At 36.8% G+C, this 144,179-nt stretch overlaps 1 protein-coding gene across 1 annotated transcript; it reads left to right on the top strand.

The window, feature by feature from the left end:
• Positions 1-83,229: 83,229 nt before the first annotated feature.
• Positions 83,230-141,633, top strand: CHRNA4 (cholinergic receptor nicotinic alpha 4 subunit). The gene is made up of 6 exons (XM_074227446.1): positions 83,230-83,314; positions 84,993-85,144; positions 94,483-94,527; positions 94,658-94,767; positions 132,312-133,692; positions 141,508-141,633. The coding sequence occupies exons 1-6, from the start codon at positions 83,230-83,232 to the stop codon at positions 141,631-141,633; spliced, it is 1,899 nt and encodes a 632-aa protein (XP_074083547.1).
• Positions 141,634-144,179: the final 2,546 nt, after the last annotated feature.

Below are 144,179 nucleotides of genomic sequence, written 5' to 3'. Positions count from 1 at the left end.
CATAGACACCCTTTCCTTATTTTACAGATGAGGAAATTGAGTCTTAGAAAGGGCTAATGAGATGCTGCATGATTTCTCAGTGAATTAGTTAAGTCTGGACTAGAAATCAAATCTTCTACTGCAAAGCCTAGTTTCCTTCACTTTGTAGAATAGAGCCACAAGCCAACAAAGTCAAAAGAAGATGATAACGCTTTGACAATTTGGTTGCTAAGCATTGGTAAGACCAGCACATTTCCTATTGGTAGAAGAAAGCCCATGACAAATGTATAAGCTTTAGGGATGGTTTCTAGGTGCTGTTTATTTCTTAGTGAATATTAGCACTTCACTGGTTAACACACCCCAGGCTAAGTTCATCCTACTTTTACTGCATCAAGAAACACCAGGGTGCCTACTTTAGACTTAAAATCAATATTTGAAAGAAAAGAAGAAGTCTATTGGTTTCATGCAATCCTGCCATTTTGGCAAATCTCTGGTTTGAGGTTATCTTTTCAGATTAATTACACATACTCCCCTCATAAATACCATATCTTAGATGAGAAGGTCGACTTGTTTCACAACATTTCTTGCCCTATCCCTTTGCTTTTTGTTCATGCCTATTCTCACCTCTATCTCTTGGAATCTCTAGCATCATTACAGTTGAAATGCCTTTTCTTAGGTGAACTTGTCAAATTCTTTGTTGTTAGTTAACATTCTGCCCTCCCCCCCCAAATCTCTTCCCTTCCATCACTTGATTTTTACTTTTATTTGCTTATTTAAAAGGAATTAGGTAGTACAGTATATAAAGCACTGGGTCTGAAGTCAGAAAGAACTGAATCCAAATCCTACCTCAGACGCTTAGGAGCTGTATGATTCTTGGGTAAGTCACTTAACTGTTGTATGCCTCAATTTCCTTAAATATAAAATTCAGATAATCAGGCACCTACCTTTCAGGGTTGTTATGAGAATCAAATGAAATAATATTAGTAAAGCACTTAGCACAGGACCTGAAACATAATAGGCATTTAATAAAAGTGTGTTTCCTTCCTTATTTTTGTAGACATAGCTAACAAGATTTCAGAATGTTTTCATTTTTGTCTTTGTATCCATAGGGTCTCAATTAGTGCCTTCTCCTTAGTAGGGACTTAGTAAATGCTTGTTGAATTGGATGTTGAATCATTGATCATATCCCTTGCAAAGTGATGAGCACGAATTTTCAATGGAGAGAACGTTATCCTGATATGTGGTATAGGGGTCAAGTCAAAAAGGAAAAACCTTTGCTTCTTTGATGGTTATTATCCCTATTTAACAAAGGAAGAAACTAGACTCAGAAAATAATTTTTACAAGGTTAACATTTAGTAAAGTACAAATGGGAAGTATTTTCCACCCCTATTTTTGAACAGTGGATCTTTATGAGTGAAGAGAGTTTTTAAGACAATTAGTCACTAACTCCACATGAGAGGGTCTAAGGAAATAGGAAAGCTGTTGCCATTCTCAAGTACAATGGAATGTTATGAGATGGTTGGAATTATTCTGGGATCACTGCCTCCTGAGCCATGAACTAACCAGCCTGGAGACTTTCAACTTTCTCCCTTACAATAAAATGCTGCTTATTAACAGATCAGGTCCACAAGGGACAGTGTGTTGCAAGGGCATCTTGTTCCTTTTCCTCTGGTTGCTTAGGCTTCACTTATAATTCTTCTAAGTTTGAGAAGAGGAAAAAAAAAAGAATGAAAGGAGTACAATGAATAGTGAGCTTACCTCAGAGACAAGGAGAACTGGATCAAATTCTGGCCCTGACAAATTGGCTATGTAATGCTTGACAAATCTCAACCTACCAGACCTTCTTCATTCTCCTCTGTCAATAATCTAAGACTGTAAATTACAGAGAAGGCACCCATATCCATGATATAGGAAGTTCCTTATGAAGAGCTCACCACACCAATGGAATCACAAATCTGCTTTAAAAGGGGGGGGAATCATAAATCAAATCAAATATGTTTGGTCTATATACAAACCAATCTGGAAAAAGACAAGTTGAATACAATCAAACTATTTCAAAATATTTTGGTGTTACTGATTACTTGAATAAAACTGTTTTCCCCCAAAGCTAGTTTCTGTGTATAGATGGTCACACATGTTGCAATCTGTAGGCATATTCCTTCTTATTCCACTACATTTAACTGTCCAACTATTCAGCAGCAGTCTACAAGCTAAAAAGCTAAAGCAAATGGAATTCATGGTCTAGTGGATGAAATAAGGAAAATGGGAAGTCTCAAAGACTTTTTGATGTACAGAGAGGACCTCAGGATCTAAATAAGAGACTCCCTCAGAAGTTACTGGGGATTTTTGTCAGTTTTGCTAGGTTCTCTTATGCTCTAAAATATGTCGTTCTTTATAGATTTGAAATTATATTTTATACTAGATGTGTTCTCTTTGCCTACTTCCCTTCCTTTTCTTTCCTCCCTCTCTTTCCCACCCTCCCTTCCTGTTTTTTCCCTTTATCCCTTACTCCCCATTCTTAGTCCTTTTCCCCCTGTCCATCTCTTTTCTCCCCCCCTTTCCTCCTTTTCTTTTCTTCCCCCTTCATCTCTCTGTCTTTTTGACTCTCTGTCTCTGCCTGTCTCTGCCTGTCTCTCTGTCTCTCTCTCTGTCTCTCTGCTTATTCCCTCCCTTCTCCCTTCTTCCCTAACTGCTTTTACCCTCTCTCTTATTTCTGTGCTCCCCATCCCAATAGCGCTCTCTCTGATCTGTCCCACAAAGAAATACAGCTGTTTCTAAGGGGTGAATTAGAGGAGGGTTGCTAAAAAAAAAAAAAACAGAACCTTGATGCAAATTGAGACTTCTCTGCAAATTAGAATGACCTCTAGAGAATGCAAGAGCTGTGTATGCTCACACACTTCTTCAGGAATGATGTGCAATTGTCAATCACTCAACAAGTATTCATTAAGTGTTTACTGTTTCAAACACTGTTCTAGGCAGTGAGGACACAAGCACCCCCAAATGAAACAATCACTGCTCCTGAGGTGCTTGCATTCTATTGAGAGAGATGACTAATACATACATAAGTGTATATAGAATAAATACAAGTTAGTGAAATACAGGATCATCAGGAACCTATACTGATTACTTGTATCTATACAGGGATAGATAGGACACCAGCAGTTAGAGGGAGCCGCAAAGATTTCCTATAGAAAAGAAGGCTTGAAGTATATCTTGAAGGAAGTAAGGAATTTTTAGAGCCCAAGTTGGAAAGGAAGTGCATTCTAGGTATAGGAGACAGTTTATTCAAAGACACAAAGATAAAAGATATAGTGTCATGTGTCAGGAACAGAGAAAAAGTCACTGGACCACAAAATGTATAAAACAAGATAAAGCATAATGAGATTGGAAAGGTAGATTGGATATTGAAAGGTACAAAGGAACAAATTCAGCAGACAAGTTTTTATTTAATCTTAGAGGTAAAAGGAAACCACTGGAGTCTGCCTAGTTAAAAAAAAGTAATATAAGTCTATTCTGCACTGAATGAAATTCACTTGAAGGAAAAACTTGAGGTGGTAGGATCAATTAGGAGGCCACTGCAAAGCCCATAGCACAGGTGATGAAATCTTGAACTAAGGTGATTGGTGTGCAAGTAGACAGAAGGGAAAAGAAATGAGAGATATCATTGAAGTATAAACTGTTAGATTTGGCAAATTACTGGATAAATAATATGAGACAAAGTGAGTCATGGAGAGTAATGTCATTCCTTATAAACCTGGAATACAGGAAGAATGGTGAGGTTCTTGGCAAAATTTGAATAACTAGGTAGAAGGATTTATTTTGGGGAAAAGTTAATGAGGTCTATATTTGGACATGTTGAGTTTTAGCTGTATCTAAGATACTCAATTTGTGTTGTTCATTAAGCAGTGAGTAATTAGAAATTAAAGTTCCAGAAAAATCTAAATTGGTTATATGAATTTGTGAGTTGATAATGCAATCTGTGGGAACTGATAAGCAGAGAGAGAGAGAGAGAGAGAGAGAGAGAGAGAGAGAGAGAGAGAGAGAGAGAGAGAGAGAATGGTCAGACATAAACATTCAAATTTTATTTTGTTTCTTTAAATCATGGATGTGGAACACTTTTGGATGGTGAAAATTCAGTGTATAGTCATTCCTGTAATGACTGGAGTGGAATAATGTGCAATTGTCAATCATTCAACAAACATTCATTGTTTACCATATTTCAAACACTGTTCTAGGCAGTGAGGACACAAGCACTCCCAAATGAAACAATCATGGCTCCTGTAGTGCTTACATTCTATTGAGAGAGATGACTAATGCATATATAAGTGTATATAGTATAAATAATGGTTAGTGAAATACAGGATCATCAGGAATCTATACAGGGATAGATAGCTAGGGATATAATACAGGATAGATAGATTGTTGAAATTCTTTGATGTAAAAACAGTTCTTGGAGAGAAGAGAAAGATAATAATCCAGATGCCAAGTTTCTTAAGAAAGGAGGGAGAATGACCAGCGAGCTAATATATAGCAATCATCATAATTTATATTAGGAAAAATGTTAACAGAGTGAAACTCAAAAGTGAAAAGTTTGCTGAGTGATGGAAGCAAAGGGATGGTGTGGAAATAGAATTATGAAGTGAGGAATATTCTGACTCTCACTCCAGGACCAGAGTATTATCAAGTATACAGAGTCATATGGAGGAAATCAGGTCTTTGTGGGTACAAATGGAAGGAATTTGAAAAGAAATACAGATGTTTATTATGGAACAAAAATGTCAAAAATAATAATAGAAGGGGTGAAGAATTGGAGTAGAACAGGGAAGGGAAAGTGTAGTAAATTCAGAACTAAGAAAAGCAAAAGTTAGTGAGAGTTATTTGGCTACTGGGTAGCAGAGGATGGAAGAGAAATTAGAATTCCCAGTCTTGCTGCTTCTGCCCATGGCAGGTATGTTAAGACCAGGGATTGTGGGATATTGAACCAGAGATTGTGGGGGTTAGACCTTGCTCCTCAGAGAGAGAGATTAAAGCTAATGTTGGGTCCATTTCAGAAGTCAGAAAAATGAGGATCAGAGAAATGCCCCCAATGTACAAAAGGCCATCAAATCTAAATAAGAGACACCCCTAGAAGTTAGGGAAAAGATAAGAAATAACACCCTAAGAAATTGAAAGGCAAAAAAGGATATGATTAAATGTCTGTGGAGGTCTTTCCAGTCAATGCTGTGCCCAAATGATGAGCTACAAATTTGGCATGTGATGATTTGTAAATTTGCTTGTTCAAATATCATTAAAAACTATAACTAAGTGTATATAAGTTGTGATTTAATTAATTGTGTAAAGACTTGATGTAATGGCAAATGCTCTTGTGGGTGAGAAAGAATATTGAAAAAGAAAAGTTGATTATGAAAGACTAGTAATGATAACTAGAGAGGGAACACACAATAGTATATAGAGAGCTGACCTAGGAGTCTAGAAGACTTGGGCTAAAATCCTGCCTCTGACATATCTGTATGATATGGGCAAGTCACTTAACCTCTTAATGATCCAAGAAAACATTTTACGACTACAAACTACAGATGAGTGAGTTTCTACAGTGACAAATTGAAATGTCAAAGGGGAAATACAGTACTTCAAGGTCTAAAATTTACTTTGTTCACAACAACTCTCTGAGATAGATAATGCAAATACTATTATTTCCATTTTAAAGGTGAGACTCAGAAAGGTTAGATTACTTGTTCATGGTTGCAGAGCTAAGATACATGAAACCCAGGACTTGAATTTTATCCTAACGATCTTTTTACTGTATAATATTTCTTGCCCTATCTTGTTAGTATGTTTCTAGCATTTTCCAAGAGGGAGTTTCCCTGAGCAGTCAATAAAAGTTCTTGATTTGAATACTCACTTTTTTTTAGGCTTTTACAAGGCAAATGGGGTTAAGTGGCTTGCCCAAGGCCACACAGCTAGGTAATTATTAAGTGTCTGAGGCTGGATTTGAACTCAGGTACTTTTGACTCCAGGGCCTGTGCTCTATCCATTTCGCCATCTAGCTGTCCCTGAATATTCACTCTTTTTTTTTCAGTTTTTGCAAGGCAATGGGGTTAAGTGACTTGCCCAAGGCCACACAGCTAGGTAATTATTAAGTGTCTGAGGCTGGATTTGAACTCAGGTACTCCTGACTCCAGGGCCAGTGTTCTATCCACTGTGCCACCTAGCTGTCCTCTGAATATTCACTTTTAACAACAACGAAAATATCTTCACTGTTTCACTAAGGGACCTGAAATGTAATTTGTTCTTCTGAGGGACTTGTCTATCAGGTGACCCATACCCTGTGCAAAAGTCCATCCTGTTGCTCCTGCTAAACATGATTTTCATAGCAAATTAATAAACTGATATTCTGATTCATAAGTCAGTCTCTAATGAGTTTGGTTAGCATGACTAGGTGGTTGAGAGTTTGATTTCCTCTGTGTGAACTGATGAAATAGAGTTTTTGATCTTGTTAAGACAAGGCTTTGAACTTAGATCACCAAAGAAGGGATTTCCCATGAGGATCAGCCTGTAACAGCCAGTGGGTCTTTGGTTAATTATTTTAACTATAAAAAGTTGTTTTATGAAATGTGATTTGTTCTTATTCTCCACTGCCAAGAAATGGTGCACTCCCTTTGTCCACTTTCAAAATGAAAAGTAGTTAGATTTATAGTTACTCCCTTTAGGAAGGTAGATTTAGGGGCCATAAGAACCAATCTTCAGATAAATGGTTGCCACTTAGTTAATGAATTAGTTCTGATATATGGTTATTACCCTTAAAGTAAACACTCCACATAAAGGAGAAAGGTGATCAGAAATAATAGATTTTTTTTCTTTTTTTTTTTTTTGGAAGTACAATAAACCAGTGTAACTCATATCAGAGATTCTTCCATAACAGAAATAATACTGGAGTCATGTTTTTGGCAAATTTCTCATTTCTCTGTGTTTCTATCACTCTCTTTCTGTCTGTCTCTCTTTTATATCCCTCATCCAAATAGCCTGGTAATTTCACTACCTATATGTTGTTGAGAAATTCTTCTTCAGGTACAGAATAGATTAGAGAGCCTTTAAGGTTTTCCCAACTAGGAGATTCTATGAGTTTTCTTCATAAGAATGAGGTTCATAAGGTACAAATAATGAATAGGTTTCTATGGTGAAATGGATAGAGTGCTGGGTCTGGAATCAGAAATATTTATTTTGCTGAGTTCAAATCTGGCTTCAGGCACTTAATTGCTGTGACCTTAATGCTATTTACTCCAGTTTCCTCATCTGTAAAATGAACTGGATAAGTGTAAGGGACTGTTGTCTGTGGGAGGACTAAGTAAACCTTTATTGCCTGGTATCCTCTAGCACCAGAGCATTGTTTCACTGGTTGATTGGAGAGTGCCACAGGAGTGGGAGTGGACCAGGGACTTGGGAGGATATTTAAGTACTTGTATTCTGGTTAATAAGCAGAGAACTTGGAGAACTTTCTATCCTTGCCTCCCAACTCTTCACTGTTCACCTGGGTAAGGATAAGCTAGTCGGTAGGAACTAACAAATGATGCTTGAACAGGGACACGAAATCTGATCGGAGTCCGGGATAAGGGCCAGCAGATATAAGCAAGGAAAAATTCCAGGTGACGTCCCAGAGCAAAAGACTTCAGAGAAGGTAACAAGTCAATTGTTATCTAGAGGCAGACATCAGGGGTACCTGAAAGGGAGTTAGAACAAAGAAGTGTGGAGGAAATGGAAAGTAAGAAGACTCAAATAAGTATTCAGCATTGAGGAGCCAGTGGGAAGTGGAGTCTGAGGTAGTGCTGAGGAACTTCTTCCTCAAGCAGCCGTCTGCCACCTCAGCACCAGCACCATGAATGGGATGCAAGGGACCTGTTGGCCGCTCCTTTTGGCTGCCTCTGCCTACCTGGCCACACTGTGTGTGCTAAGCACAACCCAAATCCCTAAACCTATGAGCAACTTCAGAGATTCCTCATCAGTGCTGCCACCTCTGATGTCCACCCTAGAGCCCATAATGAATTCCACTCTCCAGACCACAACCAAGCACGCCAAGACTCTTGCTCAGGTGCCAGAAAGCTTGAGGTACACACTTAACTGCACTTCCTTTGTTGAGAGCAAAGTTTGTAATGGTGTTGACTACTGTTCAGAAAATGCAACAACTCCAAATTGTACTGTTCTTAACAATTCAAGTAATTTCAAATGCTCTTTATCATTCTCTGCTGCCCCCACCTTCTGCAGAGGGAGGGGGGGGGGAGGGAGAAGGGAAATCTTTCTTTTTGGAACTTTGAAACTCAAGTCTGTTTCAGAAGGAATGCATGCTTCACTGCAGGAAGGGCAAGACCCCCCAAAAATCTTATTTTAGAAATAAAGGGACCCCCATGCTTTCTTCCTAGTTTAGGAAGGGGGGTTGGACAATGACTGTTTTCTTAGGTTATTGATTGGGAAGTTTTGTGGTCAATTAGTTAAGAAAAAAAGGAGAAGATTTTTTTCTGGGACTGGGAAATTCAGATTTCATCTTTTGAACTAAGCCTGTGCCTATGGCTAGTTATATATATGTATATGAGGTTCCTCAAGAAATCCTGATTGGTTCCAAAAGTTATTTTCCTTGACTGGTATTAATTGGTGGGTTATGTGTGTGTATATGTGTATTTAGTCATCAAGAGAACATTTTCACATCTCTCTACTGGCCTGGAAAGGTGGGAAAATATTTCTATATTCTCAGATCTGGTACTGACCAGGGTATCAATCTCATCTTGGTAAATGTGTTTCAAGAGAGTTGTTTCTATTGTGTGTGTGTGTGTGCACACACACGTGTGTAATTCAGAAGGAAATTATATTGGGATTAATTGTATTTCTAGGAATTTGGGAATATTGAATCATATAATTTAATGATTTCTTTTGGGAAAAATATTTGTACTATCTGATATGTTTTGATGTTAAATTGATATAATTGTCAAACAGCTACTTATGTTATATATTCTTTGTCTCATATATCATCACATGTTTATGGTAAGGGAAATAATTACTCCCTTCTGGGATAAATCTGGGGATTCATGCATAATATAATGATGTAAATATTATTTTGTAAAATTTAATAACTCATGTTAATTGATTTGGATGCTTAGTTGTTTTTACTATTGTTTAAATGAAATTTATTTATACTATTTTGGAATTTTGGTTACTACTTATGTGGCATCCATTATGTAATTGAATTAAGGAATTTTGCTTCAAAAAAAGGGAGATTTGTAAGGGACTGTTGTGTATGAGAGTACTAAGTAAATCTTTATAACCTGACGTCCTCTAACACCAGAGCATTGTTTTACTGCTTGATTGGAGAGTGCCATGGGAGTGAGAGTGGACCAGGGACTGGGAAGGATATTTAAGCACTTGTATTCTGGTTAATAAATGGAGAACTTGGAGAACTTTCCAACCTTGTCTCCCACCTCTTCAATGTTTGCCTGGGTAAGGATAAGCTAGTCAGCAGGAACCTAACAGAGAAGGAAATGACAACCCATTCTAGTGTCTTTGATAAGAAAAACCCCAAGTGGAATCATGGAAAGTTGGATGTGTCTGAAAAACAACTGAACAACAATGACAGAAACAACAAGTGGAAGCAATATCAAGTCTCATGGGAAATACCATGTTCCTTAACCATAACCAAATTTCCCCCCTCAGAGACCTGAGTAGTTTCAGTCACTTATAGTTAAGTCCTGGATAGGGTTTCACCAGATTCTAACTGTAGTTTGTCCCCTGATGAAATTGGGACTCAAGGATTGATACTCCACTGATGTTCTTAGCCAAGTATCACCATAAGTGTGTCAAATACTGTGGCATCATTTCTGGTGGCATTACATGCATTTCTTGAAGCATTTGCAGAACTATACATATTATTTGCCCTGAGATTTCTGATTAAATCTGAATGTTACCAGAATGTTTGATATGGTATGATATGGTGATATGAGGTAGGTAAATGACAATATATGTCTTTAAGAGAAGAGTGATGAGTTCACCAAAGTCATTCTGACTTTGGATCCAAATGAAAATAATAAGATGCATTTCTAGATTTATTCATTCTGCCCATCAAATATTTCTTTGAGGAACTTGTCCTTAAACTATCAACCTTGATTGGAATTAATCTTGAGAAGGGCAATGTTTATTCCCTCTTATAGTTGATAAATACATATGATTACTCATTGGGTTCACCCAAGTTTGGAGAAAACACTAATTTTAGGACCTTGTACTAAAAGATTATTGCTGTTCTATTCTGCCATTCCTGAAAATTGCCTCTTCTTGTAATGTAATGGTATAAAGAACTGAAAGAAATCGGATGCTTGTATGACCTGACGAAAAATGAAGTAAGTAGAATAAGGAGAATAATTTACAAGAAAATTACAAAAGTGTAAAGGAAAATAACATTGAAAGAATTTTGAACTTATATCAATTCAATGTCTAGATATGACTTTAGAGAACTGATGGTAAAGCATTACCATGCACTACTCAGTTGAAGTGGTGGGCTCTGGGTGTTGAATAAGACATACATTTTTCGATTCAATATATTGATTTGTTTTGCTTAACAAAACAATTTGTTTTGCTTATCATCAAGTAAGACTGAAGAGGAAGCAATGAATCATTGGAAAGTAATAGTGATGTATGAAAAAGAAAAGAACATCAATAAGACTTTAAAAATAAATTCTCTTTTGAAAGGTGACCTATTTTCTATGCCTGTCCAGCCTTGGTGGGAACTTTCCTGTCCCTCTTCTCTTGCTCTCCACTTCCCTTTAAACCCTTCTTAGGTCTCAGTAACCAGTATCACCTGCAGAATTCATGAAACATTGGGGTGGGGGGAGGTAGTCATTCTTGAATTCTTTTAGCTATAAATATATGAGCAAGTAATTTCTGCCTGGTCCTGTCTTGAGAAACTGGGGTTTTTTTGCCTCACTTGGGATGGATTTCTTTCTAAAGGAGAGAAAATAGAGACCAAGAAAAAGTCCATTAATCTTAATTGAACATTTATTATTTCATCTTCCCACTGAAAGTGAACTGGCAAACACTTTGACCTTCAAAAGTTTTTTTTTCTTTTGCTGAATTATTATTATTTTTTAAAATAATGAAGACTAGTAGAAAGGGTCAGATAGGAAGGGAAATTTCTTTCATAGCCCCTGAACCAGAAAATATAGTGTTGGAGTCATTTAAACAATTAGCCCTGGTCAGTCCTGTGAGGTAGATTAGACAGATAGTCATCTTTCCTTTATCCTTTTGCTAAGGTTAGACTAATGATGGAGAGGATGTTTTTCTAGGAACTCTGGCTCAGGACAGTTATCACATTTATTTGATAAACTGACCTCTCTCCCCTTGAAGATATGGTGTAATAATTCCTCCACCTTTTGAAAGATTAAATTGGGTAAAAACTTACCTCAGGGGCCACCTAAAAGGGAGGAGAGAAGCCAAACAAAATAACGAGGTAAGGTTGGGTATGGAACGAGGAGGAGGCAATCCAAAATTTTGCCTGAGTGAGGGTGAGTCTGAGGTTATGGGGAGAGATGGAGGTAAGAGGAGAGAGAGAGAGAGAGAGAGAGAGAGAGAGAGAGAGAGAGAGAGAGAGAGAGAGAGAGAGAGAGAGAGTATGTATTTGAACCCCCTCAAAAGGCATCAGAGTTGTAGTTATCACAGGTTGTCTCTGGAATCAGGAAAACCTGCTTCAAGTGTTAATTTATGACTTACTACCTCTTTGGCAATGGACCAGCTTAACTTCTCAGTGTCCTAGGCAATTTTTTGAAGATTGTAAATAATAAGTGAGTTGCTGATCTACATGGTTAGAGATAGTTTGCACACCAGGATCTTCCAATATTAATGAAATCACAGAACTAGGCCAAAAAATAGCATGATTGTCTGGTTTAGCACCACCACTACCCTTTTCTGCACTTCACTCCCATATATACTATTGGTTGCCTCCCTAATTCACATTAACTGACAGCAGTTCAGGTTATCACAAATCTCAGAATTCTGGTAAGTGCAGCACTTGTTAGAAAAGTCCTCAGATGTATTATGAGACTGAAAAATACTTTTGTATATAAAGCACTTTACAGCCAGGTGGCTTGGTAAATAAAGCTCTGGACTTAGAATCAGGAAGACTTAAATTCTCAAATCTGTCCTCAGACTTTTAGTAGCTGTGAGTCCCTCAGCAAATCATTTTGGTATGGCTTGCCTCAGTTTCTTCAACTGTAAAGTTGGGTGATAATAGCACCCACCCTCCAAGGTCATTGTGAGATATATATATATATATATATATATATATATATATATATATATATATATATATAGTGTTTGGGAAATAGCATGACACATAGCAGGTTCTTAACAAATAATGATTAAAAAAATTGTGGCATATAAATGCCAATTCTTATTATTAGTAGTAATAGATAATGACTTAAGTCTAATGATGATTTAAGTCCTTGAGCTTCCTTCTGCACTCCTACTTAACTTAAGGGGTATGCTGGAAAAATGTTTAATCACAAAGTTCATAGGAGTACACACTTTCAAGTTTAACTGCATTACTAACTAGACTTTCTGAAGTCTAGACAATTAAAATGATAAATCAAGATCTGATTTATGACAGTTGCTGAAATCTGAGATGTCAATGCTCATATTGAAAGTTTAACAATGTTGCTCTCCCAAGCCAGGAGGTTAGACTTGCTCCAACATTCCAGAATCCTCTCCAAGTTATGGTTTCCAATAAATCTAAATAATGACTATAGCTTTCACTAGAAACACAAAGAGTAGTACTATCTCATGTTCTTAAGAGGGCAGAGCCCTGAAATTCTCTTTCTCTCTCTTTAATCTAAATCCTCCTCCCAGGAAATAGAAACTCTATTCCTGATGATAGTTATTCCTATTATCATGTAAATATTCATCAAAAATATATGCAACTAATCATAAAGATGAAAGGGAGTGGGGAAACCAGGCTACCGGACTATTGGAACTGCAAAACATAAGCAGAAATAGGACTTATTATTATGTCTTTCAGTTCGTATAAACTTTATCTTTTGTAAAAATTATTTCTTTTTTTAATATTAAGGTTTCATTTTTCCTTGGGAGGGGCAATATGTATGATAAGAATGCTTTTCCTGGTATCAGTAGGTCTTGGATTCAACTCCCATTTCTGATACTTAATAGTAGTATAACCATCCTTAAAGCACAATAAAATTGTCATTGCCATCATTATAATCATCAAAGAAACTGAGATTTTTGAAAATTTGGTGTTCCGGTATATCCAGCATAATGGCAGAAACCTGGAAAGGGAAACATTGTTTCTATTGTCTGAGTCACAGTAGGATTCTTTTATCTTCCTATCCTATGTTTTCTGAATACTTGAGAGTATATTTCCAGAATCCTCTGAAAAGGAGGATTTGAAACCAGTCATTCCTCCTAGTGAGATTGCTACTTCTCAACCTGGCTGTGAAGCCAAGAATGCTTCACACTAAAAAGAGAGACCTTGACAAATGTAAAATCCAAGTCTGCTGGAATTTAGTTAATTTTTAAATTTCTCTCAGTTTCATCCCAGTCTGTGGGAAATTCCCTGGAATGCAACAATCTGGGTCCTGTCTGAATGGGGCCCATTTTGGCCTGTTTCTAAGCATCGATATTTCTTTCCCAGAAACTGCGGGACTTTGATAGGTTCTTCTCTGTTCAGTAATTGATCTTCCAAACAGGTGCTTATCAACAGCTTTCTGAAGGTGTATCAAGACAGTTTGCAAAGAAAGATTGTCAGAGCACTTGATATAAAAGACTGGCAGAAAGGTCTTTAATTTGTCTTGGGAAGATGGGATAGGAGGAGAATCTGGCATATATATATATACATATACATATATATATGTATACATATATATACGTATATATATATGTATACGTATATATATATATGACTTGCAATGTAGAAGTTCACCTGTGGCAGAGTAGATGCTGCTGGGGAAATCCTTGCTAGGGTCCACTGAATGAGTATTAAAAAACCTAGAAGCCTAAGTTCTGAGCTGCTGTAGACTTCAGGAATCTTTATAAAAGAAGTTGCATGGGGATGGACATTGAGAAGAGTGACAGATGGTTTTGTGATAGTGTTGGGAGACCAGAACAGAGTTTTGCTTCTGGGAAGAGGCAACACAATATGGTTTCCTGGAAAATTAACTGAAAATATTCAACCTAGAATGTTTGCCTTTGGTCATGAAAGACTTGGAGTCAGATGTATGAAAACACATATCCTTCAAATCTGCTTAATTCTGGTGCCTGACAATGTCTCCTCCCTCTACTTCCTTCAGATAACTGTTGGCATTTCATTAAAAGTGGATGACCTTGCAGTATTTATATCAATTGCCTCAAAGACTCCATAAGGTGGCAGGTTAAGTTATCGTAAGCAAAATAAAGGATATTTATGTTAATTATGCTTTTCTCTCTTTGCTAACCTGTCAATACCTACTTTTGACCTGATGGGTAAAAGGCATGAACTAAAGCACTATAAAGGCAGAAAGGGAGCCTGTAAATACTGAACCCAGGAGGACAAGAACAGTGAGATCAGCTTACCTGAGAAGCAGGGATTCAAAGATAGAATTCCCAATCTATTGCTACAAATGATTTCTGCCTTTGTCAAACTGATTGCTCCGTCTCTACTGAAAGCACCCATCATTCCCAGCTGGGAGAGCTCATGCTATCAGGTCCTATTTTTATTTCTAATGGTCTTGATGATTAAATTAAGCCCAAGAGCTATTCAATTCAGCTCAGTTAAATTCAAAAACCATTTATTAAACTCCTACTATGTGTAAGGCTCTGTGCTAAAGAATCTCTTTTGTTCTCCATGCTTGTGATTTAATTAGTGTTGGCAACTCCAAGTAAGCAGGGAAGCTTCCTCTACCAATATAGATCAAAACTGTTCTGTAATTTATAACTTTAGGGTGCATCCTTCTCCAAGATCATGCAACCAGCATGTGTTAGAGATAGCTCTTGAATTTAGTTCTTCCTGATGGCTGCTAGTTCTTTTTATTCTCCATCCAGGGGGTATTCCTTTGGACTTTTTCTCCATCATGTCACAGGAACCTCTGGATCCTGCAACATTAAGTCAGTCCTGGAATTCACATCTTGTCAATCGCTTCTGTCCTTGTAGTGGCTCCTTTTGACTGGAGATTGGAGACATCTCCTCCAAGAACTTTTATTTAAAGAGATAGAACATGCTAGTTAGCTTTCCATATCAAAGTCCTTGAGATCAGGATCTATATTTTGCCTTTCTTTGTATCTCAAGTGGTTGGCATAATGCCTGGCATATAGTAGGCATTTAATAAGTGTTATTTTTGTCCTATTGACTGCTCTGGAGCTTGGTGGGTGAACTGGCTTTGGCTGCTCTTCTAGTTGTCATCTTATCATCCTTTCATCCTGGTATGACCACTACCTCCCTCCTAGAGTGTAGGTAAAAGAGAGAAATAAGTTCTCTAAAAGGTGAAAATTGAGTTTTCTCAATGGATTTTTTTGTGTCTTTGCCAGAGGTCAGAAAAATGAAATTTCTAATATCAATTTTTTGGGTCCTGTTGTGCTTTCTTTGCAGGAGGGAGTTTTTTTAAAAAACTTATTCAGAGACCAAAAAGATAGTTCAAATTTGCATGCCAGAACAATCATTTCATTTTTCAAAATCCCTATTCTCTATTAATATCATCTTCAGTCAATAGAAGCACCTTCCCACAGTGGACAGAACATGGGTCCTAGAATTAGGAGGACCTGTGTTCAAATCAGGTCTCAGACACATAATAATTACCTAGCTGTATGACTTTGGGCAAGTCACTTAACTCCACTGCTTTGCAAAAACAAAACAAAATAATAGAAACCCCTTCCAAGGTAAAGCAGCATTGTGTTGTAGAACATGGGCCTTGGAGTCAGAAAGACGCAAGTTCAAAACCTGCCTCAGAAGTAAACAACCTTAGGCAAGTCCCTTAACCCTCTGGACTTCAGTTTCCTCATCTGTGGAATAATTTCTGAGGATCTTTCCAATTATTATATGGTATTCTTATGATATGAGATCAGTGCATCCTATGAGATGAGGCAAGAGACTTCTCTGTTCTATAGTTAGAAGTTGCCCTAGGCTCTAAAATGATAGAAACGAATATCACTTAGAAATGGGATCTAGGAGACAGGAGCTCTCAGTGAAAGGTGAGCATACACAAAGAGGAGCATGGTCTTATAGATAATATCACTTAGAAGCTATGTAATCAATCAATCAACAAATAGTTATCAGGAGTTCAACTAGGTGCCTCAGGCTAAGTACAGGGGCTATAAACACAATGATATAATTCCTATCCTCCAGAAATACATATTCTAATTTTTCTTAGGTTTTTAGAGCAATGGGATTCTGAACTTCAGAGAGAGATTTTGGTATCATGTGGCCAAGGTTCAGAGCAATTCTAGCAAGAAAGAATGAGTAGGGATTATAATCCCTATCAATCCAATACAATATAATACTTCCTGCTATGTGCAAAGCAGGGGAGAGATAAAGATCAAATGAAAAATAGTTTCTGTCATTTGAGAAATTATCCCCAACTGGTGGTTGGTTGGGGAGGGGAGGGCATCCAACATTTGTTGATGAAAAAAAAGAAGTTAAGCAAAATGGCAGAAGTAGGGTGCTGAGACTTGATCCTTTAAGGGTGTAACTTGAATGATCTTTTTTTCTTTTTTTTTTAGGGGTTTTTTGGCAAGGCAAAATGGGGTTAAGTGGCTTGCCCAAGGCCACATGGCTTGGTAATTAGTAAGTGTCTGAGGTTGGATTTGAACCCAGGTACTCCTGACTCCAAGGCCAGTGCTCGATCCACTGCACCACCTAGCCGCCCCTTGAATGATCTTTTATACGAACTTTGGTTCTTATTTTCTCAGAAGTGGCAACTATATATCCTGAGCAAGAAAAATTTCTTTCTAAGCCACTCAGACTCCATCACCCAGGTGATAGAGATTGTGGCTTCCTTAAGCCTTCCTTAAGTTTAGCTCAGCATAATTCTGGAAGAAGATTCACTGGATACTCATGCTTGATATGAACCATTGTTACTATTTCTTGATAGCAAATCAAATTTATCAGGGTGTTTTGAGCCTTAGGGAATGAAGAACTGTGAGATAGACATGTGGCCCACAAGCACACCCCCTTCCCATTCTTTCTCTTCAGATATGCTAAAATTATTCATAACTGAATGCACGTTGATTTTTCCCCTCTGTTCTACAAAAATCAGTCGTGTTCCAATATTTTGTGTAAGAGACCCTTATGATATGAAGGGCCCAAGTACACTGGTAATGGTGGCAGTTATGATGTTTTTGGTATTTTCTCATCCTCTTGGTTTGTAGTCTCCATTTAAGAAGCCCAGGGAACTATTTTTTATATTCTCAGAATACTGAATCTGACTTTAGAGTATCCTTTCTTCCTCCAATTCTGACCAAAGATACCTATCTTTTATGCCACCTTACCACTATATCATCTAAACCAGAGATCATGAAAGACCAGAGACCATAAGACCTCAGGGACATAATCCTTTCAACTCTGGAATTCCCACCCTGGAGTTTGCATTGCTCAGATTGAGAAATTCCTCTCATGATTCATTAGAACTGCTGAGGCTCTAGCCATGCTTTATTTGATACATAAGCCATCTTCTCACCATTGACCTTATGGTCACATGTAGGTATTCTCTTATCTAATCTTAATCAATGAATGAAAGTTAAACTGAGTGTTATTAAAGATCTTACCTTTAAAAGGCCATGATGAATGAGACCAAAACATCTAGAGTCTTTCTCTTTTTCTGGTTTGCCACCACTCACCTCTCACTCTTACTTCCCTTCCTCTCCTTCCACCAGTTTCCATTACAGATCAGCTTCATTCATCACTTTTTTTATTCTTCCTTGTTACTCCTTGTAACTTCAGTTACAATAAAAAGAAGTTCTGAGTAATTAGCTGTTGCCTGGTGCTTTACTTTATCCCAGTGTATAAAATTCTTCACTTTGCTCATAATTTTCTCCAGAAGATTCTAACTCATTGGCTCTCTATCTTAAGAAAATGTTCAATGGAAAGTCTTTCATCCCAATGTCTGAGAAAGAAGAATAGTAAAACTATTAGAGCATTTCCCATATAATTGAATCTTCTGTAAGTTTAAAACCTCAGGCAGAGCAGATTGTTCAGAAGCAATGCCTTTCAGGAAGACATTTTCCTTGCCCCATAAGTTATCCCTACATTTTAATTCTCTCTAGCATATCATTTCTATGGAATCTCAGAACCTTGAAGAAGAACCCCTAAGGTTTCCCTTAATATTCTTTTTACCTGGGTTATATTACCCAGCCCCTCAACAGAAAGTCTTAGAAGGATGCTGTTGAGTTTCCAGACCATAAGTCTCCTCTCTCAGACATATTGACCAGCCAAGCTTTGAGAGGAAGAAAAGCTAGAATTTTCCTCCTTGCCTTCTACTACCAGCAAAGGAGGGCATTTAGCCTTAGCTCTCTCTCAGTGATTAGCAAAATCTTAAATGATGATAATAATTAGTTAGTTTAGGTTTTTTTTGTCTTCCCTTTTTTATATGAAATTAAGACCAATTCTATCCAGTGCACTCCCAGTCCTGGCAGTGACAGTGATGCTCTCACAAACACGCACAAAACCTTCTGAAATCACCACCTGCTTTGTTTTCACAGGTCTCTTGAAAGGGCACTGCACCCACAATGCACTCCCTTTTATTTATAACATTTTGAGTTACAATAAAAAGAAGTTCTGAGTAATTAGCTGTTGCCTAGTGCTTTACTTTATTCCAGTGTATAAAAATTCTTTACTTTGTTCATAAATTTCTCCAGAAGATTCTAACTCATTGGCTTTCCATCTTAAGAAAATGTTCAATGGAAAGTCTTTCACCCCAAAATTCTCACATCCCTCATATTTTCTCCTTTTCATCAAGATAGATTTGGTAGTGTGACAGAGAAATATAGAGGAGCTCACAGAGAAGACAGAGGTAAAGACAGAGGCAGGGGAGAGAGAGAGAGAGAGAGAGAGAGAGAGAGAGAGAGAGAGAGAGAGAGAGAGAGAGAGAGAGAGAGAGAGAGAGATCTGGTTGACAACAAAAAGAAGCATCTTGGATTGGTAGCAAGAACAATGGGCTAAAATTCAGAAGACCTGAGTTATAGTCTCAATTGTAGCCCTTACTTATCATATGATCTTGATTGAAAGATTTAGCTATCTGAAATTCAGTTTCTTTGTCTCTAAAATAGAGAATCATTATACCTGCCTTTACTATTGTGCACAGTGGTTCTAAGGATCACATCAAATAATCAATCAATGCACATTTATTAAATGCTCACCATATGTCAGCCTTATGGGATCCAAAGAAAGGCAAAAATACTGCTTTTGCCTTTAAGGAGCTTACATTTTAATGGAGATCAAAACATGTATAATACAAACATATATACATTATAAATAGATGGAAATATCACAAGGAAAGCTCTGGACAGGGGGGGTGGAGGTACAGAAAGATGTCTTATAGAATGTGGAATTTGAGCTATCTTTAAGGAAACCAGGGAAGTAAAATATTTTAAAATTCTAAAGCATTCAAAAATGTGAGCTATTTTTAATGATTATGATGATTATGATTGTCCCTTGGACTTATATGGTATTAGATATAATCAAAGTTTACCATTGATGTAAACATAGGTAAGACCCCTAACCTCTTTGTAACTTTCTTGTCCCCTAACCTCTTTGTAACCTTCTTGTAAAAAGATAGCATTGAACTCTAAGATACTTTCCAGCTCTAAATCTATGTTCTGATGAGTCACTTTATGCATTCTAATATGAATCCTTGCAATCATGAGATAGGCAGAGAGGATTTTATTATGACCAATTTCAGATGAGGAACCAGACTCTGGGAAATGCAAGGTATCCACAAAGTCTTCCAGAGACAATGGTAGAAAACTGGAACCCAAGTCTTCTGACATTTAATTAAGTGTGTTTTCTTGCTTCCCTTTTGAGGAATTAAAATATACAACTTTTAGTTACAAAATATATACTAGTTATTTCCAAGCTAAAATTTATATAGCACTTTAATGTCTTCAATAACTTTACACATATTACATATATATATTGAGTCTCCACAACATATCTATGAAATAGATGCTATTATATCCTCATTTAATAGATAAAGAAATAATTTAATATATAATTCATAATATAATTTAATAGATAAAGAAGTCCAGAGAGTTTATCTTGTCCAGAGTCACAAAGCTAGTCAGATATTTGAGGCAGGATTTAAATTTGGTCTTTCAGACTTCAAGTCCATCATCCTAACCACTCTACTAAGCTGCCTCAAGAAATAAGAGATAGGGTTATATCTCAGTTGCAATTTAAGATAAATACAATAAGGAGAAACTTCCATGTGCTTCAAAGACTTATTTAGACAAATTGTCCTTGAATAAATCACTTCCAAGAAACCATGGTGTTGGGACTAGATGATAATTTGTAACTTTAAATCCCCGAATCAATGATGAGAGAGACACTCAGAGCCAGTGGTGCCTATAAGGTTGGAGAGCAAGAACACCATTTTAGTATTGGCCAGATTTTTTTAGAAAGATTTTATTTATTTTGAGTTTTACAATTTTTCCCCATTCTTGCTTCCCTCCCCCCACCCCCCACAGAAGGCATTCTTTTAGTCTTTACATTGTTTCCATGGTATACATTGATCTCAGTTGAATGTTATGAGAGAGAAATCATATCCTTAGGGAAGAAAAATAAAGTATAAGAGATAGCAAAATTACATAAGAAGATAATGGGTTTTTTCCCTAAATTGAAGGTAATAGTCTTTGGTCTTTGTTCAAACTTCACAATTCTTTTTCTGGATAGAGATGGTATTCTCCATTGCAGATAGTCCAAAATTGTCCCTGGTTGTTGCATTGATGGAATGAGCAAGTCCATCAAGGTTGATCAACACTCCCATGCTGCTGTTAGGGTGCACAATGTTTTTCTGGTTCTGGTCATCTCTCTCTGCATCAGTTCATGCAAGTCCTTCCATGCTTCCCTGAATTCCCATCTCTCCTGGTTTCTAATAGAACAGTAATGTTCCATGACATACATATACAACAGTTTGTTAAGCCATTCCCCAATTGAAGGGCATTCACTTAATTTCCAATATTTTGCTACCACAAACAGGGCTGCTATAAATATTTTTGTACAAGTGATGTTTTTACCCTTTTTCATAATCTCTTCAAGGTATAGACCCAGTAGTGGTATTTGTGATCAAAGGGTATGCACATTTTTGTTGCCCTTTGGGCATAATCCCAAATTGTTCTCCAGAAAGGTTGGTTGAGTTCACAGCTCCACCAACAAATGTATTAGTGTCCCAGATTTCCCACATCCCTTCCAACATTGATCATTGTTCTTTCTGGTCATATTTTGGCCAAATACTTCTAGCTTAAACTGATTTACATATGAGACCCCCCAAAAAATGATTTCACAATGTGCCCACAACATGCTTACTTTTACCAACCAAACCAAGAATATATTATTTCAGGACACTGAATAAAATAATATGGAAAATATAGTGACAAAAAAGACTCCCCTTTGTGCACACATAGGCCTTATCATGTAGTTATACCAGGAATGGGGAAGGACACCTAAACAGAGAATGTATATGATCAGGGAATAGGCCTGACCCATGTGACAAGATAACATCTGTAATGGACATATTTGTAGGGGACATGTGTAGCCAGTTGCATTTATATTAAAGACAATTCATATCTCTGACCTAGTTGAATTACAATGACCCCTAATGATATCAGCACACTATACCTCCACTAGAATTTGCATCTCTCTATTTTCCTCTTTTCTGCTTTAGTGACCACTACTCCCCTTTACTATTCACTTTTGGATTTCATCTCTTTAAGGAACATTTTAAAAAATCTTTTTGACTTCCATCTGCTAAGTGCAATGACTAGAAAGCCTTTATCTGTCAAGGATTCACTGAGCTCTTTCAATGCAGAGCTTCTGGGGCTTTGAGTCACAGGATGATCCTTGCAAGGGAGATGGAAGAAAGCTTAAAGAATGAGATTGTAGGGAATTCTTCTGAGCAGAGTAGCTCTCCATAAGTTCTACTTTAAGAAAAGAAACTGGTCTTAGCAACATGGGTCTATCTTTCTACCAGTGATAAAGAAGGGATTGTGGTTTGTCCTTCATGCTCAAAGAGAACCAAAGGTCACCACTACATCAGGGTCAAGATACAATGTGTCCAACTGTGTCTGATCAAGCTAATACCGGCTCAGAAGTCTCTACCCCCAGATAGTCCACATGAACATTTAGATGAAAATGGCTTTAAATTTGTATATTTCATTTTTATTTTGAACTGCTTTGATTCTGCCTTGCTCATAGAGCACAATGTCTTCTTTGATGTGGGCATGTCATACTGGGTGGTCCTGTGCCAGTATCTTCCCTGTCAAAATTCTTCAGAGAGACCTTGAGAACAGCCTTATAGATCTTCTTCTGAAGTTCATGTGAGCTCTTGTTTGTGTGCATTCCCCATAAAAATAGTCTTTTAGGCAAACATACTTTTGACATTCAATCAATAAGCCTAACCCATTGGAGTTGCACTTAAAATTTTAAAACTTGTCATATGTATTATGTAATTTTGCTATCTCTAATATTTTCTTTCTTCTTTTTGAATCTGTTTCTTCTCTCAATATATTCAATTTGGATCTATATGGAAGCAAAGGTAAAGACTATATCAAAGTGCTTTCTCTTGGGAGGAGAGGGGAAGGAAGGGAAGGAGGGAGAAAAAATGTAAAATTCAAAGTCTTGCTAAAAATTGATTGGTGGAAACTACTATTATATGCAATTGAAAAACAAATAAAATATTTATATAATTTTAAAAAATTATCATCAGTTCAATAGATAATATTAATGCTGTCTTTGTTCTTGTTGAAGGTATCTGACAATATCACTGAAAACATCATGTTAAAAAACTCAGTCCTGCTTCATGCCATTGGTGACTGCAAAAGCACAAGAGTATTGTCTTTATCTAGAATCCATACAAGCATGCCATTGTGGACCTGGTATACAATTCTGATGAACTTCTCCAGATAAATAAATTTTGCCATGATCTTCCATAAGCCCATATACTGCCAGTATCAAAAGTTTGGTCAAATCCACAAACATTGTATTGTATTTGTTCTTGATTTTTCTCCTGGATTTGTTGGGCAGCAAACATCATATTAATTGCTCCTTAGTCCTTTCTGAAGCCAAACTGGCTCTCAAGTAAAAAAAAAACATTTTGCAGTTGAACATATAATAGTCAGGACTCTGGCAAGATGCCAACAGTGACTTAGAGAGAGACCCTACTGTGATTGTCACAGGATAATCCATTTTTCCTTCTTTTATAGAGATGGACATGGAGGCATTCTTGAACTTCTGGAAGTAAATTCCTCTTGCCATATAACCCAGGAGACATCAATCAGCTTTAGTATGAACAGTGTACCCCTGTCTTATAAATCTCAATTGAAATAGAATCAGCACCAGACACTTTGTCACACAAGAGAAGTCTAATGACATTGAAAGCCTCTTCTGTTAGGAGTTCAGATAGAGAGGGATGGTTGTTATTTGGTCAAAGACTTCAGCTTTGATTGCTGACAGTCTGTTGAAACCATGATAAAAGTATTCAGTCCATATCACCTGGATCATGTCTTTATTACTAATCAATGTGGCTTCATCCATGATAAGGAGTGGTCAATTCATATATTTGGGGAGAGAGTAAGTTGAGGAAAGAAGAAGTATGAAATCTGTGAGTACTTTGCTTTATCAGCACTTTATCCACTTAGTGACCTGAACCTCTAGACCTTGGGCCCTCCCGGGAATCAACTTGGTTAATTCAGTGACCTTGAACAACTTCAGAAAATATAGCTAATGGAGTAGATTAAAAGGAAGAATAAGTATTTAAATGTTACTCAGACAAATTCATATATAACAACAAAAAAGACAAGTTATTTTAGTTAAATAAGCATTTAAACTCTATGGTTTGCAAAGTACTTCACAAATATCATCTCATTTTATGCTGACAATAATCCTGGGGGTAGATGCTATTACTATTTCCATTTTATAGATGAAGAAATAGTAGCAGACAAAAGTCAGGTGATTTGTCCAGAATCACAGAACTTGTAAGTGTCCGAATCCAGATTTGAACTCAAATCTTCCTGGTTCTAGATCCAGCATTCTGTTTTCTATATCATCTCATATCTTCTGTATCATCTCATATACTCTCATATCATCTCTGTATTACTCATAATGTAAGATGGTCCTAGATTGTCACCCTGGGAATTTTTCACATGACCTCAAATTGAGGTGAGAACAAATGACATCTGCTTAAAATAGAAAGGATCAAAATATCAGTAAACCATCAGCTTATATAACATAAGATTCATTCAACATAAATCATCATCCCAAGCTACCTCTTCCTTTCATTTTTATCATCTAAGAAGAAGAAAGCAGTGACAAAATATCTGCAAGAGAAGTCTCAAAGAAATCTATTAATTGAACTAAAATCCAAAACCTCATAGAAGAGCTTAAAAAATTTTAAAACACAAAAGAGGGGAAGAAGAAAAAATGTAAAAAAAAAAGTGAAAGTCATGCTTGGAAATTATGAAAAATTGACCAAAGAAATCAACTCCTTTAAAAGTAGAATTAACCAACTGGAAAAAGAATGTAACTCTTCAAAAAAAATAAAATCAACCACCTGAAAAAGGAATTCAACTCATCTAAAACTCAAATGAACTAAATGAAAAGGGAATGCAACTTAGCGAAAATTAAATTAACCAACTGGAAAAGGAAACACAAAAGCTACCCTAAAAATAAGAATTGGACAGATGGAAGCCAAGGCATCTATGAGACACCAAGATTTCTTCAGAGTCAAAAGGCTGAAAAAATTGAAATTAGAGTACCTTTTTAGGAAAAACAAACAACCTGGAAAATAGATTCAGGAGAGTTAAGTTATGAATTATTGATCTACCAGAATGCCTAGATCAAAAAGGAGCCTGGAAAATATCTTTCAGGAAATTATCAGGGAAAATTGTCCAAATAAACTAGATCAAGAAGATAAAATATCTCTTGAAAGAATGCACAGGGGGCAGCTAGGTGGTGCAGTGGATAGAGCACTGGCCCTGGAGTCAGGAGTACCTGATTTCAAATCTGGCCTCAGACACTTAATAATTACCTAGCTGTATGGTCTTGGGCAAGCCACTTAACCCCATTTGCCTTGCAAAAACCTAAAAAAAAAAAGAATTCACACAATACCTCCAGAAAGAGAACTCCAGGGTAAAAACTCCAAAAACCATCATATCCAAACCCACAAATTCCCAAATAAAGGAGAAAATACTGTAAGTAGCCAAAAAGAAACAATTTAAATACAAAGAAAGCACAATTAGAATTACACAAGATTTATCAGCATTGATGTTAAAGGATCAGAGGGCCTGGAATTTGATATTTAGGAGGGCAAAGAACCTTGAATTCAACCAAGAATTTATTACCCTAAAAAATTCAGCAAATTCTGACAGGGGAAAAGATGAATGTTCAATGAAATAAAGGACTTCCAAAATTTCCTGACAAAAAGACAGGGACTGAACAGAGAATTCAGTCTTTGAATACAAGACTCAAGAGATGCTTACAAAGGTAAGCAGAAAGGGGGAAAACCCAAATGTTATTCAATAACATTACATTGTATAAAACCATACAAGGCAACACTAGGAACTCTTGAGAATTGCAGTTCTTTTAGGATGTTGGAGAGTTGAACATAGTTGAAGAGATTGCACTTAGAGGATATGAATATGGTTTCATTAAAAGAGATAAGGAAGGAAACTGAATCTTCTTAAAAGGAACCCCAAGCAATGAAGTTATATCATTATTTTTTTTTAGGTTTTTGCAAGGCAAATGGGGTTAAGTGGCTTGCCCAAGGCCACACAGCTAGGTAATTATTAAGTGTCTGAGACCAGATTTGGACCCAGGTACCCCTGACTCCAAGGCCGGTGTTTTATCCACTACACCACCTAGCTGCCCCAAGTTATATCATTATTAAACAAATATGCACCTAGTTGTATAAGATCCAAATTCTTAGAGGAGAAACTGAATGAAATATAAGGACACGTAGTCAGTAAAACTATAATAATAGAGAACCTCAACCTCCCTCTCATAGAACTAGATAAATCTAACCATAAAATAAACGACAAAGAAGTTAGAGGTGAATAAAATCTTGGAAAACTTAGATCTGATAGACCTCTGGAGAAAACTGAATAGGAATAGAAAATATTATACCTTTTTCTCTACAGTATATAGCACCTATACCAAAATTGATCTTGTACCTTATAATCAAATGCAGAAAGGCAGAAATAATGAATGCATACTCTTCGGATCATGATGCAATAAAAATCTCATGTAATATAGGGCCATAGAAAGATAAATAAAAAATTAATTGGAAACTAAATAACTTAAATTTTAAAGAACAATTGAATCAAACAACAAATCATAGAAATAAGCAATCATTTCATTCAAGACGATGATAACAATGAGACATCATACCAAAATTTATGAGATGCAGCCAAAGCAATTTTAGAGGAAATTTTATATCTCTAAATATTTATATAAATAAAACAGAGAAAAGAGATCAATGAATTGGCTCAGCAACTAAAAAAGTTAGAAAAAGAGCAAATTAAAGATCCCCATTAAATACCAAATTAGAGATTCTGAAAATCAAAGCAGAGAGTAACAAAATTCAAAGCAAGAAAACCATTGATTTAATAAATGAAACTGAGTTAGTTTATGAAAAAAAATAGATAAACATTTAATTTGATTTAAAAGAGAAAGAAAATCAAATTACCAGTATCAAAAATGAAAGGAGTGAAATCACTACCAATGAGGAAATTAAAAAATAATTCAAGGCTATTTTGTCCAATAAATGGATGAATAGTACCAAAAAACAGACTACCCATATTAAAAGAAGAGGAAGAAAATACTTAAATAACTCCATTTCTGAAAAAAAATTGAAGAAACCAATAAACTCCCTAAGAAAAAGTTTCCAGGTCCATTTGAATTTACAAGTGAATTTTACCAACTATTTAAGGAAAAATTAATTCTAATTTTATATAAACTATTTCTAAAAATAGGAGTATTGCCAAAGTCCTTTTATGACACCACATGATGCTGATACTTAAATCAGAAAGAACCAAAACAGACAAAGAAAACTATAGACCAATCTTTCTAATGAACATTGATGCGAAAAATCTTAAATAAAATTTTGACAAAGGGATTTCAGTAAGTTATTACTAGGATAATAAACTATGGTCAGGTAGAATTTATACCAGGCAGTTAGGGATGGATCAATATTGGGAAAACACACAATGTAATTGAACATATCAGTAACAAAAACAACAGAAACATGATTATCTCAATAGTTTCTGAAAAAGCCTTTGTCAAAATATAACACTCATTACAATTAAATACACCAGAAAGTATCAGAATAAATGGAGTTTTATTAAAATAATAAAATAGAATCTATCTAAAACAATCAACAAATATTATCTGTGATGAGGATAAACTATGAGCATGTTTCAATAAGATCAGGGGTGAAACAAGGACATCCATTGTCACTATCACTATTCAGTAGAGTATTAGAAATGTTAGCTTTAGCAATAAAAGAAGAAAAAAAAGAAATTGAAGGGCTCCTTTCACTCATTGCAGATGATATGCTGCTGGTATACTTAGAGAACCTTAGAAAATCATCTAAAAACCTTCTTGAAACAACAAATTCAGCAATAAAATAAAATCATATAAATCATTAGGATATATATATATGAACAACAAAGTCCAAGAACAAGGGCTAGAAAGAGAAATTTCATTAAAGTAAATGCAGACAACATTAAATACTTGGGAATCTGTCACTCAAGAAAAACCCAGAAACTGTATGAACACAACTATAAAACACTTTTCACACAGATAAAGTCAGATCTAAATACCTGAAAAAAATTCCAATTGCTCATGGTTAGGTTGAGCTAAAATAATACAAATGACAATACTACCCAAATTAAATTACTTATTCAGTGGCATACCAATCAAACTACCAAAGAACTATTTTAGCAAGCTAGAAAAAAATTGTAACAAAATTCATCTAGATCAACAAAAGTTAGAATATCAAGGGAATTGATGGAAAAAAATGTAAAGGAAAGTGACCTAGCTCTACCAGATCTAAAACTATACTCTAAAGCAGAAAAACTATCTGGTACTGGTTAAGAAATGGAGTAATGGACCAATGGATTAGTATAGACACAAAAGAAAAATAGGAAAAAAAAGGAACAGTAGTAATTGACTATAGTAATAATGTATTGTTTGGCCAATGTAAAGACATTAGCTTCTGAGATAAGAACTATTTGACAAAAATTATTGGGAAAACTAGAAAATAGTATGGCAAAAAGTTAGACATAGATCCACATTTCACACCCTCTACCAAAATAAGGTCAAAATAGGTACAGGATTTAGACATAAAGAGCTATAGACTAGGCCAATTAACAGATCATCAAATTATCTGTCAGATCTATGGAAAGGAGAGAAATTTATGATCAAAGAAGAAATAGAGTACATTATAAATTGTGAAATGGATAATTTTGACTATATTAAATTTAAAAAAAATTTGCACTAATAAAGCCAATGCTGCCAAGATTAGAAAGAAAACAGCTAGGAAATAATTTTCTCAGCTAGGGGTTCTGATAAAAGGTCTCATTTCTGAAATGTATGAAGAATTGGCTTATAAGGTTGAAAATCATTCCCCAGTTGATAAATGGTCAAAGGATATGAACAGCAGTTTTCTTTTTTTAAACTATTTTTTGAATTTTAAATTCTTTTCCCCTAACTCTCCCCCCGCCAGAAGGCAGTCTGGTAGTCTTTACATTGTTTCCATGCTGTACATTGATCAAAATTGAATGTGTTGCACTCAATTTGGATCAATATATACCATGGAACAATGTAAAGACTGACAAAATTGCCTTCTGTCGGGAGTGGGGGAGGGAAGTAAAATTAGGGGAAAAATTGTAAAACTCAAAATAAATAAAATCTTTAATAAAAAAATTGAATGTGTTGAGAGAGGAAAATCATATTCTTAAGGAAAAAATTAAATATGAGAGATATCAAAATTACATTAATCAGATAACTTTTTAAAATTAAAGATAATAGTCTTTGGTCTTTGTTTAAACTCCACGATTCTTTCTTTGGCTACAGATTGTATTCTTCATCAGAGATACCCTTAAATTGTCCTTGATTGTTGCACTGATGAAATGAGCAAGTTCATTAAGATTGATCAACACTCCCATGTTGCTGTTATGTTGTACAACATTCTGGTTCTGCTCATCTCTCCCAGCATCAGCTCATGCAAATCCTTCCAGCCTTCTTTGGATTCCCATCCCTCCTGGTTTCTAATAGAACAATAGTGTTCCATAACATACATATGCCACAATTTGTTCAGCTATTCCCTAATTGATGGACATTTACTTAATTTCCAATTCTTTGCCATCACAAACAGGGCTGCTATGAATATTTTTGTACAGGTGATGTTTTTACCCTTTTTCATGATTTCTTCAGGGTATAGATCCAGTAGTGGTATTGCTGGATCAAAGGGTATACACATTTTTGTTGCCCTTTTGGGCATAATTCTAAATTTCTCTCCAGAAAGGTTAGATGAGTTCACAGCTCCAACAATGCATTAGTACCCCAGATTTCTCACATCCCTTCCAACATTGATTATTGTCCTTTCTGGTCATATTGGCCAGTCTGAGAGGTGTGAGGTGACACCTCAGAGATGCTTTAATTTTCATTTCTCTAATAAGCAATGATTTAGAGCAACTTTTCATATGAGTATGGATTGCTTTGATTTCCTCATCTGTAAATTGCCTTTGCATATCCTTTGACCATTTGTCAATTGGGGAATGGCTTGTTTTTTTATTTAAATAAATTTAACTCAATTCTCTATATATTTTAGAAATGAGTGATTTGTCAGAAATACAAGTTGTAAAAATTGTTTCCCAATTTACTACATTCTTTTGATCTTGGTTACAGTGGTTTTGTTTGTGCAAAAGCTTTTTAATTTAATGTAATCAAAATTATCTAGTTTGCTTTTAATGATGTTCCCCATCTCTTCCTTGGTCATAAACTGCTTCCCTTTCCATAGATCTGACAGGTAAACTATTCCTTGATCTCCTAGTTTGCTTATAATATTGTCTTTTATGTCTAGATCCTGTACCCATTTTGATCCTATCTTGGTATAGGGTATGAAATGTTGGTCTAATCCAAGTTTCTGCCATACTAACTTCCAAGTTTCCCAACAGTTTTTATCGAAGAGAGAGTTTTTATCCCAATAGCTGGACTATTTGAGTTTATCAAACAGCAGTTACTATAATCATTTCCTACTATCTCTTTTGCACCCAGTCTATTCCACTGATCCACTACCCTATTTCTTAACCAACACAGATAGTTTTGATGACTGATGCTTTATAATATAATTTTAGATATGGTAGGGCTAATCCACCTTCTTTCTACAGAATTCTTCATTAGTGTAGGGCAAAAAATGAGAGCAATAAAAGTACAAGGTTGTCTTTGGTCATCCACTAGGCAATGCACACACACACACACACACACACACACACACACACACACACACACAAAACATACACACTTCTTTTATTACCCCTCTCCCCATCTGATTTAGCAGTACAGGACTAGAATGAGTCAAAATTATCAGTTGTCAACTTCAAAAAGACCCTTTGAAAATTCAGAGGTATTTAGATTTCATAACTCAAGTCTCAGTGGGCACATGTATGCCTGAGGAAATCTCACTTTACCATCCTCATATGATTTTTGACCACTCCCTGACTTTATTCTTATAGAGGAAAATAAAATATATATGAAGTAGGTTGTGATGAGAAGATTCAGAATACAGTAACACAATGAAAAGGATAATAGTTTATAATTTACAAAATTCCTTATAATTTAATTCTGTTTCTACATTGAATGTTTGTTCTTATTTCCTTCTACCTAAAATTATTCTCTTCCATCTGAGTTTTGATATTTATCCAGTTCTTGTTCCATGAAAAGACAATTGGATTGCCAGGGCTCCCTTATACGCATGATTCTGAAATATACTTCCCTACTTTTCAATTTGGCTCATAGAATTTTGAAATCTAAGCAAGGTTTTCACTAATCTAGAACCTCTCCAATGTTCATATTGGTATCTATTGGCCTTAATTCATCAACTATGATTTGGGAAAGCCTCTATTTCCTCACAATTAATGAAAAATGACTCTTTTACATCTGTGCTCCAAACCTATTTTCCCCTTTGTTAATGCAGCTCTTAATGGTGAAAAAAATGTTTTCCTCATCTAGTTCTACCAGATGGTCTTCAAGTCAAAAAACTCAGACCAACACATTGCACCTGTTTCTATACAAACTGACTTCACTGTTCTTTGTCCCAGACTAGCTTATTATCTAGTTTTTATCATCAGTTCTCAAGTAAGCCTGACTTTAATTCTTTACTATTAGAGGAGTTAAAGTGATGAATAGACCTGGAGTCCAATAGAAATTACACTTTTTCCTAGATTTTAGGTTGAAATCTAATCATTTCTTTATTTTAGGCTTATAAGTTATTGGCTCTATTTGAGCTTTATCAAATTTTTCTTTGAATTGGATCTTTGAAATTATATATCATTATTATAATTATAAATAATCATTTATAGATCTATCAAAATATAAACATATTTTACTCTCCCTTCCCCACCTCAAATAAGTTCCTTATAAGGCTTGGATCAATGGCATGTTTTAAATTGGTATTTAATTATAGGGGAGTATAGAGCTTAGTGGAAGGAATAAAATGTAGGAAGATGTTTTGGGATTTGAAAAATAATAAGCCAACATCACCTTTAATAGAAAAGAAACAAGAAAAAAGTATCTATGGATTGTCAGTGGTGACAGAAAGAAAAGGTCAGCTAATTAAGATGGAAGGAATTATGGTCAGGGATGGTAGGAAAAAACAGAACTACTCCAGTCTAGTTTTGCCTCTGTTTTTCTATTTCTAGGAGAAAAAAATCCATTTGGAAAAAAAGAGTACAAGAATCATAAACATCAAAATAGTAACCAAAATAAAGTGAGAAAATGATAAGAAGACACTTGTTATTCTGTCATATCCAACTGTGAGCTCATGGACTATCACATATCAATACTGTTATTTTCTTGGCAATAATATTGGAGCAGTTTGTCATTTCCTTCTCCAATGGATTAAAACAAACAGTATGTAAGTGATTTGCCTAGGTTCACATAACTAATAAGTGTTTGAGGCTAAATTTGAATTCAGGACTTCCTGATTACATGATCTGTAGTCTATCCACTGGACGATCTAGCTGAGAGGTCATTCATTAAGTTCAAGTCTCCAAGTTCAAACAAATTGCATCCCACTATTTAGCTTTATTTGATCTTAGAAGACAGAGTACACTACTTACATTTAAAAACTCACTTTCCCAAATACAAGATGGTGGAGGTATGCCCAAACTATATGAGTATATGAAAAGGACATCTTTTTTTGGTTTGTTTTTGTTGATGTTTTTGCAAGGCAATGGGATTAAGTGACTTGTCCAAGTTCACACAGTTAGTTGATATCCAGGGTTTTTTTAGTTTTTTTTTTGCAAGGCAAACTGGGTTAAGTGGCTTGCCCAAGGCCACACAGCTAGGCAATTGCTAAGTGTCTGAGACCGGACTTGAACCCAGGTACTCCTGACTCCAGGGCCAGTGCTTTATCCACTACGCCACCTAGCTGCCCCAATATCCAGTTTTTAATAGATTTGTAATCTCAACATAAGCCATGACATGACATGATATGACAACCAAGAAAGCTAATTTGGTTTAAGGCTGCATTGAGGAATATAGCATACTGAATGTGGGGCCTGGAATGTTATGTTCACTTCTCAATTCCACATTTTGGTAAAAAATGACATGAGAAGGCATCCAGAATAGGGAAATGAGGAAGCTGAAGTTTGGTGACCATGGTATATAAGTATAATTTGAAGGACCTGAGTATATTTAGACTAAATAAGAGATTTGAAGGGGATATGTTTTGAGAATGGGGATGAAATGAGAAGGGATGAAAGTTTTGAGAAATGTTCATGTGGAAGAGGGATTGGATTTATTCTACTTGATTTAGAGAGTAGAAGTAAGAGAGGCAGATTTCAGGTTTTTTTTTGTTGTTGGGTTTTTATTTAGGATTTTGCAAGGCAAATGGGGTTAAGTGGCTTGCCCAAGGCCACACAGCTAGGTAATTATTAAATGTCTGAGGACTGGATTTGAACTCAGGTACTCCTGACTCCAGGGCCGGTGTTCTATCCACTGTGCCACCTAGCTGCCCCCAGATTTCAGTTTGATTCGAGGAATAGCTTATCAAAATTTAAAACTATCCCAAAATAGCTGCCTATGGATGTAGTATGTTCTTTTTCACTAGAGGTCTTCCAGGAGAAGGTGGTGGTGATTCCTGGGGATATTTTAAAGGGGATTCTTGTTTAAATATGGGTCAGAATAGTTAACTTCTAAGGTCACCTTAACCTTGGAGATACTTTGAGTCTGATTTCAGTCTTAGTTTGCCTCCTGGTTTATTGTTTCAGATGAAAGAGAACAACATTGAGGATGAGAAGAATATGTTTGGCAGTTGGATTTTCCACTCATTTCCTAAAACCACAGAGGAAAAGCAAGATGTTCCTACCATTTGGAAACTTGCCAGGCAGGAAGGAAACACAGAAACAGGTACCTATTGCCAAGTTCTCAATATTGCCAAGGACTAATGTTTAATGAGATATCCCAATGCATGGCACTAGACCAATTCCTTTGCATATAGCACAGCACTTCAGAATTAGAGTACTCCCATCCACTTGGCACTCAAGAGTCATCCTGGAGTATGCAAAAGCCAGTACAACAAGCATAAGAATTCCATTTAAGTCAGTGGACTCCATTGAGTTGAAAATCTGGACACAGAAAAAAAAATACCAGTCAGAATGCCAGATGTAATCTTTATTTTCAACACCTTGAAGGAGAAAAATGATTTTACACTCATAATTATATCTGAATGCAGTTCAGTTTCTATAAACATCTCTATAGGAGACAGATAAGAGATAAACATGGTAAGAGGGTGCATTTCAGTTAATGAAGCTCTGGGAAGGGGAAGTGATGAAACTTTAATTAACTGGTGTCCCCTCTGTCTCTGCCTTTTCTCATGGCTCTTGGCCGAGGTGTTTCATTTACAGGCAAGTGTGATTTAGATGTGAATTTAAGTAGAAGGACTTTGATGAGCTGACCAACTGTCTTTACTGAAGAGAAAGGACAAGTCTGCTCATGTAGAGGTCAAACCATCCAGGCATATTGGATTTCAGTCTCCCCTCCCTAATCCCCAATCTACTTTACAGAGGAAGGAATCAGGAGACACTCACAATAGAATGGGAATTCCCCCTTTGATATTGCCCAACATTAGTTGTGTGATCTTGGGCAAGTTACTGAAGCTCAGTTTCTAGTTTTGTGATTATTGTCATGACAGTGTCTCTGAACTCCCATTTCCTTATTTTATAGTGGAAGTAAAAACATTGGTAATAGTTAACTTTATAAGATTATGTTGTGTATCAGATGAGACCAGAGAACTATAATATACATCAGATGCCAAAAATCTTAGCCAAGTTTCAAGTGATTAAAGTCCTTTGGCTTATCTTCTGTTTTTGTCATTATTACTACCATCTTACCCCTTCTATCCTTTTCTACTCTCCTCCCTTTCTTATAGCCAGTGCTGCAGTGGACAAAGCCAAGGATCTTAGTTCAAATTTTTTATTTACTACTTATCTGTGTGACCCTAGGTAAGTCATTGAATCTTGACTCTTATCAAGAAAAAGGGGTTTGGGTGGTAGACTAGATTGCTTCTTGCTCCATGTTAAGTGATCCTTTTCTTTCCTTCTATTTTTGTTTCTCAGAGAACCATATACTTCAGTTTATGTCTATCAAAAGGTGTGAATCTGAAACATTTAATTTTTCTTTGGTTGTTTATACCTGAACATTTAATTTGGTACTTACTGTTATAATTTCATGTTTTACTAAATAGATCTCTTGATATCAGAGATGTCTTATTGCAAATGATCTTTTGAGTCCTCTACTTTTGAAATGGCTTTGAATTTATTCAAAGAGGAATAACTTTGTTAAATTTATTTGGAATAAATTAATCTTTCCACCACCTCATTAAACAACTCAGAGGTACATTAATAGTCACCTAATATATCCAAAAATTATTCAGTTTATAGTATAAGAAAAGTTCTTTTTTATTGCCTACCTGACAGAACAAAGAAAAGATTATGAAATCAATCTATCAAGAAAGATTTATCAAAAATCTATTCTATGATGTGGCTTAGCATTACCAGATCTAAAATTATATTATAAAGCACCAGTCATTAAAGCTGTCTGTATTGGCTAAGAAATAGAGTGGTAGACCAGTGGAATAGAGAAGGTGCAATAGCAGGAAACAATTATAGTAATCTGCTGTTTGATAAACCCAAAGAGTCTAGCTATTGGGATAAAAACTGTTGGGAAAATTGGAAGTTAGTATGGAAGAAACTTACATTAGACTAATATCTCATACCCTATACTAAGATAAGATCAAAATGGATATATGATTTAGACAAAAAAATATTATAAGCAAACTAGAATATCAAAGAGTAGTTTACCTGTCAGATCTATGGAAAGGGAAGCAGTTTATGACCAAGGAAGAAATGGAGAACATCATTTAAAAAAACTAGATAATTTTGATTACATTAAATTAAAAAGCCTTTGCACAGGCAAAACCACTGTAACCAAGATTAAAAGAAATGTAGTAAATTGGGAAACAATTTTTACAACTAGTATTTCTGACCAAGGACTCATTTCTTTTTTTTTTTTTTTAGGTTTTTGCAAGGCAATGGGGTTAAGTGGCTTGCCCAAGGCCACACAGCTAGGTAATTATCAAGTGTCTGACTTCGGATTTGAACTCAGGTACTCCTGACTCCAGGGCCAGTGCTCTATTCACTGCACCACCTAGCCGCCCCCAAGGACTCATTTCTAAATTATACAGAGAACTGAGTCAAATTTTCAAAAAACCACACCATTCCCAAATTGACAAATGGTCAAAGGATATGCAAAAGCAATTTACAGATGAGGAAATCAAAGTGATCCATAGTCATATGAAAAATTGCTCTAAATCATTTCTTATTAGAGAAATACAAATTAAAGCATCACTGAGGTGCCACCTCACACCTCTCAGACTGGCCAATATGACCAGAAAAGACAATGATCAATGTTGGAAGGGATGTGGGAAATCTGGGACACGAATATATTGATGGTGGAGCTGTAAACTCATCCAGCCTTTCTGGAGAGCAATTTGGGATTATGCCCAAAGGGCAACAAAAAATGTGCCTACCCTTTGACCCAGCAATACCACTACTGGGTCTATACCCTGAAGAGATGATGAAAAAGGGTAAAAACATCACTGGTACAAAAATGATCATTAGCAGCCCTGTTCGTGATGACAAAAAATTGGAAATTAAGTGAATGCCCTTCAACTGGGGAATGACTTAACAAATTGTTGTATATGTATGTCATGGAACATTATTGTTCTGTTAGAAACCAGGAGAGATGGGAATTCAGGGAAGCCTGGAATGATTTGCATGAAGTGATGCTGAGAGAGATGAGCAGAACCAGAAAAACATTGTACACCCTAACAGCAGCATGGGGGTGTTGATCAACCTTGATGGACTTGCTCATTCCATCAATGCAACAATCAGGCACAGTTTTGGGCTATCTGTGATGGAGAATACATCTGTATCCAGAGGAAGAATTGTGGAGTTTGAACAAAGATCAAAGACTATTAACCTTCAATTTAGGAAAAAACTTGTAATTTTATTACATAATTTTGCTATCTCTTATACTTTATTTTTCTTCCTTAAGGATATGATTTTCTCTCTCATTACATTCAACATAGATCAATGTATACCATGGAAACAATGAAAGACTAACAGACTGACTTCTGTAGGGGTGGGGGGAGAGAAGCAAGATTGAGGGGAAATTGTAAAACTCAAAATAAATAAAATCTTTCTTTAAAAAAAATTCTGTTCTATGCCAGGCACTATGTAGGTACTGGAGACCCTAACATAAAACTGAAACAGTCCCTGCTCTCAATGACCTTAAATTCTTATGGTGGAAAAGGTATTATATCTATATCTGTGACTGTATCTATGTCTATGTCTATGTCTATTTCTGTACCTGAGTCTATAGCCATATTTTATCAATATATCTGAATTTGTATCTGTCTTCATATCTATATACATTCTCTATATATTTATCTTTGTATTGATACAAATAAGTTTATGTACCTTCTCATATATATCACACATAGTCACACACACACACAGATACTCATATGTAATTATATAGAATAATATAAAATAAAAAATGTTACTTTAGGAGGGAAAGCACGAGCAGCTAGAGAGACCTTGTATTGTGTAAAAGGTGAAACTTGAACTGAGTCATGATGGAAACAAGGGATTCTAAGATGAGATGAGGAAGGTGAACATCCCAGATATAAGAGACAAGCTGGACAAAGACATAGAGATAAAGATGGAGTGTTGTGTGTGAGGATAATGGAATAGCTGTACTATAGAGCCCAGGAAGGAATATCATATTAGATTAGACTAGAATGGTAATACTTTTAATTTTTGTTACAGAGAATGACAGATTTGGGCAAGTTTGTGCATTGATATAAATCCAGTGAGTGGGAAGCAAGTGGCAGGTGGTAGCTTGTCAGAGCAGCAGGCACCTGACTAAGTGTGTTTAGGATGGCTTCCAGCATGGTGCCGGAAGCTGAGGAATTACTAAGCAATGTGATTAGATTGTGCAAAAGAGACTAGTAGTGCCCAGGAGCAGTTGTGTCTGCATTGTCTGAATGATCCTACCTTAAGTCATTGTCCAGGACAGTTTCCATTATCAGTTCACATGAGCAATAAAATGGGAAGAAAAAGGAAATGGCTTCATTTTAGGTGGAGTTTTTTTTTTAAACTGAACTCTGTGACTTTTTTTAAGTCAATTATCTTTTACTCATTTTGGAGAAGACAGGCTAAGGACAAAGTCAGGGAGAAGGTTGAGAATGACATAGGAATGAGGAACTGAATGAATTCCTGACAAGACCTTTTTCCCTGTCCTGCCTGGTTTAGGTTCAGGTCCTTGGAAGAAAACAGGTAGTGTGTAAACCCAGCAGTGTTATCTCTGGTGACTCAAGATATTGGAATAAGTTTGGGCTTGGGTTTGGGGTTTGTGTGCCTAAATTTCCTTGGCATGGGCCCTCAAGTGTCTTATCAGGTGAGAATTATAACTTCTACCTCACTCCCCTTCTTTGTATTCTATTATCCATTGCCACTGGCCTCCTTCCTGTTCCTCAAACACAGTACTGTTTCCCTTCTCTGTGAATTTTCAGTGTTTCTCCCCCATCCCTAGCATTCTTTCATTCAAGACCTTTTGGCCTTCCTGGCTTCCTTCAAGTCTCAACTAAAGTCCCCTCTCTAGAAGAAGCTTTTTCCACTCACCCCCTAATTGATTTCCCACTACTTATATTTCACATATATCTTGTTCATTTATAGTTGCTTGCATGTTGACTCCCTAATTTGACTGTAAGCCCCTTGAAAGCAGGAATTATCTTTTGCTTCTTCCTTTATTTCCAGTGTTAAATGTCTGGCTTATAGTTGCTACTTCTTAAGTACTTAGTGAATTACGTTGATCTTTATGAATCTGGCTAAAAAGAAAATTTAAATATTTGCTTTTACCTCTAAGATAAAATACAAATGCCTTAGCTTGGCATTGAAGCATCTCCAAAATATGACTTTCCAGGCTTTTCCCCATTATTCCTCTTCATGCCCTCTATGATTCTCAAATTAGGGATATGGGATTATAGAATCACAGCACTAAAGGGGGCTATCTAGTTCACACATTTAAGTCCACTTTAAAGATCAACAATTTGAGTCAATGGAGGGTACATGACTTCTCAAAGTCATATGGGTAGTCAGTGTTAGAGATAGGGCTTCAACCCATGTTGTGTACTAGCTTGATAGATTTGCACAAACCATTCCCAAAGCATCAGATATATTTCATTCTCAGTTCAGCTTCCTCAAGAAACCCTCCCTGATCTTCCTAGTGCTTGATGTTCTCTCCATGTTCAATTTATCTTATATTTACTTCTCTGTGTACATATTATATTACTAATAGGCTATAACTTCCTTGAGGGCAGACTATTTCAGTTTTGTGATTGTATACATAGTATTTATCAAAGGGTCATTTAATAAATGTTTGTTGAACTGAATTGATTAGGAATCAGATCTCTGAACTGCCACTCTAATTTTCCTTCTAACATTACAAATTGTTGTCTTCAGAGCCACTGTCTGGGCTCAAAAAAAAGGGCTTACCTGTGTGAGAATTCTGACCACTGTACAACTTCATGGTTCTAGAACTGTATGCTAACCTGGATCAGGAAGAGAAACATAGTCAATGTCTGACACAGTACAAAAGCATTTTTGTTTTTTACTGTAAAGCCATCCCTTAAGGCTCATGTTCACCACTAATCTTAAGCCAATTCATTTCATTAAATCTCAAAACTGAGCAAAATAATCATTCATACTTTGGAATGAAAAGATTTGAGTCAATTGAAGAAACAGCATCAGGGAGCCACAAACAATATAATATCAGTTACAATGTGTCAATTTGATTCTGTGGAATCCTCTATTCTGTCTAGGGGTTCCACAAAGGAAGGATTAAAGAAAGCAATAGTCCATTATCTCCAGGGAAACAACCAGAGACCTAGGTATGTTGGGTCAATTTTAGTGATGAAAGCTTTGTGGAGAGGAATATTGGGATGCAAGGTCTGTAGGCAGTTGGGCTGTGGCTTACTGTTTTTGATGAAAATTTGGTTCCATCTAAGTTTTATTATTTTATTTAGTTTTACACCATAATGATTTCCTATCATCTCTCCCCCATAGAGTCCTATTTTGTAATAAAACTAAGTAAAATGAATGGACATAGCAACCGTGTCTGCGGGCACTCAACATCCATTTTCCCAACTCTCCACTGAGATGAGAGAAAGGTATTTGGTTATCAAGTCCCAGGGACTGGGATTTCTTAATAGAGTTCATCAGAGTTTGGTTGTTTTTTAGTATTATTATCATATAGATTGTTGTATTCATTGGATTCACTATTATATTATTTCTGCTCTCCTTAATCTGTTTCATTTCTTACATCTTAGAGTTCTCTGGAAAGGACTGAATTTTGACAGTGAGAAAATAGGAAGTTTAGAGACTTATTGCAGTGTTAAGAGCACTCAAGTCACAAGACTTGGATTTGAATACTATTATTTGGACAAGTTATTTTTTCTCTAGATGTTTTCCACCCATAAAATGAGGAGATTGACCTAGGTGACTTCTTTTCTGCTTCTAAATCTATGATACATTCATAGAATTATATTTGTCTTTTTTTCTCATCTGCTCTTTTATAGCTAGTAACATTCAATCATTTGTTTTGTTCACTCATTTACCTGAATGTCCAGTATGTTGTTCTAGGTATTAGGGGAGAGACAAACTTATCAGTCCTTATGTAATTTACAATTTCCTTGAGAAACACAAACAGCAATCCAGGACCAGGTTGAAGTTTTTTAAAAGAGTCATTTTTATAAACATTTAAATCAAGTATTTGATTGTACTCCCCTCCCCCAATATTATAGCAGAGACATAGGAAATGTCTTTGACCCTTGGGTCCTCTGGGACATATTACTGAGTCATGGAGCAAAGAACCACCAGGGACCTGGTAAATGCTACAAATCGATGTTTTATTTATTGTTTTATTGCTTTACTAGACTTAAGAGAGTGATGGAGAAAATGTTTGTGTTGCAGATTAAACTTAAAAGTCTTGAATACATTTTTTCCCAGAGGGTGACTTACTAAACATTTACCACACTCCCAAGAGGAATAAAAAAGTGTTGAGAGGTCTGAATGGGAAGGTCATTATACACTGTTTAGAATCCAGAAAGGCTCTCCAGAAGAAGTGATATTTCAGTTAGATAGTGTAAGAATTTATCAAGGAAAAGAAACGAGAATATTATAGAAATAGAGCACAGTATGGGCAAAAGCAGAGGCAGGAAAATGAACATGTATTGAGAGGGGTAGAGTTGAATTGAATTGAATAATGGATTATTTAGAAACCAGTATAAAATAAGCCTGGAAATGTAGGGTGGCAAATTGTGGAAGACACTGAATATCAGGTAATGGAATTTTAATTTTTACAGGACTAGATAATAGAGAACTACTGAAGTTTTTTATTAGAGGAGTGATATAAGCAGTTAAAGTATAGTCTTCAAATATGTGGGGAGGAACATTGGGAGGCTGGTAAAATGGCTTATGGATATGTGCTCCTATTGATGCATGCATTCATATGTACATACATATGTATAAGCATATTTGTGCTTCTCATTAGGTCTAAAATACTATATTAGTAGAACTGTTTCCTATTTCAGCTTTTTTTTAACCAAATGAAAGAAGTAAAGACAAAGTTAAAATCAAGATAGATAAAAGGAAAAGAAAAAATAGCCTCTTAAACATACAAACACATAACTGAGAGAAATATGGATGACCTTTTTTTAAAGAAGTGTGAATTTGAACAAATCACTTTTTGGTCAAGTTTTGTGTTCTTTTAATAATAATAATAACAATAACAATTACATTGGGCTTTAAAGTTTGGAAAGTGCTTTACAAATATTGTTTTATTCTTATAACAGTCCTAAGAGATAAGGATTATTAATATCCCCATTTTACAACTGGGGAAAGCAGAGGTTTAAGTGACTTTCCCTGAGTCTCAGTCAGTTAATGGTCTAAGGTTGGACTTGAACTGATTTTTCTGACTTCAGACCTAGCACTCTATCCATTGCTCCATGTACATTCTCTTTCACCTCTGAAGCTGAATACTTTTAGTATATTCTTTGAGGCAAACCAGATAATGTTAGATAGGAAAATATTTAGTTATTAAATATATACTTAGGCAATTCTATGTCATCTATATATTATTTGGGTATCTTCATATAAGTGATTCCAAGAGATTTCATGCTTCCTTCTGGCTCCTGTTACCCCTGCATTGGTATAGAAAGCTTTATACCAATATAGATCAGTACTTTTTTGATTCCAAAGATATCATGTGTTATTTTATAGAAACCTGGCCAGGGAATGAGGAAGACCTGGAAAAGAAATTCAGCCTCTGGCATGAATTGGTTGTAACTTTCCCTCTGATTTCCTTGGACAAATGTCAAAGTTTCAGAGAAAGTGCTGTGCTACATCAGTTGGGAATATTCTTCATTGAAAGACCTATCTGTGTTTCTATCTATGTCTCCCTCTCTCTGTCAATTTCTTTATCTGTACCCCCTGCTCCCCTCACTTCTCTTCTCTTCTCTTCTCTTCTCTTCTCTTCTCTTCTCTTCTCTTCTCTTCTCTTCTCTTCTCTTCTCTCCTCTTCTAATCTCTTCTCTTTTTCTCTCTTTTCTTTCTTTTCTTTAATCTCTTCTTTCTTTCTCTGCTCTTCTTGCGAGCTCTCTCTCTCTCTCTCTCTCTCTCTCTCTCTCTCTCTCTCTCTCTCTCTCCCCACACACACACAAGCACACTTAGACACACTCACACCCACAGGGAACCAGCCACCTATACTCAAAGAAAAAAATGCTCAAAATCATTATTGATTAGAGAAATCCAAATTTAAACAACTCTGAGGTACCACCTCACACCTATTGAATTGGCTAATGTGACAGAAAGGAAAATGATAAATATTGAACTAGATGTAGGAGAATTGGGACATTAATGCATTGTTGGTGAAGTTGTGAACTGATCCAGTCATTCTCAGAAGCAATATAGAACTCTGCCCAAAGGCAATCAAACTGTGCATATCCTTTGATCCAGCAAAATCACTAGAAGGTCTGTCTCCCAAAAAGATCATAAAAAGGGGAAAGGACCCACATGTATGAAAATGCATATAAGGAAATACTCTTTTTATGGTGACAAAGATATGGAAATTGAGGGGATGCCCAATGATTGGAAAATGACTGAGCAAATTGTGGTATATGAATATAATGGAATAGTATTGTTCTATAAGAAATGATGAGCAGGCAGATTTCAAAAAACTGGACAGACCTACATGAATTGATGAGTGAAGGAAGCAGAAAAAGGAGAACATTGTAACAATAACAATGTGCAATGATCAACTATGATTGATTTAGCTCTTCTCAGCAATACAATGGTCCAGGACAATTTCAGAAGAATTCTTGAAGGAAAATGCTATCCACATCCAGAGAAAGAACTATGAAGTTTGAATGCACCCCTTCCCAACCCTCAAAATAAAGATAATAAAAGAATAAAATAGATAACTCCCTTGGAGGTTGTAAGGTTTTTGTTTTCCTAACATTCCAGGATTGGTTTTATTGTCTTAGTATTGCTCCACTTCAAAATAAAATCAATTGAGGAGCAGCTAGGTGGCTCAGTGGATAAAGCACTGGCCCTGGAGTCAGGAGTACCTGGGTTCAAATCTGGTCTCAGATACTTAATAATTACCTAGCTGTGTGGCCTTGGGCAAACCACTTAACCCCATTTGCCTTGCAAAAAATAAAAAATAAAAAAATAAAATCAATTGCTTTCCTTTTGCCAAGATCTCTAAATCAAAGCTATGCATTTAAATCAAGTCCTTGATTGCTCCTCTCTACCCCACCCTCAGACATTATAGCATAAACCTTGGCCCTTGTGTCCTCTAGGACATATAACTAAAGCCACAGAGCAAAAAACCACAATGGACCTTGACTTCTGCCATGCAAAACATTTGGGGCAGCACCTTGGACAGAGCATTCTTAACAATCCCAGTTCTTCAAGTTACTTGCTGTATAAACTAGGACCTGTAATTTTCCCTTTTTGAGCCTCAGTTTCTTCCTCTTCAAAATTAAGTTGATGATATATGAGATCCCTTCCAGGTCAGTCATTCTGTGTGTGAAACTTGAAATAAAGATGAACTGAAAAATATAAAGCAAGTGGTTTTGTGGAATAATACTTTAATTTCTCCATACCTTAGGTCCTGTCTTTTCCTCTTCACAATCTCCCTCTCTCACCTTCACTTCTGACTTCACTAGGCAGGAAGACACCCAGTGTGTGATTCTTCAAACAGTCTGCATTTGCATCTGTCACAGTGGATCACTGCTCAGCCTAGAAATGACTCTGATGTTAGATCAAGGTTTATTCAGCTTATTAGTTAAGCCAGACATATCTAGGAAAGTATGCAACTATATGCCAGATAGCATCAGTCCAAAGTTCAAATGTTCCTTTAAGTTTTTGTGAACATCAAAACAGCTTGGACCCAAAGATCAGTAACTTGAGAATGGAATCAAATCTTCTATGTCCAAGAATCATGTGATTATAGAATGTCTGAGCTGTGAGGAAATTTAGATAATGTTTGGATCAGGCAACTCTTAGGCAAGATACCCTCACTGAAACTGCTTAAATTCTTCAGATTGAGTGCTGGTATATGAGGTTATCTTAGGATCTTATGTCACTGGCAGGGATGGGGGAAGAAAAATGAGAAGAATTCAAGACTCCATGCTACCCCAAGACAATGGAGGCTCTCTGATCCAGCACCTACACCAGGAAGAATGCAACTTCCTCTATTTTGTGGAAATGTCATCTTCACTTCTCTCTAGTCCAGGCTTGCAGCTATCACTGAATTCCTGTGTGGTTTAAAGAAAAGATTTTCACAACTGTAAGTCCCATCTCATCCCTTAAATTGGGAAAACTTGCTAAGTGTTCCCCAAGTCACAGTGATCTGTGTTACATAATTGCAGTCAGACTGGTTGAAACTAATGAGCTGTGCATGATGATCTGAGGGTGAGGGTATTTCAAGGCAGAATTTGGGCTTTTTTTAAATAAGAAAGAATTGTTTGGAATAAGATGTAATGAAAATAATCTAAAAGAAAACTTTCAATCCTGTCAGTGACTGAAGAAAAATGAATTTTTCCAACATGTGGAGAATTTCATAACTCAGGGGAAAACACTTTGTGCTATTAATGCCTAGGAAATATATTTAAACTTTAAAAACTGGTGTTAGAGTAATTATTTATACATTTGGTTGGAAGTGCATCCAGGGCTGCCCTGGGAACTGGGCAAAAGACATAGAGATGGGTCATGTGCTTCGGAGAAGGCTAATTATCAGTCATACACTGTAATGGAGTCTAAGATATACCCTTGCATTTAACAGGAATTAACACTGCCCTTGGAGGATGGAAAATGTTTGGGTATTCTTTACCCAAGTTTTTTTTAACTGGGACAGGAATACTCCAGGAATGGGATATAGCAAATTAGGAGAGAGAGAGAGAGAGAGAGAGAGAGAGAGAGAGAGAGAGAGAGAGAGAGAGAGAGAGAGACTCAGAAAGTGTGAATTATTGAAGTCTGCAAGGGAAGCTTTGTTAGTCTAATTAGAGATAATTAGAAATACTCAAAGGCAATCCATCAAAGCCACACTGAATATTTATGAAGCTTCCTGGGCCCATTCCCAGGTAGCCTCTGAGAGGAATGGGCTTGGCATGATCTTTTATTGGCTCCCATTTCTTTTTTAAACTGACATTACTTCTTTTGAACTAGAGACATGATGGGCTATTTGCGGACATGTCTTTGTCAACAAGGAAACAGAATTGGATTTTCAAATGATCTCCTGTGCTAAGTGAGAAGACTCTTTCTTCTTTAATGTCTCTGGTCACTTTTCATGAAAAGGAGGTTAGTTTCATAGTTTTTCTGTAGCAGAAAGGAGAGAAATTGATAGTGAAATAATCTCCCTGGATCTAAAGCAATGGAACAACCACAAAATTGATGATTAGAGACATTTGCCTTCTTTCTAATTCAAGGATAACTATAAGACAGGAAGCAGTGTGGTGCAATGGAAAGAAGGTTGGCTCAATTTGGGGTCAGAGGACCTGTGTATGAATCTTGACTCTGTCACTCTCTTGGCACCTTGGGACAGTCAGTTCATTTCTCTGCATCATAGTTTATTACTCTAATCTGAAATGAACAAAGGGGGATTGAACATATATGATCAGTTTAGTTAAGAAATGCATCATTCTCAACAGGGAAAAGGCAGAGATTGGAGTGAAGGGTTAAAAGGGACAATTGTGCAGGGTAAGACAGTAATAAATAAATTTCATGCCTTTGGGTCTGTGTGTGTGTGTGTGTGTGTGTGTGTGTGTGTGTGTGTAGGGAGTAATGTAATAAAAAAGAAATAGAGTCAAAGGGTTTGAGGGGGAACCTTAGATTACTTTAGGAAATTGGAGAAAGTAACAACAAAATTGTAAAGAATGATTATTTGTCAAGGATTTTCTCCTCTTATTCTTGGTTATTTGAAGGGAAAGCATCATAAAAGGAGGGGGAGTTAGTAATACTAATACCCCCAAAAAACCTGTTTCTTTTGAATTAGTTCCTGGAATGAAATGATTCTGGTAAGGGCAAGTGAGAAGAATGTCATGCACAGCATAGCCTTCACTATAATAACCATAACTCTGCAACTCACATGTCTAGTCATTTGGTTGATTTGGTATGATCCTGTTTGATACTGAAGGACTAGTAGTTGAATTGTGGCTTTTTCTTAATGTACCAAAGGAAAGAGTAAGAAATTCAAAAGGAAGCAGACAAACAGTATAATTTTAAAAGCAAAGTATAGAATGTACTATATAAATTTTTAAAAGCAAGTAGTATTGAAGGGATTTATGGTTTCATTTCAAATTCTCTTTTTTTATGTTCTGCTCTTTAATGCTCTTTTTATGACACCTTGGTGGTATTGTGAGGAAGAACTGAGTTCAAATTTGCCCTCAAATATTTTCTAGCTGTGTGACCCTAGGCATGTCATTTAACTTCTGTTTGATTTAGTTTCCTCAACTAATGAAGGAGCTAATGAAGGAAACATCATGAAAGGAGGAGGATTTAGCAATAGTGATGCCCCCAAAGACTATTTACTATAAGTCAGGCCCTAGAATGGAAAGATTCTGGTAAAAGCAAGTGAAAAGAATGTCTTGCACAACATAGTATTCACTATAATAAACATAGTTGTACAACTCTTATCTGTTTGCCTTTTAAAGTCCTTTATAACTAGACTTCCAAATTGTTCTTGAAGTATTCCCCCTCACATGCTCCATGTTTTAGTCTAACTGGTCTACTTGGTCATCACTACCCAAAAGTCTATCTTCTATAGCCTCACTTTTGCATAGGCTGTGTTCTTTCCATGGTAAGTTCTACATCCTTACTTCTTTTTCTTATAATCTCTACCTTCCTTTTTACCACTCAGCTCAAGTGCCATCTCCTGCACCAGGTCTCTTGTGATGACTTATGTTTTTATTTTGAAGTTATTTTATTAAAAGGAAGAGTTATAAGGTAGAGAGTGCTGGGATATAAACAGTGCTCTGATAAAAACAGAAAGTATTCATAAAACATGAATAAATAAAAGAAGTGAAAGGGTGGACTAGATGATCTCTAAAATCGTCTTGCTTTATAAATCCTTTCTTGCTTTATAAATCCTTTATAAATCCTTTCATAATTTACTGAGGGACTATTATATGTCTGGCCAGTCCTGTCTTATTCTCAGGGCAGTAGAAAGACAGGAGGGGAAGACAAGAAATAAGCACATGATAGTCTAACTGAAGAAACAATTAGAGAACTACATATAAGAAAATACGATTATGTGCCAAATGTTGTGGTACAGATGAGAGTTTTATTTTGTCAATGGCATCATCATCTTCCTAGTCCTCCAGACTGGCAAACTATCTGTCATCCTTGACTCTTCAATCCCTCTTGCCCCAATATCCAATCATGCTAGGGACTAATGATTTGACTTTCATAGAATCTCTCATATATGGCCCCTTCTCTCTTCTGACACTGCCACCACTGATTCTGGTCCTCAATACCTCTCAAGGCCTAAACTATCATAACAGTTTAGTGACTATTCTATCCCATAACAAGTCTTCCCATTCCAATCCATTCTCCACAAAATTGTACAAGTGATATTCCTAAAGCATGGATCTGACCCTCTATCTCCCCTGCCCCTCTTTCATAAACTGAAATGGCTTCCTATAACTTAGAGTATCAAAAATAGAATTCTCTGGATGACATTCTAAATTGCCTCTCTCCTACTTTTCTGATCTTCTTATATCTTACTACCCACTCACCCTATACTCTTTGATCCAGTGTCATTGGCCTTCTTGCTATTTCTCAAAAACAACTTCATCTATGATGGGCATTTTCTCTGACTGTTCTCCATGCCTAGGAATGCTCTCTTTCTCCATCTCGGCTTCTGACGTCCTTTAAGTCCTAGCTAAAATCTTACCTTCTACAGGATATCTTTCCCAACCCCCTTTGCTCTATTACCACTGATAATTCCCCCCCCCCCCCCCAGTTTTTCTACTTTATAGCTTATTTACACATAGCTCTTTGATTGTGGTCTCTTCCATTAGAGGATGAGAAGAAAATGTCATTAATCTTTCTTTGGATCCCCAGTATACAGCACAACACTTGACTCATAGAAGAAGCTTAATCAATGGTTTTTGACTGACTATTATTTCTAAATTACTTATTGTTACATGTTGATTTATGTTAGTTGACTTCCAAACATAGCCCTCCCTTTATGAATTCAGAGAGAGGATTAAAAAGAAAGAATGAAAAAAGCAATTCAGTAAGATTATCCAATACATCAAGTTATTTCTGACAGCATATATAATGTTCCACATCCATAATCCACCACCTCCACACAAAAGGGAGGAAAAGTGCCTTTTCTTATTTTTTATGGGACTACGTTTAGTTATCATAATTATACAGTGTTCAATTATGTTCTTTTTATTCTCACATTGACATCACTGAAGTCATTGTATATGTTCAAATTCTTCTCACTTCATATAAGTTGTCCCATGCTTCTCTTTATTCTTCATGGTCATAATTTCTTAAGGCACAGTAATATTCCACTACATTCATATAGTGCAGTTTGTTTAGCCATTCCCTATTCAATAGACATCTATTTTGTTTTTAAATACTGTTATAAATATCTTTGTGTTTATGTGATTTTTTTTTCTGATGTTGGCACCCCTGAAGAATGGCTCTAACAGTTGAATCTCTGAATCAAAGATCATGAACATTTTAGATCCCAGGGTTTCAATGCAGATAAATTGGTGTTTATTAGCAGGCATAATAAAGGCAGGCCCATGGAGCTAGAGGAGGAAAAGTTACAGTTTCTGTTTATAATGAGTTTATAATCTAAAGAAAGAAGATAATAAGGAGATGGGTTGTGTGTATACAATCCATATACACAATAAGCACCATAAGATTAGTGTGAATTTTGAAATGATGTATGCTAATGTCATAAAGGAGAGTTACCTGGGGGTTGTAGACATAGAAACTTGAACTTGGTCTTAAAGGATAGTAAAGAAAAAATAAAAACCTAGTTGGTAGAGTTGGAGTGTGGAACTACAGGAGAGAGGGCAAACAAGAATGGTGTAAATGGAGGGGAACACTGTGCAGCATTCAGGAGCTTGGCTGAAGAGGGATGATAGATTCCCAAGACAAACATGACTTCCCAGTCATGCCTTTTAGGAGCATCTAGGCTAGCTAAGTAGCTTAGGGGATAGAGGGTCAGACCTGGAATCAGGGAGATTCATATTCCTGAGTTCAAATCTGACTTCATAAACATACTAATCATCTGACCTGGGGAAAATCACTTAACCATGTTTGCCTATTTCTTCATCTGCAAAGTGACTGAGTGAAGGAAATGGCAAACCACTCCAGTATCTTTGCCAAGAAAACCATAGAGTCATGTCATTTAAATAGTGGGATATTACTGAAAATGACCGAATAATAGCAACAGACTGACTGTTCTGGTCTGTGTGGTAGATAGGTTGTAAAGGCAAGAACCAGAGTCAGTGCTAAAATAATCAGCTTGCATCTATCCTAGCATCATGAAATCATAGATTTAGATTTGAAAGAGACATCAGAAGTTGTCTAATCTACCCTCTATCATTTTATTTATGTGGGAACTGAAGCCAAATGATGTACCTAAGCTCATATGGGTAGTAAATTTCAGAGGTGGATTTTAAACCCGGGTACTCTCATTCTAGAATAAGTATTTTTTCCATTAGTTGATACACATGGGGTGCCTGTTTATTGGGCAGTTTGCCATCTCTCTCCCATACTGCTTCAGGGTAGAGAAATGGGATGGGATAAAATTAGATAAACCCCAAACTAAAGATAAAGTTTGTGCCACTTTGTATTCACAGTCCCATTGACTAACTGATTTAGATCTGGAAGGGGACCCAGAAGTCATCTAGTCTGACCCCCTCATTTCAAGATGAGTAAATTGAGAGGTTAAGTGCTTTTCTAAATGTAATGCAGGTAGTCTGTAGTAGAGGTATGATATATACTTGATTCTTCTGACTGCAGATTTTAGCACTATCTTCCCCAGTATCACACTGACCACTCCATGAGACATTGGGAAAGAGAACTTCAATTTGTGCTGAATATAGAGGAATTCTACTCTTTAGGCAGTAGAGAGATAACTGTTCTATATATGGGATGTGGAAGACAAGGAAAAGAAGACTTTAGGAGTAGCCCTCAAAATTTAAAAAATTCTCATTCAGAGATAAGTCATTGGTTTTATATCTTTTAAGTTTGCTAAGAAGGATTCAGATCCATCTGTTCTGTAATGTTAAGTCCTTATATCTTATTCTCTAAGGTTCCTTCAAACTCTAAGCTTCCTCATAAAATTCCGTGATGTCTAATTCATTTTGTTTGACTCATAAAGAAACTCCTATTTCCCTGTAGTCACCTCAGATCTCCCACTAAGACTCTAATGCAGGCTTGCTCTCTCTAGTTCTATTTTGACTTCTTGGGTGATATTTTAGAGGTATATGCTGGGCCTGGTTTAAAACTGAGAGTATCAATCACCCTAGATCCTGAGAATTTACACTCTTCCCCTAGGAAATGCCTGCCTTCTCTCAGGGCTCTCCTTCCCTCTCCCTTTTTCCATCCTTAATTTCTGGAAATTCAGCTAGTGATGATAGGCATAATAGGAACAAATTCTAGAAACTAATTTTGGAACTCAAGGCAAAAGGATCAGGGATTTTGTTTGAAGTGGGACTCCTTTTTATTTCTTTTCCCCAAGATTCTCCCTTAAACAGGCACAAGTATATAAACTGCCTATTTATTTATTAGTTAAGGGCTGACATTTGCAAGAAAATTAAGTAAATAAAATTGTTTGAAGATTCTAGAACCTTGGGGAACCTAAAATGTAAGAGGAATTGAAGGTGAACCTATTTGGGAGCTTGAACAAGTATTTCTAAGATCATGTGACTAAATGACCTCTGTTCAAGAAACCAGATAAAGGCTAGAGCTAAGGGAGTTTGAGAGAGGAGTCAAATAATCATGAGCTCAATACTGCACTTCTCTGCCACATGCTTCCTGGAAGAGGTAGTTGGCAGAAAGGGATGCAATTAACTCTTTGCTCTTCTATCTGCTACATTCTACATCAGAGCCCATACAAATGAGTAGAACTGAGAAAATTTTCTGTAAATTCCAGGCTAAAGGTCTCTGTCCCTTGTGAATTATCAAAGCCTTGTAGTAGTACTGTGATTTGGTCCAACTGTGGAGTAGCTTTGTAGGGGAACTGCATAGCCTAAGTGCAAAGAAACTCAACTTAGCAGCAGGAACAAACCATTCAAAAGAACCTATGGTTATCACTGGTAAGGACAATAGTTTCCTCATTTTTTAATGAAGGACTGGACTAGATCTGAGATCCCTACTAGCTTTATATCTATGAACCTTTGATACCCAAGAATGAAAAAGAACTTTTAAACCCACTGCTCCAGAATTATCTTAATTGCATTGATTTGTTCATGGGAAGCACACCAGTAGGGGACTTATGAGTTATGGAAGTATTAACTCTTGCAAAAAATACTTCTATAATGCTAAAAGAAGTTATAGCTATCATTCTATGTTCCAACCTGCTGACCATGGTGCACTTTGGTAGCAAGAAAAGACCTGAAGAGAAAGAAAAACCAGGATGGGGTTAGGAGGAGTTACACATAGGATTCTTTATCTGATGAGGAAACTGATTTTCCATAAAACAGACAAAAGTACTACTTATCCCCTTCCCACAAATTGCAGGAAGATTTACAGGCTGGTTAAGAATGAGAATTAGTGATTTTATTGCTCTTCTTATGCCCCTCCTGAGAAGGGACTGAGAGGAGTCTCAATGTCTGGAGACCAAGATAGTCTGTGGGAAGATTCTGAATGAAGCAGGGCAGATTCAGCCTCCAAATTCAGCCTTCAAACCATAGACAAAGGGGCAGAGACACACATCTCTCTAAACACTGCAGGTTGACCTGTCTGCAAACATTATGGCACACAAGCTCAAGCTTTCTTAATCACAAACTATGCAAACATAATGTAGAAATTGCTTGTGCACTAGAGAACATGAAGTTTATCCTGAGTTGTCCATCTCCCTCTCTTTGGCTTTTCCTCCTTTCGGTCTGACTACTCCTTTTCTGTAGAAATGCTCTGAAATTCTGCAGGAAGATTTATTCTCCTTCCTTTCTCACTATCCTCCCTCCCCCTCCCCACTCCCCCCCCCCACACACACACACATTCAACTGGAGCCTGCAGCTTCAGAAGCAAACCCTATCACGTGGGTTTTCTAGCTTTAGGGAGAAGGTTTAAAAAGACACCAGCTATGGAGTGATTTCCAGCCACCCAGAGCCAGAGCTTGGGATTTGGGGCTCTGCCCACTGATGGTGTTGTTTTTTTAATCACTTCTGTATGATAACTAAGATGATAGCTCTGTGATATGTGCACAGCATCCAGAAGGGACTCTTAGCCATATCCCTTCCCCGGCTACACTTTGCAACACCCCCACCCCAACCCAACTCCACCTCCTTCCTCTTCTTGTCAAAAGACAGCATGCCTCGGGGATCATTGCTTCATGGAAATGAGCAACTTGTATTGGTAAAATGATTGAGAAATGAAAATAACGTTTTCCTGACACCTGATCTGATTTGTTTTTTAATCAAGTGCCTTAGCCTTGGCCTTCCCTGAGAGTGAATGAATAGTTAGGGTCTTTGGCAGCTTATCAGCACTCACCCATAGCAAGAGCCTCTGGGAGCATCAATAAGCACTCCCATCTACTGCAGCCTCCCATCACTTACCATGTTAAATTCTAAGTCTTCTTATATATGGTTTTCAAGCCTCTCTTTACACTGGTCATCTCAACTCATGCTGCTTTATTCTCATTCCTCCCCAAAAAATGGGATTTTAAGAGGTTGAACTGAAAGGGACTTTAAGGGCCATCCAGTCCATTCTTCTTCATTTTACAAATTAGAAATTGGAGCAAAGAGAGATTAAGTAATTTGCCCAGGGGTCACATAGATAATAAGCATCTGTAGGGTGAATTGTGAATTCAGACCTTCCTGATTTCATCTTGTCCTTTGGGTTATCTATTATCTATTTGCTATCCAGATATTATATTATGTTTGTTCCAATCAAATCAAACCACTGTCCTTGGACCTAAATGCACCAGACTCAGCTTAATTTTCTCCAAGAAGTCTTCTCTCATTGTTCTTATTCTCATGAATTGGATCCTTCCCTGAGTTGTTATGTTGCTTGTTGCTCATACCATGCCTTTTTTCCTTGATTGCATCCTATCTTGTTTTGCTGTTTGCTAATTATTTCCTCAGCAATGTATTAAGTTCAACATGTTCATTTCATTTCTTGAAATTGTTCTTGTTCCATTTCTATGCTAAGCATAGGGGCTACAAACATGAAATAAGAAAATTTCTGCCCTGGAGAATCTTAAAATCTTATAGAGGGAATGACATATAAATAGGATATAAAGTAGAATGTGTTAAGAGCAAAGTAGTATGGACAGAATGCATAAGAAATGGGAGATGTGTTGTAGTTCTGTTATCTGAATCTCTCTATCTCTCTGTCTCTCTGTCTGTCTTTCTCACTTATATTGTGAGCTCCCAAAGGGCAAGATTTGGTATTCTTATATCTCCTCCATAAGTTTGAGCAAACAGTAGCTGTCTAATAAATGCTTGTAAATTATTTAAATCCTGGGACTCTGGTAACCCTAGTTCACCAAAACATTCTACCAAATGTCTTGGTTATTTGCTGGACCTTTTCCTTTAGGAAAGAGAAGAAATTTGCAGGAAGCTGAGATTTTTGTCACTGAAATAGGGCTGGTTCTTCTAGGAAGAGCTTCCATGAGCTTAGGGATTTTATGTTTCATAGAGGCTATTGTATCATTCAGTCCCAATCACAACAGGGGAAAGAAAAACATTTTTTTGATTTTGTAACTTCACATTTAGTTCTTTATAATGACATTTGCTCATTCCAATCCTGAATGAAGTATAGAATCTTTAGTAACCAGAGATCTCAGTCTTTAGTTCTTCAACTTCTACCCCCAGACCTCAATTCTCTAATTCACTGAGTTCTGACATCAGCTAATCAAATGATTGTTGTCCTTTATAATCAAAGAAGACCACACCATCAAAATGAAAGATGACATGAAATGTATATTATGTTCATTAAAAGTGAGGGGAATGTTGTACAGTCATTCTTCTCACTACCTCTTACAGTAAGAACCATCTTAACTCAGTGGCCTGATAGAATAGGAAACAAGACTTCTGTTATTCATAGAAGGCAGAGAAAGAGATAGGTCCTAAACTATCAGCCCCCATTCCCCCCAAGTAAAAAGTAGCAAGGCAGGATAGAGAGTCAGTGCTTTTGGGATGGTGAGGTGGGGTTCTAGAAGGAAGGATAACTCCTGACTTTTAATATGACTTTTTTATAAATGCACACATTTTAATATCTAAAAGTTCTACTCTCTGTGGCCCATATATATTTTTTTGAAAGTCAAGTCATATGTTCACCCTTCTAGAACTTTAATCTCATCATCTTCAAAATAAGGGTAGGAGGAAAATGGATAGTCTATATGTTCTAAAAATTTCCACTAATCCCCAAATCCTTTAATTTGACATTAATTTTTTGTCCTATGGTAAAAGCTTAAATTCTTCAGGGATAATAATTCAATGCAGGAAAGAAAAATGCTGAAACCTTACCTTGGATATTACTCCTAAGTCAAAGTTGAAAAGCTGTAGACCTGACTTTCATCCTACTACATTTTAATATTTCCTTCACTTCTTTATTTGTACTGTAGCTAAATGTTTCTAGACTCTCTAACCAAAAGGTTCTGAAAGTAGGTTGCAACTGTTAGAATTCTGGACATCAAATATGATTCTGAGGTAAGATAGCACATACCATAAAAACCTTAAAGCCTATATAAATATAAGGTATTATTAATATTGGCATTAATGTAATTATTTTGAATAATGTTGATACAGAGTCTTTAGAATAGTTTTTCTTTTCATGCTCTCAACAGTTTATAGGTCCCCTCTTACTGATCCTTTACCCATCCAAAGTTTCCTACGGGAGAGCCCCAACCAGATATCCCTGCCTGGGCAGAGTCTTATGACCTTCAACTATTCTTTCCACATCATGGAATCATCTTAAAATGTCATGGTTCTCAGAGATCTGGTTTATTATAAGCAGGTACTTTCCCTATAACATCCCAGATAAATGGTGACCCAGCCCACTTTGACATCTCTGTAAAGAAATTCTTTATATTAAGCCAGTGGAAAGCCTATTGGATTTGAAGATGGAAGATCTAGTTTCAAATCCAGTCTCACATGCCTGTGTAACATGAGGTAATTTACTTAACCTCTTTGTTCTTCAATTTCCTCATCTCTAAATTTCCTTCCAGTTCTAAATCAACCCATCAGGTAAGGAATCACTTAACAAGCATTTATCAAGCACCTTCTCTATGTCAGATACTATGCAAGGCATTGGCAAAACAGACAAAAATAAAATAGCCCCTGGTTTCAAAAAGTACATATTCTATTGAGAGAGACAACAAACACATAAATAAGTATGTAAAAATAAAAGTTAGGTTAATTTTTGTACAAGGAAGTGCTTTTGCAAAGTCTTATAGGAAACAAGACATTTTAAGGAATTGTGAGGATCAAATGCCTTCCAGTCATAGGGGATAGATTGTACAAGTTATGTAGATAGGAAATGGTCATGTGTGAATAATAGCCAAAAGTCCAGGTTGACTGGATTGTAGAATAAATGAAAGACAATCATGTACAATAAGGCTGGAAGGGTGAGTTGAAGTCAGGTTAGAAAGGACAATAAATACCTGACAACAGAAATTCTTTGATATTGGAGGAGGAGGACAGTGAGCTGCCCATCACTGAAGATAATAAAGTAACTTTTGCATAATCACTTTATAGGGTTGTTTCTCTATGGCCTCTGAGAATCATCTCCTCTCTGATATTCTATGATGTGGAGCCAGAAGACAGGTGTTCAAATTAGTTCCACTTCTTACTAATCATATGACCTTCAAAAAGTAACTTCCTTTCTTTGAATCACATTTTCCTGTCTATAAAATGGAGATAATCATATTTCTAGCTCCTACCTCATAGAATAGATGTGAGAAAAATGCCTTGTAAATTGTATGCTATTGTGGTTTAATGTATTATCCCTCCCAGGGTAACTTCATTTTGAAAAAGATAATACCTCAGTCTCAAGGACTAAAGCTCAAAGAGAAGATTTCATGTAATATGGCAAGACATGGGGGAAAGGAATGAATGAAAAGCATTTATCAAATGTTTACTAAGGGTTAAGATAGAAACTGGGAATACAAATGCAGCAATTGTGTCAGCCCCAAACCTCAATGAGTTTATAGTCTAATGGGAATGAAAGCATGAATAGTAGCCTTGTGGGATAGGTAGGTGGCACAGAAGATAAGAGTGTGGGTCCTAAAGTCAGGAAGACTCATTTTCCTAATTTTAAATCTAGCCTCAGACACTTCCTAGCTCTGTGACTCTGCACAAGTCACTTTATTCTATTTGCCTTGGTTTCCTCATCTTTAAAATGAGCTGGAAAAGGAAATAACTCATTCCAACATCTCTACTATAAAACCCAAGTAGGGTCATGAAGAGTCAGACATGACTGAAATGACTGAACAACAAAAACAACAAACTTTGGTTTGTAAGGCTAAGGGATGGTCATTTTAAGTCATAGGGGAAAAGACAGTGATTCTTTGATAATAGTTCCAGATCTGGAAATAAGGGGGATGGGAGTGGTAGGGCAACCATATGTGAGGCAACAAATCAGTTTGATGAGAAGATGGGTGAGGAATAAACAAAGACATGACTGGAACATCTGGCCTGCCATGGTGGGTGACAATTGAAGCATCACCAGGCCCCAGAGAGGGAGTTTGAGATTTTGGAGAAACGGGTATCTGCTCAGATCCCCTCAAATAATACCAGATCTACAACTTAGCACATGTTAAGCTAAGTTAAAAATTAATTTGTGAAGTTAACTCTGCTCTAATTTTCACTGACCCAAATACCACCATCATCCCATAGGCTTAGGGTTAGAAGGATGAACCCGAGTCTGGGGGTACTCCTAAACCTCAGAAGTCCACAAGTTGGTAATGTTCCCTGGCATGCTTTTTTCTTGTAGTGCTTCTGTTTTTCCTTCCCTTAACCCTATCCAGCACATCACAATTGGTTTATAAAATTAACTAACTTCTTGCCTTTCCCCACTATCTTGCCTGACTATTTCACTTTCAGTTTCCTTTTTGATCCTGTTTGCAGGAGAATTTGAATTATTAAGAGAATGAGGTGATAGGAAGCCACTAACAAAGCAGTTGGTTTGCACACTCTCTGTATCTCCACCAAAACCAAGAACCCAGAGTTATAAGTAACTTTTTTCTGTAACATTCCCTTGAAAACAGCCAGAGAATTGGATGCAAACCACACCCCTGCCACCCTTCTCCTGCAGCTTCTTTTTCTATAGCAAAAGATCCCTGCTCAAGGATAGAATTTCTCCGTGTGTGTGTGTGTGTGTGTGTGTGTGTGTGTGTGTGTGTGTGTGGTAAGGGGGAGGGGGAATAAGAAGTGGAAATGAATCCTTTAATGAAGTCTCTTGAATCATAATATTTTCCTAATTTTCCTTGTAGCTCAGACTATTGGTCTGTGCAAGTCAAACCAATCTGGTCAGCATCTTCCCTTAAAAGACAGAAACTGAAGGGACCTGGAGACCATCTAATCCAACATTTTTCATATTATGGATGAGAAAATTGAGGCTCAGAGAAGTTGAGACACTTGGTCAAGGTCATGCAGGTGTTATCAGAAGTGAGATGTGAAGACCTTTGACTGAAGTTTAATTTCTATAAACATCCATTCAATGAGCAAGCAATAAGATTTTTTATTAAGCTCCTTACATATCAGATTTTATACAAGGTACTGGAAGTACAAAGGCAAAAATGAAACAGTTCCTGTCCTCAAGCAATTTTTATTCTGAAAGTGAGAATAACATTTACTAGTATAGCTATATAACATGGAAAGATAAGATAATTGGGAAGGGAAAGTCTTAGTACAAAGATAAATCAGGAGAGGCCTCCTGTAGGAGCTGAGCATTGAAGGGATTCTAAGTATCTACAATGCACAAGACAAGGATCTGAGTACCAAGGATAGAAAAATAAAGACTAACATAGTGTCCCCTGAATAAATATTCAGCATTTTGAATTCAATTATCAAACTGAAATGCATCTATTGTATTGAATCAAGGCAATAGGCTCCACTGAACATTATTGTTGACCTATTGGCTTAGACTCTTTGTTGTGTTTCTTCATTCCAGGCTAAAGCCAGGGCTCCAAGGGATTTCTTCTGTGACTAAAAACATTGAATTGGGGGAGAAAAAAACATTATGATTGGAACATGAAGGGAAAGTTCTACAAAATAAGTCTTTGCACTGTCTAAAAGAAAAGCATTAAATCTATGGTATTCTTCTCTGAGGTACAAGTGAGAGTCACAGTCTGAGCCTAGCTCAATGTGTGAGTGAATATAGAGAAAAGGATTAAAATTAAACCCAGAAGGTGTCCTTCAGGGGCAATCCCAACTCCAGAGAATTTGTCCCTTCAGGCCCCAATTATTACTAGGGGGATGATGATTATCATGCCAGGTCAAACTAACTATGAGCTCTATTGATTCAGAACTTTGAGATAATTAAGAATTGCTCATTGTTCTAGGGAATCATCATTCCTGAGTCCCTGGCAGGAGGGATATCCTGTCTTCTCCACCAGCCTTACATAAGAAATCATTAGAGGTCAGATAAAGCATGCTGGGGACAATGGTCTCTGGCTTGTTGGCATATGATTCTTCACAAAAGTCCCTGGGGACCCACTTTTCTTCTCTGACATTCACTCTGCTCCAGCTCTGTGGGTGCCTAGGAGGAAAGGGCCAGTTGCATCAGCTTCTGCAGACCATGTCAGCAAAAGGACTAGTGGGACCAGGCAGTGTTTATATCTGGCTGCTGCTCAGCAGGGCCATTTTACCTTGTGATAAGACAGAATAGGACCTGTCTGGAGTCCATGCCCTGAGGCCAAAAGGAGACATTAGTGAAAGTAGCAAAGCAACTTTTCTTTTATATTATTTTTTTAAGCCCCTGCTCTCCTTTTTTCATAATACTTGCTATAAAAAAGTTTGGAAATAAAAGTGTTTGTCCTAGAGAACAAATCTCTGCATGGAACAAGAAACCTCCAGGAAACCTATTCAAAACTCTCTATTTTGGACAGGACTAGGGTTGACAGGCCTATTCATTTTATCTATATGTTCTCTGTCAAGCCCTAGGGATTAGAAAACTGCTTTTTGGTATCTTTGGATAGAATTGTTTCCCTTTGTCCTAACTCAGTACCCTGTCCAGGGGGTTACCTTCAGCAGGGCTGGAGAGAGAAAACATGTTGCTGAAAATGCATTTAAACCTTTAGGTATCTCCTGGTTGAAAAGAATTCCCAAACATGCCTGCCCCTCTTATTTGGTCAAGAAAATTTATAGTATGATTATTACCCACACAGATATTATTAGCCTCATTTTGGCAAATGGGTAAAGGCACATTGATGTTAAATGACTTATTTAGGATCACATATTTACTAAGTTCCAGAGTTGGGACTCAAATTCAGATCTCCTGATTCCAATACAAATGTCTTTAATACTCTACCTTGATGTCTCTGATCCATCCCTTTCTTGGAAATTTAATTGGATTTTATTTTATTCTGTACAAGGGGAAACTTCCTGACTCAGGTAATATCAGTTTACTGAAATATTAATTTAATGTATCATGTTTTTGCATTTCTAGAAGTCACTTCACTTTATCCAGCAACATTTTCATGAAGCTGAGTATACAGAATGAAACTATTTCCTACATTTTGTATTTTTGAACGCTGGTGCCTCTACTCAGTACAATTCAATTAATAAGAGAATAAAGAAGCTGAGAATGGATGAAGGAATGAGGAAGACAATGTCATCAAGGATTCAAATACACCAGAATGGAAAAAGATGTAATCTGAGGTGTGTTGGGAAAGATGACTGGAGAGATAAAGCATCAAATCTTCTAAGTCCATTGAAACAGCAATAACACTTGCTAGAACATACTGAACAACTACATTTACATAGCTTTTTAAAGTTTGAAAAATGTTTTACAAATAAGATTTCTTTTTATCCTCACAATAACCCTGGGATGAAGAAGCTAGTATTAGTCCCATTTCATAAATGAGAAAACTGAGACAGACTGAAGTGACTTGCCCAAGGTCACATGGCTAGTAAGTATCTGAGGAGATCAAAGACAGAAGGATCCCATGTGTACCAAAATATTTATAGCAGTATTTTTTGGTGCGTATTGGGAACAAAATGAGCATATATCACCTGAGACTGCTAAGTAAATTGTGGTATATGAATATGATGGAATGCTATTGTGCTATAAAAATAGTGTAAATATTCATAATTGTGAGAAAATTTGTATGAACTGATGTAGAGTGAGGTAAACAATTACAAGAAGAATTTACATAATGACTAAAATTTCATAAATATGACACCAAAAGGCAGCTGAGTCTAGATTACTTGTAATGACCAGCCTTGGCCATCCCCTACAGAGGCCCCATGTTTTCCCATTTAAGTACCTTTGCTTAAGCTGTTGTCCATGTCTGAAATGCAGTACCTCCCCTGTCTTTTAAACATCGCATCCTTTCAATAAGTAAGCAACTGATATTTATATAGGCTTTAAGGTCTGCAAAGTTCTTTAAAAACAATTTAAATTAAAATTAAATCCTTTTCCAGATGCCCCTGTAATAATCATCTTTCTCTCTCTGACCCTAGACCTCATATAACACTTTATTTGTACCTCACTTACAGTTGTTTTATATTGTGATTATTTGTGTATGAGTAATATTTAAGTAGTTATATCGCATGTCTTCAATGAGGAAGTTGGACTAGAGATAATATTTAAGATCCCTTCTAATTCTAATTCTATGATCTTATTCCATTGCATACTTCAGGAGGGCAGGGGCCATGTCCAATTCAAACTAGGTGTTTTCCTTTGCCCACAGTGTTCAGCTCATAGTAGGAATTTTAAAGAATTTATTAAATTGAATTGAAGCATAAGTTCTGTGGTAGAATGGAAAGTGCATTTGGGGCCAAGATATTCTTGAGACCAAGAATATCCAGGTTTAAATCCTGTCTCAATATTTGCCAGCTGTGTGAACTTGTGTAAATCATTTAATGTCTCTTAACCTCAGCTTCCTTGTCTCGAAATTAGGAGTAATGATATTACTTGTTTCATGAGGTTGCTTTGAGGATCAAATACAATCAGGTAAAGTGTTTTGCAAATCTTAAAGCACTATATAAATGTCAGTAGTTATTTTTGCAAAATCATTTCTTTCTGGTCCTATTGACTATATGTTTCCCAAAGTCTTTTTAACATGCCAGAAAGATGTGATCCACTTGACATTAGTGAGGTAAAAGCATTATCTGCCAGCTAGACTAGGCTAGTTTTTCCTTCGAAGGTATTGAAAATGTCCTCATGATTTAATTATCTTAAGGAAGAAAGGCTGGGAGTGGAGGAAGGTTTCATGTGCCTTCTTGGTGACATAGGAAAGCCTTAGGAGGCAGGAGCTTCCTCCTCAAGTATCATCACCTCACTAGCAGGGCCAACTCAGAGGCAGGGATGCTAAGCTTAGCTGAATCAAACCTGTATGCTTGGTGGTTATCCTTTCATTGTATGACAAGGAATTCTCATTCCTATGAAGCATCAGACTGTCTCGGATCACATCTGGCCTGAGAATTATAACATTCCTTGAAGCTAAAAGAACTTCCCACAAATGGATGATCTCAGCCTCAGGTACCTTCTGAAACTGCACAGGGAGTGATCCTATAAAAAACAGCTAAGTTCCAAGATGTGAAAAGCAATTCTTTGGGAGGCTTTCACTTTGGGTTTTTTTAGCAGGATTTGGAGGCATACAGGAAGCAATGTTTAATATGTATAGGCAGCAAAAACAATTACATGATTCATATATATTGTGTTCCATTCATGCAGATCAGAAAGAATTCCTCCTAGACCAATGTTGGAGTCAAACAAGATGTGGTACAATGACTCTCAACACAGAAAGGCCAGCAGGCAGAAGAACAACATCTCCCCATCCCATGATTGGACTGTTGATAAGGACATTGAGCAAATAGTCTTTACCTGTGAACAGTGATAATGCAGGGATATGGATACCACCAGGAACAACTTAGGTAGCAGCACAAATGAGAGTCCTAGAAATAAGTATGGAGAAGAATCCTCAGACTTTTTGGTGAGACTGGAGATCAAAACAGATGGGAGTTTCTATGATTGGTGATCATGACTATCCAAGTTACTGGAAGTTGTAATTGGGAGTAAGGGTTGAGACTGTGACAGAGAAAGATGGTAGACATGAAGTAACTGGAATAAGAACTTTCCTCAGGGGGAAGCTACCTTTCTGTATTTCTTAGGGAGATCTCCTCTAAAGAATATATATAAAAGATTGCTTTTTCTTTGTGTACCAAGCACTTAGTACAGAACAATCTATAATAAAATATATTCTAATTGGTTGATGGTGCTAAGGAGATCCCTCAGAGTGGCTATGGCAATGCCTTTACTCAGGATTGCTGAGATAGTAAGGGAGAAAAGGAGAACAAGAAGAGGAGGAATCTCAATGTTCATTTTGGTAAAAATAGAAGTGGTGTTGTTGGCTTACAGTCCCAGCTGCTGGGGAGGCTGAAATTGGGGAAAAGCTTGAGTCTGAATTTCTGAGCTACCATAGGCACAATGCAGAACAAATTTCTGAACTAAATGTGGTACAATTATGGTGAGCCCTGGAGAACAGATGGCTACTGGGTTGCCTAAAGGCCAGGTCAGAAATGTGGAATAGGTTAAAGCTTCCCTGTCAATTAGTGTTGGGAGTATGCAGTGAGTGACTGCAGTCCTTAATGGCCTAGGTAAGGAAGAGGAAGCCTAAGTTTTAAAAAAAATTTTTTTTAAAAGTTAAAAGTAACCAACTATTGAGAGTGGCCATAAGTACTCCACCTGAGCCAAATCAAATCAAAACTTTCCTAGGACAGGATCAGCATTAAAATTTGTTTTTGCAGTGAATAATGAAAGGAAAATGATTCTGATATCTGTGACTTAACTGTGAGACCTTTGGCAGGACCTTTAACCTGACCCTCAATTTTGAGGATATGTGAAATGAAGAGGCTAGATTAGATGATCTCTAGCTCTAAATCTATTATATCATGATTTTCTGGGGTACGTGGTTAGAGGAGAGTGTATTTCTCTGCATGGATTCTATATAATCTTCTTTGGGAAAAGCCAGTAGTAAGATGGAGAGCTGTCTCAGATTCCAGAGGAGTGATAGTAAATGTTAGTATTTGAAGATGATGAATATAAAAATAGCTCAATTGAATGTCAGTACTAAATGGAATACCAGCATCAACATTGTTAGCAAAAAAAATTGCCTTAGGTTTTTTTCAGGCCTTTTCTGAAGAATTTAGAGCCATCACCTCTATGCACATGCCCTATCTGACAGAAAAGTGGGGCCCAGTATTATTTTTCTCACAAATGACCCAGGTTTCTTCATAACATAGGTCATTAAAGCTCAGCATCTTAGTCAGAAACCAGACTTAAGGGGTGGCTAGGTGGTGCAGTAGATAGAGCACTGGCCCTGGAGTCAGGAGTACCTGAGCTCAAATCTGACCTCAGACACTTTCTAATTACTTAGCTGTGTGGCCTTGGGCAAGCCACTTAACCCCATTGCCTTGCAAAAATCTGAAAACACCAAAACAAAACAGAAGCCCAAATCCCCCATTCATCCAGAAATTGTACTTCCCATGCATGTCACTGATTGGCTAATCACAGAGATGTCCTGCTTGGCTGGTGCTTACACCATGACTATTATATTCCACAATCTGCATTTGACCCATTCATGATGAGAGACCAGTATTCTCACATGTTTTTCTTTATTTCTAAAATATTATGGATATCTTTTCTTTTTTACTCTACCTTCATTTCTGAATATGTTCCTCCTCTTTTTCTGTCTAGTCTTCCCTTGTAACAAAAACTAGTAAAGAAAGAAAAAAAAAGATGGCTCAGCCAAGCTAACAAATACATTAACTGAATCTGACAGTATGTGTTTAATCCTCCACATCTACAAAGAGAAGCAGGTGAATTTCTTAAGTTCTCCCTAAGACCAAGCTTCTTGGTCATTATATTGACATAGTAGTTTTTTTGTTGTTGTTGTAATGGCTGTCATTGAACATATTTGCAATGATACACCAACTATCACCAAACAGGAAGAGAAGAATTGCAGATGATTCACTTGGCCCCGTGGAGTTATTCATGGAATGGCAACCATTGGAAGCATACTGAGTGGTGGGGGTTTTTTTAATCCTAGAGGCAAGAATTCTGTGTGGTTGTCATAGATCACAATCCTTGGGACACACTACATCTTCATAACTCCATTGTTATATAATGGAATATATCCATGACAAGCATTTCACAATCAGTAAGACCATCTATCAGCAGAGCTATATAGTATTGACCTTCCCCAACCAATAAAGTGAAAATCACTAAATTTACTTTTGTGTCACCCTAACAAATGAACAGAGAAAAATCAATGAGGTGAAAAGGGACTATTTGAAATCCTCCTCTAGCCTACTCTTCAATTTTAGTTACATTCTCATCACTCCAGTCAGTCTAATCCATTCCCTAAAGAAAGTTTAACATATAGATCTCAATAGCCATATGATCACCCTTCTGTTTAAGGATGTATGTGTGTGTGGGTGTGGGTGTGCAGCCATCCCTAAAGGCAGGTTGAATGATGAAAGCTGGAAGGGCACAGAATACATTAATCTTCACTTTGTAGTAATGCCATAAGGTTGGACCTGTGACCTGGAAGGTAGAATCAAAATAGAGACAGATCTAACATATCTAACCTCCATATGAAACCATGGCAGAAAAGAAGAGAAAGTGGGGTTCCAAGTCAAAGCTGGAGCTAGGATGATCTATGGGGATTTGTATTTTAAATGACTAGGCTAATTACACACGGAATCAATCCCAGGGAAGGCCTTATAGTATGATGATCTGTCTATTTTAACTCATTGATTCTGGTCATTGATTGAATCAGGGGAGGTCACCTCATTTTTTTAATTTCATTTTATAAGTAGCTTTCCCACCCTTCACTCCAGTTCTCTTGCCTTCTCCAAAGGAGAACACTCCTTATAAACATATTCTTTCATTTCCAGACTATTCGGTTCATAGTTATTCTCTAGGTAAATGTTTCACTGTCCCCACTTCCACCTTTCCCTGCTTCTTGCCCTAGGCTCCCTCCTGAGTCCCTTTGCTGCAAAAATTACTCCGTTTTCAGCTTACTTGAATTTTCCATTCTAGTTGCTGCTCATTTCATACCTTTAATAGAAGCCTTTGTTTATACTAATAATCATTGTTGGGGAAATGTCCTTGGTGTTAGGGAAGGAAGTGGGGGGGGCGGGGGGGGAAATCATACTTAGATAGAACTGTTCCTCTATAAAAATAGAAAATAATTTTTCCATTTAACCATTGACTGGATTTGAGGGCAGCAATAATGCTGTTCTGGGGGTTTCAATTGGGGAAATCTGGGAGACAAGCACTGTATGTACTCTACACCTCCCCATCCCACATTCCTATAAGTCTGAATAGACCCTCATGGAAATTATAGAATCAACATACATATTTGCTTGCAGGCAGAGTAAGCAACTAAAGCAGTGTGAAAGTGGCTTTCTTCCTGCCCACAGCCTGGTTTAATTATTTTGGTGAATCATAGGCACGCATTTTGCATTCCTTTGAAGCATCAGTTTTTGGTCGCTCCCTCGCTGCTGGAGGGAGGCACCTGATAAAATAGAGAAATAAATAGTCTAATTCAGGCTTATAAATATTATGTTTCTATGACTGTCACTTTCCAGACAAGGAACAGGTAGAGAGGAAAGGGATGCACCTAGCAAATAACCCAGTTTTTTTTTTTTTAATAAATTAGTGAATCACACCAAATTAATCTCTGTATAGAAGACTCTAGGAGAAAACCAAGCATAGCTGGGTCAAGTGTGTCTGCACTGTAGAAATCTTCAGTTCTGGGGCTCATGTAGACAGGGCCAAACCTGAGCTTAGATTTTAAATAAAAGAGAAATAGTTCTATTGGCAAAGAGCACACCTTTCCTAGACTGTCTGGGGCAGAATTCACATACTGTAAATTAGCTATTAACACAGGCAACTCCATTCCAAATTTGCTTTAAGTGAGAGAAATATTGGAGCAAGGTCATTTTTGTTGTTCAGTTAAATGAAAGGGGAAAATACTGAAGACAGAAAGCTTGTTCAAAAAAATCCTCAAGTGGGGCAGCTAGTTGGAGCAGTGTATAGAGCACTGGCCCTGGAGTCAGGAGTACCTGGGTTCAAATTCGGCCTCAGACACAATAATTACCTAGCTGTGTGGCCTTGGGGAAGCCACTTAACCCCATTTGCCTTGCAAAGACTAAAAAACAATTAAGTAAATAAAAAAAAATCCTCAAGTGTTTTTACTGCCAGCCTCTGTGGTAAAATTGTACTTTCTTTTTTTAATTTTTATAAATGTTATTTTATTTTATTTTTCCAATTATATGCAAAGATAATTTTCAACATTCATCTTTTTGTAAGATTTTGAACTCCACATTTTTCTACCTTCTTTCTTTTCCTTCCTTCTCATCACAACAGCGAGTAATCTGATATAGGTTATACATGTACAATAATTTTTTAACATAAAATTGTATTTTCTTAATAATCCTTTGACATCTTATAGTCCATTCTCCTGTCTGCAGAGCACTCTGAAACCAGAAAAGTCAGTGAAATAATGTATGTTTACATAATATATTTCAATCCAATTAATTCCTCATGCTTGCCGAGGTGACCCATTCTTTTTCTAAGTACCCTGGTCAAGTCACTGAATTCTGTCTGGTTCAGTTTTCTATAAATGTCAAGAAAATCCCAAAAGAGTCATGAAGATTTGAACAAGGTTGAAATGAGTGAACAGCAACATCTAAGAGAGGTAGTTTTATCTAGCAGAAAGAGTACTAGATTTGGATTTATGAGATCTCAGTTCACTCTCCAGTTCTGCAATTTATTGCCTGTGTGACCTTTGGCAAGTCACTTAATCTTAATTCACCTTAGTGGGGATTAGTTGACCTTTAAGGTGTTTTCAAACTCTAAATCTATGATCCTAAGGTCACTTATCTTACTAGTGACTGTTTAATAACTAGAAATTAAGAGTTTTATATGTGTGTGTGCATATTTTTCTTTCACTAATCCTCAACATATTGAAATCTTTTAATTAAAAAAAAGTTTGGAGCTGACTTCTGGCCAAGATGGCACTGTTTTAAGATCTCTGGGTTTTCCTTCAGAACTGACATGAATCAAGTCTCTTAACAGATTTTGGAGCAACAGAACCCACAAAAGAACCAAGTGGAACATCTTCTGGCAGGGTCTGTCATGGGGGAGTGTGAATGTTCCCAGGGCAGAGAATAGAGAACCAGCACAGCAGCAGCCAGGCAGGGGGGGGGACTTACCTGAGAACCTCAGCTGTGGAGGCAGAAGCCTTTGCAGTGTCGGCTGCAGAGCAGGAAGATGGGTAGAGCTCCAGCACCCTGGGAGAGCTCCATCAAGTCTACCCAGGACCCCAATTTGACTAGGGAGGCTGGTTGGACCACCTAACCCACAAGCCCCTGGCATTCCTAGTGGATTCCCTGGTATTCCAGCAGGAAGGCCTGCTGTTCCTCAGCTCAAATAGCAGAGAAACAGCCCCAGGTCTTTGCAACTTTCCTATTGGCACAGGGTGTAGGTAGCACTGACTGTCTAAGAAAATCTCTGGCATTTCCAGCTCTGATGGTCTAGCCAGTGCAGACAATCCAGAGAGAGCCTCTGGTTCCTCACCAGTTTGTCCACTGAGTAACCCCACTGAGTAACCCCTGGAGTTTCTAAAGTCTACAGCCCCAGACCAGTAAACAAGCCTCTAGCATTCTCAACAATGAAGGTGGGAATAAGCCTTTCACCCTGGGATAGGTAACAAATTCCAAAATGAGTAAGATAGGTCAGATAAAAGGAGAGCATTGATTGTTACCGTGGAGATAAGGATACTAGCTCAGAAAAGGAGGATAGAAAAGAGTCTATAAGTGAAGTTTCAGAAGAGAACATGAATTGGTCTCCAGCCCAGAAAGACTTCTTAGAAGAATTCAGAAAGGATTTTTAAAATCAAATGAAAAAGGGGGCAGCTAGGTGGCACAGTGGATAGAGCACCAACCCTGGAGTCAGGAGTACGTGAGTTCAAATCCAGTCTCAGACACTTAATAATTACCTAGCTATGTGGCCTTGGGCAAGCCATTTAACCCTATTTTCCTTGCAAAAAAAATCAAATGAAAAAATTGGGAAAAGAAATACAAGAGAAAACATCTTACAACAAAAAAATGGCAGAAGGAAAAAATTCTTTAAAAACACAATTGGGCAAATGGAAAAAGATAATAGCTCCCTTAAAAATGAAATTGACCAAATGAAAAAGGAGACACAAAAGCTAAATCAATAAAATACCTCCCTGAAAAATAGGGACTAGTGGGAGCTGATGATTTCATGAGACACCAAGAATCTGTTAAACAAAATTTTTAAAATGAAAGAAATAGAAGAAAATAGGACTACCTGAAAAAAACATGATCAAAAAAAGAACCTGAATAGCATCTTAGAAAATAGTCCAGGAGAACTGTACCAATATCCTGGAACCAGAAGGAAAATAGTCGTTGAATGAATCCATCGATCACTTTCTGAAAAGAATCCCAAAATGAAAATGCCAAGGAATATCATAGCCAAACTCCAGAATTATTAGATCAAGGAGAAAATCCTGCAAACAGCCAGAAAGAAGCAATTCAAATACTAAGGAGCCACCATCAGGATTACACAGGACTTGATTGCATCAACATAAAAGAATCAAAGGGCCTGGAATATGATATTCCAGAGGGCAAAGGAGCTTGGATTATACCAAGAATCAACTATCCAGCATAACTGAGACTTTTCTTTTAGGGGTAAAGATGAACTTTAAATAAATAGTGGCTTTCAAATCTTCCTAATGAAAAAGCCAGAGTTGCACAGGAAATTTGATCTTAAAATAGAAGATTCAAGAGATACATGAAAAGGTAAACAGGAAAAAAGAAAAATACTACTATTCAGTAAGATTAAACTGGCTACATACCTACTTTCAAGGAAGATTCTCATGATTCTTGAGAATTGTAACTCTATTAGATGGAATACACTTAGGCTGAGGGTATGGACATCCATGATATGTCCATGACTTTGATGGAATGATTTCTTTTTAAAATTAATACTTTAAAAGAGGGGGAGGGATGGCAAAGAGATGAGAGGAAGGGAGAGGTAGAATCACATGAAGGGGTTCAAAGGATCTGTTGCAATAGAGAGAAAGAGAGGAGGGGGCCTGGATCTTACTCTCATTGGATTTGGTTCAAAGAGGGATCAGCATACACACTCAGTTGGTTTTAGAAATTTATGTTACTATTCAAGTATCAGGAACAGAAAGTCTGGGCAAAGGAAAGAGGAACTGATAAAAGGGAGGGAAGGAAGAAGGGGAAATGGGAAAGGAGAAAGTAAAGGAAGGGTGGCTGATAGAAGGGGGAACATATTGAGGGAGGTGATATTCAGAAGCAAAATACTGGGGGGGAGGAAAAAGTGAAAGGAGGAAAAAAAGTATAAATGGAGGGTAATAAAGAATTAGTCATTATAACTGTGAATGTGAATGGAATGAATTCTCCCATAAAATGGAAGTGGAAAGTGGAGTGGATTAAAAACCAGAATCCTACAATTTGTTGCTTATTAAAAACACATTTGAAGCAGAGCAATATATACAGAGTAAAGGTAAAAGACTGTAACAGAATATATCATGCTTCAGGTAAGATGAAGAAAAGCAGGGGTAGCCATGCTTATCACTGATTGCAAAAATAGATCTCATTAAAAGAGATAAGGAAGGGGGTGACTAGGTGGCATGGTAGATAGAGCACTTGCCCTGGAATCAGGAGTACCTGAGTCCAAATCCAGCCTCAGACACAATAATTACCAAGCTGTGTGGCCTTGGGCAAGCCACTTAACCCTATTTGCCTTGCAAGACCCTTAAAAGAGAGAGAGAGAGAGAGAGAGAGAGAGAGAGAGAGAGAGAGAGAGAGAGAGAGAGAGAGAGAGAGAGAGATAAAGAAGGAAACTACATCCTCCTAGAAGGTACCATAGACAATGAAGTAATTTCAATATTAAACATATATGCATCAAGCAGAATGACATCCAAATTCTTAGAGGAGAAGCTAAATGAGTTACAAGAAGACATAGACAGCAAAACTCTGCTGATGAAGTATCTTTACCTCCCTCTCAGAATTAGATAAATCTAACTATAAAATAAACAAGAAATAAGTTAAGGAGATGAATAGAATGTTAGAAAAGTTAGGTATGATAGATCTCTGGAGAAAACTGAATAAGGATAAAAAGGATTATACCTTTTTTTCTGCTTTACATGGCACCTACACAAAAATTGACCATACTTTAGGGTATAAAAACCTCAAAATCGAATGCAGAAGGGCAGAAATATTGAATGCATCTTTTTCAGATTATGATGTAATAAAATAAAATCACATGCAATAAAGAGTCATGGAGAGATAGACCTAACATTAATTGGAAACTAAATGACCTAATTTTAAAGAATCAGTGGCTCAAACAACAAATCATAGAAATAATAATTTCATCCAAAACAATGACAATAAGGAGACAACATACCAAAACTTATGGGATACAGTCAAAACATTTATTAGGAGAAATATTATATATCTAAATGCTTACTTGAAAAAATAGAGAAAGAAGAGATCAATGAACTGGGCATGAAACTAAAAAAGTTAGAGAAAGAACAAATTAGAAATCTCCAATTAAATACCAAATTAGAAATTCTGAAAATTAAAGGAAATAAAATCAAAAGTAAGAAAGCTATTGAACAAATAAATAATACTAAGTTGGTTTAATGGGGGACAAATCAATAAAATAGATAAACCTTTGGCTAATTTGATTTTAAAAAGAAAGAAAAAAAAACAGGTTGCCAGTATCAAAAATGAAAATGATGAATTCACTACCAATGAGAAGGAAATTAATGTAATAATTTAGAGCTATTTTGCCCAATTGTGTGCCAATAAAGATGAAGCTAAAGTTAAATGAAATTGATGAATATTTACAAAACCATGACTGCCCAGGTTAAAAGAAGAAATTAGGTACCTAAATAACCCCATCTCAGAAAAAAGAAACCAAATTAAGCCATCAATGAGCTCCCTAAACTCCCAGGGCCAGCTGGATTCACATGTGAATTCTACCAAACATTCAAAGGCCAATTACTTCCAATTCTATAAAAAGTATTTAGGGCCAGCTAGGTGGTGCAGTGGATAGAGCACTGGCCCTGGAGTCAGGAGTGCCTGAGTTCAAATCCAGCCTCAGACACTTAATAATAATTACCTACCTGTGTGGCATTGGGCAAGTCACTTAACCCCATCTGCCTTGCGAAAACCTAAAAAAAAGTATTTGAAAAAATAGGTGTTCTTTTTTTACTAGGCATTGAAGTTAAATAACTTGAAAAGTCACACAGCAAGTATGTATTAAGTGTCTGAGGTCAAATTTGAACTCAGGTCCTCCTGATTCCAGGGTCGATGCTCTATCCACTGCACCACCTAGCTGCTCCAAAAAGGGGTCCTGCCAAATTTCAGATACCTAGACCAGGAGAAGTCAAAACAGAGAAAGAAAATTATAGACCAATTTCCTAATGAACATGGATGCAAAAAGTTTAAATAAAATATTAGTAAAGTGATTATAGCAAGTTTTCACTAGGATAATACACTATGATCAAGGAGGATTTATACCAGGAATGCAAGGTTAGTTCAATAGGAAAACTATCAGCATAATTGACTACATCAATAGTTAACCTAAGAGAAATCATATGATTATTTCAATAGATGCTGAAAGGTTTTTGACGAAATACAGCATCGAGTTTTTGTTTAAAAAGACACTAGAGAACATTGGAATAAATGGAGAGTTCCTTAAAATAAGCAGTATCTGTCTAAAACCATCAACAAACAGTATATGTTATGGGGATAAGCTAGAAGCATTCCTAATAAGATCGGGGTGAGGGGCAGCTAAGTGGAGCAGTGGATAGAGCACCAGCCCTGGAGTCAGAAGGAACTAAGTTCAAATCTGGCCTCAGACACCTAAGAATTAACTAGCTGCATGATCTTGGTCATTTAGCCCCATTGCCTTGAAAAAAAAAAAAGGAAAGAAAAAAAATCATGAAGAAAGCTATTTCAGAATAGCATAGAAAGACTTGTAAAAGCTGATGCTAACTGAAGTGAGCATAACCAGAAGAACATTATACAGACTAATACTAACATGGGGTGATGATCAACTATGATGGACTCTATCATTTCTGCAGTACAATAATCAAAGAAAATACTAAAAGCCTTGTGTTGGAAAAATACCATATTCAATGAGGGACCTGTGAAATTTAAATGCAGACAAAAGTTTACTATCTTCAATTTTTTTAAAAAATTATCTTATGAATTATGTCTTTTTTCTCTATTTTTTCTTCCATTTGGATGTGATTTTTTTTTCAAAACATGATTAGTATGGATCTATCTTTATCATGGTAAATGCCTTGCCTAGGGTCACACAATTAATAAATGTCTGAGATCAGATTTGATCTCAGGTGCTCCTGACTACAGTACTGATGCTCTATTCTCTATACCACCTAGCTGCACCAAATGAAATCTTTTCAATGAAATAACAAAATTTTTCCAATTCTTCCATATTTACTTGTAATACAAAAGCCAGAATTCAAAGAGTACTTGTGAAGTGCTGGAATGAGAAGTCTGAGGAAAGACAGTGTTGTATATGGTAGCATGAATATTGGTTTCAGGTTCTAAAAGGCTGGATTCCAGTCCTAGCTCTGACCCTAGTTTTACAATTCTGGTCAAGCCTCAGTTTCTTCATCTATAAATATAAGCTCTTTGGGACACCAAATACGAGAAAGCTGAATACACTTAGGAGGAATTATATGAAAAAATATAATAAAATGGAATGAAAACTAGATTTAATTTCATAGGTCTTGAATTTGAATACTGTTTGCCCCTAACTACCTCATACACTTAACCACATAGGGTCTCTGATTCCTCATTCTGTCAAATGAAAGAGTTGAACTAGATGATCTCTGAAATTCTATCAAGCTATACTATTTGTAACTCTTAGAGTATTAATTGTTGTACTGCATAAGATATTACCTCTTAAATGTTTCAGAAATTTATTTTGTCTGTGAATTTTTCCCCTTTGGAAATTTATTTATGTCAAGTTCAATTTCTTTTTCTGAGTTTGAGTTAAGATTTCTATTTCTTATTTTATTAAAAATGAATATTTTATGGATTTTAAAGATATACATGAATTTTCTTTGAATTTTCCATTTTCTTGATATTTAGTTGTATACAGAAGGCACCCTGATATCATATATAGAGAGTTCAAATCCTGTCCCTGGGCAAAATATTTGACCTCTCAGTCTCCAAGGCAAATCTCTAAGGCTTAAAATTGCAGAAAAGGGTATGATCTGCAATGATAGAGGAAATTTTCTATACCAATAAAATCAGAGGTTCAGTTCAAGTTCATAGTCATCAAACATTGCATGGGTTTTTTGGTGGGTAGGTTTTTTTTACAAGGCAAATGGGGTTAAGTGGCTTGCCCAAGGCCACACAGCTAGATTATTATTAAGTGTCTGAGGCCGGATTTGAACTCAAGTACTCCTGACTCCAGGGCCGGTGCTCTATCCACTGTGCCATCTAGCTGCCCCAAGCATTACATGTTTTGTCAAAACATCCCCCTCATTCTATTACGAATTTACCCTGATTATTTCTTATTTTTGTAACTGGATTTTTCTTCCTCTTTCCCTCACCAATTTAACTAATGCTTATTGTTAGTATTTAAAAAAATAGGGTTTACTGTCTTTTTTGTTTTCAAGTTTCCTCATTTCTCTTCTATTCTGAAGATTTCTTTGCATTGTTTCAGATTCATTATTTTTTAATCTTTTGAATTATTTGCACATTTCTTTCTCTCTTGTTCTCTCTCTCTCTCTCTCTCTCTCTCTCTCTCTCTCTCTCTCTCTCTCTCTCGCTTGCTCTCTTGCTCTCAAGTTCCTTTGAGAACTGCTTTAGCTGCAATCCATAGATTGGTTATAATTGTTAGGTCATAGGTTTCTTCCAGTAAATTATTTTATCATTTTATCATTTTTCTCCTCTTTTAAATTTGCATTTAGCCTCTGAAATTTGCTTTGCCTACCCTTCTCCCACCAGCTTCTCAACCCCATAATCATTCTATGTTGCTTAGATATCATCATAATCATAATCATCATTATCATGGGTCTCCTTTGTTTTATTTACCCCTTTCCTTTGTCATTTCAAGTGAGAATGCAGTGCCCAAACTTTCTGACCTTTTAAAAATATTGTTTTTATTCTACCCCATTTCTTTTTTCCTTTACTTCCTTAGAATACTCTAAAGCCTAGTCACTGGAGTTTTTGGTGGTTATGAATTTTACTCTTGCTTCTAAACCCCCCCCCATTCTTTCTCTCCTCATTTTCTCAATTTTTGAAGGTTAACCTTTAGAAGAGCTTCATTTCTAGGTTTATTAAGTTATGAAAGAGGCATAAGAATATAGTAATAATTACTCTGTAACCTGAATCTAAGAATCCCTGTACTATTCTTAGTCTTTTTCCCTTAAGATTTTTACCTATAGATATTCCACCTTGCTTTTCAACCTATGTCCCTCCATTTAATAATCTCCAAGTCATTCGGCCCCAGAATCTCAAACAATTCCTCTTTTCTTAGAGGGCCAATTGTGGCAAAATGGAAAGAACACTAGTTTTAGAATCAGAAAATTGGAGTTTAAACTTTCTGTCACTTTTCACATGACTTTGGGTAAGTCACTTAACCTCTCTTTCATCTTCTTTACCTGTAAAATGTATAAGTCAGGATAGATGGGCCTTAGAGTCTCTTTTAACTCTAAATCTGTAACCCTATGATCCTATGACCTAACATTGGAGCTTAGAGCATGATAGTAACCACTGCCTGTGGTTCTAAACCATAAAGGACAAAGTTAACTGTTGTCTAGAGTCTAAAAGTTTTACTGATAGGGGAATCTTGGAATTTTACAATGAGGAAACTGAGACTGAGACTGGGGAAAGTAACTTAATCAATGTCATATAAGTAGGAAATGGAAAATTGGGAATTGAACTCATTCTTTCTGACTCTAAATTTAGTGTTCTTTTTACTATCCTATGCTACTTCTCACCGTCAAAATTTTGGCCCCCACCCCTACAGATTTTAAGTCAGGAAGATGAGTCTTCCTGATTCCAGGCCTGGCACTCTATTACTCTACCATCTAACTGTCTCTCTAGTCAGCATAGTAAATTTAAAAAGTAGTCAATATAAAGTAGGAATAGCAGGAATTGAGAATGCAAATAGGAATCTAGAAGTTACTATAGACTATTCCAAAGAAACAGAATTCATAAATTATATCATTATATTTCATATAATATATTAATATATCTCATACAATGTATAAAATATCATATAATTGGGGCAGCTAGATGGCACAATGGATAGAGCACTGGCCCTGGAGTCAGCAGTACCTGGGTTCAAATCCAGCCTCAGACACTTAATAATTACCTGGCTGTGTGGCCTTGAGCAAGCCACTTAACCCCATTGGCCTTGCAAAAACCTAAAAAAAAAAATCGTATAATTACATCATTAACCCAAAATCCCACCTTAGTAATATATGCTGAATCAGGGTAAGTCATCTAGGCTCCTCAGATAGCAGAACACTAAAAGGTACTGATAACTTTGAGATGATATGGATATATTAATGAACTAACCCCAAGGTGGCACAGAGAGGAGTTTATCTGTTCCTCCTAAAAGTCTTATAAAATGAAACCCCACTCTTTCATTTCCATCTGGGTTAATCCCTCTGAGTATTCTCAACTCTATTGAATGGTTAAGTAAGTGATTATCTGAGCCTCTTCCATTCCCCATCCTCTTCATCATATATGCCTGACTTCCTTCACCATTATATTCCCCATCCCTATGCCATCTGTCTCTGTACCCCGTTTCTACTGCTAGTCTATATTTTTTGTGCTGTTTGTCCCTATGTTCTCTGAGTTTTATTACAGTGTGATTGCAACCTAACTTCCTGATATCATCACTGTTTTCCCCAGTGAATATTCAAAGACTGGGCATGCTTATTACCATTCCATAATTTCAAAAATTAATTATCAACTCGGGAATATATTCCAAGATTTTAAGACAACCTAGGCAAATAAAAAGAGAAAGGATATGGAATTTCAAATTTAAGTAGGAATTAGTTGTCCAGCCTGGCCATATAGGAATAGAATATGAAATAAAACTGAAAAGAAAGATTTGAGAAATATGATGAAATTCTTAAATACTATGCAGAGGAAATTGCATTTTGTCATCTATGAAGTAGACCACTTAAAGGGTTTTTTTTCCTTTAAGATTAGGAAGTGACATGATTAGATCAATGGTTTGGAAAGGTTATTTTTGTAGTTGTAAAGAGGATGGGCTGGAGAGGTAAAGTCAAAAACCAGGGTGAAAATTCAGAAATATTACAATAATTCAGATGATAAAGGCCTAAGCAATGGAGGTTGTTCCTATGAGTGGAGAGAAAGGGGGTAATTATGCAAGAGATGTTCTGGAGATTTAGAGCTATTATTATCCCCATGCAGATGAGGAAACTGAGACAGAAAATGCAATTTATCCAAGACATAAAAATTTGCAAGCATGAGAGACTTGATTTAAGTTCAAACTTTTTTGACACCAAGTCCAGTACTCTATTTACCATGCCACTTTGCTATATAACTAACTAGACTACTACCCCTCCTTAGATACTAATAGAGATAACCCAGGTGCACTCAAGACAATTAGTTCTGCTTCCACTCTATGCCTCCTAGCCATCACTAAGAGGAACAACTTTATAAAAAAAAACTTTTATGAAAAAATTGCCAACAATGCCCAATAATCAATGACTGATTGCCACTAATGAACAAAACCTTGAGGTTTAACCATACTTAAGGAAGGGAAGAGTGGAACAAAGGATAAAACATCAAAGGAGATTGAAAAGGGATGGTCAGACAGGAAGGACAAAAACCAGGACAGAGTAGTACCATAAAGGAGGAAAAAATGTCCAGGAAGAGAAGATGATTGACTGTGTTAAGCTATGTAGAGAATTCAAGAATTATACAGACTGAGAAAGGGGCAATGAAAATAGCACTAAGAGATGGCAACCTTGAACAAAGAAATTTCAGCACAGTGGTGAGGCTAATTGTAAGGGTTTAAAAAAATGAGTGGCCTGTGAGGAATTGTAGGAATAACAAATAGATAATTTTTTCTATAGCTTTGAGGCGAAAAGGAATAGGACTATAAGAAGATGAAATCCAAGAAAAATGGAAGGAAGGACCTAGGCATGAGAAGCCATTAAAAATGGGGGGGGGGGGCTAGGTGGTGCAGTGGATAGAGCACCAGCCCTGGAGTCAGGAGTACCTGAGTTCAAATCTGACCTCAGACACTTAATAATTACCTAGCTGTGTGGCCTTGGGCAAGCTACTTAAGCCCATTGCCTTGCAAAATCCTAAAAAAAAAAAAATGAGAGATAGAAGATAAAAGACAGGGAGATAATGATCACTAAGGCAATGGACTCATGGTCACAATTAGAAGACTTTGATGAGAAGAATGTTGACTTCAGAGAATATAGAGATTATGTGTACTTTATAGAAAACTCATGATGACTTTGACTTTCAAGAAAATAAGTAGTGGGGTTCATATACAAAGTAGAGTATGGGAAGGTTTAGGTTACAGAAGGAGAGAGGATATGACTTAAAAGAGACAATGAAGAAGATATGACAAAGTCAGTGATCATCAAGAAAGTAGAGAGAATAATCATGAAGCAATGAAAACCCAATTGAGATTAGATATGAATGTAGTGAATTTAGCTGGTATAGTTGCATATGTTCAGCAGTAGGGATATTGTAGGAATAATTCAAACTTGAGGATTAGCACATATCCTCAAGGCCATACATCCACAAGTCATCCTGAGAATGGCAGGGCAAGGGTCAAAGCATTTAAAGACAGGGCAGTTTATAATAAACATTTTTGATTGACTTGGCCCTGACTATCTCTCAGTTACACAGAAGGGATTTTTGATTCAAATCAATAGGCATTTATTAGGCATCTACTTAATGAAAGGCACTGGTAATAATGCACAAATAGATTTGGGATCACATGGACTTGGTAATTCCCATCAAAGTCTAATTACAAGACACATTCAGAAGACATTTTTTTTTTGTGGAGTAAGCGCTTGACTCTCCATCTTTGAGTCATTGGGAGCACAAACATTCTCACATCTTTTGTTTCCTGAGGCTCAGGATTCTCTAATGAATTTTAGTGTCCTTGAACACCAACCCTCTACTAACTCTGTTCTTAGGGAAGTGACTAAGCACTGATCTAGTACACAAATCTCTGGGAAACTTGGTTCCTTCTTGCTTTGAAATGAAAATATATGCATCCTGAAATCATCCTGGTCCTTGCCTCTGTTGCAGAAGAGATGATTTCTAGCATCTGTGAATCAGGAGAAGGAGGGTTTTCTGGTGGGGAAGGGTGTTCAAAGGGGAATGTGTGTGTCTCTCTGAGGCTACAGATCTGGAAACAGTTCTTGAGTAAGTCAAATTATGGGAAGAGTGGAACTAAGTGGAGATAATAGTGACATGGATACAAACTAGTCCATCGGTCAGATTTTACATGAATTTCATGGTTCTGAGAGAGAAAACAGGGAAGAGGGAATAGCTGATTGTGGTGGAAGGGGTGAGGAGCCTCCTTACTCCCCATACATATATTTATTAAAAAAAACACAAGATCAAATTTAGAAGAAACCTTGTAAGTATAATATAACTAAACAGCACACTGACAATCCCCTCTCTTACATTCCTGACATGTGGTTGTCCAGTTGCTTACTGAAGATCCACAGTAAGGGAAAACCATATCAAAACATCTCTAATTATCTTGCAGACCTTCTGAGTCAATCCATGGAAGTTTAAGATGACTATTACTGGTCGAATGTCTTTCCTTAAAAAGAAACTAAATTTGTCTGTCTATAACTTCCATCCATTATTCCTAGTTCTATCCTTGAGACCAAGTGGGATAAATCTCATCTGTTTCCCACATGATATATCTTTGGATCTTTAAAGACATTTGTCTCCCCATTTGCTCATTTTTTTATTCAGACCAAACATTTCGAGTTCCTTCAGTTCTTAAGATATTCATCATCTTAGATGCCTTTATCTATGTGCTAATCATCTTTTCAACATCCTTTCCAAAAAAGAATTGAATTTCTAGTGAGATCTGACTAGAACAGGTAATAGCATGCTATAAATTTCTACTTTTAGACATACCGATGTTGTTAAGTCATGTCTAATTCTTTATATGATCCTATTTGAGGTTTTCTTGGCAAAGATACTGGAGTGGTTTGCCATTTCCTTTTGCAGTTCATTTTACAGATAAGAAAACTAAAGACAAGTGACTTGCCCAAGGCACACAATCTGAGGCTAGATTTGAACTCCTGAAGAGAAGTCTTTCTGACTCCAAAGTTCTGAGATTATATTTACTGCACCACTCAGGTTATTTTGGATCTTATGTTTTTCTTGATGAGATAGGCAGGAAATACTTCTTAGAGGAAGTAGAACTTGTCATCTGTCTCTAAAAGTATTTAAAAGATAAGTAGATATGGAAAAGTAGAGAGTAAGGGAAATAATAGAAGGAAAGATTTGGAGATGCCAATGAGCAATGTCATATTTGGAGAATAGACAGGAAACTGGATTAGATGGGTCAAAGGATTTTGTGTTGGCATAGTGACCATTAAAGTTGGAAGCAGATTTGGGAAGGCTTTGTATATCTCCAGAAAGAGTTTGGGTTATATCCTATAGGCAATGTTTTTGAGCAAGGGCATGAGTATTGGCAATGGGATCTTAGATTGATGATTTTGTACCAGGTATGCAAGAAGGTGAGCCTAGAGACAGTCAAGCATATTAGAAACTTTCTGCAATAATTCAGGTTTGCTCCTCTTCCCTGATCCAATACTGCCACTTGGCTAAATCTTATTCAACTTGTTCATAAAATAACGTATTGGAAATGTTCTGTGATCAGTGACAGAAGACACCAAAGGCTGAAAGAAAATGTGTCTTATTATCCCAGTCAATCTTCCCTTTCTGCCCCATGAAGAATCCTTTTAGCATAAACTTCTCTGTCTACTGAGGATACTAATCTTATTTTAAGGTCAATGAAAGATGTACAAGAGGAAAACAAAATATTTGCCTCCTTGCTTTCTGTATAAGCAGTATCTATTCTTCCCTCTTCTGGAGTCTGTTGGAATAACTCTGCAATATGCTGCCCTACATCTCAGGGTTGTTGTGAGAATCAAATGAGATAATATATAGTACTTACCCAGAGCCTAGTACAGTAGGGATTAATAAATCTCTTTCTTTTCTGCCTTTCTTCCTCCTTCCTGCCTGCCTTCCTTCTTGCCTTCCTTCCTGCTTTATGCCTTCCTTCCTACCTATCTGCCTTCTTTCTTGCCTTTCTTCCTTTCTTCTACCTCTATAGTTTGATGAACCTGACTGGAAATATGCAGATTCACCTTCAAACATCATTTTCTATAAACAAAATGTAACAGTAACATGAAAAACTCAATAGCAAATTTTCTTCACTGAATCCCTGGTCATATCCCTCTAAGAAGGGCTTTCAACTCTGAATGTAATGGAAAGGAGGCATATTTTAATGAGTGTTCCACAAGGCCAAAGAAATCTTACAAGCCAACTACTCCTCAAGACTGTGACTTCCAAAAGGATCTTTGGTTTATATTCACATATATGTATAAGAGTATGCATATGTATTATGTGTATGTGTTGTAAATATTCAGAAACACACACTCCCTCTCTTACACACACGCAGGAGAGAATGGGAAAACTCCCAGTTGTCAGAATTCAATATACATGGGGAAGGTGTCCACAACTGCATTCACAGCACATTGTTTGGTATCCTCACTCTATCCACTTCTATCTTTTGGATCTGGAGCATTGGGGAATGGCTCCAAGGAACTCAGATTTTAGGACCGGAGCTCAAATGGCCATTTACAAGGCCAGTTCCCAGAGACTCATTTCCCTGTCCAGGTAGAGATGTTGCTCCCAAAGACCAGTGAGCCAGGTCCTGCGGTTGATAGGATGATAAGATATTGAGAAATACTGCAAATCTTCACCTTAAAGCAAAGGGAATAGGTCCTTTCTTTGTTCACTGAGTATCCCCCCACCTTGCCTTCTCCTTCTAAGGAGCTATCGGTGAACAGATTGTCTACCAGTTCGGCCCTTCACTATTTCTACCAGTAACAGTTAAAGGTTTACTAAATCTGAACTAGAAAAGACAGAAGTTAACTGCAGTGACAGCGCGGGACCTGAGTTATTTGCTGAGAATGTAAAAAATAAATCACCCTCCTCCATTCCTGTTAGGTTTCCCCAACCCCATCTAAAGTCTTCAATTCCCCCTTCTTTAGAATACTAGTTAACCCCTTCTTTCCTCCTAGCTGAAAAACCAAAGGTCCAACAGAAGCCCACCCCCACCCCACCCCCATTTCATGGTAAAGGACAATAAAAGGTTTCCTCTCTGCTGCTATTTTTTGCAGACTGGGCGGACCCCAGTGGCTCTCCCAGAGGTCAACCAGGTCATTCCCTGCCTCTCACCAGGACTATCAGCGTCAGGGACTAGGTGGGAAAGGTCTTTAGGGAAGGGCACTTCCAGTCAGGATTCCCCAAATTTGGTTCTAGTGTCTTGAGAATTTCGGGTCTGAAAAGCCAGCCTATACTCGGAAACTCTCCCAATCCCACGTAAGGAAAAGACGAAACTTTCTCCCGCCGCCAGCCCTCAAAGCTAGGCTCGTTATTTCTACCCTCCTCCTGCTTCCCCTGCGGTCGTCTCTCTCCCCATCCTCCGTCCCCTCCCCCGCAGCTCCCCCACCACCACCCCTTCTGCAGGAGGCGGGTAGGTCCAGGCGGATTAAAGATAGAGCCATAGTCCGGGGCCACCTCTCTTTCGCCCAGCCTTGGAGGGTCATTCCCTCTGCCTCGGCCCTGCTCTGTCACAGTCTCCGCCCGCCTGCCTCTTTCCCTCCCTCCCTCCCTCCTTCCCGACCTGCTGCCACTCGACGGGAGCCAGCCAGCCCCTGGAAGAGGCGACTGGCCGGCGGGACTGACAGTTGGCTCCTGGCGGAGCCTTGCAGGGCCGAGGGGAGCTGGATTGGGTTTTCGGAGACTGCCCCGCGGAGGGCGCCCTGGGACCGCGCCAAAGGGGCATGAAGTTGGTGGCAGGGGAGAGCCAGACAACGGGAGGTGCGGGGAAGCCCAGAGACACCCAGGTCTAGAGGCTCCTTAGCTCGGTGCGCCATGCGGCTCCAGGGGCCCCGAGGGTCGGCGCTGCTGCTGCTGCTGCTGAGAGAACTGATGCTCTGGGGAGTTCTTCTTCTACCGGGTAAGTTTCGGGGCCCTTAGATGTGCCCCCATGCCAAGGCAAGCTTCTGACCCCAAGAAATGGGGTACTGTGATTGCAAAGCGGGATGACTACGCTCCTGCAGTCTCAGGTTCCATCCCACCTTGGTTAGTCTTCGAAAACTAAGAGGGAAATCTTGTCCTCTCATCAGTTTTTTTTTTGGGGGGGGGGAGCGAAAGAAATGTTGGATCTTTGGTTTTGTACTTAGGGGACGAGGGGGAAAAGGGTTAACACTTGCTAAAGAAGGGGGGGATAGAAGATATTTGGAAGAGATGGGGGGGATGGAGACGGGGAGAGGGAGGGAAGAGGAAAATGTTTTTTCATACCGGCTCGGGCTTTGTTGGATACTGACACAAGCTCCTCCCAAACCTCCTACGCCTGATCCCCAATCTGTTGCCCCAGTACGAGTCTCAAATACCCTCTTCTCATACTCTCCCCATTCTGCTCAGAAATAAGAAATATCAATGATTGCTCAGACCCTTCTCTCCCTTTTCAACATCCTCTACCAACCATCTCGCCCTTGCTGTCTCGGAGTTTCCCTCAGTTCCCCTCCTTGCTGTCTCCCTTCCTCCTCCCCTCCCCCTCCAGCTTTCCTAGGCAATGCCTGGAGGGTGGACTTTCTTCCTTGCTCCAGGTCGACAACTCCCTTCCACATATCCTTACTCTAGCTTCTGGTGTCTCCTTCTCTCTGCCCATATCTTGTATAGGCTTTGGACTATAAGGAGAGGACATCATTCAGCACTGCCAGGAGTATCTTTTTTCTCATGTCCTGTGAAATGTGATGGAGGGTAAAGAATCTCCCATCTTCCTTCAAGGTTGAGGGTGATTAGTCATGATATGGTAGAGAAAATAAGTGAAGTAGTCTTGGGGGACTTGAACGTTCTAGTTCCTTCAATATCTTGGTTATGTTGAGCAAGGCACTAATATCTCTGTGAAATAAGGATAATAATATGTGCACTGACTGGTGGGGGGGTATTGTGAAGATAAAATAAAATAAATTATGTTAAAGCACTTATAAATTCCAAGATGATGATGATGACGTTGGAGACTGAGCGGGTTCCTTTCCCAATATCCATCTTTTGTCCTACCAGGGATCAGGAGTTTTCTCCTCTAGCTTTTATCATCTTCCCCAACTAGGCTAGAATGAGGAAAATGAATCTTTCAATGCTTTTTCTCTTTTTCAGAAACAGTTAGGAAATAACAACCCTAAAAGGAAGCCCTGAGGTTTCAAATAATTTCAATGGAACGCACCTTTATTTTACCCCCTACCAGTCACTCTTGTGCAATGATGAGCCCACCAGTTCAAATCAATTCCTGTATTCAGAAAACAGTCTCAGGGCATTTGAGGGACTAACAATCTGGTTGAGCACACCACACAACTCTCCTAGAAGGAAAAAAAGAACATAAAATAGAACACATTTAGGTTTTTTTATAATTTACAAACTGAGCAAAATCTGTATAAAAAAGATTTTGTTTATATGTTCGTCCCCATTTTACAGCAATAAAGTGGCTTGCTCTTGATCACACAGCTTGTAAATGGATATTTCTCCTTTCTCTCCTTAGCAAAGTGTCTTCAATGGAACCTATATTCCATAGACAGTACACCTCTCCCTTGGTGCCTGTTCACCCCAGATTTGTTCTGTTTTACATGTTTCTGCAGCATCTGGTCATGTGGAGACTCGAGCTCATGCTGAGGAAAGACTGCTGAAGAAACTCTTCTCTGGCTACAACAAGTGGTCCCGGCCTGTGGCCAATATCTCTGATGTGGTCATTGTCCGGTTTGGATTATCCATTGCTCAGCTCATTGATGTGGTAGGTTCTACTGCTTCTGAAAAAGATTAGGACCTGGGCAGCAAACATTTGGCAGTGTTGGGCGTATGGTACTGAAAAAATCCTTTAATGGCTTTTCAATCTTTAGAACAATTTCATCCCTCACAGGTTATTACCAAATTTAGAAGTCTACAAAATGTGGTCCCATTCATTGGAAATTTGTATTAGGAAAATATAGTGGAAACGTTTCCTGAAGTGTCGTTTTAAATGTGAAGTTCTTTTCAGTTTCAAAATGATTCAGTTCTAGAACTTGGTCACTAGTCAACATTTCTTAAGACAGGAGTAGATGAAGCCAAGAAATAATAATAGGTAATATTTATAAAGCACTTGAGACAAACTCTCACAGCAACCATGGAAGAGAGGAGCTTAGACATTAATATCCCTAATTCACAGATGAGAGACAATATTGATGGATAGAAAGCTACTTCAGAATTACTTCTTTGCCATGCACTGGCTATTGTATTACCTTGAATCAATCATTTGTTTTCTCAGTGCACTGGGAAACTAAGATTTTATGTTATAGAAAAAGTGTCCACCTGCTTTAGGAAATTTCTCCTCTAGAAGCTGTCCTTGGTGCTGAAATCATTTGCTCAGTCCCTATCCTTTAAGTAAAAGGAAATCTGCCATCACATAGCTATTAAGTATCAGGTGAGATTCAAACCCAGATTTTGTAAGAACCCAAGGGTAATGCAGTTTCCACTGAGCTATACCTCTCACAATGCATAAGAAAGTTAATTTAAAAGTACCACTGTGTGTATTCATATGTCAGGGCAATGCCACACTGACACCACCTATATAATAAGTTCACTGCCTGCTCTGGCTAATTAGGTGCTTTTAAAAAATTCATCTACAGACTGACCACTGACCTCAAAAGTCCATACCACTGGCCATAGGGGGAATTGGGGAGACTATGATGCAAAGTAAGCCTATGTGGGGGGTTGGGGGGGTGAGGGGAACACAGGACAAGATTCCAAAATGGCTCTTTCTGATAATATGAATAGCAGCCTAGATCTGTCATAAATGAGTGCAAATCTGTGACAAGAGTGTGTAACTGGTCTGTTGTGAGCTGTTACTTTCAAGGTTTGCAGAGACTACATTTTGCTCAGCCATTGCTCTAAGAACACACAACCCTCAGCAAATTCTGTGCCAAATTGTGACTGAATGGTGACCTAAGCACTATAGATACTGTAGTTTGTTCTCAATTATCCATGCTAATGGAATGGACCAGAGATAAAGAAAAACTATTTGCAGGTCATAGAGAGATGACTAAAAGTTGTTACCATTATGAGCAACAACTGTGTTCCTCATGGAACACCAAAGAGGTGAAATTGCATGGGCCAGATCACAGACACTAAGAAATTCCTATTTCTCAAGGTAGGATTTAATCAGCTCCATTTTGTAGGTCCACTTTTAGGGTTTCAATCTGAATGGTTGGTGAATATATACAGCCTAGAATATGGAAATCTCTGGACTGAGATTTCTGAAAAGCATTGTGTCACCATTACCTGCCTCCACTACTGGATTGGGAATCAAGAGTCCTGGGTTTTGATTTTAACTCTCCTTACTGCCTGTAACCTTGAGCACACACAATCTAGAATAATGCTTTAAATGTTTGTTGAATACAAACCGTTGGGCTTCAGTTTTGGGATTTTTTTAAATCTCTAAAGCCAGGGTGTTATACTGGATGATTTTCAAAGTCCCTTCCATTGAGTAGGAAAACCTATGATCCTTATGACTAGACCACATCTAAGCTTTTTATTTTTCTAGTTTTGACAGTCTATGTTCTAAGACCATTTCAGTTCCAAAATTTTGTTTTAAGGCTCCTTTCTTTGAGTCCATAGCCATATAAATTGGGACCAGGCTCCCTGAGTCACCTGTAGCTAGCTTTCAAATTAGTGTCCATTGTAGTGAATCTGAATAATTCAGAATGCTATTCCTAAGGGCAGTCCTACTATTAGAATTTAGTCTATTAGAAGTATGGAAAAATCAATAATAGAGTTTTGATGGATTTTGCTTTTCCAATAAGATCCTCTGCTTGTGGAGGCTAGAGCTTTGCCTTTCAGCCCAGCTCAGGCTGGGGTGGGACCTAGCAAAGCAGTCTGGAAGGAAGTCATTGTAAGGATGTTATTCATATCGTGAAATCATCATGATGTTGAGGAGTAGTTCTAGATATTAGTCTCTGAGTCATATTTTCTTAGGGGGCATTGCTACTCCCTTTAAGGCACTAGTCAGTCACTGAGCATTTGCAAATGAAGAAAGTAGGTTACACTGGAACAGTCCCCCACTATATTATCTTAGAACAGAAAACAAATACTTTTCATTTTTTTTCTTGATTGTGTTTTGCTATAGCAGAAAGGTATCCATTTCCTCTTCTGTTTTATCTGTCAAAAGAATATAGCCTTGTAGTTCCTCCTTGACACCTAAAGGATGTCGATTCAGTTGTTAGTATTTTCTGAGCACTTCTTGTATTAGACTTTATAGGGAATTTAGGAAGAGAAGGCATGGCTTCTGTCCTCAAAGAATTTAAAGTTTAGTTAAGGAGATACAATTTGTACTTTGGAGAGAGAGAGAGAGAGAGAGAGAGAGAGAGAGAGAGAGAGAGAGAGAGAGAGAGAGAGAGAGAGAGAGAGAGAACAGGCAGGTTTAAGCAGAAGGTATGTGATGTGATGTGTTCTCATTTTCTGAGCTTGCTACCCAGTCAGGGAGATGCTCCTGAGATGTGTAACAAAAAAAATGAATTCCTATTGAGGTTTACCATAAACCACTCCATTAGGCTAAGGTCACTTTGTCCCTCCCTATGCTGTTTTCCCAGGGGATAATCAGAGAAGCAGGATCAAGCACAGAATCTCTAGACCAGCTAGCTGCCTCTAGTGGCCTGGCCAGGCTTACATGAAATCTTTTCCTTTTCCAGTGCTACTCTGCAAAACAGAGGATTGCACACTCAAGGGACACTGGGCTGGTTGCTAGCAGTATTCTCCTTATCACATGTTAACTCAGTCACTCAGTCACTTCTTTTCTCTCTCTCCCTTTTTTTTATCTTCCTTTTCCTTTTCTCTCCCCCTTTTTATCCCTTATCCTACTTGATCTCTTTCTCTTTTCTTTATCCCTGCCTCCTTCTTTTCCATCTCTTTCCATTTTTTGATTGTCTGGGATTTGTCATTGGAAGAGGACCTCCTCCTATCCCTCTTCCCATTTCTCCATCCCAGATCTAAGATTCTTTAGTTTCTTCATCTGTAAAAATTAAGGAATTGAATTAGATGATATCTAATGTCCCTTTATTAAAATTCTACAAGATGACAAAAGTGTTGTTTTAAATAGGCAAAATTATCTATTTAATATTCAAACAGTTCAGAGAGAGGGAATCCCCCTTGCCACAGCTTTGCATTTTTGTCAATGTATGCCCAAGTGGGTCAGCTCTGGCAGCTGGGACAACTCAGGTTTGACCTGTTTTAAAAAAACATTCTTGCAATATTGGTCTTTAGTGGGAAGATGTCTTTCCTGCTAAACCCTATTTCCCTTAGAAGATCTCTAGGAAAAGCAGTAGACAGGGAATTTCTTTCTGATCTTTGCTTTCCCCCACCTGTGTACCTTTTGGCAAATCACTTCCTTTCTCTGTGCCTTAGTTATTTTCTCAAGTGGAAATATTACTCTCCGCCCTGCCTATATCATTGGGTCATTTTACTGGTGGGCTGTGGTGAAGGGAAGTAGGAGAGAAATCAAACTTGTGATTTCACTGGTGTCAGAGACTTCCTCGAGCAACACAGATAGTAGCTGCCTCAGAGCATAAAGAGGTTATGAAAATTGCTTAGGGTCACACTGCTAGTACACATCAGTGGTGAATTTTCCTGTCTCAGGCCAGCTCTATTCATTATATTACTAGACTATCTCCCTCCTAGGCTGTTGCTAGGATCATGTAGGATAATGTATGTAAATATGTTTTGGGAAGCATAAAACAATATGCCATTATGAGATATTATATGATCACTCTGCATTAACAAAAATGGAGAGCTGGTCATCTAGTACTATCAGGAATTTCAAAATCTCCTTTAATTGTTTCTGTAAAATATTCCACTACTTGTATTGCCCTGCTAGAAAATGGACCATAGGATTCGAGATCTGGCCTAGACAGAGTCCAATTAGTCCAATCTCTTCATTTTACAGATTAGAAATCTGTGCCCTAATTACCTAGCTGTGTGGCCTTGGGCAAGCCACTTAACCCCATTTGCCTTACAAAAAAATAAAAAAAAACTTAAAAAAAAAAAGAAATCTGTGACCTAGGGAGTTTTACATATATATTACTTTTCCAATGTTATACAAAATAAGAGGCAACATCTGAACCCAAATCCTCAGAATACAGAATTTGATCTCTTTCCACTGTACTAAGTTGGTGCCTATGAATTTGATATCCTATTCATAAATTCTGTTTTGATGTGTGTAGGCTTCATCTTGGGTTAAAAAGTAATTTCTAGCAAAGGGCAGCTGCCTCATTATTGCTCTCCAAAAATTCCAACAAGCTAACACTTTATAAAGATGTACTTTTCAAAGAATTTTCTCATTTAATTTTCACATCATTTCCAGGTTGGCATTTATTTCATCACTTTTGGGATCAGTGATTTCCTACTTAGGATGTTGCCTCCATTGATGCAGATCACCATCCCTTTAGTAGTTTAATTTTTGTGAATTGTTATGTCCCAGGAAATGGGACTCAGTGACTATCTTTCTGATAAGGAATTCTAAACTTAGCCAGACTGGTTCTCAGATGACAATGTCCTGGACCTGGTGCATTTTGGTAAGACCTTCCAGAGCTTAAGTTGTATTAGTATAGACTTTCAGAATATTAGGTCCTTTCCATATCATGATGAAGCATCAGAAAAGGATTTTGGTGGAGTATCAAGTAGATGGCACAGATTTATTACATCCATTTTACAATGTGGAAATTGAGGCCTGGAGAGATTGTGATTCACCCAATGTATCACCTCCATTTAGTCACAAAGCCAGACCTCAGACTCTCCATTCTAAATCTAGGACACTTCATGATACTAGATGATTTGTTGTTTCAAAGAGTCTTTGAGATTGGATTAACTCAGATATAAGATGAAGTAGAGGCAGAAAGGGAATCAAGAAGGGCAAGGAAGATCTCTGTCAGTTATAAACATTACAGCCCCTGCAATTCAGTATAATTTGTGAAGAAGAAAAGTGATGAGGATGAGCATTCTACTCTAATTGGAATCCCTGACACCACAGCTCTCTGGGAGCTATGCTCTACCCATGAACCCTCAGGTTTGTTGCAGTATTTTCAGTTGGCAAAAATTACATTGTGTCTCCAGCGTTTTCTTTCAGTCACGCCCATGGCTGTTATGACAGAAAAGAGCCTGCAGGCAGTAAATAATTTAATTAAGTTGCATTAACAATGCCTAAGCCTGACTTCATTTTATTTATGTATGCAAAGCTATTTACTGCAAATTTAAGCACCCTTTGATGTAACAATGGGTCCAAAACCTAGATCTAAATAGCATATCTGAGGGTGCTCTGGTGAGCTTATCTAATATTATGAATATGGGTCAGTGTGTAGATGAATACAGATTACTATAGGAATCAACATGTGAGTATTTCTGAATGAATGTATGTGGGTATTAGCATGTGTTTACATGTGATTCTGTATATGAATTAGCATGTGAAAATCAGCATAAATGTGAGTAGTATTCAATTATGAATAAGAAGCCAAGGGATAACATGCTGATCTAGTTTAAATTTCACCTCAGAGAGATGAGCAATTCACTAAACCTTTCTGTTCCTCAGTTTGCCTCTCTATAAAATTAGGGGGGTTAGTCCTCTATGTGTGGATTTGTTAGCTCATAAATGTTATTATCAGTGTAAGGTGACTGTAGTATTCGCTGGCATAGGAATATTAATATAGATTATGTGAATATATGCATGTTAGAATAAATTTAGTGTATGAGTTTTAGCAGTTTTTAAATGTGCATGTTTGTGTGTGTTTGTCTGAGTTTGTGAATGGCTCTCTGCATTCTGAAGGACTCAGGTTTATGTTCCAGGATCACCAATGTGTTTTTAGGCATTAGAATGAATTTGAGTTTTTGCCATCTGTGCCAGGGAATGCATTTTTACTAGAGGAAAGGAAATCTCCAGGAATGAACAGCTGGAGGCTGAGGTCCAGAATATAAAAGAATCTTGAATACAAGAAGTGGGCTCTGTACATTCCCCTGCGTAATGCACCATAGATAGTTTATTCCCATTTTCATTCCTCACATGTGGCTTTCAGAGAAGCAGTGCCATTCTAGTCAGTCTACCTGAGTGATTTCAGAGGTGTTCAACTAGGAGTATTGCTACTAAAATGGAAAGTCAAACTCAAAGGAATGACAAGGAACAGGATAAAGGAAGGGAAATGAAATCATGGCTCTTAAATGGAAGAACACTGTTTACCACAGAAGAGACAAAGGGAAAAGCAAGTCAGCAAAGATCTTGCATGTCCCAGGGAAGATGTGGGTGAAGATTTCTTTTACTAGTAGAAACTATGTGTATGAGACAACAATTATTATTGTTATCTAAGCATTGCCCTCATTGTTATCTAAGCATTGCCCTCATGCCATAAGGTATGTCTTTTCTTGAATCTGAGTCCTCTGAAAGGAGGAGGCCTTTTGGTTATAGGAAAATAATATCTTGGTCAGCTAGGTGGTGCAGTGGATAGAGCACCAGCCCTGGAGTCAGGAGGACCTGAGTGCAAATCCAACCTCAGACACTTAATAATTACCTAGCTGTGTGACCTTGGGCTAGTCGCATAACCCTATTGCCTTGCAAAAACCAAAAAGAAAATGAGATCTTTCACTATTCTAAGAAAATGGAGATTTCTTCTGCCCTCCTTTTAACCTAGTGTAATCATGAGGTTGATTTACATTAATCCAGTCATCCCAACCTAGATAAACTGACCTAGGAAAGATCTTAATTTAGGAAGACCAAAGTTATCCATTTTTGCCAGTCATCTTGATTTTTACCTTGCTACTAGACTTCAATGACTCTGGAGAAGAGAATTAGGCTGATGATTTTTGTGCAGCTCTGTCTCACTTAAATCCAATTCAAGTCACCCTTATGATTTCATTGGTCCTCTTCAAGAAAAAAAAAAGATAAACAATTTTTAAGTGTATATGTAATGGTACTGAATGAGAGCAGTGTTAGCTAATGGAAGTTGTTAAGGTTCTAAACTTTGAGCTAAGTAAAGACTTGATTTTATACAAACTAGGTTCAAACTTGTGATTCTAATGAATCATTTTGGCTTATGTTCCTACCCAGGTTTACCCTGGAAACTTAATAATTTGGTTGATCTCCTTTCTCTAGTATTTCCTAGAGAGACATCAAAATATATCTAGGACTCTACAGTTGTGATTACAAAAAGTACTCCAATTCTTTATAAATTTTCAAGTTAATTTTGTCAAATATAAGAAAATCAATCAATTTTCTTCAATCCATAGAAAATGTAAAATATTCAAAGACTCACAGAAGTCCATAAATAGCCTAGATAACTCTCCTTCCTTCTAAAGACCTAATTAGTCCTCCAAACTCAGCACCACCCTTTGGTTGACACATCTGCAGATGATCTCTCATCTTCTGGTGAGCCTTCCCCCACTCCTGCCACTTCCTCTAGATAACTATGAATCCTACCAGACCTATAATATTACCCTAATGTTTGGGGCCTCCCCAAAAAGAAATTTTGTGCTATAGTCATTCACCCTTTACCATCACCCCTACATGGTCTGCATAACTGTAGGCTATGAAGGAGAAGAGATCATTCAGATAATTAATTTTTCAGGAGCAACCCTGGGTAGAAGCATGTGCTGGAGTGTTAAATTAGAATCATAGGGTCAAACAAAGATGATTGTAGTATGGAAGACAAGGTCCATATTTAATCTTTCTCATTGTGGCTCAGGCCCATGCTGTTCCTCTAAGCACATGGTTGCTTACTCCTCTTCTCTCCTGGAGGCTCAGTCCAGAAACTCAATTTTGTCCAGGAAATTCCCCTTTCTCTCTCCCTCCTGAAAGATGTGTCTAGGAACACTTGACACCCTACCATTACCCCTAGCTATTGTTATTTCTCAATTGCTGTGGTTTACTCCTCTCGTGGGGTCATATGCTTCTCCCTCTGGGAACTCTTTCAGTATTCACTGTCTTTTCATGCCTGAAATGTCTAAGGTAGAGAATTCATATCACTGCTTCTTTATGGAAGGCAGTCATGGATAAGTAGTAAGAACTCTTAGTCCCAGAGATCTGAGGCAGAAAGAGAGTTTTCTGGACACTGTGTGGATTCCTAGGCTTCATCTCCTGCCCCTCCTCAGGACTCAAGTTCATTCTCTGTGTGCCCATCTTTCAGTTCTGGTCTTGATATGAGAATGAGAATGAGAAATGTATTTCTCTCCCTTCTTTGTAGATGTAGGGTTTTATAGATATAGAACATTATTTACAATATTATACTCAATTGATATGTTGATTAGTTGTGTTCAATTGATTTTATTATCCTGTTTTGTTATGAGAGATGACTGGTTAGGTAGGATAATGGAAAAGGAATATATTCATATAAAAAGAGAAGACAGAATTTTTTTTTGAAGGAACAACAACCAGAGACAAAGGGAAGGAGTGGAGGGAGGAGGACAGATGATTATCTGGGAGCATGAAGTGAGAAGTTACAGAGCAGCCATGTAAGAATGTAGAATTGGAAATGCAATTTATAAGCCAAAAAATTCCAGCTAAGGAAGAGTAAGAACAATTTTACTTTTGCTTCCTGGGATGCCAAAGCAATAAATAGTAAAGTCAGAACAGACCATGGTTTGCAGTGTTGTATAGAATCCTCTGTTCTGAGTGAGAAGTACCAAAAGGGTGGGTCATGACAATGGGGAAGCCCTGTAAATTTAACAGTTTTTTTTCACTAGACTTCAGGTTAATGTTATAATGCTGACTAAATAAAGGAGCAAAATCCACATTAACTGTAAATTTGCCAAAGCCTTTGTCAGAGGTCTTTGCTTGAAGGTTTTATAGAATTTCCAAGGACAATACACCTATGTTCACTCTCTTCTCTGGGATCCTGCTACCATCTAATGAATGTTTGGTTATGGGTGCTCTGGGTGCCTGTTGTGTGGCCACAAGTGGTAATATAGCCTCTCTTCAATCTGCCTCTGAATAGATTTTTGGCCTTTTTGTTGCTGAGTTTGTATGGGAAAAAAAGAGTGGGAAGTCAAATGATTTGCTAAGACTCTTCTACTACACTAGAAAAAAAAATAAAGAAATTCTTTCTTGTGTCTCCTTGCCTATAATAGGATGAAAAGAATCAAATGATGACCACTAATGTGTGGGTGAAGCAGGTGAGTGTGTCAAAAGGACTGAATTTTGTTTCCTCCATGCATTGCCTTCTTTTCTTCCTTCCCTTCTCCTCCACTTCTAACCATCTTGTCCTTTTATTGTGTCTGTTTCTTGGGCATATGGGTGCTTTAGGAATGGCAGGACTACAAGCTTCGCTGGGACCCAATGGACTATGAAAATGTGACCTCAATTCGTATCCCCTCAGAGCTCATCTGGAGACCTGACATTGTTCTCTATAACAAGTGAGTTTCTTCCCCATAATATCTCCCCTACTGCCTTTGAGTGTCAAATAAAGTATTTCTGTGGCTTCCATGTCCCTGCCATGTCTCTGTGTTGCCTTGAACAAGTAATTTTCCTTATCTGGGTCTCAATTTTCTCATTTACATAATAAGAGGATTGTCCTGGATGAGCTCTGTCATCCTTTTCAGTTATGCCATTCTTTAAGTCTATAGGGAGCAGAGAATGGTCTTGTGATTCCATCAGTATAAAGAAATCTCAGGTGAAAAAAACCCACCTCAACAAATATAGGTTGGCACCTTCTCTGCAATTTATAGTTATAGAGTTACTTAGAGCCTTGAGAAGTTAAATAACATAGCCAATATGTGTCAAAGGCAGGATTTAATGGTCTTCCTACTTTTTGAGAACAGCTCTCTATCCTCTAGGTCATATACCACTTCGTGTCTATGGTTCTAGCAATCTATTGTAAAATGTATACTTGCTACCTGTGTGACTTTGAGCAAGTCATTTAACTTTAGCTCTGTTTCTTCACCCATAACATCATTTTGTTCTAGTTTGTTGTTTCAGACTCTTTGTGATCCTGTGGATCACCTATCCATGAGATTTTCTTGGCAGTTACTAGAGAGTAGTTTGTCATTTCCTTCCTTAGTTTTATGCAGGAAGGGATTAAGTAACTTGCATTGGGTTACACAGCTAATAAGTATCTGAGGTCAGATTTCAACTCTGGTCTTCTTGACTCCAGACCCAGTGCTCTATACACTGCCCTTTCTATCAGCCCTATAAAATGACTAGATAACCTCTAAAGTTCCTTCCAGCTCTAAATCTATACTTCTATTAAACTAACTAGATTCCAGGACAATCTTAAATCCAAAAGATTTTTGGATTTGCAGGGATTTACTAACAGGTATAAAGACACCTTCAGAATTAGGATATGTGCAATATTTTGTCCCCCTCAAATAGAGAGTGATTTAGGTCTACTGGCTTATCCTATCTCAGTAAAATTTATTTCTTAATAGAAATGGACCTTACCCTATATACAAATATAAATATAAATATATATATATATATATATATATATAGTGAATAAATGAAGACCCAAAACTGTATCAAAGAAAATTAGCTGGTATCATTAACTACTTCATTTTATTAAAGTTTTCATTCATAGGCAATCTTTAGTGAAGGTTTACCTTTTGCATGTAAAATGGGATTTAATATGTAGATTATTCTTCAAATATGAAAATTTGCATAAATTGAGGCCTATTTGGAGCACATATTTAGAAATCTCAGTTCTCCGCAGACAAATTCAAATGATGTCAGTCTGGTTTGAAGTCCCTTCTGACAAGTTGGGTGTGAAAAACTGATCTCAAACCTGAAAGTATTTTAGATTCCTTAGTTCCCTCAAAGGTTCTGCTCAAGTGTCATCTCTTATACTAGGCCTTTCCCCATTATCACAGTCTTTAGTGCTCTGTATCATCAAATTACTTTATATTTTCTTTGTGTATATTCTACATTGATTTAACTAGATTCAGGACTGCCTGGGCCCACAGTAAAGTGAAAGATAAGATCCCTGAGACTGTTGTATTTTGTCTTTTTATCTCCAGCCTCTACCCTTCCCTTACATAAAGTAGCTTGTTGAATGACTGCCTGAATGAATAAAAAAAGATCATTTTAGGCTATCTAGCTAATTTTGCATGACATCCTTATCTTTTGCCTCATTTGTTCCTTCTGACTTTTTAAAAAATTATATTATTTCAATAATCAGCATAGGAATCATACTTTAAGCTAGCAGTGAGTTCCATTTTCACTTCATCACATCGATTATATTAGTTTGTTGCTGGAAGAGGAAAAGCTAGCCCCTAAAGCCCCAAAACTGCACAAAAATATGTGGAAAATGATAAGGAGCCCTTGATGTTGGGACTGCGCTATTGTTCTCCTCGGCAGCCCTTCCTGTCTCCTTCCCATTGGTTTTGAAGTCCCTCCTCCAGGGCAGAAGAAAAGACACAGCTCAGCAGACTTCATCACAACCTCTTAACTAACCAGGTTCCCAAAGGAAAAACAAAAGTTGCCTCCTTTCTGCCCAGTTTGTTCATGGCTCCTGGGAAGTTGAGAAAAAAAATCTGTTAATTTAGAGATATTTTTCCTCTTTCAGTTAGAATCTGGCTAAATTCTCAAGAGATGAACTAATCCAAGTCTTTTCTCTTCTCCCTCCTTCCCCATACCTCCAGGTAACTGAGGTTTGGCTTGTAAACATCCACTAATTTTTATCTTCTTTTCCTTTCACTTTAACTCTCAGTGGTCATTTCCCAGTATGTGTAAGGATGGGGAATAGTTCTTGAGGGAGAATCTGCAATGGTTATTTTCATTTTTTTTCTACTCCATATGGAAGGCACCGATTAGTCACTTCTTAGTGCCAACTAAATCAAATGTAATATATTCACCACCCAGATGTTAATACTCAAATTCTAGGACCCAGACCCAGCTGTCTGGGCCCAGAAGAAGTTTTTCCACAGTGCTTACAAATAAAATAAATGGGTTTATTTTTTCCCTTCTTGTTTTTAACCATCTGTCCACTAAAAACCCTAAGCATTCAGTCAAATACTAGGTCTGATCTCTGAAAAGTGTGCTAAGGGAATATGCTTTGTCTAAAAATGACTCTATTTGATTAAGAAAGTTTGAATTTATAAATTTAATGAATTTTTATGCTGCATCCAAGGAAGAAATCTTGCTAATGTTGAATGTTATTTTTTTAAATATTATTTTAGTTGAGAGTTGTTAAGAAATAGCTCTGGTTATTAAAGAATATGGAAGGTATTTGTGTTGATGTTTTCACCACCACTATCCTTATATAATCTGTGCAAACAATGGACTCCAAATTGATTTGGGTTTTAAATTACCTAGATTTTGACTTTCCAAATCTACTATTTCCTACCAGAGACAGGACTAGGTTGGCAGGTTGAACCAGAGAATATGTGTGATTGTCAATATTCTGTAGGAGATCAAGAGTAAATTAATATTCTGGGGAAGGAATTAGGATTCTACTGGGTTTGGCTGAGCTGGAGAGATAAGCAGCTTTGGGAATCTGTAAATAGTCTCTACCAGATCTGAGAGCACAAGTAAGTAGGTGAAGAGACTGAGCTTTTCCCAAACCCTTTGTTACTAGGGGAACCAAGAGGTGTTTAGCTGTGGACTTCTAGTCTCCTGGCTCCTCTGTAAAGCTACTCTCTATGGGGATCGTTATTTACGCCAAAGTGACCATTCTCTCAATCCCCATTTTGCAGGCTAGATGGAACACAGGCAGCTCAAGAGGCATCTTGCCAGTTAGAATGAATCTTTCAGAATTGGCAACAAAATCTGGAATCTGGCCAAACCTAGGCAAGCTGAGGATTAAAGGGAAAATGGCGGCTTGGACACTAATTTCCAAAGAAAATGGCAGGTGCTCTGTGTGAGGTTTATAACCATAAAAGTGAGTTGCTGTTTTGGGGTGGCTAGGTGGTGCAGTGGATAGAGCACCGGCCCTGGAGTCAGGAGTACCTGAGTTCAAATCAGGCCTCAGGCACTTAATAATTCCTAGCTGTGTGGCCTTGGGCAAGCCACTTAACCCCCATTGCCTTGCAAAAAAAAAAAAAACTAAAAAAACCCCATAAAAGTGAGTAGTCAATTCACAGTCACTAAAAAAAATACAAAGGAAGAAAGTTGTCATGGATAATCAGAAAGTAAATTGTATTTGGCTTTGAGGACGATACAAAGGGGAGAAGGGAAAAGAACAAGCATTTATCAAGAAACTTCCATGTACTAACTTGTGCTAAGCACTTTACAAATACTATCTCATTTGATCTTTACAACAGCCCTAGGAAATAGGTCCTATTATGATCTTCATTTCACAATTGAGGAAACTGAGACAAAGGTTAATTGACTTACAAGAATCATACAGTTAGTGTATAAAACTAGATTTGAGTTTAAATATTTCTGACTCCAGACCCAGTTTTATATCCTCTGTGACACTTAGCAGTTCCTACCCTGGACAAGCTTGCAATCTAGCAGAGAAAGCTTCATCAAGACAACAGAATTAGTAACCATACAAAAAAAGGGGGAAGATGTTCCTGGCAAACAAACTATTAATAAAGACCTGACAGTAGAATAAGCAATGCATTTTAGGGGAAAGTGAGGAAATCCCTCTGGTAGGAGTATAGTGTATATGTAATAAATAGGAGAAATGAGGCCAGAAAGAGAATATTAGGTTTGGTTTTAGAAGCTATAACATTTCAAATATGAAAAAACCCACAAAACCCTAAAACTAAACAGATTTGTTTTTAAAAGATTGAAATGAGTGGTTTTCTTGCCAATTTCTCTGTCTCTTACTTTAAATAGAAAGGAACTGAACTTTCTATAATAATTTACTGTGATATTATGCTCTAGAAGAAGAAGATATATATACACAAATACTATAATATAAAACTATATATGACAAATGCCTAAAGGAGGTATTAACTTAGTGCTAGATGAGGCCTGAGAGGATGAAGTTTGTTGCTAAAGGATTGAGATAAAATTTGAGCAGCTTCCATAGAGAAGGTAGCATTTGAGTTGGCCTTAAAAGAATAGGAAGGCTGTCAATGAAGAAATTCTAGTCACAGAGAATAACAAAAGCATAGATTTGGGAAAGTGAAAAACATAAGTAATCCAGTTTGTTGTTTAATTCCATTCAATGAATATTTACTGATTGTGTTCTATGTATAAGATACTGGGGGTTGAAAAATGAAGCAATCTCTGATTTTTAAAGAGCTTTTATTCTACAGGTTACTATATATTATATATATATATATATATATATACATATATATATATATGTAAACTCAGCATAATTTGAAGTAGGAAGGAAACACTGATATTTGGGAAAACTCAAGAAAAGTTTCTATAGGAAGCAACACCTAGGCAGGCCCTTGAAGGAAGCTGGGAAGCTGGGTAGTCTGGGTGGCAGAGGAAATAGGAGACAATATAGAGTTTAAGGAACATCTAATATAAATCAAGGGAGAGTAGAGTGGTACCAATGGTGAAAATAAGCCAACTTAATCCAACTTAATTATTGGAAGTGGTGTTGGGAAGCATGAGAAAAATGTTCTACATCTCTGTAGTTCCTGTGGTACTAAATATATATATATATATATATATATATATATATATATATATATATATATATATATTATCAAGGTGGGGAAAAAACCCTGGAGAAGACAATGGAATGTGAGTTCCATGTCTAGCACCAAAGGGCAGATAAATGAACCTCTCTAGGTCTACTTTCCCCATCAACAAAATAAATAGATTATAGTAGAGTAGGGATAAGAAAGGAAAAAAATAATTCATTTATTATATACAGAAATAATATCAATAGACAATTCAAACTCTTTTTGACTATAAGTATTATATGATGGATGTTAAATGCTAAATTCTGAAACATAAAATAAAAAAAAGTTAATTTCTTTGAAAACTACAAAACTGATTTATAGTATTCTATCAATTTCAACTAAAACTTTAAAAAACGTTTTCTATAAAATTTCATTATGAGATTGTTCTCTCAGACAAAACACTGATTAAAAGCATAATTAAGATATATGCTTTAGGGGCAGCTAGATGGCGTAATGGATAAAGCACTGGCCCTGGAGTCAGAAGTACCTGGGTTCAAATCTGGTTTCAGACACTTAATAATTACCTAGCTGTGTGGCCTTGGGCAAGCCACTTAACCCCATTGCCTTGCAAAAACCTGAAAAAAAGATATATGCTTTAAAATGTTTTTATTGACATCTTCCCTTTCTTACCTCATCATAGTTACTCCAAGTTTCTCTCCCTCTCCTCCTCCTAGAGAATCATTCCCAATTGACAAATAATATTTTTAGAGAGGAAAAGAATCAATACAACTCATCAATTCTCGAAAAAGTTTAAAAATATATTTCACCTGTGATCCTCCCCTTTCATGAAGGAGTGGGTTGGAGGTATGATCTCATATTCCTTCAATTGAGTCCTGTTATATTGATTTTTAATTTTTCAGTATGTAATTCTTACCATTTGAATTGTTGTAGTTATTTTGCATATTGTTTTCTTGGCCCTGCTTACTTCATTCTGCATAAGTTCATATAGATCTTTCCACACATCTCTGTATTTATCATACTTCTGTTCTTACAATATAGTAATATTCCATTATATTCACGTACCACAATTTGTTTAGCTATTTCCCATTGGATAAGAATCTACTCTTCTTACCTATAACAAAAAGTACTACCATCAATATTTCAGTGTAAAAAGGGACTTTCTTCTTATCAGAGGGCTTATCTGGCTTTTTAGATTTAAGAGTCTCTGGATCAAAGAATATGGATATTTAATTCAAAAATGTTTTCCAATGACTATAACTTTTTTCAGCTCCACCAATAATGTATTGGTATATCTATCTTTCCAGAACCCCTCCACCACTGACTATTGCAATTTGGGGGTATAATTTTTTTTGCCATTTTGCAAGGTATAAAGTGGAAGATTGTTTTGATTTGCATTTCTATTATTTTCAGTGATTAGGAATGTTCTTTCATATTAATTATGAATATTTTGGTATAATTCTTTAAAGAACTGTTTGTTCAAATCCTTTAACCATTTATGTATTAGCCTTATATATATATATTTATTCATTATTTACATATCTTCAGTACCCAATCTTTTTCAGAGAAAATTGATATCAATTCCTTTCCAATTAAACTAATGTAGAAGCTTTTTCAGTTTCAATTAATCAATTATCTATTTTACCTTTTAAAATTGCCTCCATCTCTCATTTGGTTATGAATATATCTCCTACCCATAGCTATGAAAGGTATATGAATCATTTCTCTTCTAATTTTTTCATAGCATTATATTAATGTCCTATATCCATTTAAAATGTTTTGTGGAATGTGGTATCTTAATTCTAAGTCTAATTTCTTCCATTCTTCTTTTCAGTTGTTCCAGCTGGTTTTTATCAAATAAGGAGTTTTTTCCTAATTTATATTTATCACATATAAAATATTGGTTTGTTGAAGTCTGTTATTTATGATTCTCCCATGTCTGGTCTGTTCTATTGGCCTATTGATATGTCATTTTCCCTTGATATTCTCAATCTTTTGCTTTTTCAAATGATTTCTTATTATTTGAAATAATAAAATGTCCATTTGGTTATTTGATCATATAGCATTACAAATTTATATTAATTTTCATAGTATGGTAATTTTTCTGATACTTATATAACTTAACCAAGAACACTGAACATTTATCTAACCATTAAAATAATTATTCATTTAAAGAGCACTTTGTAATTAAATCTAACCAAGTCTTTTGGATACTTTGGAAAGTTGATCTTCAGATATTTTTTGTATTTTGAATTCATTTAGAATGGGATTTTTCTGTTGTTGCTTTTGGTGTTTTTTTTAAGGTAGACTTGTTCTATTGGTTTTCTTTTTCTCTTCTCTGATCCCCTCTTCTTGTTTGTTACTCCTTTCCATTAGAGTTTTTTTTTCATTCTTCCCCCCATATTTATATTTCTTCCTTTTCTTTTATCATCTGTTAGACAAATAGATCCCTCCTCCCTTTTCCTCTGTCCCAAGAAACTTTCTAATGGGCAGAATTGGCTAGTTAGATGCTAGTCTCTTTCCTTCAGACTCAGTGGAGGACTGTATAGAACTACAGAGAGAGAGAGAGAGAGAGAGAGAGAGAGAGAGAGAGAGAGAGAGAGAGAGAGAGAGAGAGAGAGAACAGTGGTTGAGTACCAGCAGTTCAGGGTTTTGCATTACTGCCACTACAGAGTTGTGACCTCTGGCAATTTTTGCTCCAGAAGGGCTGCTCATTGACACATGGGTAATCTGCTACTGCTCTAGCAAACTTCTACAGTCTAGGGCAGATTGCCACTGGCAGATGATGGGGGGACTAGAGTTTGTGATGGGATTTTGTTGTGAGTCATTGGGTCTACTATTATAGCCTCATTGCGAGTAGCATGGGTAGTGGGGAAAGGGTAATAAGTGGGCTTGGGATCAGTATCAGTCATTTTTAATGTTGAATTCTGAGTGTCCTCTAAAATAGAGAAGATTGAATTTGCTTTACCTTTAGTACATAATTTCTGTTTTGGAGAGATCTGAGGCATGATGAGGATCAAAGAAATTGTCTAGTGTTTCATTTTGTTCTTCATGTGATCCAGAAAGGGTATTCTTAATCTGGAGTCTATGAACTTATTTTGTTAAATTATAATTATCATTTAATATAATTTGCTCCCTTTTCAATACCTTGTATTTTATTTTATTTGATGCATCTAAAAGCATTATTTGGACTAGGAGTCCATAGGCTTCCCCAGAGTGAAAAAAGGGGTCCATGAAACAAATGAAAAAGGTTAACAATCCCAGAATTAGAGGATCCATGAAGTCTTTTTCAGTTCTTAGACCCATTAATTCTATTGTAACAATACCTACTTCTCCCAGAAGTACCACAAGGAAGAAGGGTCACAGACATTGAGGTAAGAAAGTAGTTCTGAGCCCTAGTTGAGGATATAGTGTTCAGTCTTTATGGGCATCTGATATGACAGTCAACTTAGTTCAGTCAATGATAGGGTAGGAAGTACAACACACACAAAAAAAAATTGGCTTTGAATATACATGCTGTGAGAGGCTTATTATATACATGATTCCCTTAATCTGAAAGAGTAGGTAGGCATAGCATATAAGATATAGTATCTGAATTGGAAGATGCCTTAGAGAACACCTATAATCCCCTTATTTTATAGATGAAAAAATTGAAACCCAACAAGGAGAAGGGACTTATTCAAGGTCACACAGGTAGTGAATAGCAGAGATAAGATTTTTGCCTACATGATATAGGTACCTGATGCATTTTCTTCCTTTTAAATGTGAGATTGGTTGAAAGAATCAGTGTACAAAATCTTTTTTTATGAGAGATCTAGGTATTTCCTCTAAAACAAAGAAAGGCAACTAGGATGAGAAAAAGAGGATAGGATGGAAAGAAGAGGAGAGAATAAGTAGAGGAGAGAGAAGAAAAAAAGAAGAAGAGAGGAAGAGAGGGAGGGAAAGAGGGAGAGAGGGAGAGAGAGAGAAAGAGAAAGAGAGAGAGAGACAGAGACAGAGACAGACAGAGAGAGAGAGAGAGAGAGAGAGAGAGAGAGAGAGAGAGAGAGAGAGAGAGAGAGAGCCAGGCACTGTGGAAAGTGCTAGAGATACAAATACAAGTAATTCATTTTTGCCCTCAAGAAGCTTCCATTCAAATGAGGATAAGATAATGCATAATGGGAAGTTAGAAATAACTGCTAGTCTTATAGATGTCTAGTTCTGGGAAAGATTTGGTAAGAGTTCATTTCTTAGAATGGGCAAAGGTGGTTCTAAGAGTAGTTTTCATTGTGGGGAGGAGATAGGTATGTATGAATGAATTGGAAGCAGCATGGTGTGAACATGCCCAAGAAGGGATTGGAAACATGGTTTTTGAGAACTGAATGAAGAAAACATGACTGAAGAGGAGAAAATTAAGGAGAGTCATAGTAGCAATCTTCAAATCTTTGAAGGGCTGATGTGAAAGAATGATTAAACTAATTCCACATAACCTCAGACTAGGGATAATAGGTAAAAATCACAGTGGCAAGATATAGATTCTATATGAACTTCCTAATAGCATGCCTATAGTTGGTAAAGTTGGGTTTTTTTTTTTAACATTGCATCAATCAAACATCTACTATTATGTTGTTCTAGTCATTGGGGAGTCAGACAAAAATTAAAGTCTCTCTGCCTTCAAGAATTTGCTTTCTAGAAATGTGGATTGTATAAGTATATATAATGTATATAATTTAAATATAATATAATTTCATATGGGGTAACACTAGAAGCTAGAGGGCGAGGTGGAGGGAGTTTCACATGGAAAATTGCTATTCAAATTGAGCATGTGCTATTTTATAAAACCATAGAACTAGAGCTGGAGATTTTCTACTCCAACACCACCCCTTCCCAATTTTACAGATGAGGAATTTTGGGCCCTAAAAAGTTAAATAGCTTGCCAAGATCACACAGGTAGTATGAAAAGTAGGGTTGGAATCCAGGTCTTTGGCTTCCCAATCTACTGTTCTTATTCTTGCTCCATGTTGCCTCTTTAGTAATCTACAAGCAGATACAGAATGATCACTTGGTCATGTTGCAGAGAATATTCCTGTTCAACTATGAGCTAGATTAGACTAATTAAATTTCCTCCCACATCTGAAATTTTGTGATTCTTAGACACAGGGTAAAGAGAGCAGAGCACAGAGAGATGGAGGCAAGGGTGGTACTAGGGTGTGAAACTTTGAAGGACTTAATTTTATGGTTCCAGATAAGAGTTTCATCTTAATAGTGGACCCAATCATCTAGAGAAGTGGAATCTGATAGTTACCTCATCTCCATCTTTGGAAACAGTCATACCTCAACTCCATTTATGTACACCAAAGTCATTTTTTCTGATACCTCTGTAGTGGTCCTGTCTCTTATCTCATAGATGGGAATTTTGTGAAAGGTCACAATCCCACATCACCTCCTCTTCTTTCCCACCCTCTCTTTTTTCTTTCCTAGTTGCAGGCCCTAAGTCTTCTAGCATCCAAAGTGGGTTTGGAATCATTTGAGAAGAGATTTTAAAGCAAAATTTGGTCAAGGTCACTCCAGAGAGACCTTTATTTTGATTTTCCCTCTTCTTCAGATGTAACTTTTTTCCTACTACCTTTTTGGTGGTTCCTCTAGGGAAGCCCCCTGATCCTGGAGTTTGGGGGTAACATTTGTTCTGGATGGATTCAAATAGTTTACCCTCCTGTCCTTTGGAGAAGTATTAACAGGTCTTCAGTATTTGTCAGAACATTATATTTGGTCACAGATCAAAGAGAGCTGAAATCATTGCCTCTCTCACAATAAGCCCTTCATCAGTTTCCCCTATCTATAACTATTTTCTTTATAGTCACTCTTACAGTATGAGTCTCAAGTAGGGAATTCATAAAAGATTTTTTGGTTACCAAGGGTCATTGGTTGCTAAAGAATTAATATTTAGCTGTTGCCAAATCATCTTCAGCTTCCTTATAGCATATTCCTTCCTAACTAACTTGTTCTGTGACTCTGAAGTGGCTCTTCCAATAGGTCTGCTCCATAGCACCCCATTGTCTTCATTCATAGACAAAATCCCTTTCCTACTTCAGGGTCATATATCTCCTTTGACCTCCAAACAAATCCACTTGATCAGTAGTTCTGAACCTTTTGCTTCTCACAGACATCTTTGGCAGACTGAAAGCCTAAGGACCCTTTCAAAGAATAATGTAATTAAACATATAACATAAAATATATAGGGTTACATAGAAAATAATATTATATTGAAATAGTTATGAAAATGTTTTTAATAAGTTCAGGTTAAGAACTTAATGGACCATAGGTTAAGATCCCATGAGAGGTTAGAACATATAAGTCTTTAAGGATTTAGAGAAAAGGGGGCTGAGAGGTAATAGAATCATAGTGTCATATAACTAGAGGTAAGCCACTATCTCAGTTTGCAGATTAGGATATTGAAGCTTGGAAAGGTGAGCCTGGAGAGGAAACAGATTTTTGCTGTAATAAAACTTGTTCTCACATTCAGAATTAGCAGTCTCACCAAGCAATGGCCATTTCACCATACTTCCAGATTGTATGTTGGAACCTTAGTTAGGGGATAATAAGGAGCCATTGAAAGATTTTGAACAGAGCACTAGATCTGTAAATCAATCATTTTAATTTGGTGTACTGATGGAATAGAGAGAATGGTGATAGGAAGGCCTGTTTGGTTAATTTTGTGGCATCATGTTTTAAGAAGGACATTGATATTCATATAATGATTAATTGGAGGCATTCAAAGTATTCAGCCTAAAGAAGAGAAAAGTCCAGTATTTGAAAGATTTGAGTAGACAGCAAATATTCACAGTAGAAATATTAAGTATAAACTACTTACTCTTTTTAATTGTGAAGGGGTGTGGGTAGAGACAGAATGGTAATTGGGGTACCCAGGGTGACCTTGCACAAGTCACATTCCTTTTTTTGGTGGGGGGGGCTTCTTACCTAAAACAGAGGGAGCTGGACTATATATTCTCCACTATTTGTTACTGCTTTTTTATATTCTGTGAATTCATGACACTATGAGATCAATCCCTCACTGAAATTTAATCATTTATTCTAACAAATTCAGGCTGAAAAAAACTGGGATATATTTTGAAAGCAGAAAGACAATAGCTACTGGAGAAATGTGATTTCAAATACATGAAAGAAAGGACATGATTACTAGATTAAGGCCCTAGAGGAGGCAGAAAAGATGGAATCAGGAACATAGGTAGAGTGATTAGCTTTGACAAGAATCCCTAAAGGAATCATTGATATCTATGAGTTGGTATCAGTTTAGAGTGTGTTGCTAGAATCTGCCTGTGGTACAGTATTCAGAAATTTATATTGTTCAGTATTTTAAAGCAATGACAAGAAGGTAGATGTGACATATTTACCAACTATAAAAGTGACACAAAACTAAAATAGAGAGCTAGCATGTTGAATAGAAACAAATGAAATTAAAAAAAACATTCTGAGAAAATTATGAGACAGTTTCATAAAATAAAATATAATAGGCATCTGTATACTATATACTTGGATTAAAAAATCACACATACACAACTTTTAAAGATAGACAAGGTTGGGGGCAGCTAGGTGTCACAGCGGATAGAGCATTGGCAACAATTGTTATTAAAAAGAAATCTAAGATTTAATAAACTTACAAGCTCAACATTAGCTAAAATGTTGTCTGAGATTTTCTTGGCAAAGATACTGGGGTGGTTTGCTGTTTCCTTCCTCAGCTCATTTTACAGAGGAGAAAACCAAGGCAAACAGTGACATGTTCAAGTTACTAAGTATCTGAGGCCAGACTTGTCCTCTGGTCTTCCTGACTCTGGGTCTTGTGCTCTGTGCACCAAGCCACTGGTCCATGAACATGTATTAAGTGTGTACTCTGCTAAGAGATGGAGATAGCAAAGATAAAAGATAGTCCCTAGCCTGGAGGAGCTAAAAGTCTAACTAGAGAGACAATATACAAAAGAAAGTAAGAAGGTATAATAAAGTTCTGCAACTGGGTGCAAGATGATCTGAAGATATATGAGTTACAGAGATATTTTTCTCTTGCAGGATGATGTTTTGGTGATAATGAAATCTTTTGTTTAATTTATTCATTTAAAGCAATTGAGTTAAATGATTTGTCCAAAGTCATGCAACTAGGTAATTATTAAATGTCTAAGGTTGGATTTGAACTCAGGTCCTCCTGACTCTAGGGCTGGTATTCTATCCACTGTGCCTCCAAGCTTCCCCTGTGATAATGAAATCTTGAGAGTAGCAGAGTGGGAAATGATGAGATAAATAGTTTGAATGTTCTTCTTAAATGGTGTCCAGGATGAGCAAGTAATAATCATTTTGTGCTTTGCCCTGGGCATATCTGGAATATGTGCTTGGTTCCAGAAGTTGCATTTTAAAACCAACCTTGAAAAAATGGAGAAAATTTAAAAGTTGTGAGGGAACCACAGACTATGTCATATAGAGATCAGTAGAAAGAACTGAGGATGTGTAGCCTAGAAAAAAAAGAATAACAATAATCATGTATTAAGAACTAATTGTATACAAAGACACTACTGTGCTATTCTGAGAATACATGACGAGGTAAGTGACGGGGTACATGATAATTGTGTTCAACACCTAATATAGCAAAAGAATATTGGATTTGAAATCTGAGAGTTTGGATTTGAATCCTTGTTCAGTTGCTCACTCTCTATGTGACCTTGAACAATTCAGTCCAATTTTCTGGGCCTCAGTTTCCTTATCTGCAAAATGAGGGGTTTGAATGAGATGATTGCTAAGATTTCTTTGGATTCTTTGTCTAATGTTTCTATGGAATCCATCATCCTTCACATGGGCTCTTTTCAGTCATTATATCTTGTTCCTCTGACAAAGTCCTTCAGTTCCTATATTGGGGGGGCTCTGCTTCCCTGATTGATGAATTAATCATATATGACCAATCCCAAATCTTTTTACTCCCTACTTTTCAACTTTTCCTTTGGAAAAAGTCATGAAATCTCCATTACCATTGGAAATGTCAGGCCAATCAACTCCACTGACCAACTCTGTGACTTTCCAGAACAAAGAATTCTTCCCTAGCTACCACTCATCTATATGTGCAGTATTTAAAATGGAAGCCTCTTGAGGACAGGTGTTATCTTGGTGTTTGGTTTGATACATCACCAGTACTTAGGCCAATATCTGACAGCTCTTCAAAAATTCTTTTTCATTCTTTCCTTTGAATGAATGTATTCATTCAAAGTATTTTAAGGTTTGTTACAAGAAAGAAGCAATATTCTACAAGCTTAGTAGGCAGAATTGGAAGCAATGAGCAGAAATTGCTGGGAAATAGATTTTAACTTTATTTAAGCAAATTCTAAGAGCTGTTTCAAAGTGTAATGGGATCTTTGTAGAAATAGTGGTTTTCTAATACTCTTCCTGGTTTTATCATTCCTGTTTATCTTCAAAAAGAGATTGAACATCAGTTTGTTTAGGTAGAATTCCTCTTTGTTTATAGAATATATGATCTTTGAGAAAGTTTTTAACTTTGACAACTTAGTTAAGGCATCCTTCTTTGCTCTTAGACTGAAAAGAAAGAAGAGAAAGTAAGTTATGCCACTGAGATATTTTGAGAAGTGGAAGAGAGCTGAGAGAATGTCTGTTGGAAGGCCTCAATTTTTCAGTGATGTAGGAGGCTGTCATTCTAGACTGTGTATGAAGTTGGTGGTGCTTTTAGTAAATGAGATAACTTTATTCTGAGATTTTTTTATTATGATGCTCAACAATCCAGAAGCAACTTCAAGGGTATGTTGAGGATTAGGAGAGAGGAAATTGCTGAATATTGGGGGTGGTAAGCAAAGGGCTTAGGTTGGCAAATGTTGGAGTAAATCATGGCTGGGAATACAGGTAATTGAATTCAACATGGGGGGAAGATGGATTAGGAGAATTAGAAAAGGCAAAGAGACAAGATATCAGAAGTATTTTTTATGAAAACTTAAGAGCCTTGTGTTCCTTAGAGACTATTGGGTTTTGGGGGTGGCTAGGTGGCGCCGTGGTAGAGCACCTGGCCCTGGAGTCAGGAGTACCTGAGTTCAAATCCAGCCTCAGACACTTAATAATTACTAGCTGTGTGGCCTTGGGCAAGCCACTTAACCCCATTGCCTAAAAAATAAAAGAGAAACTAAAGAAACAAAAAAGAGAGAGACTATTGGGTTTTTTGCTTTGTGTTTCTTTTTGTTTCTTTGGAACCCAGAGTCAAAATTAACCTAAGCAGACATAAATTTTAGTTTTCTCATCTGTCAAATGGGGATTACAATTACGGCCCTACCAACTTCAGAGGTGTTCTATGACAGTAAGGTAAAATAATTAGGCCAGTACAGTAAATTAACAAATATTTTCTTAAGTACCTACTATATGCAAAGCACTGAATTAAGTACTGAAGAAGATACATAGTTTGGATCTCCTTTGTGGAACCTACAATCTAGTTGTGAAATAAGGCTCTCACTCAGGTTACTATAATATACAATATTTCGAGTTAAACTCATTAAAAACTACAAGACAAACTGTTATATAAGGTTTGAGGTATGAAGGGTTGTTGTTGGGATATAGGGATGGGGTGAGCTGGAGGGGAATCAGTAAAGGTTTTCTTGAAGAAATGTATTTTGATATGCGTGTGGTTAAAAATGATTTCAGCTGGGGACGGCTAGGTGGCTCAGGGAGTCAGGAGAACCTGAGTTCAAATCCGGCATCAGACAATTAATAATTACCTAGCTGTGTGGCCTTGGGCAAGTCACTTAACCCCATTGCCTTGCAAAAACCTAAAAAAAATTATTTCAGCAATAAAGATGGGGAAGGAAGAGCACTTCAGAGATTTGCCTAAAAAGACAATGAGAGGGGGCGGAGCCAAGATGGCAACAAGAACGGAATGTGTCTTAGGTGCTCTCTCATAAAACTTATAAGCTAAGGACTCTAACTAAAGTTAAAGGGACCCAGTGAGGCAGTTCGCCTACTCAAGGTAACCTGGAAAAGAGCAGAAAGGCTCTGCTCCCCGGGGTTGGAGGGGCAGCCCGCCAGAGCGAAAAAACTTCAGCCTCCCAGAGGCAGCCCCAGGGCACTGGGAGCCGTGGCTCACAGCTTGGGGGAGTTTCCTGAGCTATGCCCCCAGGGAGCACCGGGTACAAATTGGGGGAATGGGGGGGGGGACCTCTGCCAGAGCACTCAGGGCACACAGTGAGCAGTGCAGCTGCAGCTGAGTTCCAGGAAACAGAAGCAGGTGGAGCCAGTAAGCAGGAGCCCCCAGGGCATGAGCCCATTGAACCAAGACTGCAGAGCTCTGTCCTCTGCCCCTGGAACAGGACGCTGGGGTTCTGACCACATTCAGATCCTGATCGCAGTCTAGGCCCCCCATAGAAGAGCAGGCCCCCCCCACCTCAGCCCTGTGGCAGAAGGGGGGTGCATATGGTCATTCACAGACCAGGAGGGAGGACAGAGCCTTACACACTGAGAGCCTTGTGGGAGTGTCCCAAAAGCTCAGGAAGCACCCCAAAACCAGGCTCAGGCTGGGAAAATGAGCAAGCAGAGAAACAAGAGGAACACCATTGAGAAATATTTTGCATATGAGTCCAAGAAGGATCAAAATACTCAGTCTGAAGATGAGGAAGCACAAGCTCCTACATCTAAAGACTCCAAGAAAAATAGAAATTGGGCCCAGGCTATGGCAGAGCTCAAAAAAGACTTTGAAAATCAAATGAGGGAGTTAGAAGAAAAACTGGGAAAAGAAAGGAGAGAGATGCAGGAAAAACATGAAAATGAAGTCAGCAGTATAGTCAAGGAAATCCAAAAAAATGCTGAAGAAAATAGCATGCTAAAAACCAGCTTAGGTCAAATGTATAAAACAGTTCAAAAAGTTATTGAGGAGAAGAATGCTTTAAAAAGCAAAATTGGCCCGATGAAAAAAGAGATAAGAAAACTCTCTGAGGAAAACAAATCCTTCAGACAAATAATAGAACTTAGGGAGATTGATGAATTTACAAGAAACCAGGACTCAATAGTTCAAAACCAAAAAAAATGGAAAATTAGAAGAAAATGTGAAACATCTCATTGAAAAAAAAAACTGATATGGAAAATAGACTTAGGAAAGATAATTTAAAAATTATTGGAATACCTGAAAGTCATGATCAGTAAAAAAGCCTTGATATCATTTTCAAAGAATTACTACAGGAAAATTGCCCTGATATTCTAGAAGCAGGGGGAAAATGAAAATGAAGAGAAGACACCAATCCCTCCAAGAAAGAGATACCAAAAAACCAACCCCTAGGAATATTATAGCCAAGTTCCAGAACTCCCAAGTCAAAGAGAAAATATTACAAGCAGCCAGAAGGACACAGTTCAAATATCATGGAGCTGCAGTCAGGATCACACAGGAATTTAGCAGCAGCTACATTGGAAGCTTGTAGGGTTTGGAATATAATATACCAGAAGGCAAAAGAACTTAGAATGCGCCGAGAATCAACTACCCAGCAAGATAGTAAACTCTTCCAGGGAAAAAGATAGACTTTCAATGAACCAGGGGAATTTCATTGTTCCTGTTGGAATGGCCAGAGCTGAACAGAAGGTTTGATCTTCAGATACAGGATTCAGGTGAAGCATGGAGATTGGAGGAGAGGGGAAAATATGAGGGACTTGATGATGAACTGCATGTATCCCTGCATAGAAAAATGACACTGATAATACTCATATGAACCTTCTCAATTAATAGAGCAGGTAGAGGGAGCTTTTATAGTTGAAGCACAGGAGAAAGCTGAATTTGAAGATAAAATATGGTGTAATAATGGAGTCAATAGAAAAAAAGGGGAGAATGTAATGGGAGAAAGAAAAAGGAGAGGGAGAATAGGCCAAGATATTTCATATAATAAGATTTTTCTTCATTATAATGAGCTATTGCAATGATATGGAAGGGGGGAAAGCAAGGGGGAATGAGGGAATCTTCACTCTCATCAGAGGTGGCTAAGAGAGGAAACAGCATATATACTCAATGGGGTATAGACATCTGGAGTAAGAAGGAGAGGGGGAGGACAGGGGGAAGGGGGGGGGGGTGATGTGAGTGATGGAGGAGAGGATGGACCATGGTGGGAGAGTGGTCAGATATAATACATTTTCTTTTTTACTTCTTGCAAGGGGCTAGGATTGGATGGCCTATCCAGGACCATAGGGCCAGGTGGATACTGGGCCTAAGGTGGTATGGGGGCTCAGGGCCTCTTGGCCCCAGAGCCGGGGATCTGTCTGCTGTACTGTCAGCTACCCTACAGCAGAGTTAGAATGAAAGGAGAGAGAAAATATAGTACATGGTAGTGGAGAAATATGAAAGGAGGGAGTTGTGATCAGCAATGGCAATGGTGGAAAAATATGGAAGTAACTTTTGTGATGGACTTATCATAAAGAACGTGATCCACCTGCAACAGAGTTGTTGGTGTTAGAACAAAGACTCAAGCACATTTATTATTATTGTTATTGTTATTTTTGTTGTTGTTGTTGTTGTTGTTGTTGTTGTTATTATTATTATTATTATTGTTATTATTATTATTATTATTATTATTATTATTATTGGGGGCTGCAGGGCAAATGGGGCTGGGTGGCCTGCTTGGGGCCTCATAGCAGGATGATCGCTGGGTGTCTGAGGCCAGATTTGGACCTGGATACTCCTGGCTCAAGGGCCAATGCTCTGTCCCCCACCCAGCCACCCCTACTATTATTATTACTATTTTATTTTATTTTTGGTCTTTTTTTTTCTTATTTTGGTTTTTTGCAGGGCAGTGGGGTTCAGGTGGCCTGCATGACACACGGCTGGGTGATTGTTGGGTGTACGGGGCCGGATGTGGGCTCGGGTGCTCATGGCTTCAGTGCTGGTGCTCCATCCATTGCACCACCTGGCCATACCTACAATTATTACTATTATTTTTTTAAATATTAATTTTTTTCTCTCCCCTTTACTTTATCGCTCAAGTGAGTCTATATTTATGGAGGGGTGGTATTTCGTTTACTCTTAAACAAGAATATTTTATTAATGTATAAAAAAACATTATTTGTACAAAATGAGAATAAATATTAAATAAAAACAAAACAAAAAAAGACAATGAGACATGAGAGCTCAATATATAGTTAGGAGGCAGAGAACAGTCTACTTCAGCTAGAGTATAAAGTTGTGGAAAGTATTGATAAGAAACAAATCTAGAAATAGAGTCATGCTAGTTTATAAGGAGACTTTGACGAGTTTAGACTTTACTTAGGAGATAATATAGAGTGCTAAAGATTTTTAATCAGAGGAGTAAGTAGTATTACCATATTTACACTTAAGAAAGAATAAAGTATGATAGCAATGGTACAAAGGCTGAACATAAAGCATTGATGTGCTGGTAAACATATTACAACACACACACATACCTGATACAATTAAGTGTATCTTACATTATTAATATTTTCCCTATTGTGTCTTTAAGTCTAAACAATCAAGAAAATAATAGATTAAGCCCTGATTTGTAAATTTGCAATGTGTAATACTCACTCTGGAAAACTCATAATTAATTCTCTCCAGCCTATTTGAGCTGACTCCAGTACATTCCTGACTATTAGAAAAAGAGTGGAAGTGAGAAGATCTATTAGAATATGACTAGTAATGAGGGCTGGTAATGGTAATTATGGTAATACAGAGGGGTTGATGAATATAAAAAATGTGAAGATGAAATTGACAATTTATTAATTGACTGCATGTGAGAGGTGAGGGAAAGAAAAGTGTCATTTAAAAATCCAAGGTCATCATGAAAAATTGAGTGAAAAGTGGTGCCACTGATAGAAATACTAAAGACAGAAGTAGGGCAGGCTTAGAGGGAATCATGATGAGCTTAGTTTTAAAAGACATTGAATTGGAGGGACCAAAAGTATATCCTGGTGGAGATTTCCTATAAGCTATGCATATTAGGAATTGTGACTCTAGAGCTAAGAATTGAGATCAGGCAAATAGATCTGGAAAATCATCTATAGAGAAGAAGAATTGAGACTACTAAGCAAGTCCAGAAAGAGAAGAAAAGAAAGCTAAAAACAAACACTGGGGGAAACATGCTTACTTAGACATATGAAAGTGCTTTGCAATGGTCAAAAAACTAAATGGACCTACATTATTTTATTATAAACATTGTTATTTTAGTCCTTACAATCACAGATGAGCTGGTGCCTATTAACTTCCTGGGGATCCAAAGGGAGCAAATAAACAAGAGCATGATTTGGAATTAAATTCCACAGAACTAGATTTCAAAACTAGGTCTAACATAGACTGTTTACAGAGACAAAATCTTTGTTTCATGGATTCACTAGAGAGTATTTTAATTTCTGCGTTACATTGGATTCTGGAGATAGGAAAGAAATAGTTATCTTGAGTAATACAATTCTATAGATCCTAATAAATGCAAACATGCACTAAGATTTACTGAAGCCTTTGCTTCTGCCTTTTACCTTAATGAAATCTATAAATTCAGTGATTAGAATCCTTATATTAAGCTAAAATTTGTTCCCCTAGAAAGCTTACCCATTGGCTCTTCTTTTGGGCAACCAAGTAGACTATAACTCTTTCCTTTCACATGACAACTTTTCAAATATTTGAAGACAGTGATTACTCTCTACACCCTTGCTATCAAATTCCTCTTTTCCTTCCAGCAAGTCTTTTTGCCATGGATTAAATAGCCCCAGAATCTTCAACTAATTTGAATTATGGTGTGCTTTTGTTGTCTCTTTTTGTCAGTGTCCCTTCTAAGCATATTAGGTTTTTTAAATCCAGGATTGAACATGATATCAGGACCATTACCCATACTATTTTGGAAACTATAATTTTATTAATGTTGTCAAATATTACTTTATTTCTTTTGCTAATTTGGAAGAAATGTCTAATTATTAATTCATAGTTAGTTTTCTGTCCACTTGAATTCTTAGGTCTTAACTTTTTTTTTCAACTAACAATCCTTTATTTTTCTCCCTTCTAATTTCCCTCTTAGAAAGGAAAAAAAATGGAAAAACAAAATTCTTGTAATAAAATGACTTAAGCAAGTGAAACAAATTCCTATATTGGTTATGTCTGTGTATTGATCAGAATTTTTTAAGTCTTTCAAAGGTCTTTCTTAAAATATTATTTTTACATATAAAACAAGTAATTATCCTGGTTCTATTCACTTCATTCAATATCACTTCATACAAATCTTCTCAGTTGTGTCTGAAATGATCTCTTTTGCAATTTCCTGTGGAATAATAGTATTCCAAAATATATTCATGTATTCAGTATTACATTCATGCACCATAATGTACCCAGTTCAGAGATAAGTAAACCTTGGTTCCTTTCACAAATCTGCTTCTAATCATGCCACCATATATTCTGTATTTGGATAATAGAATATTGGAATTTAAGTGCAAGATATACATTTATTTGATCTTATTAGTTTCAACCATTCAAGAATTTTTTGAATCTCATTTCTTTCATCCATCATATATATTATTCCACCCATCTTTGTATTATACACCAATTTAAAATTGATACTGCATCATCTATGCTTTCAATCCAGTTTAGCAAGATGTTTAACAGAATAGATCCAAGTTCAGAGACCCATATCATTTCTCCAGAAACTTCTCCTCTAGCTGATATAGATCCATTATTATTTGGATCTGTTTGTTCATTCAGGATTCTGAATTCATCTAATTGTACCATTGGATTTAGTTTATATCGCTTCATTTTATCCCCCCAAACACCATGAGGAACTTCATCAAAAGTCTTACAGAAATCCAAGTATATTATGTCTATGGAATTACCTTGATCAGGTAGCAAGGGGGGCGGGAATCCCTGTAAAAAAGGAAAATTAAGTAAGTCTGATATGACTGTTTTATAGTGATTATTCTCTAAATGGTTTGCTTAATAATGTACATCAAAGTTCTACTATATGTGTATATAAATATGTATATATACACATATATATATATGTCTGTGTGTATGCTTTCTCTATTTTTTTGCCTTCCTGTCTCCCTGTTTACTTCTGTTTCATTATCAAAACCAATAAACACTTATTCATCTTCTATTCTATGCAAGACACTGTGCTACATGTTGGAGATACAAAGACAACTATTCCTTATGCTCATGATGCTTTGGGTTTAGAGATCTCAATCAGCTTTTTTGAGCATCAGATAGATCCATGAGATCCATAGCATTTCTTTGACCAATTATTTTAATAGCCCTGTCCAAGACAGGAAATGCCATTTTTCTGGTATGGCAGGATAAAAAAGATTATAGATTTAGAGCTAGAATGAACCTTGGGTTCATATTACAGATGAGAAAACTGAGACTCAGAGAGATTAAGTTAAACATAGCATTGGAGTTAGAATTTAATCTTGAATTCTCTAACTGTATATTCTTTCCTCTAAACCATATTGATGGACCTCTGATCTTGGTGATCATTTTTTCCTTCTTCTAAGGAAGAATCATAAACCACACTTTAAATAATCAATTACAGAATTTTAACATGAATCAATATTGAATATGGGAGCCTACAATTGGAAGATTATACCTCCTTCCCTTCAGAAAATATAGTTGCCATATCTCCAGTTCTGTGACACCACTTCCCCCTCCAGAATTTTTCAGAAATCAGTAACAGCAGTTCCTCTTCCAGTTTCTTTAGTCTTCTGGATATGGTTCATTAGGACTCCTTGGTTTTCAGTTTTTGAGGGAATTAAGTGCTTGCTCTCACCATCTTCTAGTTTACATTGTTATTTGGTTCTTTGTTAGTCATAAATATTCTTTCCTTCCCAGTCTAAAAATCACTCTTGGAAAGCGAAGTGAAAAACAGAGAAAACAGAAAGAAATGAGGAGTGGAATAATTCCTTTTTTCCAGCATCTGTTATCATTTTACCATTAGAGGGTCATCAATTTAGATCTCAAGGGGACATATCATTTTTTTCAAATCCTGTCAATTCTGAAAAGAGGAAATTATGAATCAGAGAAGTAGAGTGATTTGCTCAAGATCACCAACCAGCAAAGTCTGAATTAGAATCCAGGTCCCTGCTTCCAAAGCCAGTATTTTTTTCTCCACTGCATCAGATATAACTTCAGCCCTCAGACCCCTACCTAGTAGGAATCTTATTTTTCCCTTGATCTCTCCATGCCTCACTCTTCCTTCATCAATGAATCCAGAACTAAACTCAGGGGAAGTTACTGGAGAATTACAAAAGTGGGGGGCAGCTAGGTGGTGTAGTGGATAGAGTACCAGCCCTGGAGTTCAAATCCAGCCTCAGATACTTAATAATTGCCTAGCTGTGTGACCCTGGGCAAGTCACTTAACCCCATTGCCTTAAATAAATAAATAATTTTAAAGGGGGGGGGAATAAGGCACATTTTTACAGACTTTCAGTCTTATGGCTCTTTGAGAAAATATCTGCCTCAGAACTTCTGGCAGGATCAGAAAGCTAAGTGCTGAATTTAAAGTTAGAAAGATTGGAATTTGAATCTTAGCTCAGACTCTTTCAAACTATGTGACCCTTGACAACTAGCACAGGCTAGTTCCCTATTCACACCATAGACTGAGCTACCTGGCACTGTATCCTATGTTCATCTAAGAATCGATTACTTGATCAACAAGTATTTATTAAGTGCTTTCTATGTGCAGTGTTGTGAAGAGACCTGACCTTGGATACAGAAAGACCTAGGTTCAAGTCCCACATATACTGGTTGTATAACCCTAGGTAAATTTTAATTTCTAAAGAAACCTTAGGTGATTGCAGATAAGGTGATGACTTGCATTTGTAGAAGGAGTTTGCTCATATAAGAGTTCCCTGTTCCAAAGAAATCACAGATTCAGTTCATATTCCTATGAACTAATCCAAATTCAGGCATTGAACTAAATGCTGGGGAGACAAAGAAAAAATTTTGAAAGTAGACTCAGCCTTCAAGGACTTTACATTCTAATAAGGTAGAAGATATGTTCAAAATACATAAGGCTTCCATTCATATCATACTAATTAGGTAGAATTAGGTAAAAATTTAGAGCACAGTCCAGAGTAATCCTAATTTTTGAATTTTCTGATTCATCTGATAGTCTTCCTTAGAACACTAAAAGGTCTATCTAGTTCTCATTCAGTATTTTGGAAGGGACTAATTCTTTTAATTAATCATTTACTGGATGCCTAGATTTCATTAAATATTGGGAGAGATACCAAGTTTAGTTACTGTGAGATGAAGTCTTTACCCTTATGGAGCTTCTATTCTGGAAGGTAGATAAGACACGTGTTTATGTATATGTTTCTATATATTTATAGAAACATAAATATAAGCATAACATAGAAATACAATATAGATGGGTACAAAGTGTGATATGAAATTTGAGAGGAAAAGGTTTCATGACTGGGTGGGAGTGTTAAAAAATAATACGGTCTACCAGACCCATTCAATTGCTAATATGCAGAATCCTGAATCAGTTGCAATGCTGTATGTCATTATGAACATATATGAATGAATGATTCATATGAATGAATGATTTCATTAGGCCTCTGAGAGTTCAACAAATAAGGTTTGAATTTTAAAGAAATAGAAATCCTTATAAAATGAGAATGTTGAGCTAGGTTTTCTCCAATGTTTCTTCCAGTTCCATGTCCCTTAAATGTCCTGAATTGTTGCAAGGGAGTTGGCTGAGAGGTCAGCAGATTAGAGTGAATTAATGGAGATGTCTGTGAATTTGGACAGGGATCTATCCACTCAGAACCTTTCCAACTTCTAGTCACTCATCACCTGTGAATCCAAGCAAAGATGGCCATGTGAAGAACTGGGACCCTTATTCAGGGTTCCCTCTCTGTTTTGCTGAAAGCAGAGTTGTAACTAAATTATATCTCCTATATCTCTGATATTTGAACAACAAAAGCTAGGTCATTACTAAAAAGTGCATGTTGATGAAGAAAAGGCAGCACCTATCCAAATAGGGCCACATTTGTGATGCCAAAGGAGGTTACCTGCCTGACATTCCTCCCTGCTCACCTTGCAGAGTATTTGGGAACCTTTGCTCAGTTTTGACCTAAGGGTTCCTTGCTGATTGACACCAGACACATTCTACTGGTCATGAAGAGAAGCTCCCCTTCAGCACCTGAATTTTTTAGCTACTACCTGTGGTTCACAGAAGTGTTTACTTGTCATAGATTTACTAGTTTAAAATCCTGAGGCTTTTTTTGTTATGAATTTTTTCATTGTTTTATTTTTAGCTCCAAACTGCATCTAAAAATGAATTTTATAAAAACAAATTTTTTGTAACCATGTTGTTATTAGCCATGTTTAAAATAGACAAAAAAAAAAACAAATAATTACTTTTAGAATCCTTTTTAACAATGAGCACACCTTAGGTGATTTTAAAATAATTTCAACAGATATTTCCAATTCCAAATGAAATACCACAGTCATAAGAAAATTCAGATTTTCAAACAGGGTGACACATGAATTACTATATTTCACTAAACATAATGTTTTCATACTGAAATGTTATTTCTTAGAACAAAAACAAAAACAACAGAGGTTTCTTAACTTTAACTTTATAAGCATGATGAATTTTACATCTTTTTAAATAACTTTATTTACTTCTATCCAAATAAACTCATAGTGTTCTCAAAAAGAAAATGAGATTCCTTTGGAATTGGAATTGAATTATATATATATATATATATATATTGGTATAACTCTTACTTGTGCCATGGAAAGGCAACCAATTCAAATCAAAAACAGCAAACTCCTTTCTATTAATAGTAGATGCATTTTCTAATGAAAAAATGCTTCCCCATTGGAATAGTAAATTCTACATTTACTACTTCAAAAAATGGAAAATTTTCCATGAGAATTATATGCAAAGACCCAGGAAATGAAACTCAAAAACAAAACAAAACAAAAACCCAACATTCACAGTCCCAGAATATCACTTCATTACAGTAGTTTGGATTAAAAGATGTGTTCTGAGTCACATAAACTGAAAGCAGAAAATCTACTATCAACAATTAATTTCAGCAAAAACCCTCTTCTCTCCTGACCTGAGATTTTATCAGTTATTTTAAAAGATCTGCACTAAGCATAGGGTTATGACTTTTAATTTTGTCTCTACGAGTAGGTGTATAAATACATACATACACACATATGTATATACAAAATTTACATATATATATATAAATTGACATCAAAATAACAAATCTAACAATGGGAAATTCAATATATAAGGTTGCCAAGATATCATTAATTAAAATATATTGGACAAAATAGTAATTAATATCAAATCATTGTACTGAATTAGGTTATAGGCTTAAAAATTAGAAACACACAAACAAAACTTTTTAAAACTACTTGGGAAATTGTAAAATGCTAGATATATCTTTCTTAAAGCAAAAATACATCTTTATGGGGCAGCTAGATGGCGTAGAGGATAGAGCACAGATGCTGGAGTCAGGAGTACCTGAGTTCAAATCCGGCCTCAGACAACTAATAATTACCTAGCTGTGTGGCCTAGAGTAAGCCACTTAACCCCATTGCCTTGCAAAAACCTAAAAAAAAATGCATCTTTAAAATTTGAACTTATCAAACTCAAATTAATGTAAAGTATTTTTGGATATCATACACAAAGCCCAAAAGGTCTTTAAAAAGCAAGGTTTCTGAAAAAGATGTTTAAAAAAGGACAAGGGTCTGTTTGTTTAAACCAGTCCTTACCTCAAAACTCAATATTTAATTTAACTACTTCTAGAAATAATCCCACAGTAAAATTCCAAAATAACTCACATATGAATATGTCTTTAAATGATGCAGGATTATATATTCAAATATATCTTTTGGCTTTAAAAAAAACTTAGTACATCCCAATTTTGTACAAAGATTTTTTTTCTTTACTAGTAAAAATTTCTGGTCCACAGAAACTTTTGATGATGAATTTGGGACCAGATATTTCTAAAAATCCCTTTCTTAGGGTTACAAAATTTTCTTTGTATTTCAGTTAACAATCTTAATAACTTTATAAATTATAACCAGAATTACTTAAAATAAGTTTTCCTTTAGGTTAAATAAAACTTTGAAGCTTATTTTTTCTTAGAATGTTATAGTCAACTTTAATTACAGCAAGCAAGAGATTTCTATCACTTAAATTTTCTTAATTCATTCTGTTTGCACAATTTTAATCTCTCAATGTTTAGTTTATGAGAGAAATTTGTCCTTATTAATAATCATAGGTTATACAATCATTTACCAATATCTTTTAATATTACAACTTTTAGGAACATCATATATGTAAAGTTATCTAAATAAGAGATCATATAGCTTTATATATAAATACATTAAGCTATATGATCTCTTTTAATTCCTCTTTTCTTTATATGTCTAAGCTAAACTGCAGTTAGAATTTTACGAACTACTTTTTGGCCCTAAGAAATTGCTTTGCTTCTAGCAAGGTGTGGCTAGCTCTAAAAGATTCCTACAGATTTTTATCTCTAAATTTTTCTTCTAGTTTAAATCAATTTACTATCCAATTTCTAAAGGAAAGTTTTTCTTTCTGTAATTTCTGTAAGCCAAGTCACTATACTATTTAAAAACATTTTAGTTTGGGACTAGGTCCAAAATTTCAAAAATAATGACATCTTAAATTAAATAATAATCTGCCACTAATTATATAGTTAAATAGATCTATTTATTTATATATATATATATATACATATATATATATGGAGACTTTGCTAAATGGAGAATTTACATTTCAAAATATTCATTTCATTTAGATTGGAACTAGAAATTCAGTTGCCCTTGGATCTTATTTTTTAACACAGTATTTTCAAGTTACTTCCTGTCTTCTATGGTGAGGAACAAGACATTTCCCAAGATTTAAAATACAAAATCAATATTTAAAATGGACAGAAGTATCATGTATAATTTGCAGCAAAAATTCCAGATGTTCACAATATACCTTTAACTTCAACAGTACATTTTACATTAATCAGTCCTTAATTTTAATTTATATAAACTTTTTTAAAAATGCCCAATCAAATGCCAAATACCTCTTTTTAAAAATTTGAGTCACCTTTAAAAAAAAAACAAACTTTGAATTCTAGAATAGCAACTAGTCTTTGCTATATAACTCTATCTTCTTGTTAGAGTCAATATAGAGGAGGGGGAGGAGAATAACCTCGAATGTGAATAAGATAAAATAAGAGAGGTTGCACAGCAGGATTCCCAGGGAAAAGTTTAAGAAATGACTGGTTTGTGAGGTTTGACCCAAATTAGAGCTAGGAATAGGAAAAAGAGATTTTTTTTTCTCTTTCATATCTGCAATTTTCTGAATAAAAATGTTCCCAGAGCATACTTAAATTGTTAATTTTGAAAGAAAAATTTTAATTTTCCCCATTTTCTAGCTGAAAAACCAAGTAGAGAAATGACAAGTGACTAGAAGCCTCTTCCCTGGCAGAGGAGGGAAATGAAAAGGTGAAGTGGATTTTGGCCAGTCAGGTCAGAGAAAATACAATAGACAACTGACACAACTAATCAAGATACAGAAAACAAAAGCAACCCAGATAGAATTTGTGAGAGCAGTGAAAATTTTAAAATTTCACCAGTCACTAGTTACCATTTATCCAAGGGAGAAAGAGCAGGGATCTTGTGAACCTTTCTAGGAATGTCCCACCCCTTAGGTTGCAATTAGAGAGATGCAGAGAGGGGAGGAAGACTAGCTAAAGCAGTTTCTCAAATTCCATGTGGAGTTATTGCATTTCTATGCTCTCTTTCTGAAATCTACACAAACTGAAGGGAGGAAACACCCAAACAAAGTCTCATACTATCAGGTGCTAGAGGCAAAACACCCAAACAACAGACAACAAATGAAGGATATCTTAACAAAGACTCATGTTATTGGGTGCCAGAGGCACAACCCCCAAAACAACAAAACATACAGAGAACACCAAAATAAAATTCTCAAGGTGGAAGGGTGTCAAAGGCCACAGTGGTAACCAGAGTCCAAACAGAAAATTCTTACCAATAAGAGACAAGAATTCCATTAAAAACTCAGAGGTAAATCTTAGAGAATATTTCAACTTCAACCAAATAAAAGTTAAAAAAATAGAGCAATGAGTTGAAAAGTAATGGACTTTAACCTTCCAAGGCCACAATACTTTTGCCTGGTGCAAAATCTGTTCCAGCTCTGGAATCCCTTTATGCAGCCTTATCAAAAAGGAGTCTACCACCTTTCCAGTCAAAATTGTCTAATTCCAATATGCCAACAAAAATGTGAATTTGAAATAGAGCAGGGAGTTGAAAAGTTACATACCTCTTTCTTTTCAAGGCTAGGATTTTTTTCAGGCAACAATTTATTTGATTTGGACCCTTTGGGTAACATGGTTTAGAGGAGGAAGACCTGTCCTTCTTCAAATGACTGTCCATTACCTGAGTTATGGCACAAAATTGTAAAAGTTAATAATTTGGGGTTAAAATAAAATTACAGTAAAAATAAGTTAGACATGAAGTTTATTTTCCAAGATTTACCAAGAAATTTAAATTGGAGGCCATCTTTGGAAATGACCATCTATAGCAGTTATACATTAAAAAAGAAGACAAGAAAAACATCACTAAACCTTCTGGTGGCTAGACTATTAGGTTGCAGAATTTCTTGTCAAAGCATATCATCCTGATACAATGCTTTATTGTCTACAGGAAGATGTATAATTATCTTCTTTCCTGGATTAAAGTATTACAAAGTCAGATCAAGTTTCCAGTTTTCTGGTCATCTGTTATCTTGAGATGGCAATTTACATACGGAGAGATAACATTCCATACTCACAAGAGTAAGAAATCAGACTTTTTTTTTAGCCAGGAATATGTTTGAAAATAAATTAAACTTTGACAGTTTAGAGCAGGTATCAGTGGGAAAGGAGCAATCAACTGTAATATCAGGATTTTATCAAGTATAGCAGTGTTGATGGATACAACATGAACTGGTCAGCAGTCCACCCTTAACACCTAGAGTCCATAAACTTTTTTTAAAAAATATGTTAAAAACTCTATTTCAATATAATAGGTTTCCTTTTTAACCCTGTATATTTTTAGGACTTTTATGCATTTAAAAACAGTATTCTTGGGGGCGGCTAGGTGGTGCAGTGAATAAAGCATCAGCCCTGGAGTCAGGAGTACCTGGGTTCAAATCCAGTCTCAGACACTTAATAATTACCTAGCTGTGTGGCCTTGGGCAAGACACTGAACCCCATTTGTCTTGCAAAAACCTTTAAAAAAAGTATTCTTAGGAGGGGTCAGTTGGTTCAAACAGAATAATGTATTTGACCATGACACAAAATGTCTATGTATGATCCATAAATAAGACACAATGACTGTGAATTGCCTCTCTTCATTATCAAGTCAGATCCTACTTCACTAGATTTATGGTACACTGGATCACACTAGTCTGGATTAGACTATGCTAGATAACACAATGAATTTTCCTCCACTGGATGATAGATACTAGACAAGCACACAGGATGAGATCACATTGGGTGACACTATTAGATCACATCACAATGTATTACATTTCACTGAGGTATGCCATACATTGACAATTGAATCTATTTTCATTATACTATACTGTAAAAGATCAAACAATTTTTCTTGATCCCTCATTAAAATCTGAATCTGCTGAAGAAATAACTTTGCTTCAGTTTTGTTTGTTTTTTTTAATTTGGTGACTGAATAGAATAAATACTCATCTAGTTTTTTATAGGTAAGCAAGAAAAGGAGATGTAACAATGGGCCAGATCCAGTGATATGCTGGTAAATATTTAAGAAATGACTTTTATAGGAGTGGAAGTGGGAAGAGAAACCATGTAAAAATGACAGATTTTCAAAGTTAATCTCATTATTCACATTTTCTCCATTATTCTTTTAAATCTAAGCAATCAACAGAGCAATAAATCAAGTCAATTAAGTCAAGTCCTTTAGCATTTCTGATTTCTGAGTTATTGATGTTCACAATGCAAATTTAACTTAGGGGCATGGTCCTGAAACAAGATTGCAGAGACAACGTAGTGACTCACCTGAGCTCTCCCCCAAATTTCTCCAAGTACCTTTAAATAATACCATAAAACAATTCCTGGATTGTCAGAGCCCACAAAAGGATGGGATGAAATAATTTTCCAGTCACAGAGAAATTAAAAGGTCAGCAGGAAAGGTCTGTCACATCAGGGTGAGAGTTGTGTACTGTCAACACAGACTGACAATGCAAACCAGGTCTCAGCAAACTCTTGGGAGCAGGAGCCAGCACCTGCTTCTAGAGCTCTCAGGCCACAGATGGTAATGAGTTTGAACAATTGGTCAGAAGGAAATTAGAGGCAGGACTATATTGCTCTGTCAATACTTAGACCTGGGATACAGTCCTAGCTGAAAAACCCCAGGGAGGAGCACTAGCAAACCAAAGCCTGAAGCCACAGAGGAACAAGGACTCTCATCACAGTTCCAGGGTTGAAAAGGTGTGATCACTCAAAAACCAGAGCACATGCCAGGATAGTAGTAAATCCACCTCTTTTTAGACCATACTACCTTGGAAGAATTTATAATGCATAGGTCCTTAGAAGAGCTTAATAAAACCCACGAAGCTTGGAACAATGTACACCTTGGAAGCAGATCTTTACTTTAATAACCTGTTAAAATAGAAATAGGCTTGTAAAATAAACAATCAAAAGAAAAAAGTCTGATCATAGAAAGTTACTATGCTAACAAGTAAAATTAAAACATAATCTCAGAAGAAGATAGCAAAGTCAAAGCACCTATATACAAAATCTCATATAAATTGGTCTCTTGCTATGGAGGAAATTAAAAAGAATTTTGAAAATCAAGTAAGAGAGGTAGAGGAAAAATTGGGAAGAGAAATGAGAATGATGCAGGAAAATCATCAAAAACTAGTTAACAACTTGGTAAAGTAACAAAAAATTTTTTCTGAAGAACAAAGTCTGGAAAGATGCTAAGTGATGTGAATAAAACTAGGAGAACAATGTAATATCCTTTGACCAGTATTATTTGATGATCATCTGTGATGGACTTAGCTCTTCTCAACAATAAAGTGATCAAAGACAGTTCTATGGGCGTGTGAAGGAAAATGCCATCTATTTCCAGAAAGGGAATTGTAGATTTGTTTTATGCTTTTATTTTTTCCCACTCATGTGTTTTTTTTCCCTTTTGTTCTGATTCTTCTTTCAAAGCATGGCTAGCATAGAAATGTGTTTAACATGGTTCTATATGTATAGGCTTTATCAGATTACTTGCTGTCAAGGGGAGGAGAAAGGGAAGGGAGAGAGGGATAAAAATGTGGAACTCAAAATCTTACAAAAAAAGAATGTTAAAAACAATCTTTACATGCAGTTGGAAAAAATAAATAAATTTATATTTAAAAAAAATTCATTATCCAGGGGAAAAATACTAAATAAAATCACCGGATTAGATCAAATGATAAAAGAGGTACAAAAAATGAATGAGAAGAATGTCTTAAAAATCAAAATTGGTCAAAAGGAAAAGGAGGCACAAAAATTCACTGAAGGAAAAAATTCCTTAAAAGTAGAATTCATCAAATTGAAAAGGAAGAACAAAAGTTCATTGAAAAAAATAATTCCTTAAAAATGAGAACTGAGCAAATAGAAGTTTATCACTTTATGAGAAATCAAGAAACAATAAAAAAACCAGAAAAATGAAAAATAGAATAAATGAGAACTATCTATTGGGAAAAAACTGACCTAGATCCAAGAGAGATGATTTTTAAATTATTGGACTATCTGAAAGCCACGATCAAAAAAAAAAAAACCAAGACAGCATTTTCCAAGAAATTATCAAACCACCCTGTTATTCTAGAACTAGAGGGTAAAAAATAGAAATTGAAAGAATCCACCAATTACCTGAAGGAAATCCCAGAATAAAAATTCCTAGGAATAATATGGCCAAATTCCAGAACTTTCAGGTCAAGGAGAAAATATTTCAAGCAGTCAGAAAGAAACTATTCAAGTTTCGTGGAGACACAGTCAGGATAGATGACACAAGATTTATCAGTTTTTACATTAAAGGATCAGAGAACCTGGAATATGATTTTCTAAAAGATAAAAAAGTTAGAATTATAACTAAGAATAATTTACTCAGCAAAACTGAGGGAAATGGAAATTTAATGAAACAGAGGACTTTAAGCATTCTTATTGAGGAGATCAGAGCTGAAGAAAATTTGACTTTCAAAGAAGTATAAAAAAAGTAAACAAGGAAGAAAAGTTGTAAGGGACTTAGTGAGTTTAAATTGTTTACATTTATACATGGGAGAATGATACTTGTAACTTTTAAGAATTTTCTCATTTTAGGGCAGTTAGGAATATATATGTATAGATAGATATAGATATAGATGATAGATATAGATGTAGAGATATAGATATATATATAGATAGAAGGCCCAAGTGTGAGTTCAATATGAAGGGATGTTATCTAAAATAATAAAATTAAGGTGTGAAAGGAATATATTGGAAGGAAAAGGAAAAGGTAGAATAGAATAAACGATCTCACATAAAAAAGACAAGAAACAACTTTTACAATGGAGGGGAAGAGGAGGGAGGTGAAAGGGAATGAGTAAACCTTATTCTTATCATAATTGACTCAAAGAAAGAATAACATACACATTCTATTGAGTATAGAAATCTATCTCACTCTACAGGAAAAATGGGAGGGGAAAGAGGTGATGTTGATAGAAGGGAGAACATATTGGGAAAGGAGATAGTCAAAAGTAAAAGATTTTTGAGGAGGGACAGGGTGAAAAGAGAGAGAATAGAATAAATGGGGGGATAGGATGAGAGAAAATACAGTTAGCAATAGTAACTGAAAAATTTTGAAGCAAGGTTGTCTGATAAAGGTCTCATTTCTCAAATAAAAAGAGAACTGAGTCAAGCTTATAAAAATAAAAGCCATTCCTCAATTGATAAATGATCAAATATATGAAGAGTTTTCAGATGAAGTAATCAAAACTATCTATAGAATGATGAATATATGCTTTAATTCTCTATTGATTGGAAAAATGCAAATTAAAACAATTTTGAGATACTACCTCATATCTATAAGACTAGCTAATAGGACAGAAAAGGAAAATGGCAAATGTTGGAGGCAATGTGGGAAAAATGAGACATTAATTTAATGTTGATGGAGTTGTGAACTGATTCAATCATTCTGTAGAGCAATTTGTAATTGTGCTAAAGAGCTATAAAATCATGCATACCCTTTGATCTAGCATTACAATTATTAAACCTGTATCCCAAAAAAGATAAAGAACAAGAAGGAAAATAACTTTTATTTATAAGACTATCAATTGGTGAATGGCTTCATAAATTGTTTTATATAATTATGATGGAATATTGTTCTAATATAAGACATCATGAGCAGGATGCCCTCAATAAAACCTTGAAATACTTTAATGAACTAATGCAAAATGAAATGAACTATGTATAAAGTAACAGCAATATTATAAGATGATCAGTTATAAATGACTTAGATATTCACAGCATTTCAATGAACCAAGGCAACTCTGAAAGATTTAAGATTAAAACTGCTATCCATTGCCAGAGAAAGAATTGATGGTCTATGAATACAGGTTGAAGCATGCTTTTTTTAAACTTCATTTTTCTTGAGAGTTTTTTGTCTATGTTTTCTTTTACTACTTGGTGGCAATTAAGTATTGTCAGATAAAGGGAGCTATCTCCCTGGAAGGATCTAACTCCTTCTTTGATGGGTCTCTACTCTGCTCATCTGCAGTGGGGTCATCTGGGAGGGGGTATCTAATTTATTCTCTATATACTTTACATTCATACCAGTCCTAGTGCCATTTTCAGTAAGGCTGATTGGGAGACAAAGTGATTGGAGACTAATTCTATTATGCACAGACTTGGCTTGTCTAACAGTAGTAGCATCTAATAATTGCTTTGCATTGCCTTTACTATTCAGTGAATGCAGAGTAGATATAGAATCAGCTTTGCAAGAGGAGCTAAGATTTCTGAACCTGGATCTGGTATCCTCATGAGGAGATGGCAAGCCCCAGAGGGATAAGATTCTTTCCTAAGGTTTGGGCTATATTTAAAGTATTTGACAGTATCGTACACCTATAAGTCAGTTGAACTGAGGGCAATAATAACTATAGGAAACAGGGAATACCCTGGGAAGGTAGGTTTATTACATAATAAAGGAAAAATATAGGGACTGGACCTATTATGTTACTGGAATAGGGAATTTCTGGATAAGAAATTTCACTTATGGATGCAGATTGGTACTTTCTCTGCAACTTGTTCTCAGATAGTTGCCTAGGTAGAGGCATCAAACTCATAGGTCACAAGCAAAACTCTCAAATGTGATGGGAAACATTAAAATGTAATTGGAGGGGGGGAGAGAGGAAGCTAAGTGATACAGTGTTTACAGCACTGGAGTCATGAGAACTTGAGTTCAAATTCAGCCTCAGATATTTAGGAGCTGTGTGATCCTTAATCACATTGCCTCCCCAAAACAACAAAAATATATAATTGAGAAGTGTTATAAAATGTTTTAAATACAATACATAATGTTGATTTGTAAGTTTCTAAGTCAATAGTGATCCATAGTGATGCATTTCTATTTGATCACATTGGCTTGGATCCATGATCCACTGAAGAGGAAAATGGCAAACTATATCTTTGTCAAGAAAATCTAATTGACAGAGGTCCATGGGGTCACAGAGTAGGACTGGCTTGAACAACCACTGACCTCAAACACTGAAAGAGAGGTTAATTGACTTGCCCAGGCTCATAAAGTCACCATAAATAAGAGATGGGGTTTTAATGCCAGTCTTCCTGGCTCCACAGTTATCTATCTATCACTACAGAGTAAAAGGAGGTGTCAAACATAAAACCCATGGACTGCAAGCTAGCAACACTCTCTAGTGCTGCCAGAGCCAGATTAAAATATAATTGGGAAATATTTTAGCAAAATAAATAAACATAAATAACATTACATTTTCAAATTAAGTCAATACACCACCCACAGAGACCATTATGTATATATGATGAGTTTAGTGGCCCCGTTTCTATTTGAGTATGATTCTACTACACTACATCAAGTTGCCTCTCCCATTACAGAATAACAGCAACATCTTTCCATCATTATCTATTATGACTAGTGTCTGACTGTTAAATGGCAATTGAATTTTATCATTTCTGGAGCTTCAATTTTGAAATGAAATAATCCATGAGTGGCCATCTGGTGTGTTGGAGAGATGCTGGGCTTGGTATTGGAAAACATGGGTTCAAATCTTGTCTTTTACCAACTGCATAGTTTGAGCAAAATATTCAAGAGCAAAATATTCAAGCTCTAGAGTTTCAGTTTCCTAATTTGTAATCACACTTTTGATACTTGTTTACTAAACTCCTTGGGTTGATATAAGGAAAATGTTTTTAAACCTTTAAATCCTACAGAAATGTATGATATCCAGTATCATGTTATCCCTATATTATAGTAACTGAGATATAATCTATTCAGAGAGATAACTGTAGTCTGGAATGGTAGTCTTCCACCAGCTAGAAGACTAAATCATGAGACCTGGGTTCCTCTTCCAAGTAATTTCTACAGGTTTGTTTTTATGGTCTTGGGCAAGTAAGGGTAATCCCCTTAAGTCTCAGGCTTTCAGTATGTAAAATAAGGATTGTGACTGCTTACCTCTCTCATAAAGAATAAAGTGCATTGAGAAACACAAAACTATGTACCACTATGGCAACAATAATAGTAATAGTAATTTAGAATCTTCAACTGAAATGTATTAAATAGTTTTAAAAATAGGCCAGCTTATGAAATCAAACTGAGAACAGGATGGAGTTCATATTATCCCTACTATTCAGTTCCAGGAGTTGTACTATAGATACTTTCAGTGAGTCTTCAGAAGATTAACTTATATTCTAATTCATTTATTCAACTATAAAGAGCAGCTATTTTTATCATTCTGTGCAGCTGTCCACAGATCATTATATATGAAAAAATAATAACAAGCTTATTGACTTTCCCCAGGATTGTTTTTATTTGAACTTCATTGAACAAGGTGAGCATAATTTTTCTTTAAAATAAAAAATTGATATTTGTGAAGTATTTAAGGTTTGAAAAGTGCTGTGTTTATACATTATGCCATTTGAGCCTAAAAATCCTGTGAGGCAGATATTGCTGGTATTCCTATTCTTATTGCAAAGAATTACAGTTAAGTATTCCTATATTTCTACTCATGTATACATGTGTTTTCTCTCTCACCTGGGACTTAACAATGGAATTAGAGTGGGACTGGTCAGAGAGTGCTAGTACTTCCAGTCCTAATGTTCTTATTGGCTTCTTTTCTTTCCTATCTTAGTGCAGATGGTGATTTTGCTGTGACCCACTTGACCAAAGCCCACCTCTTCTATGATGGGAGGATCAAATGGACACCCCCTGCCATCTATAAGAGCTCCTGCAGCATTGATGTCACCTTCTTTCCCTTTGACCAGCAAAATTGTACCATGAAGTTTGGTTCCTGGACCTATGACAAAGCAAAAATTGACTTGGTGAGCATGCACAGCCATGTGGACCAGTTGGACTATTGGGAGAGTGGTGAGTGGGTCATCATCAATGCTGTTGGAAACTATAACATTAAGAAGTATGAATGCTGTACTGAAATTTACCCCGACATCACGTACTCCTTCATCATCCGTAGGCTCCCCCTGTTTTATACCATCAATCTCATCATTCCCTGCCTTCTTATTTCCTGCTTGACTGTCTTGGTTTTCTATCTGCCATCAGATTGTGGGGAGAAAATCACATTGTGCATTTCTGTGCTCTTATCTTTGACTGTCTTCCTACTTCTCATCACTGAGATCATCCCATCCACATCCCTGGTCATTCCTCTGATTGGGGAGTACCTGCTCTTCACCATGATCTTCGTGACATTGTCCATCATCATAACTGTCTTTGTACTCAATGTCCACCATCGATCACCTCGTACACACACCATGCCTGCATGGGTCCGAAGGGTGTTCCTAGATATTATCCCCCGTTTGCTCTTCATGAAACGTCCTGGTGTGGTGAAAGACAACTGCCGGAAGCTGGTTGAATCCATGCACAAACTTGCTGGAGGTCCAAGGTTCTGGCCACAGCCAGAACCCAATTTTGTTACCTCATCTTCAATCAGTCCCAAGAGCCCAGACCGGTCACCCTCAGCTTCATTCTGTGTTCCCTTGGAGGATCCAGTTAAACCCCAGCTTGCCTGCAAGTCTCCCTCAAGTCAGTATACTGTTCTGCAGCATCCTGAACCTGGGAAGCCCAGTCCCTGCTCTTCACCTACTGCCAAACCTCCTTCAAATAATACCTACCCCTCTGGCTTCTCCAAAGTCAGATCTCTAAGTGTGCAACAAATGTACAGCTCTAGCAAAGAGGAGGATGGAGGCATTCGCTGCAGGTCTAGGAGCATCCAGTACTGCTCTCTCCAAGAGGATTCTTCCCAGGCAAACAATGGACAGTCTGCCAGCTCCCCAGCCTCTTTGAGGAGCCAGAAGGATGAAGTCCAACCCCAGGAGAAGCCTTCTCCTTGCAAATGTAAATGCAAGAAGATCAAGGCTGTACCTGTCTCAGATCCAGTGACCAAATCATACAGCACCAAAGAACAGCATACCCTGCCCATGTCACCAGCCTTGAAACTTGCAGTAGAAGGAGTCCAGTACATTGCAGACCATCTGAAGGCAGAAGACACGGATTTTTCGGTAAGTCATTCAGTCAGCCAATAACCCCACAAGGGTTTATTAACTCCAACCCATAGCAACTGTCAGAAATCATAGTGCACACTGGGATGGGTTTCTAGATCAATATGATATTCAGTCTACTTTTTATCTTCCTCTCTAATGATAGGGAAGGTAGCATGGATGAATCAAAAATAAGTGGTTAGTTCTCAAATCATATACACAAATTTTTGAAACTTATTAAATGATTTCTGACTCTTTTTACTGTAGATTTAATTTCCTTCCTCTCCATGACCAGTTAATTTTATATAAACCTAATTTTCTTCAGTTTACATAGTGGAGGGAAAGGGAACTCTTTAGGGTGGGGGGAGTGCTATTCTTCTGGGCAGGACTTTTGCAATTGTGTTAGGAGTCAGAGGAAAGTCAGGTTAGAATTTAAATTGTATGGCAGTTAACTCACATCCATATACCTGAGAAAAAATTGCATATAACTGCTCTTCATGTTTGTGGATGTAACAAAATTCAAATTGTCAAAAGGGGATTACCAAAGGTCAAAGAATGGGAATGGCCCTGGGTTTGTTGCATGTTAACCTGTGCAACACTGGGTAAGAAAAAAAAGGAAAAATAGTCACCCAAATATTCAATCTGGGTTTACAAATTCTTAAGAAAAATCTAGATAGAAAACTTTACAAATCAAAGGAAAATAGGAAGGATAGAAAGAAACTAACCCTAAACTTTAAACGTTGTAAATATCATCGCAAATAACACTGGGAGGTAAAAACTATTCTGAATTCCATTTTATAATTGAAAGAACTGAGATAGTCAAAGATTAAATCACCTATCCCAGGTTATACATTAGTAAGTATCTAAGATCTGATGTGAACTCAGGTCTTGATTGCTGACCCAGTGTTCTATCCACTGTACCATTAAACTATCTCAAGATCAAAGACTTGTGTTGTGCTGATGAAGGCCAAGTGAAAAGAAACTTGACTTAGGAAAGAGAGTGGTGGAGGCTGACCTGTAGTCCCCCCCCCATTTATCATGCATGTAACATATTGTTGTTTCTCAGTCATTTTCAGTATGTTTGACTCTTCATGGACCCCATTTGGGATTTTCTTGGCAAAGATGCTAGAGAAATTTGCTATTTCTATCTCTAACTTATTTCACATATGAGAAAACTGAGGCAAAAAATGTTAAGTGACTTTACCACAGTCACAAAGCTAGTAAATAATTGAGGTCAGATTTGAACTCAGGAATATGACTCTTCCTGACTCCAGGCACTCTATCAGTGCACCACTTTGTTTATTTTTTATATATTTGTTTACATGTTGCTCCCCCCATCACTTGAGAACAGGATTGTCTTTTGCCTCTTTTTGTTTCTCCAGCACTTAACACATGCCTGGCTCTTAGTATACATTTAATAAAAGCTGACTGATTAATTGATTGCAACAATAGAGTCAAAGTGACTAGAGATATGTGAATTTTGGGAGCCATGAAGATGGTAATGATAATGATGTCATAGGTAAAGAAAAGCATCATTTATGAGGTCCTTTTGAGTTTACAAAGCACTTTTATAACAATGAGGTAGTCTGGGAGGTAGATAATGTTAGAAGTATTTTCACTTTTATTTTACATATGGAAAAACTGGGTTTCTTAGAGGAAAAGGAACTTTCCCAAGTTCATATTGCTTCTGAGGCTGAGCCAATATTGATATTCTGGTCTTCTGACACTAGATTTGCTACTTTTGCACTAAGGCCTTCCTATGGTCCTTGGATTCAAGGACAAACACAAAATTTGATATAGGAGGATTATTTCAAAACCCACTATTGGTACTGTTCTTAAGAGCAAGACAAAGCTGTGGTAGAGACACCAGGGGAAACCAGTTCCTCGCACTCAGCTTTTAATCTTGGATTCTAAAGGTCCTGATGGAATAAAACAATTTAGACTATTTATAGAACCAGCCTAACATACCTAGGTATGTTATTGGGTATGCACATGACCTTGGGTGATCTGTAGCATAGTATATAAAATTGAGGCACAATATCTGTCTTCTCATGAAAGTTCTCAAAATAACCCTATATGGTTGGAAATAGGAAAATATGAAAGAGTCACTGGAAGACATTTTTTTCCTAATTAATCTCACACAGAATCTGTTGGTAATACTCATTCTACCTAGCAGAGAGTACATGGAACAGAGTAAAATGTTTAAGACTAGAAATGTAAGAAAGGACTAGATTGTATAAGTCTTTAAAAGTCAAAGGCTCTTATAATTAATCTTGGAGGTAACAGGGAATTCTTGAATAGAGAGGTAACATTGTCAGACCTGCACTTGAGGAAGAATAGTTTTGGTAACTGAGTGAGGGATGAATCATCAGGTAACTACAATACCTTAGGCATGAAATGATGATTAGTGGCAGTATTAAAGAGAAGACACTACAGTCCAACAGAGATGTTGTGAATGTAGAAATGATAAGGGCTGACAAAAGACTGAATATATAGAATGAATTTCAGAGAGGAGTTGAGTATAACACAGAGATTGCAAGGCTAAGAGGATGGTGATATTCATGACAATAACAGAAAAGTTTAGAAGATTAGAGGGTTTAGTGGTGGGGAATATAATAAGTTTTGTTTTTGATATGTTGAGTTCAAAATTGAGTAGGGTATATCCAGTTCAAGATGTCTAAGAGAGGCTACAGAACTAGAGCTCAGAAGGGAGGTTAGGGTTGGATATATGGATATGGGAATTTTCCATAAAGAAATAATAATTGAACCCATGGAAGCTGGTTGTTTCACCAAAGGAGATATATAGTACAGAGTGAAAAGAGAAGGCCTAGCACAGCATCTAGGGTGACATCCTGTGGTGTGACTTAGATGAAGAATCAGCAAAGAAGACTGAGAAGAAATTAGGCTTAGGGTTAGAGAAGAAGTGGTCAGATAGGTATGAGGAAAATTAGGAGAAATCAGTGTCATAAAATTCAAGGGTAGAGAGAATATCTTTTTTTAAGGCTTTTTTTGCAAGGCAAATGGGGTTAATTGTTTGCCCAAGGCCAAACAGCTAGGTAATTTTTAAGTGTCTGAGACTGGATTTGAACTCAGATACTCATGACTCCAGGGCCGGTGCTCTATCTGCTGCGCCACCTAGCCGCCTCTAGAGAGAATACCTTAGAGAAGAAAGTAACGGACTATGTCAAAAACTACCAAGTGTTCAAGAAGGATGAAGACTGAGAAAAGAGCATAATCTAGTAATTAAGAGATCATTGGTGACTTTGGAGAGATAAGTTTCAAGCAAAGTTGCAGGCAAAACACAATGTCAGAAGCCATATTGCAGAGGGTTTAGAATCAAGTCAGAGAAAAAAAAATAGATACCAAGTATAGATAGAATTTAGCTATGAAGGGGGAGAGAGAGAGATATAGGATGATAACTAGTGCAGATGAATGGATCAAGTGAGGTTTGGGTTTTTTTTAAGAATGGGAGAGATGGGTTTGTTGACATTAGGAAAGGAATTAGTAGATAGGGAGAGATTGAAGATTAAGTTGTGATGATGAAAGGGGGACAATATGTTGGAAGAAGATGAGAAGAGAAAGGATTAAGGATACTTGTAAGAGAGGTTTTACTTGACAAAGAGAAGATCCTTCTTTTCACTTGAGAAGGGGGTGAAGAAAGATCTTGGAAAGTGCATGAGTGATATAAGAGAAGTAGAAGAAATTCTCATTGAATGGTTTGAGGCTATTTTTAGTATGAATTGAGGTCCCTACTTTAGATAATGGGAAGAGAGTGCTGCTGAAGGTTTGAGGAGGGACAAAAAGGTTTGGGATGGCTGTAAGTTGGAGAGAGAAGTTATTAGGAAGATGTATAAGGATTGCTTTGCTCTAGGGGATCCAGTTAACATTATGTAACATAGATAGGTATTGGATTCTTTCAGCTCAGTTTCTTGACTTCTTGCAGTTTCATTCAGCAGCACCTGAATAGGAGAGAAGGCTGCAGATGGCAGGAATGATCAAAGGTTGGAATTTGGTAAGGGGTCTGTCATACATATAATGATGTGTGAGATTGTATAATTCAGACCTTAAGGGCCTTATAGTTAGTTCAGTAGAATAAAGATATCAATGAGGGATGGAACAGGCAAAAAAGGTTTCATGGATAAGTTAGGAATTATTCCAGGCCTTAAAGGATTGGTAGGATTGGAATAGATGGAGGAATACAGGATGCACATTTTTGGATTGGGTAGATCAATACACCCAAAGGCAGAGGAACAAGAAAGATATTTCAAAAGGATAATGAGACTATCTTGATTTAAGTAGAGGCTGCACATTGGGAAGGAGTAAAAACAGAGAGAAGATGCTTGAGGCAGTACTTTCTGAAAAGGTTTTTGAATGCTAAGCTGAATAATTATAGTAGGTATACTGGGAGCTTTTATCCACCATTAGATAGAAATTGATCCTAAAACCAACCCTTTAAGTGAAGAGTGAGAAAATGGACAACTAAACACTAGAAAAATCAGATCAATCCAATCACAGGATGATGAAGTAGAAAATAATGGAGAGGGAAGACTCAGGAACCAAGCTTGCCTTGAAGACCACCACAGATTATGTCTCATGTCAGTAAATGTCAAAGATGGAAGCCCAAAGATGCCTTATGTGGTCCAGTGAGAGAGATTTCCCTGTGAGTTTTTGAAACAGAAGGAAGATTTCCTATCTCAAGGCATAACAGATATCTGAGAAAATGATCCCCTTGAGGGATAACAGTTCCTTTAGTAGTTTAATCAAAATCGTAATGAAAAAACAAGAGATAAATGTGGCATTTATCAGTACATAAAGTACTGTCAGTACAAATGCTCTGGAAAGAGACCGGAAATAACCAAGCACAAAACATACACAAAAACATTTTTTTCTCCTCTGGCTCACTGTGTCACTGCCATCCAAACAGTCCTTTATCTCCAGACTCTTTTCACAGGGCCGAGGTGACCTGCTTTTCATCTTTGATGAGTTACAAGTCCCTGGGGAGTATAGCCGACTTCACACAGATCAACATTCAGGGATGAGGCACAGAAACACTTTGGTCAGCTCCCATGTTTCATCTTCAGGAGAGAAATGGGATGTTGGAAGGACAAAAGGGAAAGGCAATTAGAAGAAAATTGGAAAAATAATACCCCAGGGAACCAGACTTTTCTAGCTTTCCCTGGGAATAGAGGGATTATAAACAGCATCTTTACTAATAATACTTGCTGTTTCTCTGGCCATGATTAAACACATTTGTTTTAATTTGTTTTAACATCAGCAATTAGACAAGAAAGTGAAGCAGAAAAACCTAGTGGACGATTGTTTGATCCCTCAATACATTAAAAAGCCCCAACACTGAAGTTTGGTTCTACTTTTCTCTTTTTTTCCATCAATTTTAAAGGGGCTTAGTGTACATCATGAAATATTTTTGTAGGAGCAAGGATTAAACATTGGAGTGTGGGATATTTTGAAAGTAACTAAAACTACTATCTTCATATAGTCTCTGGATTTGTAAATAAATAGGTAGGGAGAGATGAAAATTTGTTCATTTGTAGATTAGCAGCTCCCCCCTCAAATGGGCCCTGATTTAATTTGGAGAATCAGTCTTGACCATCTAAAGCCAACTGAATTGTCAATATTCTTTGAATGAGAGAAGTTAGTGGCAAAACAGTAAACCTCAAGAAGGTCCTTGTGAGACATTCAATTTCTTTTCTTCTCTTAACAGTTTATTTACTTTATTTAGGTCAAGTCAGAGTTAATAGATCCAATAGTTTTTTAAGCTTAAAAAATTCTATGAATAGACACTCATACCATTAAAATCTATATAAGAGTATCAGCAAACTTGTAACCCATACAATACACATACTCACTCATCTTTACAGAGGGTTTTAGACAGACTAACAATATCCTGTTAGCTTTCTATAAGATCTCAAAAAGTGTTGCTAACCTTTCTTCTCCCCATCTATGAAATCCATTGCTATTCTATGGACCTATACTTGTTATTGCCAAATCCCAAAATAACAGTTTTGGAGTTACATGGATTGGAAAAATCTGTCCATGTTTTATCACAGGCAGAGAAAAAGCCTATCCTCTCTCAAGCCTAGGGGTAGAAAGACTATGGGACTTTAAATGCTAAGGTGAAGACTACAGTAAAATTTTTTTGACACCATGGGATTCAGAGCAATATCACTTTTGTGGATCATTATTGGATCTCCCCCTCTCCTTAAATGCCTTCAGATTGTCTCATGTGCAACTCAAGAATTAACCATGACCACTTGAAACCACAGAGGATAGAGTACTCGGTCTAGAGTCAGGAAGACAAGTTGAAATTATGTTACCATATGTTGTGAGGATCAAATGAGATAATATTTATAAAATACCAGGCACAACACTTCGAGCATAGAAGGAATGTAATAAATTTATGTACTTTTCTTCCCTCCCAGATGCTTATCCAGTCAGGGCAATATACAAACAGGAAAGAGAAAGAATTGACTAAGGAATTTGAACTCATTAGATTCCTCCACACCCTCAGTCCTTTAAGGTTTTTGTGCACCTCTCTGTCAACCAGAAATCTCTCTGCCTATTCTTATCACATTGCATTTAAATCCAAAAGTGAGAGCCCCTATGGTGGAAAGTACCAGGACTGAATTGGGAGTCAGGAGATTTGATTTCCATTCTCAATTTATCCAAGAACTAACTGTGCAACCTTGAACTCACCTGATCCAATATTTGAAGTTGGAAGAGATCATCTGATTCAAGATCTTATTTTACAAATAAGGAGACTGAGGCCCCCAGTTATTGTGACTTTACGGAAATCACACAAGTGACCTCTCTTTGTATCTAGATTTCCTCATCTGTAAAATGAAGGGATTGATGAGATGTTCTTTTATGTTCCTTTCTACTCAAATAGTCTGTGAAAAAAATTTGCCAAACTTTTTCAGGGAGATCCTTTTACTAACTATACAAAAAGTCAAGGAAGGAAGTTCATGACATGTGACCTAGAAGTTTTCCCATCAAGATCACATAAGGTTTAACTAAGTAATTAGTGTTTGCAAAGCTATGGAACTCAAGGAATGTATGCCTTGGTTTTAATTCCATAAAAGATAGTTTAGTTACTATACCTACCAGGACACAAAAACTGTCCTGAGAACAGCAATAGGTTTAGAATTGGGGGAAATGCTAACCTTCACTCTATATATGTGTCTTCATAGGAGCTCCTAGGTTCAAAGGATTCCTGTAGTCCAACAAACTAAACTCATTCATAGCTGTCTTACTTGAATAGATTTTATTTAAGGATACATGCAATATGAAATTAATTGGTTCAAGATGACCCTGAGCAGTTGTGCCTGTTCTGCTTGGTTCCACTGGTTCTAAAATATCCTAATTCCTAGAGACTTCATTCCAAACAGACTAGGGCTTCCAGGAGAGCAAAGAAAATTTCCCCCTTTTAGGTAATGATGGGAGTGTGTGCAACATAAATGGGGTACTCTAGACCTAGAACTTTATATACAAGAATATTTTGACTCAAGGTTTACCCCATAGTGTTTCTCTTTGTTCAAGTACTGGGCATGTTCTCAGTATTTAATGATGTGTATAGTCTAGGCAGAGGTTCACCTGGATCCCAGTCTGAACATTTCCCTACAATAGTGGGTTCGAGATTATCTAGAGTTAACATGATTCAAAAATATCTATTGCTTCTTATTTTTTATTTTATTTTATTTCTTCCATCTCTCGTTAAGTCCTACAATGACTTCTCTCTGTATAAGCAGAGTATTATAGGAAATACCTCTGAATGTTGGAGGGAATGGTTGGTAACTCACTGTTTTGTGCCATTTCTAGGTGAAAGAAGACTGGAAGTATGTTGCCATGGTCATAGACAGGATCTTTCTATGGATGTTTGTCATTGTCTGCTTGCTGGGAACTGTGGGACTCTTCCTCCCACCCTGGCTGGCTGGAATGATCTAATAGAATGAGAGAACATTTAGAATATATGTGGAATTTTCATCTACCTAGAGGGAAAGAGTGAGATGGAAACTAACTCTATGAATAATTAATCACATTTCTGCGCATGACTCATTGCTGAGAGCTCTGGAAATCTTCAGAGGTCACATTATTTCCCAAGTTATCCCCATTTTCTGTATCCATTTTGAATCAGTCTTGGAAATAGTTAGTCACTAACCTACTTATCTGGAGGAGATTTTGATTTTTACTGGTTCCATTTATACCCTTAACCAGTATTATCTCCTTGGCTAGTGAAAAAGTATGTGAAAGGATGGATGCTTTTAATTTGATTTGCAAGACTAATTTAAAGGGACAAAATCTTATTAAAGATCATCTTCAGCATAATGGTCATCATCAATATCCCAGTATATGAACAGATTGTTGCAACTTGTGGGCAAAGACATGACCCTTAAATATCACAAAAATATTATGGTTTTCAACCCCTAGTATCAAAGTTCTATGTACATTGAAGGCCCCATTGGGGAATGGTGACAGGATGATTTGGCTGTATGTCTTTATCTAAGTCATTCTGTCAGTAAATAAACTATCTACTTGTCTTTATGTGTTATATGGCCAACTGTAAACAGAAGAAGAGGAGGAAAGCTTCAGAGTAAATGGGAACTGTTCAGTGATAAAGACTAAACTTCTGGACATTTAGCTTCTGATTGAAAGCTACTGAAGTGAGTCAGGTATCCAGGACCCAATAAATCTTAATTTCATCCCTCAGTCTATAAGGAACTCTGTGGATTTATCTGTCTCATGAGGGTGACACTCAATCTGAAAAAGAAAAAAGGTGAGATTTTCCATCCACATTTAGCTTAAACCTGGTCCTTGTTGGATCTAGATAATCCTGAAAGGTGACAAAGATCCAAGATTCTAAACTGTCTAATTAGAAGGCCCCTCTCCCTCCATCACACTTCTACCTAGTCCAGAGCTTCTGATGTGTCTTATTTTTATGTCCTTCAGGAAGTCAACATTATTGGAGCTCAGCTCCAAGAGGGCAGAAAGCATATCATCTACTTTTTTTGGTCTTCTCCAGCACTACTATTCACAGCGTTCCATATACTCAAAATGAATCTGATTTCCTCATAAGTAATTCTTTTATCAATACAGATAGCTGCCTGAATATGTGAAGTCCTAGGGTGCTGCCCGAAGCACATAAACATTAAATGATTTGTCCAGGCTTACAAAGCTAATAAATGCCAAAGAAAGGAATTGAGCCCAGATTTACTCCAAGTTCTACATTCTGCCTGCTACACCATGCCATCTACAGTGGGCTTTTAATAAAGGTTTGTTGAAAGAAAAACTTTCCCAAGTTGTCTATCCTTCAGGGTGTTGTTCTATCCTCTAATGCATTATAAATTTAATACTGTTTCACAGTTGTAGAAACTACTGAGGATTTGGCATCTTTAGAAGAGAGAAGTTAATCCAATAAGAGAAAGATTTGAAATAGTCTTCACACTTCATCAAGAAAAAATATCAGTTACTTATAATGACACACCCACTGGAACTGTCCTTCATAGTTCCATTTGAGTAAAGTCAATATCATTGGTATAGTTTTTCTTGGGTACTCAGTAAATTTTACAAAATATCCATTTTCTGAATAGGTTAACCAAAAGTCAAGTGTGGTGCTTGAGACACTTTAGTAATTAAAGTTTTGTAGATCATTCATCAATTGGGAAAAGAATTCTACAGCATTCATGGAAAAAATTTTAAACTGGTCATTTGAGAGGTGGGTAGAAACCTCAGTTTTTAATCCATAAAAAAACATTTTAGGTACTATATCTACCAGGGTACAAAAATTGTCATGAGAACAGCAATATGTTTAGGATTGGGAAATGCGAAGCTTCACTCTATGCAAATTGACAGCTTTCCTGTATCCTCTGACCTCACAGAATGTTAGAGTAGGAAGGTTCTGATTCATATCAGAATGAGAATCATTTCTACAACACACCTGATAATTAGTCTTACAGCATTTTCTTGAAGACCTCCAAAGAGAAGAAACCCACTATTCCTTAAGCAGTCCCTTCCACTTTTAGTTAGCTGGATAGCTTTAACTGGAAGGAAACCATTTTTCTTACATAAAAACCTGAGTTTATCAATTCAAAAGGCATACCTATTACTTGTAGTGCTGCCCTCAAGGTCATGAAGAATGAGTCTAATTCTTCTTTCATGTGAAAGACTTAAAATATTTGACAATAACTGTCATGTCCCCCATTAATCTACTTTTTTTCTGGGTGAAACATCCAAATTCCTATACCAGATTCTCACATGGAATGACCTTCAAGCCTTTCACTATTCTGTTGACTTCCTCTAGTGCTCTTCAGGTTGTTAATATATCCTCTAAAATGTGGTGACCAAAATAGTACCCATATTGTTGGATGTTGCTTGACCAGTGTAGAGAAATTCTAGTCTTCCTAGTCCTATAACTTTTAATGAAGCTTCAGATTGAAATATCTTTCTAGATGGGCATGTCTCAAAGCAAGTAAAAACCTCATATGCCTTAATGG

Source organism: Macrotis lagotis, chromosome 1 (assembly GCF_037893015.1).
Source record: "Macrotis lagotis isolate mMagLag1 chromosome 1, bilby.v1.9.chrom.fasta, whole genome shotgun sequence".
Taxonomy (NCBI): domain Eukaryota; kingdom Metazoa; phylum Chordata; class Mammalia; order Peramelemorphia; family Peramelidae; genus Macrotis; species Macrotis lagotis.
The sequence above is the reverse complement of the archived record's forward strand: the minus strand, read 5'-3'. Positions and strand labels throughout refer to the sequence as shown.

Bases quoted from the DNA above. Each gene is read 5' to 3' on its own strand.
- CHRNA4 (XM_074227446.1), top strand. From the start codon at position 83,230: ATGCGGCTCCAGGGGCCCCGAGGGTCGGCGCTGCTGCTGCTGCTGCTG. The intron at 94,528-94,657 runs GTGAGTGTGTCA...TGGGTGCTTTAG, and splicing joins CTAATGTGTGGGTGAAGCAG to GAATGGCAGGACTACAAGCT. The intron at 133,693-141,507 runs GTAAGTCATTCA...TGCCATTTCTAG, and splicing joins CAGAAGACACGGATTTTTCG to GTGAAAGAAGACTGGAAGTA.